This window comes from Atractosteus spatula, chromosome 4 (genome assembly GCF_055471065.1).
Source record: "Atractosteus spatula isolate fAtrSpa1 chromosome 4, fAtrSpa1.hap1, whole genome shotgun sequence".
NCBI classification, from domain to species: Eukaryota; Metazoa; Chordata; class Actinopteri; order Semionotiformes; family Lepisosteidae; genus Atractosteus; species Atractosteus spatula.
The window spans coordinates 29,682,707-29,802,393 of NC_142709.1; the positions used below are offsets into that span (position 1 = coordinate 29,682,707).

The window sequence follows — 119,687 nt, forward strand, 5'->3', positions numbered from 1 at the left end:
ATTCCTTTTTGGAGCAAAGCACTGTATACAGCCATATGGGTCAGAAAAAAATGTTTAGAAAACATTGAAAGAACGATATTCCTAAGTATCCTTTCAGCCCTAAAACACAGCCATGCCATCAAAAACTGTCTACATTGTATGGGAATAAAGCCCTAACCCTAGCTTCGGGTTTTGCTAGTTAGGGTTAGGGTTCAAATATTTCTCAAAGACCATTTTCTCAATATTCCACTCATTTGACTGGGAAATTTGCTTGTCTGAATCAAAATATGAGTCTGTAAAGACAATACAACACTGCCAAAAGCAAAAGAGTGTGTCAGGAATGGTCAAATTAATATTTGAAAGGTATTCTTTCTTTGGAAACTTTGCGTTATACGGAGTGCTGAATGAATGTAGGTTTAGGCTTAAGTGGCCTAAAAGTCTGAGACAACTAATACATTTTGGCTTTATTTGTTAATAAGCCTTTGATTTTAAAGCCCATGGCAAGAGTTTGAAAGTTAAATCAGGTTCTTTCTAACTGTTGCTTGTCGGGCAGTTCAGACACCATTCCTTTTTGGAGTAAAGCACTGTATACAGCCATATGGGTCAGAAAAAAATGTTTAGAAAACATTGAAAGAACGATATTCCTAAGTATCCTTTCAGCCCTAAAACACAGCTATGCCATCAAAAACTGTCTACATTGTATGGGAATAAAACCCTAACCCTAGCTTCGGGTTTTGCTAGTTAGGGTTAGGGTTCAAATATTTCTCAAAGACAATTTTCTCAATATTCCACTCATTTGACTGGGAAATTTGCTTGTCTGAATCAAAAAATGAGTCTGAAAAGACAATACAACACTGCCAAAAGCAACAGAGTGTGTCAGGAATGGTCAAATTAATTTTTGAAAGGTATTCTTTCTTTGGAAACTTTGCGTTAAACGGAGTGCTGAATGAATGTACGTTTAGGCTTAAGTGGCCTAAAAGTCTGACACAACTAATACATTTTGGCTCTATTTGTTAATAAGCCTTTGATTTTAAAGCCCATGGCAAGAGTTTGAAAGTTAAATCAGGTTCTTTCTAACTGTTGCTTGTCGGGCAATTCAGACACCATTCCTTTTTGGAGCAAAGCACTGTATACAGCCATATGGGTCAGAAAAAAATGTTTAGAAAACATTGAAAGAACTATATTCCTAGGTATCCTTTCAGCCCTAAAACACAGCCATGCCATCAAAAACTGTCTACATTGTATGGGAATAAAACCCTAACCCTAGCTTCGGGTTTTGCTAGTTAGGATTAGGGTTCAAATATATCTCAAAGACCTTTTTCTCAATATTCCACTCATTTGACTGGGAAATTTGCTTGTCTGAATCAAAATATGAGTCTGAAAAGACAATACAACACTGCCAAAACCAAAAGAGTGTGTCAGGAATGGTCAAATTAATTTTTGAAAGGTATTCTTTCATTGGAAACTTTGCGTTAAACGGAGTGCTGAATGAATGTACGTTTAGGCTTAAGTGGCCTAAAAGTCTGAGACAACTAATACATTTTGGCTTTATTTGTTAATAAGCCTTTGATTTTAAAGCCCATGGCAAGAGTTTGAAAGTTAAATCAGGTTCTTTCTAACTGTTGCTTGTCGGGCAATTCAGACACCATTCCTTTTTGGAGCAAAGCACTGTATACAGCCATATGGGTCAGAAAAAAATGTTTAGAAAACATTGAAAGAACGATATTCCTAAGTATCCTTTCAGCCCTAAAACACAGCTATGCCATCAAAAACTGTCTACATTGTATGGGAATAAAACCCTAACCCTAGCTTCGGGTTTTGCTAGTTAGGGTTAGGGTTCAAATATTTCTCAAAGACCATTTTCTCAATATTCCACTCATTTGACTGGGAAATTTGCTTGTCTGAATCAAAATATGAGTCTGAAAAGACAATACAACACTGCCAAAACCAAAAGAGTGTGTCAGGAATGGTCAAACTAATTTTTGAAAGGTATTCTTTCATTGGAAACTTTGCGTTCAACGGAGTGCTGAATGAATGTACGTTTAGGCTTAAGTGGCCTAAAAGTCTGAGACAACTAATACATTGACTTTATTTGTTAATAAGCCTTTGATTTTAAAGCCTATGGCAAGAGTTTGAAAGTTAAATCAGGTTCTTTCTAACTGTTGCTTGTCGGGCAATTCAGACACCATTCCTTTTTGGAGCAAAGCACTGTATACAGCCATATGGGTCAGAAAAAAATGTTTAGAAAACATTGAAAGAACGATATTCCTAAGTATCCTTTCAGCCCTAAAACACAGCCATGCCATCAAAAACTGTCTACATTGTATGGGAATAAAACCCTAACCGTAGCTTCGGGTTTTGCTAGTTAGGGTTAGGGTTCAAATATTTCTCAAAGACAATTTTCTCAATATTCCACTCATTTGACAGGGAAATTTGCTTGTCTGAATCAAAATATGAGTCTGAAAAGACAATACAACACTGCCAAAAGCAAAAGAGTGTGTCAGGAATGGTCAAATTAACTTTTGAAAGGTATTCTTTCATTGGAAACTTTGCGTTAAACGGAGTGCTGAATGAATGTACGTTTAGGCTTAAGTGGCCTAAAAGTCTGAGACAACTAATACATTTTGGCTTTATTTGTTAATAAGCCTTTGATTTTAAAGCCCATGGCAAGAGTTTGAAAGTTAAATCAGGTTCTTTCTAACTGTTGCTTGTCGGGCAATTCAGACACCATTCCTTTTTGGAGCAAAGCACTGTATACAGCCATATGGGTCAGAAAAAAATGTTTAGAAAACATTGAAAGAACGATATTCCTAAGTATCCTTTCAGCCCTAAAACACAGCTATGCCATCAAAAACTGTCTACATTGTATGGGAATAAAACCCTAACCCTAGCTCCGGGTTTTGCTAGCTAGGGTTAGGGTTCAAATATTTCTCAAAGACCATTTTCTCAATATTCCACTCATTTGACTGGGAAATTTGCTTGTCTGAATCAAAATATGAGTCTGAAAAGACAATACAACACTGCCAAAACCAAAAGAGTTTGTCAGGAATGGTCAAATTAATTTTTGAAAGGTATTCTTTCATTGGAAACTTTGCATTAAACGGAGTGCTGAATGAATGTACGTTTAGGCTTAAGTGGCCTAAAAGTCTGAGACAACTAATACATTTTGGCTTTATTTGTTAATAAGCCTTTGATTTTGAAGCCCATGGCAAGAGTTTGAAAGTTAAATCAGGTTCTTTCTAACTGTTGCTTGTCGGGCAATTCAGACACCATTCCATTTTGGAGCAAAGCACTGTATACAGATGCAGCCATTCAAAGTGCGCGGTACAGACACCGCGGTACAGATACCGCAGGTATGATGACACGGGATACCGCTGTGCGTGATTGGTTGACCGACAGGGGCACTCGTGGTCCGTTGGTCTGTCGTAGAAAGACTTACTGTAAACGTCTTTACTGTGCCCGTTGTAGATATTGAATTTTACCACTGAAGGGAAATCTTAGTAGCTGAGCATAAAAAGAATAGGAGCATACTGTAACGCGTGTGAAGGCCATAAACGATATTAATTTTGGAACATAAACATACAGTATATAGCTGGTCTTGGTACTTTAAAGAAAAAAATACACACCGGTATTCCATTTCTCCCTAAACATTGTAAGCTTCGAAGTCTTTAACTAACGTGATACCGGAGTCAACAAGCATACTTTTAGAATTTGATTAAAAGGGAATATAATATGGAATCGCGTATCTCAAGAATTTAATAACGGTATGATTATATCCGTGTACTGCGGCAGGGCTGTGTAGGGCTGTTTCGCCTGCCTGATCATGCGAGCTCTCTTGTAGCCTACTGGTCTAGGTGCGTGACTACCAACTGGCAGGTTGTGTGTTTGAATCCAGCTGGTGCTGGACTTTTATTTTAACAAACATTTCTTCGAAAAAATAGGTAAGCGATATTATGGACAATCAGTTGACAAATCCATTTCCTTTTTCTGATCACTCGCTTTCTGGATACACATCTCACCTGTCCTGTTCTTTGTTTTCCTGGTTTGCTGATTATGCCTGCTGCGGTCCACTCCTACCCTCACACCTAAAGAAAACTATTTTAAATTTCTTGGCGCAGTTCATTAACCCTTGTATGTGCTGTCCGCGCCCAAAATGCAATTTTAAGAAAGTCAAAAACCGTGCTCAAATGCAATTTTCAAAGTGCAATGAAATACAATATTGTTGTTGCTGCTGTTCTGGTTGTTTTTATCCCGTAAAGCGTTTTGAGAAGCCACCTTTAAAGGCGATATATGTTGTAGAACCGCTGATTCTTATGGAATGTGTTCCGCAGGAGATTCAAATTTTTATTTATTTTTTAATCGCGTATCTAAGGAAGTCTCAGTATAACTTTGTTCATGAACAAACAGTGGCATGTTACATTGTCATCGTTTTTTTTAACAAGGCTCGCCAGCTAATGTGAATTGAAACCTGTCATGCTAGCTTTTAAAGTCGTGCATGTGTAAACGACAATTGAAATAGAGAAAAAAAGACCTGACTGACAAGATTTAATTAATGCAGATCAGTAAATCAAGGGACAAAACAACTATTGCGCCCGGGTCCTCAATGCGCTTTGACGTGCTAATGCGTTGGTTTAACAGTCCGGGTGTGGCAAGCCCCCAATGTCTCCCGACTTCGGCAAAAGGCACCCGCCTTTCATTGGAAGACAATGAACACACTCTAGCCGTACAGGTGAATATAGCATAAAAGACACCAAGGGATTGGGTGAGCTCCCATCGCAAAAAAAAAAAACTGCGAACCTGCACTACAGCGACCATAGTACAGTATGGAGACCAAGACCGTTTACGGGAAGAGACGAGGTGCTTCTGCCGCCCCAGCTTCCAAAGAGCGAAGGGTAAGCAAATACAGCAGACTTCATCTGAAATACGCGATTACAGCGCATATTACAAGGTATTATTGCCGTTTTGAATTTTAAATTCAATTATAATTATTTCTTCATAGCCTGTTCTTCAAGAAAACACCGCACGGGCGAAACGATCTACCACAAGGACAGTAAAAAAGAAAGCGGTAAGACGGAAAAAAAGAAAAGTTTATTTTGACTTCTGTTCCGCGACTGATGAATACTACTGTGTGACTTTATTTCTTACATGAATTATGTTATTTTGCCACAGGCCGTGGGTCTCTGCTCTCGGCCACTGGCAAGGGTGCCAACCTGTAGAAGCAGCACCTGTATGGAGACATTTCGGCAGCAGCGGGAGCAGTACGATGCATTACTGGGGAGCACTGGGAGGCTAGAGACACTCCTGAAAATGCAGAGGAAGGAGACAGTATGTTCCAGCAGTCAAACAGTTGAGCAGCTGTCTCCTGAAAAGTGCCTCTCCCCGCCGCGCAGGTTGCAATGCCTGGCGGAAGCTCTGCCCCCCGCAGAGCACACACCGCCTCAGGACACTCCATCCCGGCCTCTCAGTTCACCACCGCGCAGGACTCTGTTGATGCTGTCCCCGCCGGCTATCTCCCCCCAGGAAGCACAGCGGAATTCACAGATGCCAGTGGGACGAATAATTCTCCCAGATGTCCAACTGCTACCCATCACCCAGGAGATGGAGGGGGGGGTTGTACTTGCAGTGCATCGGCATAGACGGGAAAGCAAGAGCCGACCGCTACGCCGCCCTCGTGTTTCGAAATCTTGTGACTTTTGAAATTTACTGGGGGTGGACCACGTCTGTAAATTTCGATGGGTCCAGAGGCAAAAGTGCCTTGCCTTGCAATCTCCGGGAAACCATTAGTACGATGGTGAATCGGAGATTCTCAACCCTTGCTGCGTACGACTGGAAAAGAATTCGTGATCGGATCAACGAAATGCTTCATAGGAGGAGGCGGTCTTTTCCTCTTGTCTAACAGTCTGTCCACAAACAAAACATTCCTGTTAGACAAGAGGAATTGAAAAAAAAACAATGTTGTCAATGAAAACCGGTGTGTGTGTCTCTCCCTGCTGGATGTCCCTCTCACAAACTGCTGAATGAATAAAATAATTTTATTGAAAACGAGTTTGCGATTGTCTGGTCTTTAAATTCTGGAGATACGCGATTCCATATTATATTCCCTTTTAATCAAATTCTAAAAGTATGCTTGTTGACTCCGGTATCGCGTTAGTTAAAGACTTCGATGCTTAAAATGTTTAGGGAGAAATGGAATACTGGTGTGTATGTTTTCTTTAAAGTACCGAGACCAGCCATATACTGTATGTTTAAGTTCCAAAATTAATATCGTTTATGGGCTTCACACGCGTTGCAGTATGCTCAGGCACTAAGTAAAAGGAGATGCTTCGTATTGCTTGACTAATTTTAAAAACTAAGTTATAAATGCAGGCGCTGCGCTGGTGCGTCGGCTCCTACACAGTGCCTGTCTGCTGTAAGCGTTACAATATACATACCCAACACTGCTTGTACCCATCTGTCATGCAAATAAAACACCTTGAATTGAATTGAATTGAGGGGAGAAGGGGGGGATACTAAAGCCAATACTGGCTCAATGGGCTTTGACGTGCTAATGCGTTGGTTTAACAGTCCGGGTGTTGCAGGCTTCCAATGTCAACTCGACTCGATTGGAAGACAATGAACGTATTTTAGCCCTAAATGAATTAATAGCAAACATGGTTTACATAAAATACATTTTTCCAAGAAAGTTTATAATATTACGATCTATAGTTGAAATCTGAGCCTACTTTAAAAATAAAGGAAAAGCATTTTCAGAGAGCAATCACGCTGTGTTTATGTAGAAAAAGCGATTAGGTTTATGAGCAATCTAATTACCTAATCGCTTAAAACGCTATATAAAATAAAGTTTATTTAGAGATGAATGATCAATGTGGTAGTTTAAATAATGTGAGTCAGGAAACTAACACAGCGCCACCGGATTTAATAACGCAATAAAAACGCTATAAAATAATGTGACACAGTACAGCACAGTACAATAATACTGACCATGACTTTAGAAGCATAAATTACCTTACACTCAATTTAAACACAAGCTGTCTTTCTGTATGAACCTCTAAGCTGGTTCATACAGAAAATGTAGAAATGCATTAGCCTGATTATGATTAAAAACACATAATTAAACACGCGTTTGCGATTTAAATCAGAACACGATTTAAATCAATATAAATGTTTATATTGTAACGCATGCTGTCCAGCCTCCATTTCTCTATAAAAATTTACTGTTGCACACACACACACAATAGAAGCAGGAACCGCTGTCAGAAGGGAAGATATGTTCAAAATATCGCAAATATCGATCATGTTGCGATATTTTGAAATATAAAAGTCAACTGATTGTCCATAATATCGCTTACCTATTTTTTCGAAGAAATGTTTGTTAAAATAAAAGTCCAGCACCAGCTGGATTCGAACACACAACCTGCCAGTTGGTAGTCACGCACCTAGACCAGTAGGCTACAAGAGAGCTCGCATGATCAGGCAGGCGAAACAGCCCTACACAGCCCTGCCGCAGTACACGGATATAATCATACCGTTATTAAATTCTTGAGATACGCGATTCCATATTATATTCCCTTTTAATCAAATTCTAAAAGTATGCTTGTTGACTCCGGTATCACGTTAGTTAAAGACTTCGAAGCTTCCAATGTTTAGGGAGAAATGGAATACCGGTGTGTATTTTTCCTTGTGATATTTTAAGCTCTAGTTGAATGATAGGTGTCGCATTTTAAATCATTTTCGTAGCTAGAAATTATGAAACGCCCTGTTAAAAGCAAGGAAGTTTTTATGCCCGTTGAAGTAAAACAAAATGCCTGACAAAGTATGGCTTGGACAGATTCCAAGTGCTTGTACAAATGTGCTAAAGAAATTATACTTTGAGTATACAGCTTGTCCAAAGTCATCCATTATTAATACTATTAGTAATATCTTCAGTAAAGGCTTTGATATTTCTGATAAAGGTAGGTTGTGTACTTTTGTCCAACTGAGCAATCTTGCTTTCATAAAATATACCAACATTTTAATGACTGATGATTAACATGCTGTAATACACAGTTCAAAATTAAAGGCTCAAATGCTGTACATGAGAGGTTAAGCTCCCCCTGGCGGTTTTACAAGGCGACGCCGGATAGTTAACCACGTGACACCACGTTAACTGCGTCATACCGCGTGATACTGTGACACGCCCACCGGGGTATGCCGCGAAATACCTCACGCATTTTGAATGGCTGCATCTGTACAGCCATATGGGTCAGAAAAAAATGTTTACAAAACATTGAAAGAACTATATTCCTAAGTATCCTTTCAGCCCTAAAACACAGCCATGCCATCAAAAACTGTCTACATTGTATGGGAATAAAACCCTAACCCTAGCTTCGGGTTTTGCTAATTAGGGTTAGGGTTCAAATATTTCTCAAAGACCATTTTCTCAATATTCCACTCATTTGACTGGGAAATGTGCTTGTCTGAATCAAAATATGAGTCTGAAAAGACAATACAACACTGCCAAAAGCAAAAGAGTGTGTCAGGAATGGTCAAATTTATTTTTGAAAGGTACTCTTTCATTGGAAACTTTGCGTTAAACAGAGTGCTGAATGAATGTACGTTTAGGCTTAAGTGGCCTAAAAGTCTGAGACAACTAATACATTTTGGCTTTATTTGTTATTTGTTTATTTGTTGAATGGTGCCCTCAATAAGCATGGTTTCAGGGTTAAATGCGTTAAGGGTCTGGAATACTCAATGAAACTTAACTCTATCTGTTAAAAATGCCAGTGCATTCAATGCCAAATGCAACGGTTTGAAGAGTTTAACCACTTTCTTTCATACTTTTGCTTTGGGCAATTTAGACAAAATCCCCATGTAGATCTATGCAGTGTATAGAGCCATATAGGCAAGAAAAAAAAGGTGGAGATAACATTGAAATATCAGTTTTCCTAAACATCCCTTCTATCCTAAAACACAACCATGCCATCAAACATCCTCTATGTTTTCAAATAATTCTAACCCTAACCCTAGCTATGGTTTGGGAAGGCTAGGGTTAGGAATCAGAATTTGGTCAAAGAATGAATACAGTCTTCCACTCATTTAAAGCAAAAATGTCTCTGGGAATCTAAATATTAGTTTGAAAAGACTTAGCAACCTTGTCAAACCTAATAAAATCTATCAACTGTGGTACTATTTTATTTTTCACAAGTATTTTGATATTAGAAATTTCGTGCTGAATGGTGCCCTCAATAAGCATGGTTTCAGGGTTAAATGCGTTAAGGGTCTGGAATACTCAATGAAACATAACTGTATCTGTTAAAAATGCCAGTGCATTCAATGCCAAATGCAACGGTTTGAAGAGTTTAACCACTTTCTTTCATACTTTTGCTTTGGGCAATTTAGACAACATCCCCATGTAGGGCTATGCAGTGTATAGAGCCATATAGACAAGAAAAAAATGGTGGAGGTAACATTGAAATATCAGTTTTCCTAAAGATCCCTTCTATCCTAAAACACAACCATGCCATCAAACATCCTCTATGTTTTCAAATAATTCTAACCCTAACCCTAGTTATAGTTTGGGAAGGTTAGGGTTAGGAATCCGAATTTGGCCAAAGAATGAATGCAACCTTTCACTCATTTAAGGTGAAAATATAGCTCAAGGAATCAAAATATTAGTTTGAAAAGACTTAACAACCTTGCCAAACCAAACAAAATGTAACAACTGTTGTACTATTTTATTTTTGACAAATATTTTGATATTGGAAATTTCATGCTGAATGGTGCCCTCAATAAGCATGGTTTCAGGGTTAAATGCGTTAAGAGGCAGGAATACTCAATAAAACTTAGCTGTATCTGTTAAAAATGCAAGTGCATTCAATGCCAAATGCAACAGTTTGAAGAGTTTAACCACTTTCTTTCAAACTTTTTGTGACAGAGTGACACAAATTATTTTTTCTTTTACTGAATGTGAAATACTCCAATATTTCCCTCTACCCTTCTGGTATGTTTGAGAGTGTGTATGTAATACGAATTAAGTGTGAATGGTACTTACCCTTTTTGTTGTTTCCCTAAAATCACTGCAGTCTTTTCCCCGTTGGAGTATTGTCTTTTGTTGATCAAGATGGCCACCAGTCACCTTTCCTGTTTATAGTATCACACAAATGATCTTAAAGGGAAAGGTTACTGGTGAGCCATCTATAAATAACTGATATGATGTTAGTTTTGTTTAAGTGAATATATGACGGTTGCATGACTCTCTTAAAATTTATCAGTTTTTTTAGGATGGTTAAATACTACATTTTGGTCAAACTGCCTATCTCTGTTAAGAATGTGAGCGAGTCCCTTTAAGAGGATGGTCCTTAGAAGAGGAGAGGCTATAAAAGGGACTGGGAGAGCTCAGTATGGAGGGGGTGAGTTGGAGTAAAGGTGTGGAGAATACTCCTGTGAGGGTTTTTTTTTTTTTTGTTGTCCCTATTTTGATGGCAATCAATCCAGTTTTGTTTGCATTTGAAGACTGCTGCGTGGGAGTTTCTTTTCTTTTGAGCCAAACCTGGTCACTCGGCTGGGGACATATGGTGTCAGGAGTGGGATATTGGCTTGAAAAGAAGTTCTGCGGGTGCATAGGATGCATAAAACAAAACTTTGCAAACTGAGTCCTAAAACGAGGAAAACAGAAGAAACTGAGCCACTCAGACTTCCCACACCCCTAAAAAGAGAGGCATGTTGGAGCAAGGTGCTACGGCAGCACAGAAGAATGGCAGATGAGGAAGAGACCTTGGCAGCTACTGGAGGTGCACGACCCAAAGACGCATTGGTTCAAACTCGAGCACAGACGTTCGGGCAAGCTACCGAGGGCATGAAGGAACCAGCTGTTAACGAACCTACAACACCAGCTGGATTGTCTGTTGACCCACCGGAAGATATAGGATCACTTTTAAAATGGCTGGCTGTACAGCAGGTGGAAAATGAAAGAAGGCGACAGGAGGATGAGAGACAACGGATGGAAGAACTGCAGAGGTTCCGGGAGGAACAATTGTGCAGAGATAGCCAGCAGCGCCAGGAATGGGGCGAGATGCTGAAAGCTCTGAAGGAAGCAGAACCTCACCCTGCACCTGTGCAGAGAGATCCAAAACTAGTGAGATTGATGCCAGAGGATGATATTGAGTCATACCTGACTACATTTGAACGGTTGGCTGAATCATGCCAATGGCCACAGGAACACTGGGTATTGCAGCTTGCTCCCAATTTAAAAGGGAAAGCACAGAAGGCTTACAGTGGAATGGACACTTAAGAAGCCAAGGACTATGACAAAGTGAAAGATACAATTCTAAAACGGTATGACATCAACGCAGAGACATATCAGCAATGCTTCCGAAACTTCCGCTATAGGGATGCAGTAGGACCTAGAGAGGTTTGCAATTGATTAAAGGAACTATTTAATAAATGGATCAATCCTGGTACCAAAACCATTGCACAGATGGCAGAGATCCTACTTTTAGAGCAGTACATGATTATTCTTCCAGACGACGTATGGATTTGGGTTAAAGAGCACTGTCCTAACACTTTGGAGAAAGCTGTTTCCTTAGCTGAGGATTATACTCTGGCTCGAAGAGAAGTAGATCATCGGAGATCCATGGTAAGACCCACTCAAAAGACTGTTTGGCCTGTGAAAAGAGTAGATAATAAAAGGGCCTTGGAAACAGTATCTCAGGAGAAACAATGTTATAGATGTGGTAAATATGGACAATGTTTTCGTTTTTGTCCCCCTAAATCAGTCCCCTTCTAAAGACAAGTCAGCAAATCTGTTCGTGTGGACAAAGAATCTTCCACTGATTATGGTGACTGTAGAGGGAAAGATGGTAAAGGGCTTAGTAGACACTGGAAGCCAGCAAACCTTAGTTAGATCTAACTTGCTAAGAAAACAGAACTGTGGGGGTCACTACTAGTACCTGTGTACATGGAGATACCAGGAAGTATCCTACCAAACATTAAAATGGGAATTGCCGATAAAGAGATACAGATGACTGTGGGCCTAGTTCAGAATTTACCCTTTCCAGTAATACTGGGACAAAGCCTTCCTTTTTTTTATGACTTGTTGAATCAGACAAAGAAAGGAATCCCCGTGTCTGTAGTTACGCAGAGCCAGGTGAAAAAAGAAAAAACATCAGACTCGGCAGAAGAGGACCTTTTCCCTTTTTTTCCTGAGATCTTTGAGGGTGAAGGAAAGCAGCATCCATCCAAGGGGGAAAAGAAGAAGGCTAAAATACTGAGATCGGCAAGTCTGTTGTTGGGACCTGAAAATCAGGGGATAGACATTACCCAGTATCAAAGAGAAGACAAAACATTGAAAGACATTTTTGACCATCAGTGTTATGATGATTTTAAGGATGTTAAGTTTCCTTTTTACCATGTACAGAATGGAATTTTGTATAGGAGTTGTAAACATCCAAAAATGGGGAAAGAAATTAAGCAGTTGGTTGTTCCAAAGGTGTTCAGAGAGAATATATTGAAAATAGCTCACGAAATTCCATTAGCGGGACACATGGGGAGAGATAAGACTTTGGCAAGAATATTACAACGATTTTTTTGGCCAAACATCCATGAAGATGTAGCTGAACATTGTAGGACCTGTAAAGAATGTCAGTTAGTGGCACCAAAATTAGCAAGAAACCAACATACCTTAATTCCCATTGCTGTGGTAGACACCCCTTTTGAGAGAATTGCAATGGATATTGTGGGTCCTTTGTCTCCCAGTTCCAGGGGTAATAAATATATATTAGTCATCGTTGATTATCTGACCAGATATCCAGAAGCTGTTCCTTTGAGAACGGCTACTGCTAAAAGGATTGCAGAGGAATTAGTTAGGTTGTTTAGTCGGGTGGGTATACCCAGGGAAATTTTAACTGATCAAGGTACCAATTTCACATCATCCTTGTTAAAGGAACTGTATGAACTGCTTGATATTTCAGCAATCAGGACTAGCCCTTATCGTCCTCAGACAGATGGACAGGTGGAAAGAATGAATCAGACCTTGAAGAGTATGCAAAAAAATATGTCCACACATAGCCTAAACAGTGGGACAAGATGTTGCCCTACCTGCTATTGGCCTATCGAGAGGTGCCTCAAGAATCTACAGGATTTTCTCCATTTGAGATGTTATATGGTCGACAGCCTCGTGGTCCATTAGATCTGATTAAGGAGAATTGGGAAGGTGATACTGCAGACTCCACCAACATAATTAACTATATCATCAATATGAAAGAAAAGATTGCTAGTTACAGTATACAAAGCTGGCTAAGGAAAACCTGAAACAGGCTCAAATCAATCAAAGTAAATGGTACAATAGACATGCAAAAGAAAGACAGCTCAAGGTAGGAGAAAAGGTATTGCTGTTGCTACCTACTTCAGAGAATAAGCTACAGGCAAGATGGCAAAGCCCATATCAGGTAGTAAGACAAGTGGGCCTGTAGATTATGAAATTGCTCTTTCGGCAACAAAGAAAAAATCTCTTATCAATCTTCTAAAACCTTGGTTGGAAAGAAAGCAAAACCTGATTTGACCATTTTGCCTGAATTAAAGAGGGATATGGCAGAAGAAGCTTATGCTCAATTGGGAAATGTAGGGTTAAATTGTGATATTCCAAGAGGTAATAATCTAGCTGCTAAGCAACATACTGATCTAGATCAAATGCTGATGAAATTTACACATTTTTACCAATCTGCCGGGAAAAACAGATGTAATTCAGCACGTGATAGATACTGAACAGCATTCTCCTATTAGGACGTAAGCCAATTCCTGAAAGAATACAACCCATAGTAGATAAGGAAATTGAGCAAATGCTAGCGTTAGGAGTAATTGAGCCTTCTACTAGTCCTTGGTGCTCCCCAGAAGTTGTTGTACCTAAAAAGAATGGAGAAATCAGGATTTGTGTTGATTTCAGGGAAATAAATCAAATTTCAAAATTTGATACATACCCCATGCCAAGAATAGATGAATTACTAAATTTACTGGGTGGAGCTAAATTTATATCTACTTTGGATTTAACTAAAGGCTATTGGCAAATTCCCTTAGAAGAGGGGTCAAAATGTAAAACTGCCTTTTGTACCTCTCGTGGCCTTTACTAATTCAGAATGATGCCATTTGGGTTGCACAGGGCACCAGCAACATTCCAACGTTTGATGGATCGTTTGTTGCAACGTCATCTAGGTTATGCTGCTGCCTATCTGGATGATGTAGTAATTTATAGCCCCGATTGGGAGAGCCACCTAAAGCACTTAGAATTGGTGCTGGAGGAAACAGCTAGGGCAGGTCTCACCATCAATCCACAGAAATGTGTGTTAGGAACTTCAGAGACAAGGTACTTGGGATATATAGTGGGGAAACGGCCAAATGAAGCCGGGGATTTCAAAGGTTAAAGCAGTACCTGAAGCGCCAGTGCCTATTACCAAGAAAAAAAGTTAAATCTTTCCTTTGATTAGCTGGGTACTATCGCCGGTTTATACCACATTTCTCAGAAATTGCAGCACCTCTGACAGAATTAATTAAGAAATCAAAAAAAAACAGGTAGATTGGACAGATGAATGTCAAGTAGCATTTGACAATTTAAAAAGGGTTTTATGTTCTGAACCAGTCCTAAGTAGTCAAGATTTTTCTAAACCGTTTATTGTACAAACAGATGCATCAGAATTAGGCTTAGGAGCAGTCCTTTGTCAGGGAAAAGAAGGGGAAGAGCATCCAATTCTTTATATTAGCCAGAAACTGTTTCCCCAGAGAAACAAGATACAATACAATTGAAAAAGAGTACCTAGCTGTAAAATGGGCTTTAGAAACTCTCAGATACTATTTGCTGGGCAGGCAGTTTACTTTGGTTAAGGATCATCATCCTCTAATTTGGAAAAATGATAAAAATGCTCACATAACAAGATGGTACTTAGCTCTACAGCCATATTGCTTCCAGGTAAAGCACAGGGCTGGAAGGGAGCATGTAAATGCTGACTATCTGTCAAGATATGGTTTTAAAAGAGAAGAAAAGATATCGGAAACTGTGGTTCCCTCTTAAGGGGAGGGGTATGTGACGAATTACATAATGTTATTTTTTCTTTCTTTTACTGAATGTGAAATACTCCAATATTTCCCTCTGCCCTTCTGGGGTTAATGTTAGACAACATTCCCATGTAGGGCTATGCAGCATATAGAGCCATATAGGCAAGAAAAAAAAAAAGGTGAAGATAACATTAAAATATCAGTTTTCCTAAAGATCCCTTCTATCCTAGAACAACCATGCCATCAAACACCCTCTATGTTTTCAAATAATCCTAACCCTAGCTGAGGTTTTGGGTAGGTTAGGGTTCAGATTTTCTTCAAAGAATGAATGCAACCTTCCAGTCTTTTAAGCAGAATATATGTATTATTGTTATAGGAAATTTCATGGTGAATGGTGCTCTCACCAAGCATGGTGTCAGGGTTAAATAGGCTATGAGTAAGGAATACTCTATACATTTTATTGGGTGCATTCAATTTCAAATGCAACGTTCTGAAGAGTTTAACCATTTTCTTTCAAACAATTTACATAACATTTCCATTTAGGGCAATGTAGTGTATAAAGCCATATACTGTACATGTCATTTCTGCCCTAAGACTTTTTATAATCTTCCATTAATTTGGTTGCAAAATTTTCTCCTCTGAATCAAAATTAGACCAAAAAGTCAAAACAACCTTGCTAAAACAGAGAGAATGCATCAAGAACAGTAAAGTTGTCTGTCAAGTATTCTTTCATTACAGATTAGCCACTTTGTAATTCTTTCATTACAAAGGTTGCGTTACATGGAGTGCTGAATGAGTGCTTACGAGTCAGAAACACCTAAAGCAATTTGATAAACACATTTTGCCTTAGTTTGTCAATATGCCTGTGCATTCCCTTTCCCAACCTTCCCTTTTGGGGCAGTGCACTGTATATAGTCTATGTTGTAATAGGGGTTGTGTCCACCATCTCAGGCATGATCAGGCTCCCATTCACCCATCACACCCCTTTTTAGAGCATTTTGGTTTCCTTTTCTTCCCGCACACTCTCCTCCAAGAGTGGTGTTCACACTAGTCCCCTCTTCAGGGGAACAGAACACATGACTCCACATTCTATTATTTCTGGGCCCTTCGCCTGCAGAGTCCCAGGCTCACCAAGCTTCACCCCGTTGTCCTCACTGCTAGGAACCTCATGTTCCTACTTCATTAGGCCACTGTCTCATACACAATCAGTGCCTCAGACTCCCAGGCCTGCCACCAGCCCCAACATCCTCTCCTGACATTACCAGATTGGAGAACACAAACGCACCATCTACATCACCAAGTCTCTTCCGCACCCCACACACACAGTCACAACCTCTCCAGCACCTCACTCTCCCACCCCTAGGTTGTGAACTCACAGCTGCCAGCACACCTCACATCATGCCCAGCCACCACTGCACTACCTCACAGAGGGTTGTAGCTAGATAAATCCCCACTCACTTCCACAATACCTTGTATTGCAGGGGAGGGGGGTCCCCTCTACCACACGACCCACTTTGGTGTACACACGCTAACTCAATTATCAAATCACAACCCACTTATACAGCGGACACTGACAGCCCTGCTCTCAAACCATAGCAGGATGCTGTCCCTTTAAATCTTCGTTGATCTCAATAAACTACGTTTTTTCTTTCTCGCAGGCTGTTGCTCCAACAATCCCCTCCGAGATTGTCGTTCTTCTCCACCCCCTCACGTGTTACCGCAGTGGCTAATCAAGACCTTGCTCACTCATATACAGCGGCGTGCTCTTCTAACATCGCCCTGTCTAGTAGCACCTCACACCAGCTACGGTCATGCTTCAACCCGACTCTCTCACAGCAGAGCCTCCGCGTTCGGGAGAGCTAGTCTCCCACGTCCTCTCACCACTGCAGCTACAGCAATACTGAAATCCTGCTTCTGTCCCTCTTTTCCAGGAAGTACACTATTTAGGCTGGTTTTAAACCACTCCCACACCTGCAGTTCATTCAATTTATTCACGTCAGGTGTGGTTTCCACGGCAACGCGTCTCAATTAATCCGAGGCTCCGCCCCCCACACCAGTCGCTACCTGGATTACAGCACAAGCCATATACTGTATGTCAGAAAAAAAATGTTTAGAAAACTTTGAAATAACTCTTTTCCTAAATATCATTTCTGCCCTAAAATACAGCAATGCCATCAAAAACTCTACACTTTGTGTAATCCTATCCCTAACCTTAGCTAAGGGTTTGGCTTAGGTTAGGGTTCAGGGTTTTGTCAAAGATCTTCCACAATGTTCCACTCATTTAATTGGAAAATTTGCTTCACCAAATCAAATTATTAGTCTGAAAAGATTAACCAACCTTGCCAAAACAAAGAGAATGTATCAAGAATGATAAAATTCAGATTTGTCAAGTATTCTTTCATTGGAAATGTTGTGTTGAATGCAGTGCTGAATGAGTATGGGTTCAGGCTTAAATGGCATAAGAGTCAGAAACACCTAATACATTATGCCTTTATTTGTTAATATGCCTGTGCATTCAATGCCAAATGCAACAGTTTGAAAAGATTATTCACTTTCTTTCAAACTATTGCTTGTAGGGCAATTTAGACATCATTTCCTTTTGGTAATTTTGGTATATAGCCATATACAGTACTGTATGTCAGAAAAAGTGTTTAGAAAACATTGAAATAACTGTTTTCCTAACTATCATTTCTGCCCTAAAAACACAGCCATGCCATCAAAAACTGTCTACGTTTTGTGGAAATCCTAAACCTTACCCTAGCTAAGGGTTATTTATTTATGAGTATTTATTTATTATATATTTAGTTATGCTATTGAAGTTCATGTGACCTACATGTCACCACTAGATGGCTTTCTGGGGCACCTTAAATGTCCAAATCACTTTTTTTTTAAATGTAGTTTCCTACATTCCTATGTTATTTTAGTACAAATTATGCAATCAAGTTTTGCTTTTGTAGTTCTTATCTAAATCAGATAAACTTGAAAGATTAATTTTCTTGCTGTAATCATAATTTACAACCATTTCCACAATGAAGATGTTTTGCTAGATGCTTTTACCATCTTCCTTCCAACTATGCTAAAGCAATATTTGCAGTAGCGTTGAAAATTTTGGTCTATGAAAAGACGTTTTAAAGATAACCTGGGTGGAGGATTAGTCTTTTAATGTAACACTCCCCACACACAAAAATAAAAAAGCTATTGATACCTCATGGTGATATATGATGCTGGATGTGTTATTACTCAGAACTGCACTTTTCAAAGTGAAATAATCTTTAATATACAGTGATATGTTTCATGTGTTTCATGCACTGCCGCACAGACGACACATGATTTATTAAAATATACATGTAATGTGAGGGTGGCTTGGTGGCATGACAGTTAGCACTGATTCCACACAGCTGCTTGGTCATCTGTCTGTGTGGTGCTAACATGTTCTCCCCAATCTCACATGACTCTTCTCTGGGTGTCCCAGTCTCCTCATAGGTCCCAGAGACATGCTGACTGAGTTTGATTGGTATATCTGAATTGTCTCTTCCCCCATGACCCTGTAGTGGACTTGTGTCCTGCCCAGAGGGGAGGTGCCCTGTGCTCTTAGTCCTAGAATGTGCTCTATATATTTACCAGATAGCAACATATTTCTAAGTTCATGTTTTGAGAATCTCACAGATTCTTGGGAACTGAAACAAGCCTTGTGAAACATCCTGAAAATTCCACACAGAAACCTTGCTATTTTCCTATCTTATGAAAGTACAGTATTGTGCGGAAGTGTGGCTAAACTGAGAAATGTAAATTCATCTAAAGTTCATGAATCTTCACTCTCTAAACTGCAAGTGTCATTCTTCAAAAATTAACAATTTCTTTAACATTTACACAAGTCCAGGAAGGCGTGAAAGCAGTAGTGTGGAAGAACACATTAGAATCTCACAGGGCAGTAAATAGGAGAGTGTGTTTCAGGGCTTCTTTGGTATGCAGGGAAAAAGCAATTCATGCCTTGTTTGGAGAAAAGTTGGCCACTCTTCACAAAAATGACTCAAGAGTTTGGGCCTTGAGGAATGTCAAGTTCACTTTGCATATTACCATAAATTACACAGTAGAAGATTAGCTGTTTATAAAATATTTTTTCAGTCTCAAGGCAGGAATCTTTTTCTTCTAGTAACAAAAAACAAAGACCACATGCCTGGCAACAAACCTTTGGAATTTTTATTTTACATACAGAGGTATGTTTACATCTAGTATATTAATAACACCATCAAGGGTAGGTACCTTAAAATGTCATTTAAAACCAAATCCAAAGCAAGAAAAAAGATAATATTCCTCAAAATGCTACCATTGCATTCCATAGTTTACTTCTTCTTCTGAAAAACAGTTGTTAAATCAGTTATTCAATAACTGCTTCATGTTTGGTCTTGTATTCCTGTGAAAGAAGAAAAACAAGTTATATTTACAATACAATGTTTAACAAATTAAATAATTTGACAAATATATCCATTTCAAGGGCTCACACATTTATTAAAGAATAACAACTTCAAGATTGCTGTGTGACCTATGTGAAAAGCTGCACTGCCTGTTGGATCACTGAAAAATCTTCAATTTCAGAGCCCTACTTTTCTGGATCCAGAGAAAAGATGATTTCTTACTGGTTGAGGCAGCCCTTTTGCACTCTTCAAACTAAGTGAAAAAGTATGAAAAAAACCTTCTAAATCTAAGTTCCTACTTTTCTGAAGAACTGTTAAAGTTTAATTCTCCTTTAAGGTAAAAGGGCTGTTAGTCTTTAAGGGGAAATGTCTATAATTCTGGATCAGGGCTCCATGCTTTAAAAAATCCCATTCAGAAAAAAAATGACAGGAAATAGTAATGAAAAAGAAGTGCCTGATTAACCTTATCAAGTGTCAGTTCTATTTTTAAGAGTTTTAAGGTTGAATTGAACAAGAAAGGGAAAAAAAAGAAGAATTAAAGTAAAAGGCTTTCCTAAACCAATAGACACTACTGTACATAAATTTTAAAAAACCTAGTTAGGTAAGCAAGGGGAAATTGAGCAGGAAAACAGGAGAAAAGGCCTTTTATAATTATAAGGTTTTATAATCAGATTTTCAGTGCAGACATACCACACGCCTCAGCCGAGCTGTAGTTTTGGAATGAACAGAGACTTCTTACATCATGTGGAATGTTTTTTTTTATCTAATATGTTAGACATACCCTGCTGTTCAGAAGTCTAAGATATTTTAGACACCATCAGGAGTCACAATATACAGTACTACAAGCATCATCAATTTACTCAAAGTTTTTTCTACTGCTATAACTTAGTATTATGTTATTATCATAGCTTAGGTTGTTTTTTAGCCATTTTTAATAAACATTGTTAACAATCTTCAAAACCTTAATCATAAAAACACAAATTAAACTGGACATGAGTTTTCAATAAGAAGTGCTGTAATGGTTAGTCCGTCACATACTGCATACCAGTCAGATCTGACTGGCTCATTGCCATTTGGTCATTTGGTCCTCCCTACACAGCAATAAAGAGGCTATGAAAAAAACAGCTAAGAGGCTATTTTTTGCACCCTAAAACACAGATCTGGTAGGGTTAATGGTTGGCTTCAAACTAAATAGCTTCAGGTTCCGTAGACTTTTACCATACCGACACCTGAGTGAAAACAGTTTCCCAGATGTTTAAAAAATGTCTCCAATTTTTTCCACAGCAGCTTATAACCTTTGAGATAACATGTACCGTTTACTTCAAACCTAGAATCATCATTTTATGTTCTCCCAATCTGCGATGGACTGGCATCCCGTGCATTCCGTGTACCCTGCCTTGCGCGAGAGGCGGCTGGGAGGCTCCGGCTCCCCTGCAGCCCCGAATGTGATGAAAACGGGTGGATGGATGTCCTTCTAATACGGAATTTATAACGCTGATCTGCTCAGCTCACTGCTCCTTCCCTGGGGCAGGATGAGGAGGGGGAAAGAGCTGTGAATGCACTCCCATCTCCTGCACACTGCCAGGCCACTTGCTTTCAGGAGAATATGCTCCAATTAGTGGAACAGCCCTACTGCAAAGGCTAGATGGGTCAAACAGCCCTCTTTCATTTGTAGCCGTTCTTAGCACATCTCTCACTGACAACAGAGCAAATGCTCCCTCAAGTTCCAGCGGTCATTGTTGTACAGCAAGCCAAGGAGATTTAATCGCACTCAACCCACATCAAAGGAAATCCCAGCTACAGGTGGCTAATGACTTAGATTCATAGTAGCAATATCTGGACTATTGGGCTCAACCTCCCTTCAGCTAAGCCACTTAGAAACCCCAGTGCACTTGATTTTTTAACCCATTATTTTTATACAATTGGGAAAGAAAGGGGCAGCACAGTGATGCAGTGGTTAGCGTTGCAGTCTTGCAGTGACAGGGGCCCTGGGGTGAATTTTTGGGCTTCTATCTGCATGGAGTTTGTATGTTCTTCCCATGTTCGCGTGGGTTTCTTCTGGGTACACAGCTTTCCTCCAACAGTCCAAAGACACGTGTTGTGTTGGTGGGTTAATTGGCTGCTGTAAAAAATCATTGGCCCTGGTGTGAATAATTGTGTTGTGTATGCCTTGCAATGGACTGGCTTCCCATCCAGGGTGCATCCTGCCTTGCGCCCATTGCTTGCCGAGTAAGACTCTGGCTCTCTTGCAACCACATACAGGATAAAGAGGTTTAAAACATGGATTTATGGAAGAAAAAGAAATGGGGATGCTTATAAAAATATTCTACTTTAGATCCGAATACTAGTATAGTATATATTCCATAGTAGTACTCCACCACTATAGGATACACCATAGTAGTACTCCACAAGGGATACCTATTACAGATAAACATGTCTACTGTACATTATTTCATGCTGCTGAAGAGTATCTTCAGGAGTAGTAAAACATATTCAACTTCAGAACAACTAAGGGAAAAATAGTATAGAAGCACTTGACATTTGCTTAAATAAAGGATTAAAAAAACACAATCATTTGAAAACATTGATTTTGTGTGAAAAATGTGTTCTACAAAAAATATCCTGAGGGTACAGTTTGATTCTGTTTACAGTGCATTGGTAAGAACAGGTCTGTTAATGAGTTACCAGTATACATATTCAACTTGCCTCTAGTCAGATAATAATGTCTGAATGCTAGAGTGCTTTATTGCAGCTTGAATAAGCATTAAGGAACAGTAAGGAGGCCATAAGGCCCAATTTTCACAATAATATCTGGATTCTCAATTGTCTCATAATATTTCAAAATTCTGGTTTGTGCGTTTCAATGCCACTCTGTAGTGTCTTTTTCCCCTATTACCTCCTGTCTTTGATTTCTTTGAGGAAAATAAATTTAAAAACACAGTGCTCAGGCTTCCCTAACACATTGGTGCTTTTTTTCCTGTCCTGCAAAAGCACTTTGCAGTCACATAACACAGCATTTTGAGATTCTTCTATTTGCAAGGCACTTGTGCCTGCAAAGACCTGGCAAATGTCCACACCAAACAGGGATATCACACAAGGCGACACTTGTGCTGGAAACACATCTGCCCTGAAGGTATGCCGTCTGGATAGATTCAGCACATTAATTCGACAGTCACTGATCCCCGCAAGGTCAATAAAACATGCTCAGATGATGTTCTCACAATATTTAGACCAAACTGAAAATACAAAACCTAAAATTTATTATTCCTGGGAAGACATTCGTCACAGCTTTCACAATGCTACAAGCAGGCACAGAGAAACTACAGCCTAAAGTAAAAAATGAGCTAACGGTGCTTCCTATTGTTTACTGTACAGCAGTGCTTTACGTGGGTTATGAGCAGCACCTATAAAGGCTCATTTCTGAGTTTCTGAAAGGTTGTCTGCTCTTATGTATTGTTTCACGCCTTTATAATGAGCTCTTCCGTGCCAAACAATGCTGGGATAACAATGGTACTCCCTTCCGTTTCTTGATCTGTGTTTTCCATATTTTAAATGCTCAAGCAGTTTCTCAGTCTTTTTTTGCCACAGTGTTTCAATCTTTAGACATGCTCTGTCAGTGTGCTCAGGGTCGTGTTCTCTTTATTTGATTATGACTTGCTTACTGATAAGATTGCCCATTTTCCCTTACAGCTACAGGAGTAGGCCTTTCGCTTGATGATGATGGTAGTTCTCTGAAACGTCGGCTGTGAAATGTGTAAATTCATATAACCGATGACTCAAGTGTGGTAAATAAAGTGCCCAGTCAGTGCCATTGTTGGGCAATGTATGGCACCCAGATGCTCATCATTCTGATTTCAAACATTATATTTCTGGTCGGTAGGGGTATTTAAAGTGCATTCCTGATAGCACCTTACATTGACTAGACAACCTGGGTATTTATTTAATATAAGTTACTGTTTTTCTTATCAAGGCTATTGACTTGAGAATGTCCACCTGCCTCTGCAACGTCTCTAAACTCAAGAAACACTTAAGAGAATCAAGGGGAGCTTGATTACAATAGGACCCCATTAAATGTCTGGTTCTGTGTTTGCAAAATTAAGTCTCTTGTTTCTCCCTTCCAGCCCAACATCTGTGTCAGTATGGAAGTGAAAGACTGCTTTTCTATTTAGAATGGTTTAGCAAATACTGGTTCACATGGATAAAATGTATGTCCCTATTAAAACCTGATTCCACTTTCAGGTATAATATGTCATATTCTGTGTGGACTGTTTTTTTCTTTTTTGTTTGCTGTATTTCTGTAATGACCAAATTGATATACTTACAGTAGATATGAGCAGACTTGAGTTAAAACATGGTATTTCTTTATTTAACCCCCCACCCAATCTCTGCTGACACACTGTAAATAGATCCAAAAAAGTGCAATTGTAAACTAAGAGGAAAAATTGAAAGAAAAAAAACTAAAATTTCTATATTCTATGTATACTCAATTTGTAAATCATTTTTTAACATTTCATCAATAAAAACTAAAAAAAAAGAAAGACAGTTTTTGTATTCCATGAATGGGGTGGAACTCCTTGAAGAGGGGTCTCCTCCTTAAGTGTTTTTGTTCATGTTCTAATGGATAATTCATACGGAATCGAACTTTTTATTTTCTAAGAATTTCCAGTTACCTACCTTTTAATATTCATTGTGCCAACAATAACAAAAAATTATTAGCAGTGAGACTGATTTCAATGAACCTCTGTTAGGGAAGTGTGTTAACATATGTGTTAATTTCTGTGACATATCTATTGTTCAACTTCACCTGATTGCAATTTAAACACCTTCTATCTTAACTCCAATCACATACAGTATAGTAGTTAATCTCTATGTGTGTTTTGTGTTCCCTGTGTTGTTTTTTTTGCCATTTTCTGTTATTAGCAATAGGAGAGCCTCAACACCTTAAGAAACATTCCCTAAGTAGCAGTTACTCCTTTTAGTGAGAGTATATTTTTGTGTTCCTTCAAGGAATTTATCCCTAGAAAACCATTTCAACTTGTTCTGTCATTAATAAACAGATAGACATTGTTTAACCATGTGAATTCCAGTTTTAAATCTGTTTATTTTAACTTTGATTGTTTTTTTTACTATTAAATATTCAATCTCATTATAGCTTAAAAGATCTCTGTGCAATGACTTTGTGGGTTCTTTCTAATAAAAGTCTCATTTTTCTAAAGTGGTTTTTAGCCTCATTAATCTCAAGGCCTCTAGATCAAGAAAAGAAACAGAGTCTTCATTACAGTGTAGATAGACATCCATTCCTATCATTCATTCTTTGGCACTCACTGTCAAGAAAAAGTGTCTTGCATGAAAACAAAGGTGACTAATAAGGCCAATGTGGGACCCACACACTCGCTGGCAGGTTGAGCAGGTGTTGTGTGGGGAGATATCAAGTCACAAACTGCTCAGTTCAGTAATGGCAAGTTCTCTTTGGCGTTCTTCATTTGCTTCCTCATTCTGCCACCTTTGGGTCTCAAAGTACTTGGCTCCCTCCCATATATTCTTCCTTCCTGATTCAGACAAATGCCACAATCTCATAGGCGTTGATATTAATGCTTCTTTCATCATGCTTCTTTTTACTATATCTTTGAAATACTTTTTCTGTCTTCCTCTGGTGTGATTGTCTTGACTAAGCTGGGAGAAGGGAATTTCATAAGCAGATTCCACCTGGATAAAGCTTCTCTATCCTTTTTTCTTGGGGAGGTGAAGCTAAAACAACACTGCTACACTAAACTATCAACTTGTAATTGAAACACCATAATGTTGTCTGTATCAAAAGAATTGGGACCAGGGTTGTGAGGTAGTGAGAGGTGGCTCTGTGACAACGCCATCATCCTGGCTCAAAACACAAGCCCAGTGCTGTGGCCTTGAGCCAAGATGGCCGCTTGTTAACTAAGAGAATCTGCAGAACTAGGCACAGCTGCTCTGAATGAGTAATTGATTGGCACTCCGAGAGAGTGAAATTCCATGTGAGGGAAAGGAGCAGTTGTGATAGGCTCTGTGGAATTAGCCACCCCTCTGGGCTAATTCGGAGGCTTAATAAAACCAGCTGGGAGGAAACGGGTTTCTGTCTGGTAGGAGGGATAGTGAGAGTTCCAGAGGGGGAGGGCTCATTAGTATTGGGTTGGGCTGGTGAGAATCACTGAGCTAAGGAGTACTAAGAAAATAGAACTTAGGCGGTACTGACAGGCTGCGCAGTGCTGAACAGGTGGGCTGCTTGGCAGTTTCTTTGCTAGTCTCAATGGGACTGAAATGTGCTAATGAGGAATAGGGTTGGCTTGCTGAAATGGGGCTGTCTGGAGGCACTAGCACCTGAAGGAGTGTACCTTCTCTGCACAGCTGAGGAAGAGGAGTCTAGGTGGCACAGGTTGAGACCCAAGTACTCCCTGTGCCTTACCATCAGCAGACAGATGGCTGGTCTCAGCTTCTATGACAAGTGAGAGAAAGAGGGGGAAAAAAAGGAAATGGGCTGCTATAATGTGTTGGTTGCAGAGAAGCTGGAAAAAGTTAGCTGCTGTGAGTGAAGATGCAGAACTTGGTGAAAGAGTTGAGTCAAAGTGAAGTTTGAGAATTGGGTGACAGACTTAGTTGAGTTGCGTTCTCCAGTGCCTGGTGATTAATGAAGACAGAGTGAAGAGCTGATGAGAAAATAGTCATTTGTGTGAGTAGAGCCAAGTGAAGAGCAGCTTAGAAGGAAGACAGTCATATAGGGAATGTGAAACAACTGGGATCCTGGAGGAATCCAAAAGACTTACTTTAAGACAGATGCACTTAAAATACAAAAAATTAAGGTGACACACTGGCAGTGTTAGGATTGTGGTGATGAGTGTGCTGGCATTTGTCACAAGGCTATTAGTAATAGTGCCATCTTCTCAAATTTAAATACAGCAGGAAGGAATGATGTAAATTGTGTTTTTGAATGCCTTGTAAAAACTTAGTTTTATATTTCTATCTAGCATTGTAAGAGTACATTAGAAGTTAATCACAGTAATCTGGGTCAATGAGGATGGTTTGGAGGGAAAAAAAGAAATTTAAAAATGCATAGAAAGATCTATAATCTGTATTGTGGAAAACATTCATTCTTATTTAAAACAACACACAGTTTTGAGGTACCTGAAGCACAGGAATCCGAATTTTGACATTACTAGGTCACCTCTAAGCAATACAAATGAATTAGATCTACAGTGAAGAAAAATGAATTATATCCAGATCCATCCATCCAATTTGAGCAAATGTTATATCCTTGGAGGGTTGCATTGATATCCAAATATAATCAGACTCACATCTGATGTACTGTACATGATAGTGTGATAGAGTCAGGACTGCATTTTGGAAATGCAGGAAGTGACAAGAGTATGACTTAAGTTTGTATTTCTTATTTCATTACTATTGTTTGTTTTAAACGGTATTTCACTTAACCTTTTAATAAAAATATGCCTTGCAATAAATCTTTCATTTCAACTTCTAAGAGGTTTGTTTTCCTTATGTGTTTGAAAGTACATAAATATATAAAATTGGTAAAAGAAATATAGAAATATTAAATCAGGTATATACATATATGTGGACTTATGTGTGTTAACTAATGGGGTTACTTCTCTTGACCGTATGGATTTTGCAAAAATCTGCCTAATTTCTCATATCTAGCCCTGGCTTTGTCACAAAAACAGTATAACTGCTCAGAGGCAGGGCCAATTTCAAATAGCAGATCTCATATTCCACAGCATGGCAACAAGCTTGTCTGTGTATTTCCAATTTTAGACTGCAAATTCTCACATTGAATTGAGAAGACCGGAGTTAAGTGCAGTTTCACAGTGGTGCTTTCTAACCTACTGATACACAATCATCAAATATCATTCATAATTACAGAGTGATAATTCTCAGCAGAATACATAAAAGATCATTTTTTAGAAAAATGTTTTCATAAAATAGTACTCTTGAAGTGATTTTGACTGTATCACAAGATTGTTTTTTAAGAACGGCCATACTGTATGTGTGTGAATAAACTAGCAGTATACAAGCCTGCTTCGCTTTTGTTTGACATTTCTTTTTGGAATTCAGTAACTTTGCTGTCTTTATTGCTACTTTGCTGTTTCTTCTCTGTTCTTTGTCTTCCCCCATTTAACTTGATCCTCTAGGTTCTTTCAAGCCAGGAAGCTGTGGGTGGAAATATAAAATGTAACCTAAATATATACATATGGTTCACATTTTAATGGTTGTCAACTATGCTATTCAAGAACAAGATTTATACTTTAGTAAAGGACTGATTTTATATTTGTTTCTCTGGTTTTATTTGCATAGTCTACTCTGTACAAGCTTATGTTTGTGACTGTTTTCTTTCTTCAAAACTTTTTACTGTACTTTTACTTTTTGAAGAGTTTTGCCATTACATGTTGCGCTCACTTTAGGATGTTAGGTTGTTTTACTTCAGTTTCACTAAGCAGTACCTCAGAACTTATTTGTTCCATGAAATACTTAGCTTTGAATTTGAATAATCAGTAATGTAAGAAATGTCATCTTTGTCACTTTTTAGTTAGGCTTTTCATCTGAGTATTTCTAACCTGAGAAAACAATTAATACAAGGAACATTCAACAAATTGGATTTATTTAGTTCTTTGGATCTTTAAAAAAGCTTCTGAAAGATCATTTTAAAAATAATAAATATTTCTTCACCTTTCAATTTGAAAAAAAAACTTTTCTTATTAATATCAACCATATCACCGGACCTGTACATATTCGTGGTTGGATGTATGTATTATCTTTAAAATATTTATATATTGTACAGTATTTCACAGCTGTCTCACTTGTACAGAAATTGATTTTTCTGATATTTTTGGTATCCCTTGACATGTTTTGCATGATCCAGAATGTGTAGTGGGACAGCACACACAGAATACCTTCCATGAATTATATGGTTCCCTCTTAAATGTGTAGCATTTTGATATCCTTTTGGATGAAGAGCACTATATAAATCAAAATAATTATTATTAATATCAAGATGAAGAAAAGGATTCTGCAAATGAATTTGGTTAAAAGGTTAATAAAAAGCTGGAAAAGGCCAACCTGCGTCTGTTGAAGATTCCAAAATGAAGAAAATTAAGACTTTTTTTTTTGCAGTGCACTGAGAAATGCTAGGTAATTATCAGAAATGCTGTGCAATCAGCTGTACGTCAAGACATTAATGAGCAGCAGACATCAGTATGTACTGATCACTGCGGTGCCTGCAGTTATTTGCAGCCTTGCCTTTCCCAGCAGGGATTGCAGTGTATCAAACAAATAAGGTCTTTTTGCCCGATGGTCATGGAAGGCAGAAAGGAGAGGAGAAAAAAATCAGCAGTCCTCAACCAATACAGATTCTACACCAACTATCAAAATCTCACAAGACACTGCAGTGGCTTCAAGCTGAGTTCAAGCATGGAGTTTTCTTTGGCTATAAATCATGCAGGTGGTGTGCATACAAAAATTTCCCAGAAGGCAACAGCACTGAGCATCGTCAGACTTAATAAGGCAACTACAGTATACTGTACTCACACAGACAAGGACAGTGTGTGATTGTGTGACAATGTGAAGGGTTAGGTGCTTGGGCTGGGAAAGAACTTTAAAATAATTGCTTTAAAAGGTCCTATATATACTATATAGATTTAGTATAAGATATGATATAGAAGATTTTTTTTATTCCATTTTTGTCTATTTTCCCATACAATTTTCCTCAGCAGAGAAGAGTCATCACTCACCTGTTCACACTGCTGTCAAGAATCTTTTTTTGCTGTTTGATAGGTTAAGGTTCAAATAGTTTTGTTTAATTGCTGTATGGTTTATAACCCCAGAAGAGACTGAAAACAGTGGGTCACTTTTGTGTGTACACTAGACAAGAAATCTTATTTAGTCTTCACTGCTTCTAAAAACAAACTTTGAAGGTTTGAAGGTCTGCAGGTCCATTTTGTACATTTTTCAACTTTGTTTAAAAATTCCACATTTTTTGAGTTTGTAAATGCACTTTAATTTACACATGATTCATGAAAGAATATTTGTTTCATTTCAAGCGAACATTAGATGCCACCTGTGGTTAACTGATTATTTTTCCTCCAAAACAGGGCTTTAAAATTCACTTCCTGGAGGCCTAGTGACTTCTGTTTTTTTACACTGCACAACCGTAAGACTTCTAACCTGGATCTGAGGAGTTTTATTGACAATGGCTCCTCTAATGGGTGAATATTATGAATAATCAACTGCAAGACCGTCAGAAAAACCTTAGATATGTCTACGATACGTAATGAGGTTAATTGCTCTATAAACTCCTCGGGTTGTAAATAAAGCCGGAAAACATTTGAACCTCCAGGATCTGACTTTGACTCCTGCTGTAAAACGTACTTTATCTCTATGGAAAATGTGCAGCTCAAATGTAATGGAAGGATGGTAGGATGTAACATTCCAATAGTAGCAACGAAACACGTAAATCTTTGTTTTAGGATGCACAAATAAATCTTTTTCCTCTAAAAAAATTACAACAGCTGTTGTAAGCCATGGACTTAAGTTTCTATTTTCTCATGCTTTTTTACAGTAGTTGTGCGTCATTCCCAACAGCCGAAACCTTATGTGGTTTAATATATTTGATATAAAATCGCTTTTGCTTTTGGAATTCTTATTCCGGCAACCTGAAGCGAAACATGTTGAAAAACACACTTAGTGCATCGACGTTGTGGAGAACTGCCTGTTGATTTGAAAAGCAGGATACATTCAGCGAACTCCCCGGAGTCTCACTGCTGTTTCCAAGGCAACAGGCAGACCCTTGCCCTTCCCGGGGCTCCTGACATTCTTTTGGAATGTACCAATACCTGCCTGATAGAGGGACGAGTTCATGGCTGTTATTAAAACTGCTCGTTTATGCAATTAAACTAGTTAGAGAATATAACCATAGATGATTAATTGTTTTAAAACCCGAAATTTAATAGTTTGTGGTGCACTTCAGTGTTTGTGGAAAGCGCGATATCGGCATTACTTTCCTGTTCAACCCCTTTCAACGAGCCTGTCTTTCTCTTGTTCTGAGAGCTGTCAGAAGGGCTTGTTGCACGTAAAGCTTTAGCTTAAAGTATCATAAAGGGAAAATAAAGCAGATATTTGTGTTTTCCTCTGAAACTTTATGACCTCTCTTGCCCCACCCGATGAGAATGCTCTTTTTTTCCTTTAAAAAAAAGCCTTAATCCAGTTCATATTCGCGGCCGTATGTTTGCTTGCAGTCTTGTTTCGAGCAGTTTGCGTGGCCCCGACCATCAGTTTTGCGGTTTGTGCGACTGAGCAGCTAGTCTTGGTGATGTTAAGGTAAGTGAGTCTGCGGTTCTCCTACGACTGACTGCTGTCCTAAAGATCTAGTACTTAGTGCTGGAAACAGACTGGAAAGCAATCAGGTGGCTAGCTGCGCCAGCAGACACTTTCTTAATTTATTTGGCGTTAACAGTCTGGCGATTTCTAGTGCAGCGGCGTGCCTGATGACTGCTTTCATGCTAGTACGAGCCGACACCGTCCCAGTTGGTTGCAGCACTGAAATCCGAGTACCCCTTGCGAGGACCCGAAGCTCCGCTCTGCCACTGAGATTTATTAAAAAACACACACGCACAAGCATGCAGGTGCCACGGGCACTCCGATCGGCCGCGTTTTAATGTGTCGCAGGCAGACAGAACCGCTCGGTTTTGGGGCTGTCTGCCAAGTCTCCGCAGGCCTGCTGCTGCAATGCCCGTTTCTGAATAATTCGGTCTTTTCTGTGCCGCCGGCAGCGCAGGAGAGAAAAGGCGATTGGGAAAGAGCCGGGCGTGTGCGTACCTGGGTAGGCCGGACACAGTGCCAAGTCTAGCCCTTCCCTGCGCTCGCCCTCGTGAATCTAGTTTTAATTTTTTTAAAGGGTGAACTAAGTGCCCTGAAGTGTGCGTGCGCGCTTGCGAGAGGGGCATGTTTTTCTACCTAGCCTCCTGCTTTCGAAAATCCTCTTTTGACAAGCCTGAAATAATAATACAAAAAACACGTCGGGGAACTTTGACTGTTAACTGTCATCGAAGGGCGTACATTTTTAATAAAGCTGTGTGTCCCAGATTCTCCGACACAGTTATTTCTGAGAAAAAAAACTTACGAGTTATTCTTGGGGCTTTTGCCTGTCGAAAGAAGAAACGTTTCGTGCACTAACAAGCCTGCACAATGCATTGGCAATATTATTACTAATACGTGTAACGACAGTTTAGGTGTTGTGTAAAGAAATGCATTTTTCTCTGATACAGAAGATTAAAGTTAAGGTCTTAAAAATGTTGTCCCCGTATTGACAATAACTTGTATTATTGCGATGACAATAACACAGTAACAGACAAAACATTTCAGTTACTGTTGCGTACAGTTACTGTTGCGTACAGTACTTTGTCTATTTTAATAGTGGACTATAATCCACTTTAGTAACTGCCAAAAAGCCTTATTTCTGAATATCCGCTTTAACAACGTGTCTTTTTGTGTTTTTGTTGTACAGTATATACAGTATTTTGACTGGTTGAAAGAAGTCTGCTGCCTACTGTATAAAGTCTGCTTTCCTACTTTATGAAGTAAACACTACAAATGCAGTACATGTTACGTTTTAATTTCTTAGGGGTGACACGGGAATTTTATATAGTATAGTATGTTGCCAGACTTTGGCGTAATTGGTGTCATCCTAGTTTAATCTAAATCGGTGGAATTAAGAAAATTGTGATGTTTTTCAACAAGTCTGATAGTGTGCATGGCTGACTTCGATGTAAATTAATTTGGATTAGACGCGTTTCGCCACGGAACAATTTTAACAAACAGAACCATTTCGCGTTGCTTATCCCAGTTGTCTTGATTTACAAGTGTTTTTTTTATATATATAGCAGTAGAAATAACTTAAACAGGCCGGTGAGGTTTAATAAGCTTTCAAAAAACTTATCGAAGTTGAAATCTTGTGTGCGGTGCAATAGGAGAAAACTAACAATTACCTGTAATATGGAAAAGAAAGCAAAAAAAACGAATTAGGGGGTGGAATAATATATACTGTACAAGAGAGAAAATAAATCTATCTGCCGGGATAGAGTTTTATTTGGATTCAGAAATGTTGACAAAAGGTATTTGTTGTTATGTGAAGGATGAAACAGGTGATTTCAGCCTTAGTTTCTTGGTTAAATAAGGCCCCAGGGAATTATGACTGTATGTTACCTCATCTCCCTCAAGGAAATTACCTGTTTGAATTAACCATAAAAGGCCTAGTGACATACAGTACTAATGGCAGTTTCTCCACCTTTTTACATGGGGTTTGAGTGCTGGCCTGAGTGGTAGTTGAGTCTTTGTTACCCATGTGCATACTATACTAAAATCCCATATGAGGACAGAAACAATACCATGCAGAATAAAAGCTGAGTGGCTTCTGAAGGGGGTTAAGTTCTTTAGCAAAATAATCTTGCAAAGGATGTGATTATGTGGAATGAAACAAAGGTCATCCTCAATATGTTGCTTATGAAAACGCCTTGAATAATATTTGCACTGCTGGAGTGCTGAGTGGCATGATGTATGCTTAAAATACTATGTTAATAGTTTCTTTATAGTGACTATTCACATTAGTTTATGTAGTGTTGATGGCTACTAACATATGAGAGAAGGGCAGCTACTAAGATGATTTAGTAAATCTCAATAATCTTAGGTGCATGTGTGACCTAAATACAATTCTAATTCCATTATCTGATTTTCAGGTGATAGTTCTAAAGTTGAAAATGTACCTGTGATGTACATTGTTCTGGATAAATACATGGGCGATAGTTGCTTATTTAAATACAAAGGAATGACATCATTCTACGTTTTTAATGATCTGGGATTCTTTAATTGGGTGTGCATTTTATGAATTATTTAATAAAGTATTCTGGTCTGTATTTCCCAGGGTTCTTAAGAGCACAGAGGATTGCAGTTTTGGTTTAGTAGCTCCACGAAAATAATTTCCTAAGCAGTTTGTCTTTAAAAACTAAATGTAGTCTCTGCCAGTTTTTGGTAACCAAAAAGCAGTAATAAAAGATTTGAACTTCTTTGTAACCAGTACTCTCAATATGTAAAAGTAGTTGTGTCATCCTTTCTTCTACTACATTCCCCTGTATTATCAGTGTGCAAAGTGGGATCTAAGGTAACCTGTATTATGTTGACTTCACATTCCAAGTAACATTTATGCTATAAAGTAATATGCTAGTCTTTCAGAAAAAAAAGATGCAGATGATATCTGTAATGGTGCTTTACATTTTTTTTACCTTTTAATCATCTTCGATCTGACATTAATGATTTTGTAGCTGCACCTTGAATCATTGCTTATGACAGTGAAATGCACAAATGGGTCTTTCTATAGACACCTTTTGAAGGAATTCCATTGCAGAGCAGAGAGATGCAGGGGGCTCCCAGAAGAGCTCTCCTTGTGCTGTCCACATGCAGAGTGAGGGCGGACATGATGTTGCAGCACGTGTTCCCTCTGCTCTGCAGGACGTGTTCCAAGCGGTATTTGCAGACTTTACGATCTTTGAAAATTGGCCTTCTGAAAAAATGCCGAAAACTGTATGAGTAAAATAGGATATGTAATTAAACAAGGAATATAAAACATATTTGAAACAGTTAATTATGTTTTTTTCTGGCATACTCACAAGAGGTTTCATTATTTATTGTAAAATGTGACTTTGAGTGATAATGGAGTGTACCAGCAGTTACTGTATATATAAAAGCACTTTTTTTTCCAGAATCTGCTTGTCAAACAGTAATGTGCATGGAGAGGTCTTGACAGTAGCCCTTCATATTGTGAAAACTTAATTTTCAGGTTGGTAAATGGTGCATATCTGTTGTATCTTTAGAATTCAAGAGTCCTTGAATAAACTGTATCAGTGTTTCATAAGTCATTGAAGTAGCTGAAAATTCAATGTGTGCATAATATCAGAAATAATAATCTCTATTTTCACTGGTCTTTGATGCTTTTTAATTTTAATTTTCGCTTCTGTGCAGTCAGAATTCTACAGTTTGAATTGCCACATACATGCCATTTGAAGGAAGCAGAAAAAAACAAATCCAGTGGATCTCTTAGGATCTGTTACAGTTATGAACCTAAGGAGTACTCAGGCAAGGATTTTGCAAATATTGAAAGGCAGTGCGTGAACTATATTATATCACATTTTTTGTAGTATGTCCAGATGTTTAAGGCCTCTTCAGCCTCTGGTATTGGCTTTGAAAAGCTTTCATAACATGCCGTTCACAGTTTAAGTTAGATTTAATTAAATCACAGACTCATTCAATAAAGGTTTTCCAGGAACAGCCACTGAGTAGAAACAGCTTCAAATGAATTTTGGATACAAATGATACTGTATACTGTCCTTCAGCTGCAAGGTAGCAAAGCTTGTCTTCTGAACAGTGGTAGGGGCATAGCTAGATTTGCATATAAACACTCTGGAAATGAAATTCACACTCAACACATATCACAGCAGCTGTGCTGTCTTCTGTGGTAGCCTTGGAAACCTTTTAATTGAGGCATGAAGTGCTAAGCAGCAGTAGGGTTAAATCAGACAAGGTAGTGTCTGTGCTGGAAAACTAACATACAGAGTCTCATTCTTTCAGATGGTACAAGGACGTTTGATTGAGTTGAAATTCTGCCTTATCACAAGTAGGCTGTTGGTTTATGCTGTATCGCATATAATGCCCTATATACAGTACAGCACTTTCTTTTGTAGATGTCTCTGCATTTCTCTCTGTATTTTTTATTTAATTTATGTGAGCAACTTCAGTAGAATATAAAGGATTTTGTTAACGTACAAAATTGAATTAAGCAACAAAACTGTTGTTGTTGTTTTTTAATCAGACTTAATATTTATATTCTGAAGTCTGCAATTAAGACAAAGAAAATGAATGAACCATAACCTATTTTCCATTAAAAAATAATTACATTTGGTATTTGTCAAGAAGTGGAAATACATGTAAAGGTTTTGTTTATTTCTCCAAAGCTAAAATAATTATTCTGGAAGTGATAATTGTTTGTGTATAATGGTAGGGTGATGTCCAAAAGAGCTTCAGTCATTGTGCTTTTGTAAACTCTTTGACACAGCCAGCGATGTTGGAGGTGTGTTAAGGTAAAAGAGAATTACAGTACACGCTCCCTTCGTCACAGCTTCTCTTTGGCTATTGTCTCAAGGCTTCCAAGCTCAAATCTGGTCAAATATTAAAGTAACTTACGTTGGAGTCCCTCCTGTGAGTCTCCTGTTTTCTTTCTTCGTAGACAGTATTGGCAGATAATGTTTGAGGAATTTTCTAACAGTTCTCTCGCTTAGTAGTTTAAGGCAATTTTTTTTCTCAGTAGAATAGGAGCAGTGGTCCTAGAGCCACTAGAGCTATCATTAGATTTTTCCATTTTTCAAGGTTACCGTTCCACATTAATATTTTAGTGAAAGGCCGTGATTTGTCAGCACACAGCTCTCTGGATTCTGTCCCACTTAGGATGGGGTGATACTGCTATTTTTCTTACATTTTATATTTTACTGTGCTGCATACCGGGGACAATAAACACTAATTCAAAACACACATTGCTGTTTCAAGAAGTGTAGCCTTTCTGTTCTTAGAATAGACAAAGCAGTTTTGTCCTCCACAGCAAGAATATATCAATGATCTACAGTATGTTAGGCACACACTGGCAGTTTTTAAGAAATAAAATTATAAACTATAGAAATGATCAGATTATATCAGGCTATGACTAACAGTTAATTATTTGAATTTTACACTGAATAATAGTGATTCTCTGTTTTTATTCTATAGAAAACCATCCAGTTTGTTTTATTTTGAACTGTTATTATTTCACATGGTTTCTTTTGCTGATTAGCAATGTACAGTAGAAAAGGAAATAGATTTATGTTTTACAAAGGATTTGGATGCACTGTTTATGAATGGAAAAACACTACATTGTATAGCTTATTGACAATGGCATTTTTTCCAATTAGACAAATCTTTTTTAAATGGGAACAAGGAAATGGTCTTCAGCCATGTTTAGTAATGCTTTTAATGAACTATCAGAGTTCTACTTAATGCTGTAGTAATTTGGTTAATGACCTCATGTACTTAGCCTTTTATCAAGACTTAGCTTTGCAGAGGTACAGGTCTTAGCTGGTGATGCTGCTGTTGTTCTGTTAGGCATTCTCATATACAGTAGTAGATCGTATTTTGGGAGGCAAATCATGTTAGTAGTCTGTGCAAAAGTTTAAAGTTCCTCTGGTGTCAAAGACTGATATTACTTGATATTGCTTGTAATCTGATCTTGTCAGATCTCAGAAGCTAAGGAATGCTGGGCCTGGTCAGTACAGGGATGGGAGACATTTTAGGAAACCCAGGTTGCTGCAGTGTATGGAGTTGAGGGACTGGTAGGTGACACTCTTGTCCTCCGGGGCCAGAATTTCTAAACCAGTGACCAGTAAGGTGACCAGTGCCACAGTGCTGTAGGAAGTTCTGTCCCTGTAAAAGAAGATACAATGTTACACCAGTGTCCTTCATGCTTGGACATTGCTCCCCAAAACTCTCATGGCACTGTTAGTTAGAATAAGGGTTGTTAACTCTGACTTCCGAATTCTGTCTTGGGCATGCGCTATCTGGCCTCTATTAAATTTTCCCTTTAATTTAATTGGTGAAGCAGTGTCTCACTTCCCCGCCTGAGCTGCTCTGTAGATCGCTGCTGGCGTATAATGGCTGCCACATGTTATTCAGTTGGGTTGATGTAGTGTGGTCTCTTCTCTATTTTGGAATTATTTAAGACGAGAAATGCGACTCATGAGTATCTTTCACTTGCGGTGAAGGGAAATTGTTGGTTCGGTTTTCAGAAATTGGAAGAGTATCGAATAGAAGCTGCTGCAAAAGCAAAGATGGGGTAGGGGGAGGGTTGCAAAAACAAAATGCTCAACTGGGTTAAATGAAATTGGGATAGGTGGGTGAGATTAGGTTTTGCCCTCTTAACACTTTCATTTACTGTAACTCACCATGACTGAAAAGATGGGTTACAGTAGCCCACATAAATGAAATAGTGTAAATGACAAAACTGTGTGACAGAAAGGGGGCATATAAAAGAGTCCTAGGTTAGTCTTTGGAAAAACGTACAGTATATTGTATATGCAAAAATGAGCTACTCTGCTGATTGCGTTGTGGTTTAGCCCTTCTCCTGTAGGACCCCTGAGTGCACTGCATTCATTCTGTCTGAAATCTCAATCACCTTAATCGATTCACTAGATCATGTGGTTTACAGCAGGAAAACAGTTGGAAAAGGTCTGATGACACAGATCAGAAACCGAGCTGGGTCAGTTCTGAGCCTGTTGGAAGGCCTGAAGACTTGGATCGGTCTTCCAGGACCTACTTTTGAAAGCCCCAGTGCTCACCTGGACCTAAGATGTTCTCTGGAGGGGCCTGAGGAGGAGTCGGCAGTCTCACTGCACAGCTCGGAGAGTTGTTCTTTTAATCCTCCTACCATGTGGGCAGGAAGTAGAATTTCCAGTTTTGTCAGCCAAGGAACCGTTTTTTTTTCCCCCCACATAAGTTTGTTTGGACATTCTTTACATGACTTTGTTGTATTGTTATGTAAACAAGAGGTTTTCCCTTCTGAATTTCTGCTGGTAGGTTATTCTAGCTTGATTTAATTTCTTTTTATTCCTTAACGAAATGCAGGTGATACTGTATTTCAATTTAGTCCATTATGTGCTTTAAACATCTGATGTTTAACATTTCTACTGTATTACAGTAAAAGTTGCAATATAATATTATGCATTAAAATAAAAAATAAGACATACTTCCAAAATTACTATTGTCAAGCTTATAAATTATACAAGTATATTTGTTGTTCCCACCTTGTGCCCTGTTCTTCCAGGGTTAACAGGCTTTCTGATAGTGAATGGATATAAGCATGTGTATTCATGTGTATTCTGGCATGTGCATTCCTGTATAAGACACTGCTGACCAGATATGCTAAGCCTGAATCTGCTTGCGTCTAAAAATGTTTGTCACATGAGCAGCTGTTGGGAGTATTTATTAAAAGCTTGAAGGTTAAATTAAATGTTTGTGTGCTTCAACAGATATTTGACAGGTAGATATGGATTTGCTGGCACTTTGTTTGCTTTATTTAGACAGTTCAACAATTTGTTCTTAAAATGTTAACTGAAGTGCTCAAAATAACAAAGAAAGGTACTTCAGGAGGTCTGAAAATGTCAGTCGTTGAACCCACAGGTCAAATCAAGCACATTTTCTCTGACATTAAGCTTGCTTTTTCTTAAAATAGTGTTTCTTGCTGAAGCTAAGGTTTTTTTGCTGTTAATTTGAAATGATAACTGGCAGACTTATGTTCCACAGAGCCTGCTGAGGTTAGGCTTGAAGAATTAACTTACAGAGAAATACCTAGGCCAAGCTGACTCATCATTATCCTCCCCAGGACAATGTGAGGAAAGCAATTAAAAGGCTAATAAAATGTTAGGACGTCTAATAACATCAAAGTTACTAGAAAGTAAATTTAGAATCGTATAATGTATGAAGTCGATTAGTATATTACTAGGAAGTAAATATGGAATTGTATAAGGTACTGTATGAACTCAGTTAGAATATTGTGTGTAATTGTAGTTGCATGCTATGAAAATATCAATGTAGGGAAGAGCCAGTGGGTACCACAGGTACATTACTGGCTTAAAGGCTGATAGGGACTTGAAGATTTCAGTTCTTAATTTCCTGAAAAGTTTTATAAAGCATGAAGATGCCAATCTGTCTTTAGATCATAAAGGTGTGTAACATAAAATTATTCATTAAATGTTTTCACTTTTTATTTTGAAATAGGCTCTGTTTTGAAAGGGAAAAGTGAGGAAGTTCTGCACGGGAGCAAACTGCTTCAAACACCTTTCGACTTGATGAAAGAGACTACTAGGCTTGATTGAGGTCTTTCTGATCCTCAGAGGTAGTGGCATAGGACCCCATGGACTTCTTCAGGTTCAGCAATAAACAGAAACCAGAATAAACTAGAGGAAATGAATTGGATTTGCATTTAAGACAGAGTACAGGAGCGAGTATTGTACACAAAGGGCTATTTGAGTCTGGGTCAAGCTATCCAGTCATGTTGAGAAGCTGATACCTTAGGATCCTTAAGGAAATTAATGGATGAAATTCACACATTAATTGCTGACAACTGAACAAATTGGGTAGGCCTAATTGCTTCCTCTGTTTTGTGTTACGTATTTGAAGTTGTAGCGTTCTTCCACTGCATAAGGAACGTGTAACTCATTATTCCAGCATCCGTGATAAACTTTACACAAACAGAGTTAAAATTGCCAGTTATTTATATCAACATGAGCAATGTGCAGCTGAATGATCAACATGAATATGCAACTAGGTGTAAGATATTTGCACATTTCTTCATCATTAAAAATTAGACCCATAATGTGATGCAGCAAACAAGTGGAACTGTCAATGGTAAAACAAGCTGATTTTGCTTGAATGTTTCTTGGCCTGATGTTGTGCTAACTAGAGAATTCAAGCAGTATAAAATGTGTAGGCAAAGGCATCTGGCCAGCACTGCATATAAAACCAGAGTTGTAGGTGTTTTTGAGAATGCTGTTTTTATTTGTTGTGTTTAATAGCATAATTATTAATACAATTTGTTGGCTAAATGGTAATCATAAGTACATCCTATTGTAGACCCGTTCATTCAATTTAAAGAAGATAAAAAGTGAAAAGTTGGAGGTTTAGCCTTCCTAAAAATAAAAATCTTAACTTAGTGGTTGGAGGTAGGTACCCAAGAGGGGTAAGATGAAATAAAAGCATGGACAATTGTCCTCATCTGATTTAATACATGTAAAATGGTGGTGTTAAATGGTAATCCTTGGACATTGTGCCAAACTGTGTACTTTTGCAGAATTTCAACTGTAGCAGATTTCTTTTGAAACAAAATACAAAAATAACCAAAATCTGTCATTGTTATAGTTACTGTATATACAATTATAGCAAAATATTATTGTTGTTGTAATAACTGTCTTAGTACAAGGCAAGCAGTGGTACATCCAGCTGGGTACTGCAAATCAGGGGCTATATCCCAGTATTATTTAAAGAACATATCTTCAGTTCTGGATCTTTGATTTTAGACATAAACGATAGCTATGACTGTAACCTGAAGAAAGTAGAAGATTTGCTGAGTGTTCTCAAAAAGATACAGTAGACTTACAAAAATCATTTTTCCTTATATGCTATTATGCAGGATACCTACAACTTTCATGACCTTTCTTGTAATTTTTCTTAATTATTTGCTTAAATAATAGTCAAAATATTATTTAAGAGTAGGTGAACTTTCATACATTATGTTTCAGTTGTGAATCGTATTTTTCTGTCGAGTTTGTATTGATTTTGACTTTGGAACAGGAGCAGTATCCTTATTGTGCATTGCTTAGTCTTTTTTTGATATATTTGAAGTTTAATTCTGTTATTGAGTGAAATATACTGGTGGGAACGTTTTGCAGGTAAATACCTTTGAAAAATCATGAAATGTTACAGCAGCCTGACATTGCAAACAATAATTTTAGAAATGTCAGAAAGTTTGCAGGATTTTTTATTGGTTATTGCTGAGTTACTAAAATGTAATACATTATTTTTTAGGTCTTTTTATGTATTAGGTATTAAGAGGATTTTTTAAAGAACATTTCTGTTGGTAATGAATCTGCCTAACTCAGTGCACAGATTTATTGTGGAAAAAAGGCTTTTATTGGAAACCCATTTTCTGTTTTGAAGCAGGTTGCAGAGAACTAGTTTTTCAAAGTGGAGAGCAGTTCACTTTCGAAAAAGGGCTGTAAAGGCAACGGTGCTACAGTATATTGGTAAAAAAAAGGCATGTCAGAATATGCATACATTTCCTTTTACTGACTTATTTGGATGACAGTACAGCATACTTTTAGTACTTTTACGTCTGCAATATTTCCATATGTGATATTTGTGTGATTGTTTAGTAGGTTAGCAAACTACAGAGAAAACAGCAGCAGAGCAGTTCTATGAACTTACAAAAAACCCCTGAACTGACACCCATTGACGCTGATGTTATAGAAAAAATAGTTTTTGTCATAGGAAACAAGAGCAACTGGAATACTGTATGTTCTTGTGGGGGTTGTTAGTTTTCGGTGAAGAAATCCCCTGTCTCAAATCTTAACACCCTGGGGCAAAACTGTCACCACTGGCTCGGACAGGCAAATAAAGGGTTCCAACATGGTACAAATAGAAAAACTGAAAAGGTTAGAAAAGCAGTTGACATAACGGGAAGCTGTAAATTCTCAAGTTTAAGACCTAGACCACTCTGATTAGGTCTGATATAAACCGGCTGTGTGTCTTTCTGATGATTGTTTTACCAGGAGCACAGTTAGGTCAGATGATGAGTGTGAGTTTCATAGTATGATAAAATCTTTTTCTGTGTCCCTCATAAAAAAGGGAAGAAAAAATATCTGCTACAGTCTGAGCTGTGCATGAAAAATAGTGAAATGCCTTTAAGATTAGCAATCGCAGGGCTGTCATTGGAGGCTATGAAGCCAACTTGTCAGTCAGCATATTATGGCCAATTTAAGAGCCGCAGAGCTGAAACCTGTGCTGTGATTGGGCCAGGAGCTCTGGGAGGGCTTTGCTGGTGGAATGGGGTGGGTGGGAGGGGGGGAGGACTGGAAATGTTTCAGCCAGAGAGTTCAGCAGACACTCTTCTTTTTCCTGCACTGTCGTTGAAAGAAAATCCCTGTCTAGGCATGGGCCTTCAGCACACAGCACGGAGCAGGGAATGATAACAATTCACATGGTAATTATCTTTAGATAGTAATCGGGAGGAGTCCCCATCATTACACCAGATGCTTCTGCAGTTGGGATAAGAGTGGCTGAAAAGGGCTCCAGGACTCATTCGAATGAGGTGGGAGGATCGTTTGCCTTTTTTTATGACTTGTTAAAAAAGAGTTTGCTGCAGTGTGGTGCATACCATGTGGGGGAAAAAAAAGAAACTGCCAGTGGTACAAACCTGGAAACAGTGCTCACAGCAGGCAGCTGCAGCCCGCGTTTACTCCTCTGCACCTATTTGCACTGATGGTGCTCTCCTCCTGTCCACTGTTCAAGAAGCTCACGCGGGGACATTTTTTCTCTTTCTCTGCATGAAAGGTGTCCTCTGAGTGTTTGATATATGACTCAGTTCGCAGTGGTGTTCAGTTTTCTTATTATATATGTCTGCGTATAATCTGCTTGTTTATATGTGTTTTCTTGTCCTTATGCCTATAAGTACAGTATAGTCTTACATTGTCGGAAGCTTTTAGCCAGGCATACGATAGATTGCTGGTGTTCAATCTTAAGTTTTTTTTTACCTACTGTATATTTTGCTAAAAACAGATGTTGAATTTATGGTAAATATTCTACTTGGTAAAGCCCTCAGACAAATTTGTGTGGCCACATTCTTTAAAAATTCATTACAGATTGCCTTTGAAAGCACTCGGTTTCTCTGCTTTGTACAGTAATAGCCTGTAAAGGGGCAGGACATTGCGGACGTTGTTGCTGGGAAAGTAGTAGCAGGAAAAGGCCCGATTCATGTCAAACAGAGTTGGCAAACATGTCGAAAGGAAAAGGGTGGATGTGAAATGGAAGACTGTCTCTGCCCTTCCTGTTTAAAATCGGTGGAGAGAGGCCAGTTTATTAGCAAGGCCTTGTGAGCAGCACCAGCCTCCCTAAATTGATTTGGGAGCACTTTGACAGAGGCATGAAAAGGTAATTAGTCTTGTTTTGAGAACAGTCTGGGTGTTTTAGAAATGAGATTTCTATGCAGTGGCTTTTTGGTTTAAAAAACACAGCGGGGAGATTATTGTGTTAAAAGATTAGACAGTCGAAAAAGTGGCTGAATCATCGGCTAGCATTTTCAAATTTTTTGCGTGACTTTGCAGTTGTGATTTTTTTTCAACCAAGATGAGACGGTATGCATATCAATTAAAGCTGAATACATTATTTCTCCTGGGAGAACCCTTGGATGATAAGGTCACTGTTAGATGTTAACTTCTCACTAAAGGTTCTGTTGTAGAGCTCTTTTAGTTTCAAAATGGATTCGCCTGGTTTTACATACAGCTCTGTTGGACTCCATGTGTACAGTAGTGCAAAGAAAAGATTAGCAGAAGCTGTGAATGCTTTACCTAGTATTGTCTGTCAAAATGTTTACTTTGGCTCTTAACAACATATAGATGTATTCATTCATAACAATTTAATAGTGAATGTAACGGAAGGCTTAATTTATTAAGCCATTAAAATTATATACATTACATAATTTTTATTTGTTTCCTAACAGACATGCTAGCTTTGTTTCATACCAGGTAGAAATAGAAAGAGTAAGTGTTCTTATTGGGAAATGCGGCTTTAGTAACAGATAATTGAGGTCGCAGCAATAAGGGTCTTAGTTAAGGCTATTAGACTACCAACTTTGCTCTTCTGCTGACTCAATAAAATGCAGTCTGTGTTGCTTCTACTCTTTAACCTGCTTAGCAACCTATTTGGTATTGTCTGTCCGCTTTATAATTAAGTTTACTTCTATTAAAAAATAGGTAGTAATTTAGGTAGTAAATACTGCTAAGTTGTATAGTTCTAGGAATAATTACATAGTATTTGGTTTGCACTGTATTTTGCGTATTTTCTATTGGGTTTAAATGATGTGGACAGACATCATTAAGAAATTGCCATTTTTATTATATGTGATTTTCTAAAGACGGAATAGACATATAATAAAGACATTAAATTTCACCTATTGAAGCTCTTAAATATAAATGTTAATGGTGTTGCTTTAAAATATTTCGTACAATATTGCTGTCTTTATTTTTTTAATTTCATGAGTGCTTTGAAGTTTATCTTTATCTCTCAAATTCTCTACAAAGAGAGAAACATCCTGCCACCAGTCTGTAAATTCAGTATAAAAAGAGAACAATATTTTTTGTTGTTGAAATGCATTATTGACCAACTCTATATAGAACACTTTGAGGTCTGTTATACATGATTACATATAGTGCTTTTAAGGTCTACAAACCATTTAAATGGATGTGCATTTTTCAATAAATATCACTAATGTGACATTCATAGCTTTATTCCGGAACAAAACATGATAAGTAAACCATATAAAATAGAAAAACAATAAACAGCACTTCTTGGCAGGCACAACAACACTACTGTATATCCTGTCTTGATACATTTGTTTGCAAACAAAAAATGTCTTTTTCACTGCTCTCTTTCCTTGAGTTTACTGAAACTGATCGTATAGATTTGCTCCTGTAGTCCAAGCAACACAAGGACAAGCACTGTAGTAAGAACTTTTGTTTAAAAGAAAGCTTGTTCATCTGCAGGGCTTTTTTTAAATACAAAAGCTCTATTGTATTACAATGTAAGGCAGCTTTAGTATAACCCCAGACGGGATCTATAATAAGATCATCACCCCTCTTAAATAGCTTGAGCCAATGAAACGGTAGAGCCACTGTAACATACAGAAAAAGATATATTGGCATACAGGCTTAGGAAACTCTCAAGAGAAAGTGGCACAGTTTTGATTTAATAACCTGGTGTGTACAGGTTACAGTATAATAGTGTTTTGGGAGCTACGACTTCTCTTTCTCCATTGGGAATTGATGAACATTGATGTTTAAAAAAAGTACAGCTTCCATGCTTTTATCGTAACCTTTATCTAGAAAGTCAATATAGGCTTAAGTTAGTATTTTTAATTTTCTTTCTCCATCCTGCTGTTTTGCTTGCTGATGTGTACAGTAGGTGTGCCTGTCAAGGTGGGCGCCAGTCAGTGATGCCGAATTGTGCAGACTGAGCAGGACGTCTTGGCTTCAGTGACTTTCTGACAGGAGAATTTGCAGGGACATGCACAGACTTTGAGAGCTAAACATTTGCTTGTTAATTGCTTTAAATATCATTTTGAGGAAAGGAGACCCAGTAGGAACTGTTTTCGCAAATCTAAGCAAATCTTTTCTTTGTTGTGAAAATAATTTGGGTAAATCCACATTAATAGAATTAACATTAAGTTTATTGTTACTTGCTTACAGTATTAAAACCCTGTTACCAAAGTCATAAGCTACATGTTTTAAAAAGCAAATTTTAATCTATCTTCCAGTTTATTTTTCATTTCAGTCTTGTCTGACCTTAAAGTTGTCTTCTGATATAGTATAAGGCTCTGTTTGTAAACCATGTCCAATTAAAATTTTGTGATATACTTTTAACTTGAACAAGCATTTCAGAGAAACTTTTAATGACTGGATTTTAAAATTGGTGTTTTGTATTCATGTTTTGTACTAAGTAGTTATTGCCATAGGTACTTGATACCGTATCATTAATCACATTTAAATGATTATTATTATAATGATTTTATCTTAAAAATATTAAAACATACTTGAATGAAATAAAGACATACTAGAATGAGCAGTTGGTAATTCTTAACAGTAACTTAGAGCTTTATTTGCTAAACAATGCATGATGAACTGCACATATCTACTCAGAATAGACCAGCTTGGCTGATTTTATTTGGGAAAAGTGTAGTCATTATTTGTAGTGGATTCTTCTAGATATTTAGTATGAATAATAAAGTTTCCTATATATTTTTTGCGTTATAATTTTCTTTAAATTAATATAATTAATATAAGTGGTATTTTCCACTTCTTATTTTTTTAATTCTATTATATCATTATCTGTTTTATATATTCTATATACATATATAAGTAATATTTATAAATGAAGGGAAAATATATACTGTTTGGTTTTATTGGCTTCTAAAATCTCTAATAGCAACTCTGGCAGCAAAAACAATTTTTCAGACCACTGGGGGAAAAAGATTTCAGCAATCACTAGGTTGAACATCTTTAAAAATGTTAGAAATGTTAGAAATACTGCTGTTTTCAGTAGCAAAAAACAGTAAATCACGTCTGAAATATGCTGCAGGGTCTGTCCAGTTTTAAAAAACCGATGTTACAGACTAATAATTTGAATAGAGGGAGGTAATATGAATAATGATGTTCCATTGTTCTTTATTTAAGTTAGTGTTTTGTGAATGAAACATCAAATAAAAGCACAAAAAAGTTTCAGTAACAAGTGTTCAGCTGAATGTTGTAAAAAACTGTAGCTGCTTCAAAATCTTTATATGGTGAGACATGTCATACAGTTTCTTTTTGCAGTGTTTCTACATTAGAGAAATGAAATTGGGAAATCCATTAAACCATCAAGGCTTACTTTAGTGACTACTATTCCTATGCCCAGAGCTGTATCTTAAAGACTGTAAAACTATTTGGTTTTATTTTTGGTTCGATATGCCATGCGTTAGTTTACCCGGGGCCAAACATAAAGTATCATTCAGATACTGTATATACTGTAAATAAATTCAATTACATTGAATGCAACCCATATATTTTCTCAAAAACACAAACTTTTTTCTCCTTAAACATTTTTCACTACTGCTCCACAGTCGAAAAGAACCCAGGCATGTTATATTCAGAATTACCCAGAAGGAATCTACACATTTCAAAGCCACATGTTGAAACTTGTAGCTAAGCTGCTCATATTTTCTTTCTCTTTATTCTGACCCATAATAAGAAGCTAAAGCTGCTTTGGATGAACACTATTTGAATTTTAAGGTGAGGTCATTGTCATTTTCTCTGTCACAAAGATTTAATTAATGAAGAGGCTAGAAGTCAATAATTGTTATCACAGTTTTTTTTTTCTCTGCCATACTATAAGACTCTTTAATGAATCTGAATAATACTGGATTAATATCATATACCCTTGTCTCATTATTTTCTCTCACGCTCACCCTTTGAATCAATCATTCATTTTTCTCTTTTTTTCTCTGAGATCTAAAAATATAGCCAGTTTAATTGCAAAAGGTCACATTAGAGATGGTTCGTACCTGGATTTCTGTCAGCAGTTGATTCTCCTTTGAGTCAAACAAGAAATTAAGTCATGCCTCAGAGACTATATGATCATAGTTGGGAAATTAGGGAAGTTATTTTATTTCTTAATTGCAAAAGGGTCCATAATTAATTTCATTCCCGGTATTCCCCTATTGTGCATGGAATGGAGTTTTATTGTCACATTTGATTGTCTGAAAGGAGACTAGAAACCATCACAAATGTTTTCTCTTAAACAACGTTACACATATTCCTGTTTTTTTTTTACAACATGCTTTTTGCTCCTTTAGTCCTGCTGTGCTATCAGGCTATACTTAGTTTAGAAGTTTCAGTTTGACAAAAGTAACAGTCTAGTTGGCTGGGGCAATAGCACAAGGTTCAAATTACTGACTATGGGTGCTGACATTTGGAAATACTGTTTTGCTTTCCTTACATACCAGATTTAGAAAAGACTGCTTCAGCCAAGTACTAGGGCCTGTAGGACTGTTTCACAAATGGATCTGAATATGAGACTTTGAAATCTGTGAAAATTTAGAAAACTAATCGTTTTTATCTTTTGTTCTTCTGATATCTCACTGAAGGACCTCACATGTTAGTGAGATTGTCTGTCTTTGCATCCTGGTTTCATGTGCACAGTTCACTCGTAAACTGTATGCTACCCCATTGCTAGGATTTTGCTTACACAGAATCTACCATTTCATTGCACTGCATGTGGGTAATTAAAAGAATAAGAGTTACCTTAACAGGAAACCGACAGGAGAGGGATCTCATCACAGTATGCTTTTTGTTCACTTCAGGTCCACTAGTTATTCTTCTGTATGATATTAAAAGCACAAAAAGGCAGCAAGCAAATAGAAATGTTTGCTTTAAAGATCTTATATAAAATAAAGATTATTGTTAAAATTGGAGGCCTGAGTGAAGCATCAGGCTTGATTCTCACGCCAGAGGAGGCATAAATCAAAGTGCAATTGATAGAGACATAAGGAAATATTTAAGTGGCAGGGCATTCCAGTGGAGGCTCTACTGAGTGGTAGATGACCACAACTGGAGACATGTGTCCTGAGCCCCAGGCGTTGGCACAAATGAAATTAGAAAATGATTTGTTTAGTTTTTGTTTTAGAAAACCTAAAAACACACATCCAGTCATCTTTCACTTGATATTGTGCCCAGTGACTTTCTGCTCAGGAAAAAAGTCCTGTAACATGAAGAAACAGAATAGGGGAATGCCTTAAAAATGGAGGAAAAGTTTTGGCTAAAGGAGTTCTGTACTTCTTCATTTATTTTATGATAATAGGCAGCATGTTGTCTCCCTTGGTCCTCCTAAATCCCCCCATGGCCCCAGTCAAGCATGGTGTGCCTCAGGGTTCAGTCTTGGGCCCTTTACTTTTTATTATTTATATGCTGCCTCTCTGCCAGATTATATGCAAACATGGTCTTCAGTTTCACTGTTATGCAGATGATACTCAGATTTCTGTTAAACATTTCCCCCCTCTATTGTCCCCCCTCCATCACTTATCTCTTGTTTGTGTGACATCAAATTGGTTAACATCAATTTCCCTGAAGCTCAGTAGTGACAAAAACAGATATTCTACTGGTGGCAGCAAATCTCAGTTGGATAAACTTAATGATTTCACAGAATGGCTTCCCCATTCATGCGTCAGCTATACTCAGGAATCAGGGAGTCACACTTGATCCTCTCCTCTCTTTTGAGCCTTGTGAAAAATTTGATTAAGACCTATTGCCCACATTAGGCAATTTGTATTGATGCTAAGTACCTGATCCATGCATTTATAACATCAAGGCTTGATTTCTCCAACTCTTTACTGTATGGGCTCCCTAACTCTTTTCTCAGTAAGCTGCAATATGTTTAAAACTCTGAAGCTATACTACTAGCTCACACCAGACCCTGGCAGCATATCACTCCTACACTGAAGTCTCTACAGTTTTCTATAAAGTCACATATTCAATAAGTCAAGGCTCTAAACAATCTGGCTCATCATACATCTCTGAACTCCTCCATGTTTACACTCCCTCCCATGGGCTCCGTTCAGTTTAGGCTTGTCCTCTACTTACTGTACCCAGGACTAAATCACAGACGTTTTTTTAACCGTACCTTCTCTGTTCCTGCTCCAGTGTTGTGGAATGACATTCCTCAGGCTTTACGAGAGACAACTTCTGTAACTCTCTCCAAATCTAAACTTAAGGCTTACCCTTTTACCAATGTTTACTCCTGATTGCCTACTACAGTCAGTTTGTAAAAACCTGTATTCTTTTGCTTTTTTTCCATTTACTCTTTATTGTACTTTTCTAGTCTTTTTGTTTATTCAAGATGTACACCATCCTTGGGTTTAGAATGTCGCTTTATACATAAAAGTAATAATAATATTATTAATAATAATTATTACAATCGCAGAATAGCCGATGCAGTGTTCACTTTGAAGTTATTTAAGGAGGGACATTATCCCAGCTGTGAGTTATCACTGTTAAAGCATTTTTTTATGTTCTCAGTTTCATTGTAGGTTTGGATATTAAGGGGAAAACGCTATGTACGTATAAACTCCTTCAAATTCACAGTTAAGCACCTCAACATTTGATCTGAACAATGATTGACAGGTGGCATTCTGTCTTTTTTGTTGTTGTGTTTTCTTGCATCTGGTGAATTGTTGCTCATTCACAATACGATCTTAATTATCATCACATTAATAAGACATCATAATAAGATTAAAATATCACAGATGAATCATTATTTATGGATAATACGGGTGAATCAGATACCAAAGTATTCACATTAAAAAGAACTACTATGTTTCTGGCATAGCCAGAACATTAATTATTACTGTAAAAATAGGAAATGCATAAAGGCTAAAGTTTACGTTTACTTTTGGAAACAGCAAATTATGCCAAATATGCGTTGTTGGTTTAAATGAAGGATTATCCTTATGAGTACAAGCCCACTCATAAGTGGTTCGTAATACAGAATCAATATTTCTAGGCCTTGTTTAATATTTTAAATAGTAGCCTGCACTATGTCAAACAGCATTCTTTTCTATGGTCCAATGTCTGTGTTCTCTGTATGTGTCATCCACTTCCCATTACTGCTCAGAGCTGAAGAAGTCATTTCCATGCATGGAAAAGCATAGACAAGCCATTGTAAGTGCTGAACCCTATTTGCATTCCAGTGCTACCCAAGGACTTGGACAGACAATATGTATGTTGTTAATGTTTGAACAGAGAATGATACATGACAGAAATGCTATGCTAATTCACCAAATGATTATGGAAATTTATCTTGAAAATAATCATTTCATTGTTTAATAACAAGGTTCGTTTCTGTTTCTAAAGCTGTACTCCCTTCCTCTAATTGTTTCGGAGAAGAAGTGTTTGAATTGAAGCCTGACAACACAGCTGATGGAGGAACTGTGCTCTTGTTTAATAATGTCATTATTGTCAGAGGTATAACTATACACATCAGAAACTATTTGAAAACATTGAAATTAAATTAAGTTTGTGAACTTACAAACAGTAAATCCATAATCTGTTGTAGCTAAATTAGGAATTTGTAAATTGGTGAAAACTTAATGGTTTAATTAATGGCTTCTATATTGTTTTACAATCCTTATACTTAAAGACTTAATAAGAGTATAAGAGTATAATAAGAGGCAGATGTTAAAGGTCATTCTAGACTGATTTTCAAATGAAAATAAACTTTTTATTTTATCTGGCTTGAAAAAAATTTATTTGAAATCATTGCAGTTTCAGTTTGGCCAAATAGTCCAACATGATAAATTTCCTTGGGGAATACTAATGAACTTTTTAATATAAATTTAAGAAGGTCACGTTTAATGGCACACAATATCTAGAAGTTCAAGAGAAATACCTGCAACTCACAACTGGCAACCCACTGAAGCTAAGCAGGTGTGAGCCTGGCCTCCTGGGAAAGTGAAGGTTGCTGCTGGAAGAGGTGTTAGTGGGAACAGTAGAGAGAGCTCACCATGCAGTCTGTGTGGGTCCTAATGCCCCTGAATACTGATGGGGAGACTGTATTGTTATTAAAAAGGCATTTTCTTCGGATAAGATGTAAAAGTCCTGACTCTCCGTGGTCATTAAAAATCGTGGATGTTTCTCGAACAGAGTAGGGGTGTTACCCTGCTGTCCTGGCCAAATTTCCCCTTGGCTTTATGACTTAATCACTCTCTGTTCTCCTCCCTCCTGATAGCTGATGTATGGTGAGCCTACTGGGGCACTTTGGCTGTCGTTGCATCATCTAGGTGGTGCTACAAATTGGTGGTAATGGAGGGGAGTCTCCATTACCTGTAAAAAGCTTTGAGTGGAGTGTCCAGAAAAGCACTATATAAGTATAAGGAATTATTATTATTATTACTTCCACATGGAGACAGAAATCTACAGTAGTTCACCTGTAGATTTTTTTTTCTGTTTCATGGAGGTGAGGTAGGTGGAAATATCAGTGTACTCATTTTTATAGTATCTTTCGAGAGAAACTAAATAGCAGTTACTTGAATGACACAGAATAGGGCATAATAAAGTTTCTTAATATAGATTTTCTTTTGCTGTTGCTATGCATCACATTTCATTTGGAGAAATAAATGCCCTTAGCAACACAAATGACATTGAAGAGTGAAACAGTTAAAGCTACAGTTAATGAAACCAGATTACCATGGTAAATAAGATTATATTCTGTTATTTACTGTTTAATTTGGGACATTGTTAAAAACACTACATTAGTACAGTTCTGTTAAAAAATAATTTAATTATTTGAAAATAATGTTCAGGCGGCACGGTGGTACAGTGGTCCTGGGGCTGTGTGTTTTTTTCCAGGCCTGGGTGCTATCTGTGTGGAGTTTGTATGTGTTCCCATTGAAGGTGTACCCTGCTCTGGCCACCCCGGTGCCCCTGTTCTGGTTTAAGATATGGCTAGAAAGTGGATGAATGGGTGATGGATGGATGAAAATAATCTAAATGGCAAAAGCAGAAACAATTATACCCACTTAACTAGACCTACAACAGGCATTATTGTCCAGTTGCGGCTATACTGTATGTAGGGTGTCCCTGCTTAAAGAGTTTGCTTTTTTAAAATTTGAAGTCAGAAATTACTTGAGGTCTCTGTGGTGACTGTATCACTGTCTTTTCTACAGAAACACTTCGGATGAACTGCAAAATAAAAACTTAATAGCAGCCACGTTTTAAAGACCTGCCTTGTGTTTGCCGACCTCACCCTCGCCCGCTATTCCTTTCCCCCTCATCTTTCTGCTCACGGTGGAGATACCGGCAGAAGTTCCTATAAAAGCTTTACAGGAGAGAAAGCTTTTTGTCCATCAAATTGTCGGATTTGATTGACAAAACCAGTGGCTATACCTTTTGTACCTGCTTATAATGAACAGTTAATGCAGTGTTCTTTGTTTCTTGAGACAGAATAGGGCAAAGGGACATGTTCTGTGTTAGAAGAAAGAAGGAAGTTTTTCTTGTTAATTCAGACTCAGGTCCTTCTGTGTCGTGAATGTATATTTAATTTCCATTGGTCACGTCAGGTTTATTATGTTTACTGGGACCAGTAAGCATAATAATCATGTCTGGCACATGCTTCTGTCTCGGTCTTTTTTAGGCTGTTGGATCGCTGCCTAGAAAACTGCTGCAATAAGTGTTTGGATATTCTTCCCATCATGCATAACTTTGCTTGGGAGGCTGACCCTTGTTTTATTCTGCAACGGCTTACTGCATTATGCTGTCTTATTGTACAGGGCAAGCACTGTACTGTGCTTTCTATGTTGTATACTGAAATGTTGCAGTCTTAACACAATGTAACATAGGAACAATAAAGAATGACTTTTAACCTCTTGCTGGGTAGATAAAAAAAATCCCAATAAGCATGATTCTCAGAGAAACAGATGGCAAAACATGAGGATTTAATGCAAAGAAAAAAAGGTTTTTGGTCTGTCCCGCATACCAGAGATGATATTTTCCAAGGCCGTTTTTATTTAAATTTAAACTGTTTAAACATGATTCAAGAGGAATTCACATCTAGAAATACTGTCATATTGTATTATGCTTTAAATTTTGCTGTTTTGCTTTGTTCTACTGTAGCCTTGCTTGGATCATGAGAAAATACTTCATAATTGATTCAATTAATACATTTGGTATTTATTAGAATAGAACAAAGCAATTCTGTTAAAATATTTGTACTTAATTGTCTTACATTAGATTCAGCATTATTATTGTGACAGCTTTCCAAAATCGTTGGAATACAGTTGGCTTTATGAATTTACTGTGCTGATAGCAAACAATCTATACTCCGTCATTTAAAAAATACTCTTTAAAATTTAATGTTTACTTTTTTCTCTTCTGCTCTTAACAGATCTCTGACAGAAAGTGCCTTTTCAAACAACATCCCTACTTGAAGCTGCTTGGACTGTCTGTGTGTCTCTTTAATGCCTGCTCTCCCTCATTAAGACGGTCCCCCACGCACGAGCTGTGACAGAAGATACCTCAACTGCAACAATTTGCCCTGCATTTCATTTCAGCCTGGCTCCAGCATTTCAAAAGAAGTGGAAAGATTTACTGCGAGGGGGAAGAGGCTGCCAAAGCACAAAGAGCTGACTTCGTTTCAAAATTTAATCAATACCAGCAAGCAGTCTGCACACAATTAATATTCTATCAAGGAGTGCCATTGCATTGAAATAACTTTATTTAGAGCGTTTGTGTCAGCGGAACAATCAAGAAACTCGGACAGGCTTGTCAACTCAGCGTGCCACTGAGCATGTACCTTTTTGCTGCCAGAAGCTTACAATTGGGACAAACTGATTGATGAGTGACTGCTTGCTGATAAATCGTCTGTTCCCCATGCTGCTGCTGTGTGGGTGTATCAGTCTACCGTCTGTGTTTGGGGACCTTAGGAAAAACCTTGGCCAAAAGTTATATTGAACTTTCTTTTGCTCTTAGCATCGACAGTGTTTTGTAAGTAGACTTTTCATCTAATTTATTGCTTTTTTTTAAAGCAAAACACAGTTTTCATCTGTCAGTCCTCTGTTTCAGTTTTAAGAGTTTGGTATGGCTTTAAACATTACTTCAATACGAGATACAAAATGGCTGACACTGGAAGTGTGCCGACAGTTTCAGAGGGGAACTTGCTCACGTCCTGATGAGGAATGCAAATTTGCACACCCACCCAAGAGCTGCCAGGTGGAAAATGGAAGAGTTATTGCCTGTTTTGACTCACTAAAGGTAAGGAATGTCGAACGCCGTTTTTATTTTTGAAACTCATTGATACTTGCGAGTATTTTCTAAATGATTCAGAGAAATTGGCAAGGGCCTATCAGATAAAATCATGGGTAGTCTGACCTTGCTGAAGCTGTTTCCAGCTCTTCACTGCGGCTTGGAACTCGAAAGCAGAAATGAAAATATGCTGCCAAAAATGAATGAGGAGACCAGTATAGTGCTTAGCTCTATTTTTTGCATAGCCTCATTGGTAAATAACTTTTTTTCTGTGTGTGTATACTACCTTTTTAAATGGATTTTTTTGTTCACTTGTATTCTTGTTTTAATGAGAAAAGCAATATCAACCAACACTATGACTTTTGTAAATATTTGAACTATATTTAAGAAGTATTTAGTATGATTTAATATGCTTGATAAAGCATCATTTCAACAGGCTAACAACATAATGGACAAAACATATGACAACTCATTATCTATCAAATGTTTTTGTATGAGTCAATTTCTGACAAAAATGTGACTGCTTTGTTTTGTTTTCAAGGTTATCTATCAAGGTTAGCAAAGTACAGCCTTAAGAAAGGAAGTATACAGAAGCTCTGTAAATATTAGAGACATTTACAGCCATTTCAGATTCATTCTTAGGACTAGACTGTGTAGACGTCAGATATTTCTCTTCTATGTTAAATGAGGAGTTCCAGATAAACTGCCTCACATCCATAGATATGTGGTTTATGTCATTAAGAGATAGTAGCTGTTTAGTGATGGTAAAGCAGCAGTCCCATATTTCTGAAGGTTATGGTAAGAGCTGTTGAAAGGGAATCTAATTGACAATTGTTGGAACATTGTCTTGGACAATTAGTAATACTGGCAGCTGGTACCTTGAAAGACACATATATCACATTTCCATAACCCAGGACAGTATGATGTACCACATAGCCATGATAATTCATATATAGCTTCTTTACTGAATTTATTAACTATTCATTACCATATGTCTTTAGTTATACATGTTTCACTGATAAGGAGTCTGGAATAGAGTCATCATTGCAGAGCTGTGCTTAATGTAATGTGAACTGAACTTGTATTGCAAACTTCTGTTAAATAAATTTTTAAAGTGCCAATGTATCAAGGAAGATAAACACAGCAGTGCAATGAATGTGATTTGTTAGGGTAAATAGGTAGCTTACATTAGTGTTAGGTGAAAGTATCCACAAAGGAACAGTTATGTTTAAACATCAGGAAAAAGGTCAGTTTCAATCTGTGTGTAATGGGTTTGAACTTTGACATTCTGGTCACCTTAAATAATCTTAGTTAAAGAACCATATGTGCAAGCATTCTTATATACAGAACTGTTTCTGCTGTTGCATATGGTATTCACTAGTCATCTACCAGAAGACCATGAATACTTTATTTTTGCAGTGACCTACTCTGCCACACATTAGCAGTAGGCTTTGGTTACAGCTTCACCTCTTGGATCATTGTCCTGTTAACTGCTGGTGGCTAGGATTCTTGAATGGGTATCAAGAACTGTATAGTCACATCTGCACCCTTTCAGCAGTATTCTACCCTCCGGTATGTTCAGCCTTGGCTACCTTTTTCACACGCGTTTTTAAATATGTAGTGTCTCTTGGATATACATTCAGACACGTGCTGTTGAACATATCTGAAACATTCCCTTGGAAAACTGACTTCTTGTGTTAGTCCTTCTGTGTGTACAGTAGCTGCCAGAGCATCTGGTGATTGAGTGCCATGTTGTTGTTGCTGCTTGGTTGTGTCAAGAAACAGTGACCACTTAATAGTTTAATGTCTGTCTGCAACAGTGCTGTGTCATCTTTCCTGTTAACCTTGATGACCACTAACTACACTTAATTACCCTCAAAATGTGCACTTTATAAAAGCTGTCCCACAACATTATCAGTAAATGTTTTCTGATCTGAAGGAGACCTTCTGAATCAAAGCTTTGAAAGCACTACAGATCATCCAGAAACACATTTATTTGGGGTCAAACATATGCATTGTATGAATTCCATGAGAAAGTAAAATTGTAAAAGACAACATTAAATGCTTATCTTGCGTCATATTTTTTCTTATGTTTGCAGCCAAATAATGTTTGCCTGCAGAGTGTCCCTGATTTTGTTTCTTGTCATAATCTCCTTTTAACATCTTCAGTCTTCGATTCAGCTTTTTCCTTGGGGGGGAAACCCATTGCCTTTTCCTTCTATATCCTGCGTCCTGTGGATAGGTAATAAAAGGGTATGATTTCCTGATCCAAAGAACAAGTCTTAAACCTTACCCAACAGTAGACTGGGTGCCACAATGTGCACTTCATAACGAGAGCAAATAACTACAGAACAGTTCTCGTTTTCATTGAGTGTTTCATTGAGTGTAAGGGAGGGTTTCAAGGAAAATCAAATAAGAACATAGTATTCCTTAGTAGAGTTTTTTCCACAAGTCAATAGTCAGATAGTATTGGGAGTGTTTTTCTGGCGCTGGCTGTTGTGGAAGGAGAGCTGGAGATCTTTATCTGGCCGGCCATTTAACATTGTCAGATTATTTTACTGCAGTTTTTTTGTCAGTGCAGGGCTAAGCCCATGAAGTTTAAAGTGGTCAATTCCAAAATCTTTTTTCAAATCCTTCCCCAATTCCAATTCTTTTTTCAAATCAGTTCCTAAACTGATGATGGCAAGCTGTTGTATAAGCAGTGTACAAAAAAATGGAAACACCAATTGTATAGTTACTGAATAAGCTGTTGGGCCACCACTTGCAACCAGTGAAGTCTGTGTGTGCTCCCTATCTGTGTAATAATAATAATAATAATAATAATAATAATAATAATTAAAATTAATATTCCTTGTGGTGAGCACAATAGAGTAATGAAGCTAATTCATAGATGGGAATTATTAGGAGACAATGACTGGTAATGGCTGGGGGAAATTTGTTCAGGACACCGGGATAACACCCCTACTATTTTCAGCATCTTGGAAGACACCCCTACTGGCAGAAAAGAAACATGCAACATGAGGTGACAGTGATAACCCAGTTTCATCTGAGATGCAATTGGCATTGAACTAAGGTGTGAGCGTGGTTTGGGACACACAATGTTACAGAGCCACCAGCACATTTCACTGAGCACTCAGAGTGGACTTCTTTAGGTTAGCCCCACACATGCACCCGTCCATTTGTGGAGAACATGATGAAAGATGATTTATCTGACCACATCACATTTCTCCACTTCTTAGTAGAACAAATACAACATTTTGACTGAAGGAGAACACCTGAAGGTTTTTTACTTTTCGGCATATAATTTCACTCTGTTCCTTTGCATTTCACACACTGACACAGCTCAAACCTCTTGTTTGTTGACGACTACTCATGAAAAAATAACATCTAGCTCAATAATTCAGCACTGAAACTAAGCATGCACTGTTAGGAAATGGGTTTTCTGAAGGTCAGCCAGATCGCCTCATGTCATGAGATGTGGTGACTTCCCTAGGGAAACCTTGACTGTTTGTTTTGAAAGAGCTGCTGTGTAAATATTCCAAAATTTGTTTTTGCTGTTTTGTTAAAAACAGTACTTTGCTCTGTGTACGGCTTGGTCTATGAACCTAATTATACTGTAGTTTCCATTTGGTTATATCCAAGTGAATGTTGGGAGTATCAATCAGGTATTGCACTGGTCAAAATAGTAAATCAGTAGTCCAGCACTGATGGTTCAAAAAACGAACAATATAAAAGGACATGTACTTTGTATTTGTACTCTGTGTAATTAAGACACCAAAATTAAGATTTCAGAAAAAATATAAATTTATTTTGATTATGTAACATTCTTCTATTTTTTTAAAATCCACAATATTGCTTTGTTGATTTAATTTTTTAATAATATTGAAAACATTTGTGTTGTATGGTGCATTGCTTTCTTAAATTGGGCTCATTGTAATGTTCTTTTATTTGGAAAGGTCCACTCCTTCATCAAGCTTTTGTCAAATTGCATGGTGTTGTTCAGAAGCAGAGAAAACTGACAATACATAAACTAAAATAAAAATAAACACTTAATCAAAGAATGATTGTGGTATGTTTTTCTCACAGAAAATTGAGAGCTGGTTTAAAAATGGACAAAAGGCCTTGACAGCTGTTTTTATTAGAACTATCATGTGACTTTTTCAGAAAGGGGTGGTTGGGTTGGACAGCGCGGTGATGATACTTATGAATCCTAGCAGCAAGGTCTGTGTGTGGAAGAGAGCTCTTTTTTGTTGTGACAGCTAATAGAATTAGTGGGGAGAGCGTATCTGGCTGGAGCACATACAAATACCAGAGTCATGTGATGATACCAGGGTGCTGTTTGCTGAATGGCCTGTTGTGTTTCTTAATGCCCTTTGCTTTTCCTCAAGTGTCCTCTGTGTTACTGACACGTCCTCTGTGACTTATCTCTGTGCCTCATCACTTGAGCAGGGGAGAGCTTCACTGATAAGCCCGAGTAGTTGCAGGATTTGCTGAAAAGCAGAAGTGCCCAAGAACAGAGATATTTTTTTTCTTAAATCCATTTGCTAGTACTCTCCTGCTGCTTGAGTTGCCTTAAAAAACTCTCCGCGGCTTTAAATTCGAAGCAAATTTTAATACCCTTGCATTCTAAGAAATTCGTCCTGCGTTTGATTTTCTAAGCAGTGTCATTTGTAAATTTAACTGAAATTTCAGTGCTAAAACACCCAAGCTGACATCAGTTCCTAAGAAGCTGTGAGACCGCACTTAAATCCTGGCTTTCAGTCGCCATACCTTAAAAATAGGTTTTGAAAGTTCTGAAAGGGTTTGCTTCAGCATTTATCCCTAACTTAGTAAAATCTTGAGTTTCTTAGCACTTTCTGTATTTTTCTACTTTTTTGTATAATAGAGTACTCTTGTATAATTATGATAACTAATATACTAATGCACATTTTCTTTCAATAATACACACCTCTAGGAATTATTTTAAAAAAAAAGAAGCTGCACAATTTTTGACAAAATAAGACAGAATCATACTGTAGATGTGTAATGATTTGAACAGTTTAATCACAAAATCATTTTGTTTCATACGTAATCATCCCTTAACCTCAGTCCATTCCTGAGAATAGGTGGAGCTGTGCAAAAGGAGAGGAGTGCCGGGTGGTGGTGGGGCTGTGCAAAAGGAGAGGAGTACTCTGTGTGAGAGTAATAATCTTGTTGTGAAAGCAAAACAAAATTCAACAAACCTGAAAACAAAAGAGGAAAATATTTTTGTCGTGGAGTTGTTTAAGGTGGTTTCTCCCTGTCCCCTGGGGATGTGCGGTGTTTGGGGTGGTTGTGTTGGGTAAATAGTGACCATAATGAGGACCTAGGGCAGAGGTGTCCAGTCCTGGTTCCAGAGAGCTGGTGTGTCAGCAGGTTTTCTGGATGTGATTCAAACGTCCGCACCTGAAGAGCTGGGAGAAGTGGTCAAACTTGTCAAAGTAAACCAACAGCTGATTTACCTATGTTAAAAGGTGAATTAGAATTAAATCAAAGAGACACATCAGTCCTCCAGGACCAGGATTGGATAGCCCTGGCCAAGTGTGAGGAAATAACACCGTAACAGTATGTATTTCTTTCCCCTCTATAGAAGTGAATTGTTTACTTTTAAGTAATACCTGAATTATATATTAATGTAATTTCTTATTAAAGAAGTAATCAAAGTAACATTGCTATATGTACAAACATCCGTATTCTGTGTTTAAAATTGGTAAAAGGTATTGGGATACAATATTTAATGTATTTCATGTGATTTATTAAATGTTTTTACTAAGTGAGTGTATTTTTCTGTAATGTTCTATACAAGGGGTAATGTTACAGTATATACTCAGTCTCTTTTTGTTGTTTTTTTTCTGCCTTACTTCTGATTCTTTGCTGTGCTCAATGCTTGGATGAATGCACACACATGCCAGGTCAAAACTGACCTTTGCTTTTAATTTCAAGTCACCAGCCCAGGACCAGCACTTAATCTAAAAAGTATATGGTAGGACCTGTCATATCTGATCCTGTGTTATGTAACATCCTTTATCATCTGATTACAGTAGCAAAACTGGATCTGGGGAGCAAAATTGCTACACAAAAACCGCAACAAAAACTGAGCTGAGGATTTATTGGTGTAAGCCAGTGGTATGAAAAAAAACAATAAAGATGTACATCTAAAAAAACCAGAAAAGCCTAAATAGATGGCACCGAAGTGATGAAGAAGAGAGAATTGATGAAACCTTCTGCATTCATCCTCAAGTAACACACACCGTTTTCAATGTTATTTTAATAATATGACACTCATCTTTCTGGGAGCACCTATTACGATTCTACTGCATTGAAATCTGTTTGCTGTTTCTTACTCATTTGCAAAGGTACAGTTGGGTATTTATGTCATAATTGTAAAATGGCTTTGAATAGCACTTAAAGAATTATGCATTCAAGATGTATACTTATCATGCAAAATCTTGACCAAACTTTTGATAGTACTGTACTTCAATAATTGCTTATTCCTGCCCACAACTGGCAGTCTTGATTGATTGTAAGCCCTACTGTCATGTTAGGAAAGGAGTTGTATAGAACTGTTCACTCTACTGTTTTGCATCTGCGTTCATATTTTTATGAGTTGCAGTGAAAAGGACAAAAACAGAGACGCATTTTCTTGTCATGCTATGAATCAGTTTTTACTTAATATGCACTTAGGATTTTGGTTTCGTAATTGTTTTTTCAGAAATGTTTCAGTCAGCATAGTACAAGCCTAGTAATCCTTACCAACGGGGCAACATGAAGAAATCCAGTCTGTAAGCCTCTTGTGCTGGGTGTGAAGCACGCAGAACAAGGAGAACGACAACATTGTATGTGTAGCTCTTTCCAGGCACCGTGTTCCCTTGGTGGCTGCAACTAAGTCATCTGATGTTAAAAGGAACATTAAATGATTTGTGAACTACTGTCCTCTGTGAAAAAGAATTCCAGGGAGACTAGACAGATCATCCTTGACTTTTCTGTAGCCTTATATATACAGTATAGACACACATTTTTGTGTTGTTATAAGACCTGCTCACTGAATACTGTTTTCTGTGCTTCTTTCCAAATTGTCCACTTATTTGCATTTGTGCTAACTTTTTTGGGCATTTGTACATTTGTATCTGGTGGGAACCGGGCCTGTATTTTCATCACTGTAGTTTTTAAATGATTCCTCTCTTTCCTGTGGTGTAAGAGAGCTATGTAAATGACTCTGGTTTTCCACAACTTGATTCAGGCAGGCCGATGCAAACGCAGTTTTTTCATTGCTCGGATTGAGAAGAGACACAAGAGCCTTGTCATAGCGCAGAGTTTAGGTTGTTTTTTTTAACACAGTTACCCTTTTGTTTTCCAAAGCAAGATTTAAATAAGTACCATGTTATTCTTTATCACTGTTTTCCACCCCTGTACTGTCTGATGGTTGTTTTTTATCTGTAAATGTTCACAATTATTTGTAAAGCAATCGGAATACATTTAGCTCTGGAACTTGATTTGAATGTCTCACATTGAATATCTTTGCATTGAAGCTAATTATTATGGTCTGTGTTTTTACTTAGTACCCGTCATTGAATTGGGTCATGATTGGCCTTGTTTTTCTCCATTGTTTTAACTTTGAGTTGACAGAATCTGCCAAGCTCATATTATAATTTCATAAAACAGTGTAGTGAGATCCATTTGAAATTCAGATAATAACTATAACTCTCCATAACTTGAAATTAACACCCACAGGAAACCATAATAGTGTAGCCGCAATGCAGGAATATTCCAACAAATTCAACCTATAGAGCTATAGAATGCAGGAATATGCTTTTTTGCAAAAATTGTGGAATTCAAGCGGTAAGGTACTGTAATTGGAGCACTATGGAAAATAATGTTTTTAAGAAGATATAATGCAGTCATATTTGAAAGTTCATTGCTTAAAACTTGACCAAATACGAGACCTTAAATTTTGTTCAGAATGAGGAATTTGTAAATATACATGTAATTTCTCCCACAAAACTGTAGTTTTGATTTTGAAAAAGTAGAAGTCTCTTACTGTGAATTTCTCTTGAAATTGTATTATTTTATCTTTTATTTTTTATCAAGCAAATTTGGGGAAGATACTGTATATCCATAACTGCCACCACCACATCATGTCACCATTTCAAAACTTTAGTGTTCTTCCAGATAGCAGTGGTGAATATTTCACCCACAGTACAATAGGCAAAATGCCCTGAAGTCATTTATAAAACAATCAGACACTCATTTGAGCTTCATGTTGAGCTACCAGGGGAATCTGCTTTGATGAGTTGAACAGCCGCTTCTCATTCCTGACATTCCCTCTTTAAAAATGCCAGACTTAATTTTTTCCATGTGATTTCACTTTACTGCTTTGGAACGAGGCGATGGTGATCCACACTCTTGTGACTCCAACTAAAAGCCCACATGGATGAAACTGGCGGAAATGTTCCTTCTGTTTTGATGCTGACTCCCAACCAGATCAATTAGCATGACTTAGTGAAGCTGCTGCTCGCTGACCTTGTGAACCCCACTGGTATTGGGAGTATTGTGATTTTGAATTTATGGGAAAATACATTGTTAGTCACAGTGGCTCACAAGGCATAGATTTCCTGTGCTCCTACCCCTTAAGGCAGGGGAGAGGCTGTATTTGTGGAATACCTAAAGCAACAGTGAAGGGAGAATACGGTGCTGACTCAGAAGAGGATATCTGGTGTTGCAGTTAATCTGTCTGCTCTTGATTTATCGACAGTCTTATCCAGCTGTTTGTTGATGTCACGCAGAAAAAATTGTCAGTGTTCCTCTCTGGTGGAAGTGTTTCGAGATATAAAAGATTGCCATGTTAGAATCCCAATTATTGGAAACAAATTGGGACTATTGACTGTAAGGATAAATGATAAGAGGCCATAAAAAATGACTACACCTGTACAGCAGACATCACTATAGCATTTTTCTTCAAAAGGTTAAAATGTAGGTGCACAATTCAGTAACCATGTATTCACTTTATCAACATCTAAATAAGCGAGTTGGTGAAGCAGGATGTTACAGTATATAGTAAAATACTCCATTTGTCCCAAAGGATCTCGGAATGCTAACCCTGTAATCTGAGACACTATACAATACCTTGATAGGCCAACAAGAGATATAGCCTGTGTCCCTTCCTATAACCTGGATACCCAAAATTGAATGGAAGTGTGTCTCCATATTGTAAAAATATTGCACCATCAAATTAGGAGAGAACATCTTTAGCCTGAGGATTTCACAATATGTCAAACTCTCTTAAACAAAGCTCAGATTACTTCTCCAGAATCTTGTCTCCAAGCTTTACCACAACAGGTCAGATCAAGAGACTGGTGATGGTGCAGTTTCTCTCTGTCTCTTTCTTCCTAACTTGTTACTTTATCTCCTTCTGTCCTTCTGCCCTTTCCTACCTCTTTTCCTTGTATTTTATCCCATGTGCTGAATGTTTATTCTTTATTATGATTAACCAGAGTAATTCACCAGAAATATCTTTTTGATCCTCTGTGTTTACCTGCCTGTAAGCTTGGCAGCAACCACTTAAAAACCTCCACTGATTGTTTTTTTTTATTTTATCAAGGATTTTTATTTCAGGGATACCTTGAATATAACAATATGCATAATTACTATTATCTATGTGAATAATGGAATTAATTTTTAAAAACTTAATTGAGACCTGTCGAATCTGATTGTCAAACTTGAATGTGACTGCTGTGATAGATTCAGCTGACAAACTTTATGATAAAAATGAGCAGCTTAGGTCCCATGAGTACACTGTCTTTTTACATCAGTGTATCAAAAGGCACTTATAAGTTGTCACAAACAAGGATGAGCCATTTGTTTTGCTTTGTTTAATTGTTTTAAATACCACAATTTGAGAAGTGTGATTTTCAGTGTTGGGGCCCTTGTTTGTTCAGGTAAGAAATGCATGTTAATAAAGAGAGATTAAGTAATTTAATTGTTTTTTGGATGTCGTATAAAATCTCACAATAGTAACATTCATAGCTTCAGAGATATATATAATTTTTGTCACATTTTTCCTTTCGCTTGTAGAATAATTACAGGTAGTATTATTCAATCATTTAAAATGTGTAATTAAAAAATAAATACAAAAGTTAAAAATTGAATAATAAAAATATCTTTGTAAGTACTCCACAGAAAGAGCATCGCCCACTGTGGTTTTATTTTTCTCAGACCATCAGTTAGTTATGTCTTAAGGTTTGTGACAGGAAAGTACAGCTTGTTTGTCCATTTGCATGGTTGTTACAGTACATCATCTCTTCTTTGTGCATGATTTTGTGGTGAGTATGCTTCAGTTGTTTGAAAATCCTTACACCCTGAAATACAAATTTCATGATTTGTGTTACAAATAAAGTAATAATACAATTTGAAAGTTTGTGTGAAATTCTTTTCTCAGTGCTTCCTGCCTTCTGTTTGATCATCTTAGTAATACCCTTATCCTTACATCCTTATACGTACTCCTTACATGTCATTACTACAGTGGATTTGTTTATTCTTATTATCTAAATCAGTGGCAAACTGTATATACTGTATCTTGAAACAACAAAAATGCACTTCAGAAGAACAGTTTATTGTGATCAACAATTTCAAATTCATGATTTGGTGAGTCATGTATGTTACTAAAAATAGAATTGAGAGTGGCACGAATTTGTCTTCTTTGTACCTTAAGCGTGTCAGTCTACAGGTTGAAAGTATGGGGATGTTAACCTTTTATATTGGGACAATTCTAATCTAATAATGGAATTTAAAACTTGATTTAGGAAAAGCCATAACTTAATTGTTTAATGCAAGGAGATGGATGGATGGCCAATTCTTTTTTTTTTTATTTACTCTAATAACCTTTCAAGTTTGTCAAAAACACAGATGTGCTTCTCTCCACAGGCTTGTTCTGTCCTGGCCAGATTTAGTCTGACTCATTAGTGTATAGTGTTATTGATGAAAAGACACAGACTGATGAAAAAATAAAAATGTTTTTACCTCAACAGAGATAATTGAAATGCGCTGAACAAAGCTTCTCTCTGTGGTATTGCTGTGTTAGGTAGTCAGCACTTTATCAATAATGAAATCCAAGCATGAAGAGCAGTGACCCAGGCCCACATCAGTTCTCCTGTAATCACGGGCCTGTGCACGTCTCCACTGCTGCCTCTCTCTCAGTTAAAATTTCAATCCCTTCTGGCCTCATTTCTTAAAAGAGTTCAGAGCCCTTCATCTTCATAAAAAGATGTATTTGATGCGACATGTAAAGAGAATATGCTGTGGATAAATTACATTCACCTATACTGGTGAGAAGCAAACCAGTCGTAACTAACCAAAATATTAGGAACCCCAGTCTTTCCACCTGTGTGCAATGAACGGACTTCCTCAGTGGCAGGCATTGCCTGGTTGGCTTGACTTCCATTGCCTGCCAGGGTCTGAACAATCCCCCAGTTTCAAACCTATTCAAGACTGTGGATCAGTGGAACGTGCAGTTGTGGAGAAAATAAAGAAAGGGGCAGAAAGAAATCAATATGCCCCACTTACAAAGTGAACAGTGCCTTCTGTTTACAGCCAGTGGTTTTCTAAACTGGCATGTTGTTTCAGCCAGACACAATCTGTCAATGATAGGCCATGATCCATGTCTCCTCTCTGCATCATCCAAGATCAGTGAGGAGGTCCAAGCAGGACAAGCTGAGCACAGATAATAATCAGCATAATGAATTAACCTATGGCCATATTCTGTTAAATAAAATGTCAGAGCACCTACTACTAAAAGATAGTTGTAGATTCAGCAAAATAGTCATTTTCCTGATGACAATATTGAAAATCTTTTGCAGTTATAAGTGGTAACCATCTTTTGAAGCTCTTTCTTTTCAGTGGTTTCTTTGAAATATATATATTTGGAAAGATATCTACAAATATCATGGTTTCTACCGGATATGTTATTTTCTACTCCTACCTCCCAATTACAGAAATGTTTAAACCTAAATGAATTACAAAAGAGTCTGGGGAGGGATGGAATATTGAAGCTTTTTTATGCTGTCTGTTGCCATGGACAAATCAAGGTCTCATTTTTACAAAGAAGCAGCTGTGTTAGCTTAAAGAAAGTGTTTAATGAGCAGAGGGGGTTGTTAATTGGGCTTTGAAATCAGACCGCTTTTCTAATTAGTTGTTAACCTTTAAAATGCATTTACAGTACAAGGTCTCCTGAATACTGCAATGCACTGAAATCTACAATATGAAAACATATATTGATAGTTGTAAGTTGCGTTTTAAAACACAAAGATAAAAAGACAACAAAGAGTTAAAGATCTGCAGTATGTAAAATGTAAAGCTGTCCTTGTTTTGTTTTAATTGATTAAAATATAATTGCTGTAGATAAATTCCAGTCCTGAATTCCAAGCAACCTTGACACAGAAAAAAAAACCTGTGCAGCACAACAAGCGAAAACACTGTATCACAGCGCCATTTCGCTCCTTGTACTTGTGCACTGTGCACACAGTGCCTCATGGAAATCAATGCTTACTTTTTACAAGTGTGGAAATTGTGAGAAACAACTAGACATTTCCAGTGTGCTTGGTGGTTTCCACATTAAAATGGTAGGGCTTTGTGTAGCTGTAAACTTGGAAAAAGTGCCAAACTGAAATCTGAAACTGCAATATCCATATGAGGTTAAAATATTTGCTCACATTGATATGAGTCAGACCTGTCATCTGAAAGTCTATGTGAGAAGTCTCATGTAGTCCTTCTTGGGTTCCTAGAGTACTGTGCTGACAGCTGTGAGGTGCATTAAAATCAAAGGCATTAATAGTTTACTGATTCTGAGCTGTTTGAATTCCAGTCATCATGATTTTATTCAACACAATTGACTGAACTCTTTCACCCTTTACATCATTTACACGTTTTAAATAATCAAACAGCATTTTTTGTTATTTTTCTGTATTGTGTAATCAATTTAATACCACCAAGCTTGGGGAGATTTATTTGTGGTAGATTAACTATAAACTCTGTTTAAATCTTTTTACCTTGAACCCACCGGATAGCTTAGTGAATGGGAGGAATGAAATTAGAGTTGATCCTGTATGCCACTTTGGCATTTCATTCATTCAGGCTGTAAAATGGCATTGCTCAGAGGCAATATGGAGAAGGAGCACTCTTCAAACGAACAGAAGCCCTTTCACTGGTTGTTTGGGTTTTATGAGCTTGACGTTTAGACCAGAGGTGGTCAAATGTTTTCAATTCTGATTTTCTGTGAATCTGTGAATCTGGAAATGCAATTTTAAGGTACAGACGTACTAACCAATGAGAGTCCAAAGAGCATTCATAATTATTTGAATTAAATGGTTTTATTTATTAGCACATAAAATAAACCAACATACCATATACATATTAATGAACAAATAATAATAATAAGAAGAAGAAGAGAAATGCCACCAAAATAAATATTTGAGAAACTTCCTTGTTAGAATTTTTAGCTCGAGGCAGCAACAGTAATGAAAACACAGAACATGTGATAATAGTGTGTTCACATTTCCAGAAGGCTTTTGATTAAATAAAATATGAATTCTCAAATTATAAGCAGTTGGCATTTTAGGGAAAACAGAGTGTTTGGATTAAGAAATGGGTATTAAATTGAAAATAGGGATACAGGTAAATACTCAATATAGGTCAGTACTCAAAGTAGGTTGATACAATTAGAGGAGTACCACAAGGATCTTTAGCAGGACCACTGTCTTTCTAATTTATATAAATGATTTTGATATTCTGTCAATGATTTTCTGTTGTTTCTGGGCATTGAACTTATACAGTATTTGCTAATCCTTTGCTTAAGCATGTGAGCATCTTTACCTATGTATATCATTCCCCAAAGACAATGAATCATATAAATCACTGTAATAACACCTCATGGACCAAGAAGTTAAAAAGTAGCCTAATCTTTTAGAGGTGTTATTGTATTGCATTTAATATAGATGTTGTAATTATATACTTTGGAATAACTAGTACTGCCCACGTTTTTTTACATCAGTAGTCCAACAATTGCTCACCCTGAGCACTTTCACAGCAAAACACTCTGGATATGCAGAGGTTGCATATTTTAAACCTATGAGTATTATTGTATCTGGATGTAATTTTGTAATTTTCCTTTCCTCAGGTTTCATTTTTTTAATTTGCTATAATATATAGATTTAATTTTGTTTTCATGCAGAACAATAGCAGTACATATCACTGAGAGATTGTGTAAATTGTTAGGATAATTGGACAGACTAGATTATTGTTCATCATAGTTATTATGTAAGCAAGTATAATTTGTTATGTTTTCTCATGTGTTAATGGTATGATTGGCTCAGTCAGTAATATCAGCTCTTACATCACGTGAATGCTTTTAACATTTCTACTGTCTGTTATCTATTTGTATCTGTTTGTATTCCCCCCATTTTTAATTTGGCTAATGCAATCAATCTGTATTACAGCTGCATAAACAACTATTGTAAATATGATAATTTGACCTTTTGTGGTCATGTTTTACCATTGGAGACACAGTGCTCACATCCTCTCAAAGCATTGCCAAAATAGATTACGCTAACAGAAGCACATATAGACCTTGTTACTGTACCTCTGGGGAGCTGACCACTGACTTAATCGGTTTCCCAATAACACTAAGTTGTGAAAATAATGAGTAGTATCTTAATAATTTTGTGTACGTAAACTCCTGCGGAATATATTTTTTTCAGGATAATCATGTAATGCAAGGATTAGATTTTAACATTGCTGTGTTTTTTTCTTTAAATTGGTAAATTCTTCCATTCAAACAATTACAGCAAGGTCTCGACATTTGCGAGGGTTCAGTGGAGAGAACTTTCGCGAATAGCCAAATTCACATATACCCAAGCCCATTCTTATACCATTGCATAATGTACTACATTATGTAGTATGTATGGTTAAACGTTAACCTCCCTTGTGTGATAATTAAAGTCTAATGCATTGGCTTTGAGTTAATTAAAATAACATTGATCAACTAAACAAACAACAGTAATCACAAACTTATAGTAATCAGTTACAGTAAACAACATGAATCCCCCTTCTGCATCCAGTCTGCTCTTTCTCTCTCTGCCACCATGATTAGCACACCCCATTGTAATGAAGCAGGCAATAAAACTGTCAGGGAGCCTGTAATGTTGTCTCTTGCCTGTCATTCCCCACGCCACCGACACAGAACCAGGAACTATTTGTTACAGTCCAAAAAAAAGAATGTTGAGATGCAGATGCTGAGTAGTGGGTACCTGGGCATAGAGAGACCCACTCACTAGCTAAATTTATTTCACAATCCTGGTCTCTTGTGTGACTAATTAGAAAGATGCACTTAGTCTATGGCTTGGTTTCATGCTGCTCTGCTCTTCTTCCATCCAAAATCCTGTCAACCAGACCGAATCATGAATAACCAAATTTGAAAATGTTGCATTCACAAATGTGGAGACCCTACTGTAGATTATATCAGAACATAATTACCTGATGGGGCCACTTTGGTTCACTGTTGTCCAGAATCAGAGTCTTTCCACCCTTTTTGGGTGTTTTTGAGTCCACTACAGTACAGCCAGCTTCTCTTTTTTTGACACACTCTTTTTACACACAGAATCAGTCTCCAACAGGAGATGAATTATCACTGTAATACCACAAAATATGGTGGGAAATTCATTCTTCAAGCATTATGCTGCATATAATCGTCTACAGTCCCTTTGTAGAGGCCTTTAATAATATAGAATAATATTCTGCTTTTTGCTTGTCTATTAATATAGTTTTTTCAGTGTTTTCTGTTAATTGGATAAACATCACCTGACTCCAGTGTACTGCCCATGGAGTTGCTGAAGATTGCTGGCAAGGAGAGTCTCCACAAGTGTGTCATTAGCAAGTGGTTTGCCACTGACATCTCTTTTTTTCTGTTATTTTCCCATTAAATTTGATTTAGTAAATATTCAGCTATCACAATCACACAGATCTTTGGGTGGCCACTACTGTATGTAATGTTCACCAGTTAGTTAAGTGTTTAAATTTTGGATCCATATACCCAAACCCAGATCTAACCCCAGCCTTCACCATTTCTTTAATCATCAAACAAGTGATAAGAGAATATTTAGAAAGTGCCACGAGAGTCACACTTTCAATATTTGTGGTTTAAATACATATGAATGACAATATGTGTGGTAGTATAGTTGTGAAAATGAACTAATATTTAGGTGGTAGGGGATCCCACTCATGGAGCTCTGGGTAGTTGAGTCCAAAATCAGCTTCTGGACATTTGTATGTCTGTATTAAAAGCAATGTATTGTTTCAACCACTGAAACTTTAGAAGGGCTGTTATGCAGGGTAGCCACTCTGCTGTCAGAGCATATGTCTTGTTTTTCAATGGAATGAGCACACACTGAGGTCAGAGCAACCAGAAGGTTCTTTGGGGTTGGCGTAGTTTAAGGGTGAAAGTGAAGCGAGTTCCAGTGTTGCCAGCCAATTTCACACTGAACAGATGCCTCCACCACTGAACTGCCACGACAGGTGGTGACACTAATTGGCACCTCATACGCCACTAGAATCTCAGAAGAGCAGAAAAGCACAAGAGGGAAAAAAGGAGAGACGGAATTCAGTGTCATTTATGTCTTGGAAAGATGAAGTTTTGTTTCTGCAGCAGGGACAGTGGATTCCTTTTGTAACTCACTAATTCTTCTTTTATGAGTGTTCAAGCTTTTTAGTCCCGCACAGAAAGCATCTAATGCTTCCTATACTTAAATTGAAATTTAAATGGGAATGGGACAGCAATGTTATTTTTATTATTAATGGTTCTATTATTATAGCTATTGTTATGTAAATGAGTGTCTTTTCATATGCAAATTCCCATGGCCCTTTGCTGAGATTCATGGCTATGCTCTTGTCCTGCATCTCTGAGTCATCCTGCATCACCTATTACTCATGTCCTTTAATCCAGCACTACTTTAAACTTGAAAGAATAGATGAAGTCAGCAGCAGCTACTGTCTTTTTAGAGAAACGGCTTCTCTTAGTAACTGAGTTCAAAAAGCTATAAACGACTTTGGCTTATCAACCAAAAATGTCACTAAAGGTCACATTTTGTAATACAAAACAAGGAAATTTTGAAGGTAGTTTCATGAAGGGTAATTTTTGCAGTTGCTACCCAACGTATTCTAAATTATTGCTTGTGCTTTGTTGTTGCAAACCTGGTATTTCTGCCTTTAAAGAAGCCAAAGGAGCAAAGGAAAATGCCTGGGACACATGAAGAAAAAATGTAAGAAGAAGCTACACAATTTGGCATGATTATCTCTTGGCACACAGGTTCTGATGTTAATTGCACTGTGCTGGCCTAATTTCTGTATGAATTCTGTTCTGTTGAATCCAGCTAATAAGGGCAGTATCTTCCACGGTTATTTTGTTCATTAAATCTTATGTTTAGACATCAGTTACTGATGAATCTTTTCCTTCTGTAGGTTGGGTGATCCATCATTTTTTAATTAAACAATTGTTTTTGTAGACTATGTGCATAATGTGGATACAGTATTGCAGTGTGCATATAGACAGTACCTCAGCAATGTCCATTAAGAGCTTCCTGGAGTAAAAACTGGTTTGTTGAAATATAGTGTGCAAGTACTTCTTTCTGGTATCACTAGTAGTTCTCAATTTTTCAGTGGCTTTAAAATGAAGAAACATTTTGTGAAGTACTTCATTTTTTCCGTCTTTGTCTTTTTAAATGCTCTGTATAAAATTACATAAAAATGACTTTTGAATCATTGGACTTTTTCCCCCAAACCGCACGTATCATTTATACAACTATATTTTCAGTGTAAATATATTTGTTCTAAAACTGCACACAGTTCATACACTAGACACATTTTTGGTGACAGAATTTACAGAATTTTGAAGGAGAACCAAAGGGAAAAGGTCAACAAGATGGCATATAATTGAATTGATTTGCCTGTCAAGTAGAAAGTACAAAAAACATTCTGTTCAGCAGCAAGTGATTTTGACAGAGCGGAGGGGCTCGTGAAAGGTGTGCAGATTGTGATTTTTCCAGTAGTGAAGCATAAAGGTAAGGACAGCTGACAGATTCTTGTTTAAACCCAGTTTCCGGAGGTATGTTATTTCAGCTTTTTCAAACAGATGAGGACATTGTCTGCATGTGATAGACAAATTTTATTACAAGTTTCACAAAAACACATTCTGTGGATTTCCTGTGTTCCTAAAACTCAACAATGAGAATGTACAGTACAGAACACCAGGGCACCCTTAAGTGATCTGTTTTCTTAGATCTTTCCAGCTAATGGTAGGTTGGTTCGGTAGCTCTGGAGTTGTCACTTGGCAGTTCAGTTATTTTCTGGGTATTTTATACCTCTCTGGAGTTCTCTGTAAGAACTTTGTACGTTTTTAAAAAGTTAGGCCTAATGAAATGCACATGTCCTTGGCTTTCATCACCAAAAAAACAGTTGTAGCCGCACAATTATTTTCATAGCGGTTCTGTCTCTAAAGGGTAGTTCAGTGATCCATTCTCAAAGTTTGAAGGTTGCTTGAGAGTGGTACTGCATGTGCTTTTGTAACACAACACAAATATTCTTGAGTGTTTTTAAGTATTACTTATCTTAAAAACAAAGAGACTGCAAACAAAAGACAGTTATGGTAAAGGTGCTCGTGATAAGCCTGAAGTGAATGCAGCTTTAGAACTGGATTAAACGACAGTATAAGGGTTTGTAGAAAATGTATAAACTCACTAGTGAGACCAAAAGTTTCTATAATGCATCAAAATGGGCAAAATAAATGTGATAGTTAAACATGGTGTGATAGGAAAATTGAAGTGCGTCATCTCTGTACTAATGCATTTTCATTAACATTTCAAGTAGTCTGACAGCTTTATTGGCTCACACATTATAAATCAATGAGCAAAGCGTTTTGTTTAATAGAAGAGGAGTGTGAACACTTTTCTCATTGAAATGAGTTTTTTAACATACTTAAATGCATTAAAGGTACATTAATCTGTGTCTTTTCATGTTGCACCTGTAAAGAATTACCTTTGTGAGGCAGTGATTGTCTGCTTTTGTCTTCTTAAAACCCACATACCCTGGTTTTAAAGCATGTCTTGGAAAGACTTGTCAGAAAATAGGTCAGATGACAGTGCCCTGGTGGCCTGACCAGAAAATCACACAACCTTTTCATCCCATACCATCACTTAACATGTCATTTTTGTGTTAAATATGCATATGCACCTACAGTGTGTGCGTATTTCTGCAGTCCTTGCAGTATCCGAACAAAAGTCCGAGTACTATGGTTATCCCCTAGTCCAGGCTGGTTACAAGCTCAGCGTCCCAGTTAGGGTAGGTGAGAGCTGGCCGCTGGCCGCAGGCAGAACGTAGGGCAGTCCAGTGAAGGGGCGTGTAAGACCATTGTGTAGACACACAGCCGCGGGTGCTTTTGAGCTCAGGGAGAACAAAGCAGCAAATATGAAGCACCGCATTGTAAAGTGGGACAGTGATTCCCAGTCAGCTGAGTGAATTTCTAGCGAAACAGAACAGACAGATTAAATACACAGACAGAGATGAATTCAAATACACTCCAACTGCTTTACAGAGCAGTTATTGCAAGCATGTAATTGTCTGACACAAATATAATTCAGTTGCATAAAGTTTAAGTGCATTTTGTCTTTGATAGTATTGATTGCTTACAGATGGCCATTTTCTAATACAGTATATCTAACTGTAGATGGTTTTCCTGTTGCAGAACATTTATATTTTCAATAAATGTACATTTTTGTATGCAGAAAAAATAAGGAAATGAAAGAATTATGGTTTCCTTTATTATGTATTACCTGTCGTCACAGTACAGTCTGTTATGTGCATAAAAAATTGTCAGTAAACATCTTATAACTTTTAAAGGCTCAGGTCACCTTGCTGATTTTTAATTAAACTACAGTCCCAGGTTAATTTAACTAGTGCCCCGGTTGTTTTTTGAAATTGTTGACTTTGAAAATCTCAGAGAATGGGGACAGTCTAAATAAATGAGGACTTTTCTGTGCAAATAAAACACACAGCTCTCCTTGATTGAGTGTGGAAGCTTGACAGGTTGGTGTTGGGTGCTTTATGTCAGTCACAGCAGATCGCACAGAAACACAACAGATTCTGTCCCTAGCACAACACCCTGGGCATCGTTGCCACAACTAAGTGAATCCTCACTGGATTCAGAACATTGTGCACTTTCAACCTCTGTGTGATGCTCCTGATAGTCTTGTCACACTGCTGCTCTTTTGGAGAATACACTGTAAAGGCCATGTCTGAGCCATTGTCTGTTGCCTGTATTCACGTGATATGTGCAGACACTCTTAATTGTTATTTTCAAAAAGTTCTTCTTTGGACTAGGTTGTAAAGAGATGATGATCTCTAAAGTGGTATTTTAGAATAAGCAAACTGTAGTTTTTTTTGTTAAAAAATGTTTTTGGTTTACGTGTTGTTACTTTTGGCTGAATGAAATACACTATCAGTGGAAAGGTTTATGAAAGGCTTTGCAAAAAACTGTTCTGCACAACTGTGTTTGGTGAAAGGGCACTCTTATGCCTTATCTTAATAAAGCGTGTTCAAACATGTTCACCCTTTTGTTCTGACATTAATATCCAACTTTTTTTTCTGATTTCAGAACTTGTACTGTATGGCTATATTGCATTATTTGGGCAATTAGTTCTGATATTGAATATTTTTCTGACCTTTAACATGTTTTATTTATTGAATGGTTCTGATTTGAAATATTGAAATACAGTTGACCTCGCTAGAGAACTAGCTATCCACCACCCAAGGCCGTGGGCTGAATTATTGTTTTTTTAGACTGTTTATTGAATGCTTGTCTGAGCTAACGTATATCAGTTTCTGTCTTTTCTCTTCACATTTTGTTTGTTGTTAAGAGCAATTGTTTAGGGTAAGAGCTCCCCTTATCCTTGGCTGCCTTCTGTGTCTCTCACCATCAGTCAATAATTCCCCTTTTGAATGCAGCATACAGACCACTTTCTTTTTTTGACTGTTAACTGTACATATACAGTATTGCTCCAAGTATTGAAAGATGTGCTCTTATTTCAGAGTACTTTAAAGGATTGCTTTATTCAAAATTCCTTTTGTAGAATGTTTTGTGTCTGTCCGGGCATTGCAATAAAGGCACGAGTATGTCTTGTGTGTTGTGAAAGCTTGCTGGTTACTAAAAAACCCTAAAAACCCTCTCTTCCTTGTTTTGCAAGGAAGTTTCTGTTGGTGAGAGCTATTTATGAGAAAATACATCTTACTGTATATTAAATAAACAGAACAGATGCTGTTTATTTAATGTGTAATAGGTACAGTCACAGATAAGAACAAAAAGTATGCAGTTTTTTAAAAGTCAGTTGAAACAGTTTATTAATTTTGTGCTTTAATATTTTAAGGTATTGCAACCATTGTGGCACAATACAATGTGAATACAAAGCTATCCTTTTTAAACTTCTTAAATCTTTGTTTTATTTAGAAACATTTGACTGGTTTCAAGGTGGAATAAAAATTGATGTCACTTAGTGAATTAATCAGATTATCACAAATTGTATATTTTTCTCAATGGAAAAAAAAAACATTTAAAAAATCATAGCCAAAGACTACAGCATTCGGATGATGTAGCACAGCTTCTGGCCTTGGTGATGACTGATGTGAGCTCATGGTTCTGTGCTTTAATGGTTTACTAATCGCTGGTCTGGTACAGGATCCATTTGAGAGACATTAGGTTGGTGTGACTTCGTAGGGACAAGAATGTGCCCAGATAGACTCTTCTGCAGGAATTGGATGTGATGAGATATTCTGAAAAATACACTTGGGTCTCAACATTTGGTACAGAAAACCATCGTGAAAAGCCAAATGCGGATTTAATTTGTCATAACTACAGAAGTGCAGAAAAAAAGTGCAAAAACGTATTTTACTATTATCTAAACTCTATAAATACCCTTTCTATCACTGCTGTTATACTGTAGGTATTTTTTATTCCTTTTCCTTTTTTTTTTCTTTTTTTTGGAAGGCAAAAAAAAAGACCATTCCTGGTCCTGTCTCTATAAATATTCATATAGAATTTTTAATATTTTAATATTATATCACTCAAAGTTTTATCCAAGGTACAGTAGTAGACACAGTCCACCTCTATACCATCGTACATACTATAGTATGTAGTATGTACACTATGGTTAAAAGACCCAGTTAACCCTCTCTTTTATGACAGTCAAAGTACTAATGCATGGGCTTTAAGTTAATTTTACCAATTACATCTTTAACAAAAAAAAACCCAAAAGCAATAACAAACTAATAGTAATCAGCTAAAATAAACAAGAGGAAACCCTCGTCTGTGTTCAGCCTACACTTTCTCTGCCTCTGTGGTTACTGTAGCATGCCCCCCTGTAATGAATCGAGCAATAAAACTGTCAGAGAGCCTGTAAAGCCGTCTCCAGCCTGTCATTCCCCATGCTGTCCACACAGACTGGGAGTGTTCCTTACAATATAAAAAGGTGGTACCAGGCAGGCAACAGAGAGCGGCTCACTATCTTGTTAGATGTGTCTCAGGATCTTGGTAATTTGCACCTCTAATTTAAAAAGTTGCAGTTAACAACCTACATCCCATACTGCTCTTTCTTCTGTTCAAGACACTGTCGGTCAGACCGAATTGCGAATAAGCAAATCTATGATTGTTAAATTCACATATGTCTAGAACCTTCTGTATTTGAGTATTAGGTGTGGGGTTGGGAGACCGTTGAGACTAGGCAGCTATGTGTCTGTTGTTACCGAGTGTAAAAACCATTAGTATGTTCTTTAGCATTTCATTCTGTCATTCTAGCATTCTGAGTTGAAGGGAAATTACAAACATGAACAAGAGTGATATAAGGGTTGTTCAATATGAAATCAGTTTAAAAACGGGCATTTCTTACTTCACCTCCTTTCGTTTTGATAAAAATGTTTAATTGTGTGGACTTTGAAGGTGATCGATTTTCAACCCTGCCACACCCCTATCCTCCCCCGAGACCTTTCTATGCCTATAACCTACCAAATAACGCAATCATATAGATTCTTTTGATGACATTGTAAAGCTTGTAAATAGGGCAGTCTTGTGATACTTACTGGTTTTGCTATTTTGTCAAATTTAAGAAAAGTTAATATGATTATGACATCTGACCTCGCCCAGGTCAAATCACACAACCTTAGGGTTTTGTAATTTTTTAATATGCAGTACCCAGTACTCTTATCTAAGCACATTGCTTGCTAGTTTCATTTTTAGGCACAGCGTAGAGCTGAATACAATCAGTTTCTGAAGTGAAACAATTAGACATTTACTACAAGGAAACAAATTTATGATGGGGTATGCTCTCCTGTTAAATCAGGTTTTAGTGACTGCTTTTTATGAAACAGCTTAATATATAAATGAATGGGGAAAGTGCTCTTGGATCACAGCGGGGTAAAAAACAAAATGCAGCTTTGTCCAATTAATCTTTTTAGTGCAGCCGTTACCTAGCTAATATAATCCTACATAGCTATTAATGTAATTTTTATTTGAGTAGAGTGATCTATAGCCCTGCAGCTGCAGTGACTTGAAGCAGGTGTAACAAACGTTAATTAGTCAAAGTTAATTAGTCAAGTTGGCCTAGTAACATAAGTGAAGTGTAACACAGATGAATTACGGATCAATGGTAAAATGTGACATATAAAATTGATAAAAGAAATCCCAACTGAAACCTGGCATGCTCCCAAAAATGTTATAAATATGTTTAAAATTATTTATATTCAACGCCCGTTGAGCTGATTTTACGGTAAATACACAGCTCAGCTTAGCTTAGTCTTCTCCTCTCAAAGACTAAAACATTTGGTTCCTTTAGCCTGGCAGTGTAGGACATTTTACTGAACCTGTTAATGCATTACATCACTCTGTCTGGTGGTTATCTAAAGTGTACACAATATTATAAATGTGATCTTACTAGTGTGTTGTTTAGCTTTTCACATACATCCATTTTCTAACTGCTTCTTCCAATTCAAGATCGCAGGGAAGCTGGAGCCTGTCCTGACAAAGAGCAGGAACAAGGCAGGGTACACCCTGGATGGGTCACACACACAGACACAGATACACACACACTCACACCAGGGCCAAGTTACAGAAGCCAATTAGCCTACCAATATGTCTTTGGACTGTGGGAGGAAACTGCAGTACCTGGAGGAAACCCATTACAAAAGGGGCAATGTAGGAACTGAACCCAGGGCTCCAATGCTGCAAAGCAGCAATGGCAAGCACTACGCTACCATGCCATCCTCCACCCAAACCTTTCTGTCTCAACTGGAGAGTAAGCTCTGGCCACACAAACTGGTGTTACACGGTAACCATCTCTCCCAAAAGCAAACATGCACTGAAATTTTTATTAAAACCAAAGCAGGTCAAGGCTTTAGGCAGTTGATTTCATAAGGAATGATCCATAATCTAGGTTAAGTAGTGGGTTTAACTGCCTGTGCATCTTGTTCTGTGTTGTTTATAGGAGTGTTTGTTGATTGATTAATTCTGCTGCCCTTCAAAAATGTATAGCTTAGCTATTAGTTCTGAATGTGAGACAGATATGGAGATATGCTTGTTACAGACTGGTCAGATGTGTAAGAACAAGGGGTTTGCTGTAGAATAAGCAGTTTTCTTGCAATTGAAAGAGATCCTAACCATAAGGAACACTAGCTCTTGCATATAAATCACAACTGTGTTAACAGTTGTGCTGGTAGCCCATCTGTAGGATTATTGGTGGAGAAACAAATGCATACTAATTACCATTGGGAAAATATTGAAACAAGTATTGAATTCATTCTGATTAATTCAATAGATACCATGTTTGCGTAAAAAATAAATAATGATGATTATTTAAATTTTCTGTTTAAATCATAATAGCGGGATTGAGCAAAGTAAAATAAAATAATTTGGAATCAAAGTGTCACATCCACTGTTAAAAAGACAGTATAATGCAGTGAGAGCCTTATGATGAAAAGGGAAACCTAATTCCCTTACAGCCAGAATTGTGTTTGATGGGAGCCTGTCAGTACCATATGTCTCACTACACAGTTCGTATTTGCATTTGGGACAAGTAATATAATTTTTGCATTTCAGGTTTTTATCTGATACACCTGTCATTTCTAAACAGCTGTCTGCCAAAGGCTTAGTGCTGATGAAAGACAGGCTGTTTTCCTGTGCAAATAAGCCCACTGTTACATCTTCTTGGTAGTATTTCCTATTGAATTTAAATACCAAAGAAAAGTTTGCATCTTGTGTTTATTCAGACAGCTTTTAAGGAAGCGTCAGCATTTTCTCTGGCTGTAATTTTTCCAGCTGCCCCCATCTTGGGAGTTAGGCTTGAATGTGGAATTATTGGGGTGTCTGCTATGTGGAAATTTCCTGTTCTTGCAGATCTGTGTGGGTTTCTCCAAGTGATCCACCCCCTTGCAATACCACTCTGGTTAGATTAATTGGTGTCCCTAACTGGTTTCTGCAAAAATGCATGTGCCCTGCAGTGGACTAGTGTCCTGGCCAAGATGAAGCCCTGCCTTGTGTTGTTCATGACCCTGACCAGGAATGCTGCTGCTTTTTTTTAAATGGATGGCGTTGTTGTCTGCCAGACATGTCCCAATAATTATTTAATTACAAACAGTTTGTCAGATTTATAAATAAGGATGTTTTACAAATATTTTAGCACTGTGGTAATTGTAATTACAGGGGGAAAATGAAGAGAAGTTAATCTAAAGTCTGCCACTGGTTTTAGAATACTTAGATTTTTCCTTCAAAATGGTGAAAAGACTCTAAGAGTGACCTTATGCAGTGGTTGTTACTGTTAAACAGAAAAAGCTTAAAATGCTACACGATAAATGACAGGTCAGTGGATTACATTAATTCAAATAACTGAGTGTCTTCAAAGGGAAAGCACAGAAATAAATCGTTCTGGAGTGAAAGCAGTTTCATTGCTGTCATTGTCAGGGGACACAGAAAAGTGAGCACTGCACAAGCTGTACAAACATTGGGTAAAACAATAAGATGTTAAAGTGTAAATCAGACATGAATCATAAGGATCAAACATGATCCAAAGCATGCTCATCGGTACACATACTATGGAGAAACTATTAGCTTTCGCCAAACTCCAATATAAATAGGTGTGTAGCCCACTGTAAAGTATGAAGGAAGCAACAGGATTATTCTCCAAAGGAACTTCAAAAAAGTATAGGAATTTAAATATCAGAGAATTCAGAAAGATAGTGACTTAAAATACACACAAAATACACTGAGAAATTGTTTTAATATTGCTGGAATGTAATCGTTTTATATTAAATGTTTTCTTTACATGTCACACCACACTACCACATCACTTTTATTAACCGTTTATCCAATTCACAGTTACAGTAGCCCGGAGCCTTTCCCAGAAAGCATTGGGCGCAAGGCAGGATACACCTGGGACAGGACGCCAGTCCTTCGCAGTTGTTCACAAGTTACCGATTCAAATGCTCAGTATAGATCAGCAATTATTTGCCCACGTTCAAATGAAATAAAACATATACAAAATGTCAAGATATACAGTATATACAGTAATTCCTGTTGACAATGGATAATGTTTTCAGAAGTACCCCTGTGGTTTAGCAGGTGTTTTACATGTTGTTTTCAGTTTGTTTTCTGTCTTTTTTGTCATGTTATTGTATATTCAGATTTCAATTTTTGTTCTTCATTTTTTTCCTCTTCTTGTTCTTCTTTTTCATGCTCTTCTCTATGTTCTTGTTCTCTTTATTTTTTGTTCTTGTTCTCCTTCTCTTCCTCTTCCTCCTTCCAGGATATATATCCCAGTGACTCAGATACAGAACATAACACTACATGAGCCTGAGCCATGTCAGGGAATTCTGTCAGCCTTTAACAGCCAGGAGAATATCAAACATAATGTCTACAGAATAGTACATTCAATTGAAAAGATACATTTAGTGATGGATAACATGAGCCTTGTGGAATGAAGCAGAGAGCTGGAACAGCATTTGCGAGGTTTATAGTCCATTAACCCCAGAACAAAAGGACTTTACTGTATTTGTGCACTGACTTTAGTGAAGTTTACTGACATTTTTGTGGGAGATGGGAAATTCTCTTGGGTTCAATTGCAACTATTGCATCTGGAGCTTATAAACCTTACTCCTGTTTTGTTTCAGTTTCCAATCTCTTGTGGTTTCTGCCACTCAGGTCCCCAATATACTGTATGCCGATTTTAAGTTCATAGCTGTCTCTCAGATTTGTAGTTGCAGTTTCCTTAACATTCTGAGTCAAATGCAGAAATCTAGACTCCTTCTGTAGTAGTGCAACTGTAGTATCTGTTGCCTCATTGTGTAGTTTGGAGACATTACTTTTAATCAGAAAAGTGAAAAGGAATCAGTTTTGACTGTTGCTAGCATCATGATGAATGATAATGATAATAATGTATAATGATAATGTTTCTTTATTAGCTCTATACAATTTCTCACATTAGGAATTCGTCTTTTCACATACCCCAGCTTTTCTCCATGAGACACAGACAGGGAGAGAAGCTTGGGGTCAGAGCGCAGGGTCAGCCATTGTACAGCGCCCTCTGGAGCAGTTGGGGTTAAGGGCCCAACGGAGTAGGATTCCTCTGCCGGCTGCGGGATTTGAACCGGCAACCTTCCAGCCACAGGCGCAGATCCTTAGCCACAGAGCTACCGCTCCACCCCAATACGTGATCAGTTTAGTAGTTGATGTATTAGAGAAGTGATATGAAGAAAACATTTTTTTACCCAGAACCTTGTTTTCTGAGACTAATATTCCACTGACCAAAGCTGGTGCAATAACCTTATGCTAATGCATCATTCAAAATGGATGAAGCAGAAAGGGCATGAAAAGATGGCACCCAGGTTGTTCTTCTTATCAGAGGACTTATGTCAAGAAAGTAGTTATAGTCAATGTCATGGCATTTTTCATAAAAGAGTTGTTGACCTTGTGCAATCTGGCTTCCTAAAATTCTCCCTAAATTCCATTGGTGAAATGGGTTCTCACTTATCCACCTGATCTGCTGTGTTGTGGGATTGCTGATGTTTTATGCAGTCCAGCAGTAGGTCAATTATTAAAATTATATTATGTATTATTATATTATATATGATAATATTAATGAATTATTATTTTTCTTCTAAATTAAATTCTAGTATTTCTGCAGTTTTATGCAGTCCAGCAGTAGGGCAATTATTACAATTATATTATGTATTATTAAATTATATATGATAATATTAATGAATTATTATTTTTCTTCTAAATTAAATTCTAGTATTTCTGAGGGTCCTGCCTATATAATTCACTACATCAAATTAGATGCTAAATCAGATGACTGTTAATCTGTTTTTTCCCCCAATATGGGAATGATACCCCATTGACAGTGAAAGAAATACATGTCTGACTAAAATGAACCATTACATTGAAAATCCAAGGTTACAATACACATCTTACTGATCGTTACATTTTAAATTACTAGGACTAAATGACTTACAATTTTAAAAAAACACAAGTGGCAAATGATGTTCTTAACTTTTTCAGACCCTTTAAGTGCTTACCTTTTATTATTTTTAAATAATAATATTTTAGATTCATAATATGTTGTAGTCATTTTATATTAATTACTTTTTCAGTGCCATCAGTTCAGTACATATACTTTCTTCAGTTTTTAAATGTACAGTTTGATGCAACAGGAAGAACAATTGTTGGACTTCTCCAAGAATATTATGTGATTAAGTCTTTCAAATTGTGACAGCAGTTGTGAGCAGGACAAGCACACATAGAATACTGGATGCTGTGTGGCAGACTGCAGAATTATTCTGAATGAGTTTGTAGTTCAGTCGCTTTAACAAAAAGATTGGGAACTTATTCTGAAGAGATCCCTCAATTCGGCAAGCTCAGGGCCATTTTGTGGCCACTCAGCTTTTTCTTTAAGCCTCTTTCAGTTCAGTATTTTCAAGCCATTTATTAAAATACAGCTCAATAATCCTAGTTCGTTTAGGATTACACACACTCCCTCAGTGTCATCCCTGTCCGTCTGATTAATCACTAACCTGTTGAACCCATGACCGCTGAAATACTTTATTCCTATTAATAGTCTTCAAGTTGTCTCTTTGGAGACCTCCTGAAGGATGTGACCATACAAGAGTCGATATGGTCCTCAGAATTACTTTTCCTCCAAAACAAGGGAAGGCACTATAAAGCCTATGAAGCATTCCCTAAAACCCTTCTTTTTCTCATAATATCATCAGAAAGAATCTGAAGATAGTAATAAAACTAACCAGTGCAATAGAAAAATGCATTTGTTTGAATACTTCATTTTCCAGTTTTCATTAATAACATATTTTGTGTCATGCTTCAAATGTGCCAATTATATTTTTTTTCTTAAACAGCTTTTGCAAGCAGCAAGAGTACCTTATGATGATAACAGCAACAGATACACTGTAGATATGGTTCTGCTTTAAACCCTGCATAAAAGTTAGCAGTGTTATTTTTAGCATTCAATTTTAATGGATAAGATGTTATTATTTTGGTTCTTGATTTGTGTATTTTTCTTCTGAGGGTTTAGTTGGTTCAGTAGGAAATTGTCATTTATTTTTAAACTTGGAATCTTTTATGAGGGTTGTGATTTGGCTTTACTAATGGTGGTTTCATAAGCAGCAGTTTTCATTGCATTTCTAGTTTTCTCATTTCATCATTGGACAACCCCTTTATCCTGTCATAATTTTCTTTTACTATTCAAATCCTTGGGTACTGAAATATCTAAATGGAAAAACTTTCTTGTGAGATAAATACTGTGTGTAATAATTATTCCTGGTTGTGTGGCTGAAGAGTGCTGGCAACAGAAGGTTACCTCATGTGTAATTATGACTAATGCAGTCTTACGCAGTCTGAATCATATGCTTCAAATTTCACAGAGTTCCATAGAAAGTTTAACATGCCTCAAAGGAGAGCAATTTGAGAAACTATTTTTTGCATTTTCACTTCTTGCTAAGAAAGAATGGGTGCCTATTTCCCATTTCTCCAGAACATTGGTTTTCATTTATAATTTAAATAATTTCCTTTGTACTGTGAATGTCATTTTCAATCAAATTGATTCATAATGCATCATGACTTTACAGGTTCTGTAGAACAAATGGAGCAGTAAAAGGCTTTTCAACTTTTTTGAAAATCATTCAGAAGCAAATTTAAGAATCCTAAAACTTTTACAAGCAGCATGGGATTTGTAAACACGGAAAGCAAAGCATGGATCTGTGTATTGATTTATTTTAGGATGCCTTGACTTTCAAATAAAAAAAAGTCAGATAAGAGTAATTTTTATATTACACCTGTAATGGTTCTGTGGCTCTTGTGTCAATTAATGAGCCCTGTAAGTCCAATATTGTACTTTAAAACATCCTTTCCTATTTTAGTCATCTAGTGTGCTGTGTGCAATCTCAATAAGTTTTCTAAATGTGCAAGAAAGCTTGCACTAGAAAATATTTAGGAATTGTTATTATGTTATTTTCATTTTGTTAAAATATGCTCAGACAGCAGGTCATCTGAAAATATTGATATATTGCAACAACATGCTACAATTGTTTCTCTGGGTTTTTAATTTTTATGTGCATTTTTCCTTTCTGTTAAAATAGGGAGTACTATATCCATATTGCAAACGTTGCCTCTCCACCTGACTATGTTAAGGACAATTCCTTTCTAAATTTCAGAGCACAGGAAGTCATAGACTTTTACTTTCTCAAGTAATGCAGACACCTCTGACTCGAGTCTTGTGTTCATATGGGATTTTGTCTTCTACCCAAAATAAATAGGATTTTTCTTTAAAATAAAATTTTATGTGAGGAGGAGAGGGACTAAAAATGTACAAATGACATTATTTAAATAGAAAATGTACATAAGAACAGCAGAATCTGCTCATAATTGTCTCTGCGTACTATGTCTGATGATGTGGATTCTTTGATTTAATATTCTTGAAACCAGCATACCTCTTCCCACAACAAGAACTATAACTGCATTACATCAGCAAATACTATGTTGACCCCCCCATGTTGTACCCGATCTTATAAACTTATAAACAGTTATAAATTAACTTAATAATAAATAGTACAAACCCTAGTTCAGAGAACGCTGAGACCCCTATGTCGTCACAGTAGTGCAGGTAAGAGTATAAGAGGTGATTGAGACACAGAGAGTAGGGAGGAGAAACTTCATTGTAGTCAGATGAAGAAAGCCTGTAATGTTTGTTTAATGAAATGTAACAAGTTTTAGCAGATTTGAAGGGGTAAAGTCTTAAATTACTATATTGTTCTTCTGTGTTCTGTTGTTAAGAATTGTTATTTTTAATACATATAAACGTATAGTCTTTATGCATATGTGAAAAGTCACTTAATTTACTTGTAACTATTCTACTTCTTAGATATTTTTATACAAGTATTAATTGTATCCTCTTGTCTACTGTCCACACAACATTTCCCGCTGAACTAAATAACATGTATCAGAAGCTTGTGATTATCTTCAAAGCAGCTTTTCATACTGCTCCTATAGCCCATGGAAGCTAGTTTTTGTTATATTTCCTGGTCACTTCTATTATTGTGCAAGTTTTGTAGCTCCGCCCAAATCAAACCTCTCTGATGGTGAACAGCAGTTGTCCCAAGCTGGATTTCAGATTGCAATCTATTCTCGGAACTGAATTCATGTTAATGTATGACAGCTGAAATGGGGATGAGCACTAATGTCTTCTCCATGTGCCATTTGCAGAATTGTGTTTATATTTATTTCAGGAAAAACAGAACAGTTTATTTATCGGTTTTTTGGAGGAGACAAATATGTGTCTTAAATACTCCTTTTAAGTTTCAGAGGGTAGATAAGGTCTAATACAGAAACAGCTATTTCTCAAAACCCCTGTTTGGAATGGCACTCTCATTTTTAGCATTATACTGTCTATTGTTACAGATTAAAATCAAGACCTTTGTCAGACAAGATATTACTAGTATGTGAATATGTGATGTTTTTGATAATGTAATTGTTAATCGAGTAAAGAAAGCTTCAGCATTTTTATAGATCCAGTGCTGGACATATCATAATATAATAAAGCGTTCTGCACTGCTGATTTGCTGCCTGTATTCATTATGAAAAATTAAAAATTAATAATTATAGAACATTTTTTGGTGAATGCAATAAAGCCATAATACATTTTTAAATACAGTTGTCAATACAGGAACCCAATGCAATGTTATTTAATGCACCCAAAATATATATACAATTCATACCTATATTCAGTAATGTAAGCCCTTTACCTTTGAGAATACTGAACTTTGTACACAACTGTCACAGCAACAGTAAATAATTCACAATACAGACTTGTTGACATGTTCATGTGACACTATGCCTCTGTTCATTCATTCCTTAAATTCTGGCTGCTGTCAGACTGAATGACAAATGACAATGAGACTGTTACCTAGACATTAGTGTAATATTAGATAATTGTGCATTAGATGATTGCACAAGATCTTTCTAAAAATTGAGACAAAACATGATGAGCACGCTTGAAATATGTGTGATTTTTGCAGTCTTCCTTTAAAATACAATCTATGGTGGCAGCATATCCTGGAGAGTGTGAAAAGAATGTGCACTGTTGTCTTTGTTATCTTTCAAAGCATTATCTTTTCTGCTGGAAAAAAAAGGCATTGGTCCAAAAATGACAGGGAATATATGGTATAGACTCTTCCGATCCACAGGGTGTATTGGATAAAAAAATTGAGGAAGAAGTACAGTAACTAGAAATTCAATTATAGTCCTAATGCATAGCTTGAGAATGTCGTGGTTTTCTTCTTTTTAAAGTGGGCCTTCATGGAATTAGGCAAAAATCAAAAAAGACTTTCCAAAAGCAATCTGTTGATACTGGCAAAACAAAACTTTTTTTTGTTCAGAAATAATACCATGGGTATCACCTCATTCCTCTCTAAATAAACTTATGTGAGTCTAAAAAGAATAAATTAGTAAATGGTTATGCAGGGGAATCAGAACATTATCATGAAATGCTGTCAAGGCGTATTTTGTAGTCTTTAGTTTCCTAAGCAATGTATTTGTACAAAAATGTTTTTTGAGGGAAAATGCTGCTTTAGTTCATTTATAGTAAGGGTTAAATGACAGGTATTTTCTTAGAACATACAATAATTGGATTATCTATCACAGTATAATATAGATTATACTGAGAATTGTGTGATCCAGGTTTGAAAAGCATTTTCTTTGTAATGAGAAGGTCATACCATTCTGTATTAGATTAGCATGCAGGGCATAAAACTAATTGGCACAGGATTTGTGTTTCAAGGAGATCATGACCCAGGTAGCGTTCAAATTTCTGCCTGATTTATCTGTGTCAGAAGGGTGTCTCACAGGGTGTGAAAATAGTTATTCTGCTCAGCACTGTAACCTTCACAGCAATTCCAAACTGTTTTGACGTGGATTTTGATTTTGTTTTCTCAGAGTTAAATACTAGCATTTTTTTTCCTTTCACAGCAGTCCTAGAAAAAAATGGATCCACAGATACTGGAAGAACTTTGTACATTTCTAGATTAATTCTAAATTATTATTATTTATTAACCATTGTATTACTTTATTTAGTTTTAAATATTTAGTTTTTTTGTAAGAAAGCATAGTGTTTGATTAATTTTCGGTAAACTAACATGGTCATTAAAAATTAGTACCATTTTTAGTATATAATGAATTAGAAAATTTTAATTTAATGATATTTATAAATTTGCCAGCCTGGAAATACAGAGTGTGTTGGACCCTACGAGGCAATGTTATCTGACTGCTTGAATGTCGAGATCTTTATTTTATGAAGTTCAGTATTTTGCGATACTAAAATTCAATTTTCCTATTAGCATTTTGCACAACTAAAGCTCCTGTTTTCTTCGTAAAATGAAAACAACGAAAAACTGCCTTAAACGTAAATTCATTTTCTAATCATCTCTTTTGTTCTCGTCCCAGGGCCGATGTACAAGAGAAAACTGCAAATACCTTCATCCACCAGCACATTTAAAAACCCAGCTAGAAATAAACGGACGCAACAACCTCATCCAGCAGAAGACCGCCGCTGCAATGTTGGCTCAGCAGATGCAGTTCATGATACCAGGCACAGCCATGCAGCCAGTTGTAAGTCATTATGTTCTGTGTCTGTATTGATCCCTAGTGCTTGTGGGGCAAAGGTTTGACATCAGTAGTGTCTTTCACCGTCACACAAACTGTGTACTGTGGTCAGGAACCTGCGTCATGAACGTATCACAGAGGTCTTAATGAACAAGAAACCCATCATAAAAAGAGCCATTCTGCACAGCAGGAGTGCTGCCTCCAGCTGACGTTCTTCAAGAGAGCTTGTCTCGGGGGTAAAACTTTTCTGTTAACTCTGTTTAGAATCTGCCTGGATTTCTGGCTCCTCGCAACGTGGATGAAAAGATTAGAATTGTGTTTCTGTCTGAAGACATGCTTATCTTTCTCAAAGTACCTAAGCTGGGTCTGCAATCTGGGTTGATTTGGGAATGCAGCAAGAGGCTTCTGCTGCCCTCAACTTTCCTGGACAAGCACCAGAGTCTAGAATCAGTAGGAATTCAAGGAGAATCCTGGTCTTTTGCAATGGGATATGAATGAACTAAAATTGCAATATACAGTATGTGAGATGTGTGCTTTAAGCTCAGAATATGTGTTTTTAATAATGTGTTTACATTTGGTGATCTTGTAAAGAACTGCTGCTGTTATAAATGTACTCAGAAGAAAATGCTTATTGATAACGTGCTTAAACTATAATGGTTGCTATAGTTTAAGCTGCAGCTGGTTTGAGGTCCTGAAATGGCAGTTGTTCAGATTTGGTTTCATTTTTTCAAAACCATGTGGAACTCACTATAAAAAGATGTTCAGGAAGCTTTACTTGTGTTCAATAAAGCAGATTACTGTGGGAGTTTTTAACATTTATAATTTAAAATCAGCAATGGTAAAAACACTGGTAAGTAATCACAGACCTCAAACAGGCACACAATTTAATTCTCCTTCAGAATTCCACTTTTTTAAAAGTTTTAATTACTATTTATGGAAACATTTGACCTCAAGTGATCTTGCATGCAAATACTGCCATTTTCCTTAATTTAATATTTGGGATATTAAATATTTAAAACAAATTTTACACAAATATCTCGCATGAATTATCAAGCATTAAACATTTTTTCTTATTATTAATGCCCTGAACTCATTTACTGTATGTAGTTACTATATTCAATTGCAGTTAATGTTCCAGTTTACTTAAGAATACGTTATTAAATAAAATGTATTACTTATCAGAATCCCCCAATGATTTCATACAAATTGATTTTTGTCCAACAAAAATTGAAATCTGCAAAGCAATTTTAATTTTAGATTTCTTGAGATGTATTTATTTGAGATTCATTTGGATTTCAACAGGAAACATCAGAACAATAACAAGATACATAGGAAACATTGCAACACATTTAACAGGTCCCCATCGCTCCCCAGACCCCACTACAGGCAGTCCTCACCAATCTTTCATTTATTCCAGCTGCAGCTTTGCTCCAGATCCTCAGAGTGACATCACCAGCCTTATTTACTCTGCTTCTGCATCACCATGTCCCTGAAGTATGACAATTATTGTCGTATAGGCAGGCTATGAGGAGGGAGTTGGCACTGTGCTCTCACGTTCTTTGCTGCAGTCAAACCAGCGAGACACATTTTCTGTTGATTTTAAATGATTTCTAAATATAAACACGTGCCTATCATTTCAGAGATTCGAAGTCTCTTGCTGTTCGTGAAAGGACCAGTCTGATTACAGAGCTGTTTAGAAAACTGTACTTTTTGACAACCACAGAGTACTAATTTTACATCAATAGATGGACTGCAGTAAAGAGTTGTTGTTTTTTTTTCTTTTTAACAGGCCATTATATGAAGGCCTCATTCTGTAACATGGTTTGGTTCTGACGGGAAGTACAAATATGTACAGCCTCTGAAATAACAGGCACAAGCTAACATCTAGAAATCATTTAAAATTGCCCCCCAGAATGCAGTTTTTCTAAAATGATTTCTTTGTATTAATTCATCTGTGGATGCTAAGGGGTAATTAAAAGTATTTAATATTATATTATGTTAGTATTATGCATACTTTTATTGTGTATAGATCCCTGTATGTTAGAGAGAGTCTAGGGACCTTCACAGACATCCAGTATAAATCCTAAAGTTCAGTAAAGTCCCTTGCTTTATTTGAAATAAAATAAAACAACCAAAATGAAACACTTGCTAAACATATCTATCTGACCCCTGTCAAACCTTCTGGTTTGCTATACCCTAGTGACAAAATCTGACCGTTAGGTACACCACACCCTGTGTTTAACCTCTTGTGAAAATGCATATATTGTCAAAACATTATTCCATTTACTATTCGTGTGCACAGTGCAGGCAAAAGTAGACCGAAACCAGTCTTTGTTGTGGTGGCCTCTAGTGGCAAACCCACTGTCACTAAATTCTTCCAACTGCCGCAATTGCTACTGTAGGTATTTTCTGAACTCTTTAATAAGTCTATTAAAAGTACTGTTGTTACAATGTGATTGCATTTCTAGAAGTGGCTTCTTCTATTATCCAGCTTTCGTCTGTGTGGGTGTGTGGTGGGCGGTGGGCCACCAATATATTAGTCTGCATGCTTTTTCCTCACAAATTAAATTAGTGGATTCATTATGATAGGACAGACTGTGTGTTGCCTTTGTTACAGTCATGCAATATCAATTATATTTATACTTTTGTTGACAAATATATGGTAAATTCAGGCATATTCTTAAGATTACAAAATGCATTACAGAATGTAAGTTATGAATTATGGCCTGAAAATGGTTTAATTTTTTCCTTGAAACATGTTTTAATGACATCAACATTCTCCCTTTTGTCCACAGCCTACATTTCCTGTAACCCAAGGTTTAGGAACAAACCCTGGTATTAGCTACGCTCCTTATCTCACCCCTGTGACACCAGGCGTGGGCTTAGTTCCTACAGAAATGCTGCCCAGTACACCGGTCATTGTTCCAGGAAGCCCACCTGTCACAGTGCAAGGCTCTGCCTCCACTCAGAAACTACTGAGGACAGACAAGCTAGAGGTAACTGAACAGCCTGGAAAATATGGAAAATAAACTTGCAAACACATGCCGACGGCAATAAGTGGTACCTTTATGCAAATACATGCCTAACATATAGTGAAGAGTAAAAGAAAAGATAGCTATTTTCAGTTTGATTGTGTACCCAGACTGAAGTTTGGAAGAGATCTGTGTTCTTTGGTGCACAGGGTAAACAAAATAAGCACGTGCATTTCATGCTACGTTTTGCCTGTTTTGAGTAAATTAAACTTTTCCGAAGAGAGTTGTGTCCTGAAGCACACAGTGCAGATACAGCTGACGTGTCTTTGAACGAGTTCTTTTTATACTGATTGCTAAAATACACCCTCTGTGAAAGACTTTAAGTAGCTAATATTATATATGAAAATTGTTTGTATAATCTCTAATTTACCTTGGTATGCAAATAGTAGAAGTCTGTTTTTGTAGATCTCATGGCGTCAGAAACGTAAATCTAAGGCATTTGTAAGCATAAAAATAAGGGATCTGAAGGTTGTATAAAATTAGTCAAGAAAGGTTTGATCCTGCTTTATATTTATGTTTTGTATTTACTGGATTATTATTCTGAATATGTCTAATTCACTTGTTAATTAAATATTCTATTTAAATTAAGATGTGAGGGAAAACAATTTAAGATTAACAAACCGATTAAGATTATATACAATTTATGTGGCTCACTTTGCTTTCATTCAATGAATACATCTAGACTTCACAAAATGCCTGAATGGCTGCGTAAATTGGCTTACACTTGTTTAAGATATACATTTTATTTTATAATCACATAATATACAGCATAAAGGATTGTAAAGAACAGAAGTTCCACACAACAGTCAAACATGAAGACTTAGTAGCAACAGTCTGAGCTACTGATTTGTGCTTTAAATTGGAATTTGTCTGAAATTAGTCTGAAATTAGAAATTAAAATAGTACTTAATTTTAATTTTATTTTAATGTTAAATCCTTACTTTTAAAATGCAGAAGCTTCTGATCTAACAGACCTGTAAAATATCAACTTCGCACAAACATAACTTAGTGGTATAAAGCAAAAGCATTCAGTTAGCATAACACATCAACATGATGCAATGACTTAATATAACACAAATGATAGAAATTACAGCAATATATAAATATAGGGTCTAAAAGTACAGTCTTGAGGAGGGCTTGGAAGGTGGTCAGCGAAAGTGCACCTGATCTATCTAGGTATCCGGGTCCACTACAGGGATACAAGACAAGGAAAGGCACAGCACAAGGGACAGGATCGTAAGGTGAATTAACAACAAAATGACCAGCAGAAGAAGAGTGGACAGGACTGTAGGGGATGTAAAAATGAAGAGATGTACAGTAGGATAGGTTCGAGGATAAAAGGCAGAAAAAGATCTTGTTCAAGAGAACATATGGTGAGCATGTCTGGAAAACATTCTGCTTAGTGTAGGAAAGGCAGGGATCAAAGATTCTTGGCAGTGGAGGAGAAGGTGATAAAGTCAAGTCAAATAGATTTTGAGAGGTCAGACAACAGGAGAAGGGTATAGATTAGGTCAAAATTATTTATTTTTAGGTGACGTGAAGACATTCAGGAGAAGGTGACTGATAGGCAAGTTAGATATCTGCAAAGACCTATCAGTTATAAGATGGGAAATAAAGACAAATTTGGCACCTCAGGCATAAAAGTGGCTATGGTAAGAAATAGGAGACTGAATATTTAGAGAAAAAACAAGGGTCCTCGTACTTATCCATGTGGAACACCTGTTTAATGAGGGTGAGATGAAGAGAGAGAGACACACATGACAATGTCTGGAAGGAGCAGTCAGAACCAACTAAGAACAGTGCCTGAAATACCAATACAAGAGAGTGGATAAGAGGATGGTGTGGTCAACAGTGTCAAAAGCTGCTGAGAGGCAAAGGGATATAAAATAGTGGAGAGACATGCAGAACGTACAGTAGAGTGAAAGTACAGAATCTTTCTGGAAAGTAAACTGGATGTAAATCAGACTGGATATGGTCAAGCAAGGAGTGGTCAGCAGTGGTCAATGTGATGTAAATGCTCAGCTGTTGAATAAAGGCTTGATCAAGAGATTTAGATAAACAGTTATAATTCCAGGGATATCTCGATAGTAGGTTTCTTGAGGACTTGAATTATGCCAGGTTTATAAATTTGGAAGGAGATCTTGGAGCAATAGAAAGGCAGAGCCACTTGGAAAGGATGAGTTAGGTTTTAGAGGACTGAGAAAGTAGAAAGTAGAAAAGAAAAAGTGAGATTACAATGATTGTCATCCAGTTATAATGGACAGAAGCTTACTGATGTGATAATTCATTTTTCCGCACACATTTAATAAATATTTAATGTTCTATATTGTGTCAGAACATTTATGGTATTTTTAAAAATTTAATCTCCAGGGAAAGTGACAGCTTAATTTTACGCTGTTTTTTTTATTACATACCTGATTATGTTTTTGTATTTGTGTGTCTGCTTGTGCTCGTTTGTGTTTGTTCTGTGCTTATGGTGTATGTCTAGGTCTGCCGGGAGTTTCAGCGTGGAAACTGTGCGAGAGGGGAGACCGACTGTCGCTTCGCTCACCCCAGCGACAGCGCCATGATTGACACCAGTGACAATACCGTAACGGTGTGCATGGATTACATCAAGAGCCGCTGCTCAAGAGAGAAGTGCAAATACTTCCACCCTCCTGCACACCTACAGGCCAAAATCAAAGCTGCGCAGCACCAAGCCAACCAGGCTGCAGTGGCAGCACAAGCAGCAGCGGCAGCCATGGTAAGCCCCAGCACATCCGCAAGGACATTAGCAAGGCATGATAGCGTGGCTCATGGGCCATATAGCAGTACTGGAGTGATAAATGGAAGAGTGGTGCACAGTTGTCTAGAATATTGCTCAGCCCGTGCCTCAGACTATATCGGATACTGCTGCAGATTTAAAAAACAGAGTAATGCTTTGTTTGAATGTTGCTGCATAATCCCTTTATAACTGCTACACAAGACATTCTAATCACAAGCATAATGCTCTACAGGGAAATATGACAATGACACAACTTATGCATAAGAGATCATGACAGTGATTTTATCATCATTTGTAGCTCTCGGTACTTGATGCGATGCTACAGTAGATGTCATTACCTCTTATGCACATCATGTCATTTGCACATGTTCCTATAAAGCATTATAGAAGTGATTATAACGTGTTGTGTAGCAGTTATGAAGGGATTATGAAGCCATTATGCTGCAACATTCATATAAAGTCTTAGCAAAAACAGGATAATAAAGCAGAGTGTACTGCTGCAATAATTATTTCGGGTAGAGACGGATAGAGTCTGAATTCCAATACAGTAAACCCTCGGTTTAACAGACTAATGGGGGGAAGTGGTGTCTTTTAGGCCCAAAACACACTATGATATGAAAAAATGGACATATATTATATAAATGCTTTCTGGATTTGACTACTTATTTTTTTGACAGTTGCAATCAACAAAGTCAGTGAAAATGGTTCATGTGTCTTTTTTATCATATACAGTACTACAGTACTTTATTTCATGTTTTGTAAACAAAATGTATTTACAATGTGTTTGATAAACTGTAAAATTCACTAAAGCATATCAAACACAAACATTATCATAAGCAATAGACCTACTCCTATAGTGCATCGTTGATATTCCTGAATTTTAAACTTGCATAGTATTTACAGTATTTTTACCCTATTTTACATTTGCATTTTACAGAGATTTATTTACATATCGTAATTATTGTTATCATTTTAGTTTATTTTTAAATTATCATTTTTTAAAGTTGTGTAACACATGCAAGACACAAACAACACCCATCGTAAGCAATATGTTATTGCAAGGAAAATCTGCTATTTCTAATTTTACAGATAAAATTCCCCCTTAGCAGATTTTGTCCGTTAAATCCAAAGCCCATTAAACAAAGGGTTTACTGTATTTAAAAAGACTAGAACACTTGAATAAAGCAATAAATTATCCACTTTTGCTTGCTTTTTCTATGGAGTTATAACCAAAATTCCTGATTGTTTGGACAAACTGACAAACTTTAAACATCACCCTGCTTACAAAAATATTACAGATGTTTTTAAATTTACATGTACATACAGTAGACCTGTTCAGTAGTAGTTCAGTCATCCAACCAAGAATGTTTTTGTTTTGTTGGTGTTGTATTATTTTAAACAGTTTTTATAGATACTTTAAGGAGAGCAATGTGGAGCACTGTTTTGTACTTACACAGCATTAATGTCCCTTTTATTATTTTTAAAGGGAAGTTCCCTCCAAATTTTTTGGCGGGGTGGTTTAATATAAAATGTTATCTTTCAACAGTTCACTGCACTTTAAAAGAATTCAGGTGGTTCAAGCCCATTCATAGATATTCACTCAATTTAAAAATATATAAAGTAATACATGGATAATGGTATATTTTAGTTTCTCATGGTAACCACTTATTTATTTAGAATATTATTCATCCTGAATTATGTTTGTTTTGGTGCCCAAGTTTATTTAAGAAGAATATTCTGTTTTTATAAACACACTGTAAATAAGGAAAACATTTTTTCTTAAATCCTGAAAATGCATTATACTGGTAGTTCATCTACATGTACATCCCAGTGCAGATAAAAGCAAAGCTATGAGCAATTGTTAAATTCTAGCTGGTTAGCCCAGCTTTACAAGAAATATTTCTTAATAAAGTCTAGTGAGTTATTATTTGGGAAACTTAAAAATTAAAAATGGTGTTTGGTTTGTATCTCCACCTTAAGTAACCCATTGGAGCTAATTGTATTTCTAGCCACTTTTGTAATGGCTTGTTTAAGATTTCAGTCTACATCATTTGGTGTTTTTCTCCTAAATTCCATGATCCTGGTACGGTGTGCCTGATTTCTGTTCATTAGGACCACAGCTGATCATTGTTTTAATATAGAAGAGACTTTCAAACAAGGTGTGTGTTCTGTTCTCTCTGTGCAACCTTCCGTATTGTAACTGGTATCTTCGACCACTTGCGTGCTGCATTTTTGCTTCTTTTTCACCTGTTTTGCTGCACTTCAAAGCCAGGGCATATTGCCTTTCAAGTATCGGTGGCACATGTTCGGTGGCAAGATTTTTCGTTACAAAACATTTAGCATTAAAAAAATATATAAGTAGTTGTTGGGTGCATTATCCCATTCCTGACTTGTTTCTGAACACAGCAATGTGTAATTGGAACACTGGAGACTAGAGCCAATATCCAGTCCAGATTGATCTAATGCAAGAATGTCCACCCAGTCCTGGTCCTGGAGCCCAGCATCTCTACACACTTTCTAACAGCAGTTAGAACATGCAGAGCTGGGAGAAGCTGTTAAATTATTTCAGTTAAGCCAATAATGAGCCGATTTATTTTGTTAAAAAGTGGCATACAGTACTGACCCTCCAGGACCGGAATTGGAACATCTCTGATGCCTGTCCCTTGTGTGTATTGTGTAAAGAAATGTACAGAGATAACAAGGGACTTTTGCAATATACTTGAAACTAAAAGTCTTTTTTACGCATTTTTAGGCCACAGTCTTGAATTTAATATAAAGATGCACCAGATTTTATATTATTTCTTACTCACAAACATCTCTACACAGCTACTGTAAATTCTTTAAAATAAGAGCCAGAGGGAAACCCAAATTGAAGTAAACCAAAACTCTGAGACCTATTTGGTGGGATTTACACTTTGTTTAGACCTACACTGAAAAACTGTTGTGCTTTGCAATACATTGCAGGAAAAATCGTTGTGTTTTTACTTTAACAAGACAGGTGTTTCAAACAGTTTTGAACACTATTTCCAGAACTCTGTATTCTGTGAGATGTGACTAAGACTACTGTCCTCTGCACTGTTGCACTGCTGCTTCTCGTTTTGTTTTTTTGCAGCTTTTGTTGTATTGTTTTGTTATTTGCAGTGTGTATGTTGTCTGCTCTTCTGTCTGTCTTCAGTGTTTTATATTATCCTGGCTTGCCTGAGGTGCACTCAGTTCCCAAGCTTGATTAGCTTAGCATAATAAGCTTTTTGAAGCAATAATGCTTTATAATTTTTACTCTCCATTTTTATTAGCTCAGAATTATTACTCACATCTCTCTCCTGTTTCATCATTGTATTTCCATTTGTGTAAGCAAGAAATCCTTTTGCATGGGCATTTCTGTTTTAAAAGTGGAGGGTTATCTTTGACATTGTGTCTTTTTTTCAAAACTGCACAAGGTACATAATTTGCAGTTTGCCTTTAACAAGATGTACCTACAGGTGACAAAAATTACCCTCTATTCATTTTTTATTCCATGTGTTGTCACTATTATTTTGTCTTTGTTTTGCATATCATTACAGCATGATGTTAAAAGGAGAGAACTCTATAAAGCTATACAGATACTCTCTTAAATGATCATGCTAGGAAGCAGGCAGCAGAGATACAGGTCATGGGCACATACAGTACATGTTTCTGAATAAAGCAGTGTTTTGGATAATAAAGGTCAAGGAATCTGATGAAACTAGAAACGTTATGATTTAATGTACTTGTAAGCTTCTTTCAAAATTCAGGGCTGTATTTTTTTTGACAGTTTTCATTTTAAGATACTTTTATTTATCAATAAAATACAAGTTCAGTATAGGAACAAATATGAAAATATTACACTGTACAAGCAAGAAAAACAGAGCTCCACATTCTTATGAGAAATACGTGTTTGGTTTCATTAAGCAAAGGGAGGATACAGTACTTGCTAATCACAATTTTCAGCGATGAAGCACTATCTCAATCAGTTAAGCAATTATTCAGAAATACTTGTTGTCCTTCAAATTGCAAGGAACTATAAAATGTGAAGTCTGAATCTCAGACCTTTTTGTTCAGTCAAGTCCAAAGAACTACACCATGACAGTGAAATATGCTTAAAATATCCATCTAATGAAAGTCAGCCTACATTTTACATGACAGAATTTAAACAAACTAAATTAAAATATGGTTTGTATCATAACTTTGGGAAGATGTCAATAATTTTTAATTCAGCATTTCTTCTAAGGAATGTGTATACATTTCCAGTGTAACTGATGAATGACTGGGCCAAATACCTTTTCTTTTGCCCTTAAACAACTTTCAGCCATGATGATTCACTTGCAAAGCAGTCTGGCTTACAAATAACTAAAATTGACCCTCCTGAAAACAATAGATGAAAAGTACCTGTTAAGATTCTATGAGCTGAGGACATATTCAGCTGGAACCTCCATTGTTTTATATGCAGTGGATGCTGATCTTGACCTTTATACATTATTTCTTAATTCGTAGTGACATCAATGTTTGCCCCATAATCAGAAGTGTGTTTAAGAAGCAACATGACCTCTGCTTCATAAGAGTACATTGTTGGCTAATAAAACTTAAAAACAAATATTTGAACAATAAAGTAGTTTAAATCCTAATTATGGTCCAATTATTATTGTTTGTTAGAAGCCCAGTAATCAATTCCGTTCAGTCAATAGTCTCCTGTCAACCGATGGTGCATCCATTGTTATTCAAAAGGTTAAAGGTTGAAACATGACAGTAGTTTTTCCACAGGATTTCACTTTCCAATTTTCATTGCAGGTCACATCTTCTACATAATATTTAGGGACCACTATGTAGTTTTAAGATGAATAAAGATGTCCTTCAATTTGTGTATAAATTATAACAGTCCACATATTTGAGTCCTCGTATTCTGACAAACAATATGATAAAATATAATGTAAATCAGTTGCATTATGAGTGTATCTGGTATTGATAACTAGTACAAAGGCATACATGATTAAGTAACAGTTTAAGAAAAACTTTTAATTTATTACAGTACTGTGAATTATATATCTTTGAAATTTCTTACGCTTTTAACAAAGGTATCTTAGATGCTTTTTGCTTCCGTACTAATTCAGAACGTAGCAATGTTTCCTTGAAACAATTTTTTTTGTTTATGTGCATGCCTATTGTTTTGTATGTGGTATACTGCATTCAGATTATTTTGTTTTTTTTTTCCTTCTCACCTATCCACAATGCAATGCTGTCCCCATGATGCACCTCTGCTTGCTGTTTACCTGTATGTTAATACGCTTGAATCCCATTGGCCCACTGCCATCATGTGCTCGCTGCCTGCTATTTAAAGACTCAGTCGACTGCCAAAGCAATGAAGCGACCCCTCGAGGCAACTGTAGATCTGGTACTTTGACCTTTCACCTTTTGCTTTGCATGTAGCTTTTTAAATGTACTGTAGCAACTCACAGAATTTAATTTGGCTTTTTTTTAAAGCAATAAGTCTCATCCAGTATTTGTGTATGGAATCATCTACCATCAGTTATTATAAACTAGAGTAATTAACTTCAGCATAACTCTCAGATGCCAGAAGAATTCTCTGTGTTGCTTTATGTTAAAAAAAATAATCATAATACTGCACTTCAGAGAGCAAAGATTATAAGATTTTAGAATGAATGTGATTTAGGTTTCAGTTAATTATAACTAAGTAATTTGTTAAGAATGGAATATTCTATTGTTCTGCAAATAAAATTACTATACCATTGTGAATTTTTTTGTAATTTTGTAAAGTTTCGATAAAAACAAAATTATTTTGCAAATGTCAGACTTGACTGATTGTGACAGTAATTGTATTACATTGTTCTGTTAATGTTACATTCTGATTTAACAGGCTTTCCCACCTGGAGTCCTGCAGCCCCTACCAAAGAGACCAGCACTTGAAAAAAGCAATGGTACCAGCACAGTCTTTAACCCCAGTGTTTTGCACTACCAACAGGCTCTTGCCAATGCACAGTTACAGCAGCCTACAGCATTCATTCCCACAGGTACGCTTGGTTGTTATTTCAATTAATTGAAACCCCTTAAGATGAACAACCTCTGTCAAATTTCATTTTTTAAAATCTGTTTTTGTTGTTGTTGTTAAAGATGTTTTCAGAAGCATGAGGGTGCAAATTATTTTCTTTTTGCCAAGAGCAGAGTAATAAAGTAGGAGATAGCGTATTGCAACAAAGTGAAATAAGGATCTCATGTGTTTCTCTTTTTGTCTGAAGGCTGTTTGCATTCCATGTGGTTTGACAGCCATGCATGGAAGTAATCGTGGGTTTTTATGCAGCAAGAAGAAATGATGGGAAAAAAATCCTTAGAAGCAAACATCTTGCAATACAAGATATAAAGTAGCTTTGAAACATTTATACATTGTTATTTTATTAATTCAAATGATGTAGTCTACAATATTATGGCAAGATGCTAACAGTTTTAAACTTTGACCTCCATTGTATGTAATATTATTATCCAATATTCTCCTGCAAGCTGTAATGTATAAAAAGGAAATTTGGTGATCAAAACAGTTTGATTCCTATACAGTATGTGCATTGTAAACCTTTGTAATACATGGCTGATGACAAAAAAAGCCAACTTAATGGACAGATATGTAAATTTGGGTTGTATCCTTGTAAAATGCTTGTAAGCTCTGTAAGCTTCAGATTATGTATCTACAAAAGGTAATTTACAGTACTGGCTTGGTAAATAATGCATTAGCAGCTATCGTCATTAAGTGTTATTAGAAATTTATGCTGTCATACCATATGTACACACTTTGTTTATGTCCCTTCTGCATAAAATGTATTCCACATCAAGTGGCATGTTACTTTCTCTTCTTTGTCCTCTAGGTTAAAATAACACCAAAGTGAATATTTAAAGTGATTAAATGGGGGTCATTCACAGTTTATGCCCCTGGCCTGCTTAGTTTTCTGTACTGATTTGAATCTAGTGTTTGTTCAGTGGAGAACTTCCTTTTATTGTTGTAGCTTCATGCCCATCATGTAATCTAATTCCCAGTACCATAAGTATACAACATGTTTCCCCTCTGCCTATAATTCTGCTAGAAGCTTTACCTTAATGCTGTTACTAATTTTATTCCAATATCTCTAGAAGTATTTACAAGTGGGCATGTGGAAATGTTGCATGTTTCTGCTCTTACAGTCACTGGGATGAAGTTTATTTGGCATTTTTGTATCTCTTTGTTAATTTCTGGTCATTTGTAGTATTTCCTGAGGTGATCCTCTTCATTTCTGAATTGGCTGGGTGAGCATTCAAGTCTTGCTTAACCCCATGGAGAAAAACTTTCTTTCTAGATGCATAAGAAAGACTACAAATGAGCCAAATGGAAACAATTGAAACATTTATCAAATGTAAGGCATGCTTTAAACAAACTTCAGCTAACCTTTTTTCTCCCTTATTAACCTTTATTCACTTCTCACTGCATGATATACAGGGTCAGTGTTGTGCATGACTCCTGCTACCAGCATTGGTAGGTTCCTCCCTTCTTTTTCTGATATCACTTGAAAATGGGAAAGAGAAACATCTCTTACAGTTGTTTTAAAAGAAATGGTGAATGTTGCTCTATCCCAAAAAGTTTCTTTTGTTGAAAAAAATTAAATGTATGTACTTTCGATGAACATTTAAAAGCAATTTGCTTTTTAATGCACCTGTAAGAGAATATTTTTAAATGATCAGGTTCAGCTTCTGAACAGTTTATCTTATCACAGTGTCTTCTGTAACTTTTTTTTTCTATAATGACAGCACCCAAGTGTTTATTGTTATTTTTCTTGTCATTATTGTTATTACAATTATTTTACTTTGTTCTTTTCCTTTGATTGTTCCTTCATTTTCTGCAGGCAGAATCTTACTGTAGCAAAAACATATAAATCACCAGACTAAAATTCCAAGCAGATCAGTTGTTTAATATTAGGTAATTTGCCTTTTGTTGTGCACTGTGTACTAGGAAATTTTATCAGTTTCCCAGAGGATTGTCGGAGTATCACTGAAAACATGTCACAGTTTCTGATAATTGAAGCATCAGCAACTTTAAAATGAATTTCCACAGCTTTTGAACATCCTTTTTTTATTATTCTAATATTTGCAGTTATTAAAATGCTAAAAACATTCATTCCTAAAAATTGACTATGACTGATATTTCTAAATATTTGCAAACTATTTATAACTTCTCTGGGAATCACTGATTATATTGATAAATTTCCTTAATTGTGATTGTAATCAGCTTTCTTCCTCTTTTTTTTTATTTTTCTCCCATGCTTTCTTGCTTTGCATTGTGATTGCATGCCATCTGCTGGTCTAACCTAACGATGGCTTGCCGCTATATAATATTCACCATGCAAAAAACAAAATACCACACCTGTTGCCATGGTTACCATAATGCTACACCTACCTTGTCATTGCTTCCATGGTTCCCTTCCTGAAAAAGTACCCATGATGTACAGTGCTACGCCTGCTACTGTCTCTGCAGCAACAACTCCTGCCACAAGTGTCCCCTTCGCAGCAACAGCACCAGCCAATCAGGTTTGCTCCTTTTAAAGCTTTCTTTCATAAATCCCTGAGCTCTAAATAAGGACTGTCGCCTCAAATAACAGTTTGGGACGTCCTGTGTTACTTTTTTTTCTTACTCTTTTTTTATGAACATCTTTTTTTTTAGAAAATCCAAACCTAACTGTGCTCGTTAACGGGCTTTCAATAATGCGGAAAAAAAAGCACTTATTTAGAGTTCTCACATTTGCAAATAGTAGTTGTGTTGTGTTGCATTACTTCCTTATTTATTTTGCATGTCGTTGTTTTACTTTTTGTTTTAATGTTCCAAGTTTCCCTTTTCATCTGCATTCAGAAAAATGTCTGTCCAGTGTGAAAACAATCTCATACTCTGAATTCCAAATTTCATCTAGAAAAGGAAGTAGCCGTGCCTACCACGTGCGGGAAATGTTTTTAGATACCCTCTCGAAGGGTGCTTTCTGAAGGAAGGACTGAGAAGGCATACACTGTTATATCAGGAGATTTGTAGGAAAAGCTATTAGCACTTTTCAGAAACAGGAGCAACGTTTCCTTCAGGAAAAAGCTAAAAATGGAAGGACCTATCTGTAATCCACCAGATAGGTCTCTAGTTTCCTGTTTGACCAGGCGCTCAGATGGCCAGCCCACAGTGATTCTGATGCCAGGAGCTCCAGTATTTTAACCTCCTTCTCCCAGCAGGCACATCTGCAAATTAAGTGACATAATAAACCCCAGCAACCACACTAAATGAGCAAATACTGACACAGACATAATTCACAGTTGATTCATGGCAATTCCACTTTCTTCTTGAAAAAAAAAGTCTATAGTTGCAATATAGCCTTGAAACATGTTTTGATTTCCCATCTTTTACTGTTATAAACACTGCATGCGTAACTTTATTTAGATTCCATTTTACTGGTAAATTTCTACATGCATTTATTTTTTTGCTTTTATAGTAGCAACTGAAACAAACATAACCTACTGTAGAAGAAGAGGTCAGAAGAAGTATTAGTACTCGTAAAAATTTAATGGTTTGTTTTACATCGCTGTCATATTTTTTCCTGTAATTAGTGTTTAACGGTGGTATTATTTTTTCTGTAATTAGCGTTTAGCTGTAGTCAGTATGTATTATGTATTTTAAGTGTTTTTCAAATGTGCATAATCCATATTACTCATTGATTTCATTTCCTATGCTTAGGTTATAATGATAATTTAATTGATTGTGACTGGCAAGTGTTTGACAATTTAGACTGCATCAACTATATTAGTTTAATAAAATAAAGCTGAAGGATAACATTCTATATTGTGCAAGTAAAACTATTCTAGTTCTTTCTCTATTGCATGCCATTTTGGTTGTACAAAATAATGTATTGACTTATGTTGCACTCAGGCAAAACTGTAATCAACTGTAGTAGTGATAAAAAAAACTCTCCATACTTGGTAACTCACCGCTACCCTACTCTTTCAGAAATACAATACTACTCAAATCTGCTCAATATTAACAGAGGTTTCTTTGTGGAATGGCTCAATGTGTCAATATATAGTTAACTTTGTGGGAAATCATTCAAAACTAAACGAAAGTGCTTTAAAAAGGACACTAATTAGACTTTGATAGCAGGACATAGTGTCTGTCACTCCCAACAATGATTTATATAAATTCAGTATTTAGTGTCTGGCATTTCACCTTTTTTTTCCTTTCGTTTGACAGATTCTTTATTCTAGTTAAAAACACAAAAACGAACACTGAGCATTTTGCTGTACCAATCCATAGAGCTGAATTTACAGGTGATACAGATCACTGATCCCAGAATCTGTGTAGTGTTCATTTCAGTTCTGCATTTTACCAGTTGATAATGATAATGAGTATCATATTAATGTAATTATACATAATAATGATAAAACAATATGTATATTTACATATTATGTATTATTATAATAATTATAATAAAACTGTGAGTATTACAGATTTATTTGATATTATTGCACATTTATCTTCTGCAGTTGTTGAAGGGGACATCCCAACAATATTCTTGTCAACAAAACAGAGATGTTTGTAGTTCCATACAGCTTTTAATTATGATAAAATAACAAATAAAAAAACATTAGCTTTTACAATATACTGTATGTTGTAAAAAAGACACCAAAAACACACAGTGCTTCTACCTTATATACTTCTCAAAAGCCCATCTTCATAGCTTCCACTGTGTTTGAATGTATAAAGTTAGATGTGCAGTGTAGTAATTTATCTATGTATTTTCACTGTTAAATGCCAAATACCAAAAGCTATAGTGTTCATATCACGTACTGTATTAAAATACATCATAATAGCCATGAACAGAAAAGGGCAGCAACACATAATTAATTCAGCAACTTTTTTTACATCACTGGCAGATCAGTGCTGATTTGGTAATGCAAGAATCATGAATCCCTCAGCTTTAATATGATTAAAATACTTAAGGGCACAGAACCTTCCCATTTAAAGTATTATTGCTCCACTTAGGTGGAATTTCAGGAAGTGGACAAAAAGTTCAGATTTAATCTAAATGTAGTTTTGTTCATGTAGTATCTGATTGCCATGACTGTGTATTTTTCTGAAAGATTGAGCAGTGGTAATAGCAGTGATTTGTTAATAACATGCTTGTATGAAAACATTTTTTTCTTCTGTTCTGCTAATGTTTTGTAAAGCATTTGAACATGAGCAGCACAGTGGTGCAGTGCTTAGCATTGCTGCCTTGTAGCTCTGGAGCCCTGGATTCAGTTCCTGTGGTACTGTCTACATGAAAGAGTTTTATAAGTTCTTCCCATTTTGGAGTGGGTTTCTTCCCACAATCCAAAGACATACTGGTACTATAGGTTAATTGGCTTCTGGGAAATTTGACCCAGGTGTGAGTGTGTGTGTGTGCCTTGCAATGGACTAGCGTCCCTTCCAGGATGTACCCTGCCTTGTGCCCATTATTTGCCGGGGTAGGCTCTGGCTCCCCTGTGACCCTGTATTGGATAAAGCAGTTAAGAAATGGATGGATATGAGTGCTAAGAGTGTTAATGTTCTTTCATCGTTTTTGTTTTATTTGGATTCATCAGATCTTATTCCAATTCTTAAGTTAACCAACTTGCTTTACCTCTGCAATCTTTGCAATAGCTCAGGAGGAAGGGAAGGTTTTGCATGCATGCCCACTTTTCACATAAACACGCATCAGAGCAGAAGTCACATTCACTGGAGGATTAATGCAGGTCTCTACTGTCATGGCTGTAAGCTCATTGGATCCCAGCAGGTCATACGAATCACTGTTTCACTGTTTCACAGCTGACGACAGTCTGACTGGGTCAAGTACACCTAGTTCTAGCAAAGTGTGCTCTGTCATCCCTCTAACAACTACAGTAGTTCATGGCTTAACCCTCACGTGGACTATACCCATTGATTTAATGTGCCTTTACTAGTTGAGCTTCTTGAGAACCACAACCTTATTGGTTCTTATCTCATTGTCCCTGCTACACCAGTACGAAGTGGTACAGTACAGGCCTAATTAGTTGTACCTAACCTAATCACCAAGCCACGACCTATTGTTTTTTCTTTACTTCTAGACAGAACAATAGGGATTAAAAATAATGCGAAAAAATCATATTGTGCCTTAAAAAAAAATACAGTATAAGCCTGCTGTGAAACCCCGGTATTGTTTATATTGCACAGTCTGAAACAGAGACACAATAGAATAAAGGTATTTAGAAATTAGACTGTGCATTGTGGACTTCCCTTATATATGTTCAATATACATTTTAAACTTCATAAAATTGAGATACACAGAAGGAGAGCAAAATCCAAATGTTATAGACATCATTATGTGAACTCTCAATCACATAATCACATTAGCTTTCTGAGTGTTATAAGTCATTGAACAACAGATCCATGATATATATTTAATGTACATATTAGAACTGATGAACCCATGACTCCTGTTGTTAATTCTGAAGACCCCTATAAGCAGATATAGTATGAACTGCTTGGTATTTTGGTATTATGACATTAAATTTTCTGCTTTTAGAGGTATGACATGTTACTCTACATAGAAGCAAAATATCTTTTGTTGCATGGATGTTGTTTATGCAAGATTAAAATCTATTATATATTAACATTAGAAGATCTTGGATTAAACCATTTGATTTGAAACTTCTTTACAAATGCTTGTCTGTATCAGACTGTCATAGATAGTGTACAGTGACGTGTCTGGACTTGAATTTTTTCATTTATAGTTGCGTTCCTCTGGTGGAAAGGTGTATTCCTTTAACTTGTCACTTGCATATCAGGATCCTGTAAACTGTAAAGGGGCTCAAATGTGTTTCTATTATAAATATAGTTTCACTGAGCTTCACATTCTTCACATTCAGTTTCACATTCTGAGCTTCAGCTTATATGGGTTGTGTGCACAGGTTCTGTTTTTTTTGCACCGGTTGACTTATTTCAGTTTTTCAACATTTTTGAGGAGGAGTAGCTCACTTTTCTTTTCTTAAAAATATTTTAAGGTTAACCTTACCAGCATAGGACAGAAAAATATGGTTTCAGCCACTAACACTGCTGTTGTATCCTTGAAGAAATTACTTTCTATCCAACTGCTCCAATCAGCGGAGCTATATGAAGGGGTAGCTCTTAGTCTGTTTTAGTTGTGGCCTGATACTGTAGATCACAAGTCTTGTGAGCTTTGTGCTGTAGCAGTTATGTTGGTTGTGGGGGTGGCTAGGTACAGTAAATTAGCTGCACTGTTAGAAAAACTCACTTCAGACTATCTTTCTTGTTTTTTTCAAACAAGTTTATAACTAATTCTTGAACAACAGTAAATTCTTGAACATACGTACTGCAGCTGTGTAACATTTAGGGATTACACTGAAGTGACTGAGAAAATGTAAGAATGAGATTTGTGTTTTAAAAATGCTTTGTGGTTTTTATCACCATAAGATGAATGTTGAATGTTTCCAATCAAAAAGAATTAAAAAATTCCACCTGCTCTATCCAGTGTTTTTGTATGTATATATACTGTCTTTGCATAAAACTTAATCTTGAGGTATTTATCAGCAAAATAATTCAGAATGAGTTGTGAAATATGTTACTAATGGTTATGATAGTAAAACAGTTTGAATTGAACACTTCATTGAACTGTTAGTGCAAACAAAATGATAAATTCACATAGAAATCATAATGTAGAAGCACAAATATTTCCAAAAAGAAATTGGCCATGTATTCAAGTGTTAAATTTTATTACTTTTAGGCCACTTGAGATACATTTCGGCATTTATTTTTTTGTAAACAACATTTTATAAAATTGTGTTTATTTTCATCTCTATAATAAGAACATTAATATTTTTAGTGTTTCAGTTGGGAAAGTAAAATATTTGTTTAGATTTAGTAATATACAGAATTATATTTGTTAGTAAAAAAGGAGTTTATATGAATGTCTGATGATGTGCACTCTTGCACTTTTCTCTGCCCTGTTGCAGCTCCCTCTACTGATGTGAAATGAAATTACTGTTACCTTTCCTGCACAATTGGTAGACAAACAATAGCTCTCATTTTACTTGTACTGTAGGTGTTGAACATTTAACTCTTGGTTATCCTTCAGGCAATATTTCATATACAGTATATAAATACATTATACAGCCTTCACAAGTGCATGCATATGACAATGGATTTTAGTTGACTGACAGTTATGTTCAGCATTGAAACCTTACTAAATAAACTTAGGCAGTATATCTTGTATTCAACTAAAAAATTATTTTAGTTAAATGTATGTCATACCTATAAGTGGTACAGTATTCTTATCCCTTTCACTTAAATACTACGGTACAAATTAAAAACTCCTGTACGTTTAAATATTAAAAACTATCAGATGAGTAGAGTATGTGCATCGTAAACGGTAAGAATCTGATGTACTATTATGTATTTGATCTGTTACACACATACTTTTTCCTTTTGCTTAGAAGTCACCGAATTTTGATTTTTGTTTCTCCATCAAATTGTTCAGCTCTGCCTGGAGTTTTGGATTTTGAAATCCTATTCTTTTATGGTCTGTTGTTGTAAATTCTAAAGAATGGGAGTTCGACAAATCCAAGTAGACCTGCTGTACAGATATATACTGGAATCATGTACATTTTTCTCCATTTCATCTGTTTCCAGATAATTTGTCTATGGCCTTGATTAAGTGAAAACAATAACCTACACAGTGGCAGTTACAGACCTGCTGCATTGATGAAGGCTTACCATTGATTAGGAATACGAATAGACTGTCAAATTAAAAGCAACTGGCAATTAAAGAGGTTTATAATGGATGGTTAAAAGTCCTGATTGTATCAAGCCATGTGATTCCGAAGCTTTATTTTATGGATATTTAGCTTTAAAAGAATAAAATGTTGCTGTAAAGCTGTCAGAGTCATGTCAAATTTTTATTACAGACTTTGCAGAAGGCAGATTACAGTAAACTTTAGCTACAAATGAGCTATTTCTCTGTTCTCTATTTTAAATTATTAGATTGAAATGAATTCTTTAAAGGTGAAGCTACACAGTTTGAACATGAAGATTACCATTACCTTGATCTTTCACAAATGCACATTGCTCACAGTAGTATTTCAATAAAATCCATTCGTACCAACTTTCTGAATTTCTGCATTAATGAATTGACTTTAAGTGAGAAAATGTAACATCACCCTCTTTATCCAATGGAAGTTTTGTGAGAAGAAGAGCCATGTACTAAAGCATGAGCAAAGCTACCCCTTACAAATATTATTTTGAAGATTCCCTGCTGTATTGCTTTGATGATCTGCAGTTGTCTTAGTGGAAGTACGTGCATGCAGACATTCTGTAAGTTTCCTACAATGTATTTGATGTATTTGGCTCACTATGCACTTAATCTTTATGACTTCAAATGCCCTAGATTTCCTTGTTTCAGATGATACAAAGCAGAAATAACTAAAATTAGTGCATTCAGAATATGGCATAAAAATGAATTTATACTTTCAAAACAGTAAAAAGTAATTCGTTTTACCTGACTAGTGTTTTCGTTCCTAATATAAGGCTCTTTGCTGTACTGATTCAAGTGTTGTTGGGCTTTTTGGCATTAAAACTTATTGTGTGAAGTTTGCTTTCTAGATGTATATACTGTATATGTGGTGAAGTCTATTAGGAATAATTTTAGCACCCAAAATTTATTTTATTACAACTTCATTACTGGCACAAGTAAAAATTAAGGGTTAAAGAGTTGTGTTGTTAATCTGCTTTGTAGATTTATAGCATCCTTACTCTTGTCTGGACTGTTACCAGAAATGTCTGTCACTTACCATTTTAGCTGCTTAATTGCTGGCATTTGACTTCTTTGCAAATATAGATCACTCTTCTGCTTTGACTTTCTTCTTTCCATAAATAAACCTTATGGCCTCTGTGGACAGTATTTGCTGGGTTTTTTTGTGTTTGGTCATATCTCTTTCAACAACTGGAAATTAGGCTCTGCTATGCTAAAACTCTGGTAGTTATATCGAGTAAACAAAAGTAGGCTGTAATGGATGCTTTCACTCATACTGATGCACAGCTTAACACTGTCTGTATACATGATTAGAATGTTTGCTTTTCTGTTCTTGAACTCCCCCTCTCCCGTGGTCTTTCTGTTTACACCTGCTAATGCCCTGTCCTGTACCTGAGTGAGTGGAAGTGTTACTCATCGGTCGTGACTAAATCAGACCCTTGTTCTTCCTAAAAATACTGTCCACTGCAGGTATGCTGCTGTGAAACTGGCTAAATTAACCTGACGCCTTGCTGATCACTGGCTTTCCCTGGTGACATGGACAAGGGCTGCTTCTGTTTGCATTGTGTCGCTATCGCTTTTTATTTTCTTAAATCTACTGCAATCAAAAGAAGCTTCAAAGGGAATGTTGTGTTACCTACTGTACAAAGTACAATGCTAGAATACACCATTATATGTCCAAAACTTCCGTTCGCTTGAGAAGTGAAAGTGTTGTTCGAATTTTGTTTTGTTTTTCTTCTTCGCCATTATTTTTCCGATGGACCAGGCGGCTGCTTCTCAGCGTTTCTGAAACGTCATGTATTCACTTTGCATCGTTTTAAATTGGAGGTATACATGTAGCCACAATGAAATCATTCCTCTCACAAGCTGTGTCTCACAATACGTAGGTTTCTACATTACCTGAAATGTAATTGGCAACATTTCTCACCAGTGGCTTCCAGACCAAGTTAGATTGTGTTTCATGTTCTAAACTGTGACGTTGCCTAATTTGTTTTTCCTGGTGTTTGTGTTCCAAAACAGATCATCCTGAAGTAACCAACAGGAAAGGAATGGAGTGTCAAGATGCTGCACTAAGAAGCCCAAAACAGCCCTTCTGTAAATACTACCTTTCCTCATCATTAGAAGTTCAGCAACCTGCATGCTAAAAATATAATTATTAAGGACAAATCATTAACTATAACATTGAGTGCTGTTGTAATATATACAAATTATATATATGTATTGCTAAGAAAAAGAAATATTGACATGTAAATGACACACAATCAGCAAATGTACATACACTATATAGGTAAAGGTGGAGATTTCATTCTAATGATTGTTTGCAGCTGTTCTCTGAGTAATGTGGGGTTGTTCTTTTTCCAGTTGTTTGTTTTCTAACTTCACAAGGTTCACCCTAGAAAAACACCTGATTTGCACTGTCAGAAAGAATATATAGCACTTCATGGTAAGTGCTTTATTGTATCAAACAATGTACAAATGGAAACCATGTGGAAGCCCCTCATGGTTACATCCTAGAAACATATCCATTGCACTTGGCTAGTGAATCAGCCTAGAGGGATTGCTTGATTTTTTTTTTTTATTTCTTTGAAAAAATGAATGTCACACCAGATAAGCTGAGACTCTTCTGGTGGTTTTCTGCTTTATAGAGGTATCACAACTCTTATTCCTCTTCCTTCTCTTTTGGCCTTATGGGATGGAAAGGCATTTCATTTTCATGTGGTGTTCATATTCAAAAGGTGCGGAATAGCTAGAAAATTATGATTTATGAATGAAACTTCCCCAAAATAAAATAATAAATTAGTTTTCTTTTTCTTCAAAGTGATTGTGAAACTAAACAGGCATGGGCTACATTTTCCAAATGTCGGTTTTAGAAGCTAAAGTTCAATTGAGAATAAAATCAGCAGCCCCTCAGCTTGCCCCAAGTGTTCTCTGTCTGCCTTTCAAATCTGAGAAGAGTAACTCTTGAGGAGGAAAATCCTGGAATTGGAATTTGAAGAGATTTTGTCAGAGCACTGGCCATTAGGGAGTCTCAAGTTGCCTCCAGTAATGTGCCAAGGGCTTAGCAAAGCTGGTAGACTGACCAAATACACCAAGCTGTGTCTGTCAGTTTTGATAGGTTTTGTCTGCAGGCAGACGACATTGAACTGAAATATCACCATGAACAGCAGATGCGGTAAAAAAAAGTCTCTGGTTAATGTAATTCTCTTTGTTGTCTGAGCTCTGGCTACCTTCACAATCTTTTATGCAAGGGTGACAAGCCACCAGATGAGGAAAATGAAAATATGAAGAACTATAACACAAAAATGCAGTGGCTGACCTTACCAAATAGGATAATGTACATTCAAAAGAAAGGTTTCAAGCTAATTCTGTTGTTCTTTACTTAACAGTCCTGTTTTTGGGGGGAATTGTAGAAGTGCCTAAAATACAAGATTTGCTACATTGTTTTAAAAAATAGGTTTAATTCTGAAAAATGCCATTGTGTTGAACAAACTTCCCAAAAATTATTGGTTATTTTAAAGAAATCTAACTGTACATTTCATGGTTTATAGTTTTACAGTGTTAATACACTATTTTGTTTGAAAATGCTATTAATTAACTCAGTTACATGCTACTTTCAATGTAAAACTAAACAAGACAGCTTAGGTAGAATGTTCAATATTCTTTAATATTTTAATATTCATTTTTAATGTAGGACATGTAAGTAGTTTACAATGGAAAATGTGGTTGATAATGAGTGAGAATACAGGAAACGTGTTGTGACTATATTATTAAAACATTAAGCTCTTAACTTAGTATGTTGAAATTCAGTCATAACAATTTATTACAAATTATATCAAACTTGTTTTCTACATTAAGAGGTTTCTGTCTGCAAGAATCATTATATAATTTCAATAGGATGTGGTCGCATATTTGATTATCATTGTATACTGTTACCTGATATTTTTCTTAATGCTTTACAGTGTTTTTTAGCTATAACATCCATCACACTAAGAACGGATTGTTACTTTGCAGTTTTTTATCTGAATCATAACAATTTTCAAAGTGTTTGATTAACAGACAATCCACAGCAAAAATCTATGTTTCAGCATGGTTAAGGCACTGTTCTAAAGTTTAATTTTCATTCAGTATGATTTTTCTTCACAAAAGTTACAGTTTTAATGTAATTTTTGATGTGGAAAGTGATGAAAAAATATTTTATGTCAGAATTTAATTTTTGTTATATATTAGTAATAGAAAAATATTGTAACCTATTATATTTTAAGATGAATGTAATTTATTAAGCTAAGCTTAGTCCTACTCTTGGTTTTTCGGAAGGTCTGGTCTCTTAATCAGTTCATAAGGAGAGGGTGTGGAACGAGAGAGTTCCTTTTTTGAAAACCATTGATGGCAAGATTCTAGATCTTTTGCTTGTCACTGCCTTCATCACCAGTGCAGGACAAAGGAACACAGTGTGAGCGAGGTTTTAGAATTGCTTGTATTATGTAAAAACATGTATTGTATAGGTAACATTTTACCAAAAAGTCATGTACTTTTCACTGTAGTATGGTAGTATTTCAGAACAAAATCAAGTTGTTGCTGTGGCAACCTAAAGTTGCGATGACTAAAGTTCTGTATTTTTGTAAATGACGTAATTGTTGAGTTTTCTTTTCTAGAACACTGTACCACAATAGGGGGTAAAAGCAGAATATACTGAAATCATCTCTTATTTTTGTCAATATTATATGATGTTTTTTTTCAGTAGCATTTATTTTTTTCTGCATTTTTGTTTTGTTGTTTTCCAATTAAAATAAAATTGGTAGGCTTATCGATGACACCTAATATTAAATGATTACATAATATTTACTATGATACACCAACAAAATTATCAAGCAGGAATGTGTCTACTTTATTTGGTACATGCCTCTTTAAAATGAACTGGTTGAAGGAACTCTTTAATAAAAAAAAATCCAAGAACAGCGCAAACTATCAATGAAACAGGTGCTCCGTAGCTGACTGGAAGGGTGTAGGAATGCACTTTTTTCCCTTAAGTATGTAACTTATGTTCTTTTTAATGTATATTGTAGGGTATGGCAAAGTTGGCATCCTTTTAAAATTAATACCATTATCATCTCCTATTCCTATTAGTACAACTAGTCTTAAGTGAGCATCTTGCATGAAAAGTATAAACCAGACTGGATGTTCATTTCAGTAAAGATTCAGTTCTGATTTTTTGAAAGTTTGTTGGAATAGTAAAATTACCAGTCTGAGTGACAGGTGTTTCAGCATGTCTTCTTCAGCGTTTATTTTAGTACTCTAAAGATATTTTCTTTTAAGTAGAATATATTAAGTGTACAATGCACAGTCAAAACATAAAACTTCACTATAATTTTAAGGTAAAACAGTGATTAAGCACTTTGTCAGTAGTCTGTTAATTTGGCAGAGAAAGTTTATCAGTAAACTTTGCCTTACCTTAGTATATTATTCTTAAGGCTTTATATTTGAGAGCTCTAAAATATAAAAGGCTGTAAATTGTCTACTGAACTGATCAACTTCATTTTTTAATGTTTTTTTATTGTAGTTTGCATTATATTTTTATCTCCAGGTATTTTATTACGAGGCCAAAATTGTACACTGCTCTTAAAGAAGCAGTCTTGAATCCTTTTTTTTGCAACAAAATGCCTGATACTTAAAGGTCTGTGGCGTTTGTGCTATACTGATTGGTTGTAACATTAGTGCAGGCATTTTATTGCAACTGCTGTGTTGCCAATTATAATTCTAATCTGCAACACAGTAGTAAATCTACATTGCAAAGTAAAGAAGCCCTTATTGGATTTATTAGTTTCTATGTAACCATTTTAAATGTTTTATTTGTGCATATGTTATGTGCTATTTTATGTTATATAGTCAGTTGTTTTGGTTCCTGCAAATGGTGTAAAACCTATTGAGACAAAACAAATAAAAAATAAATACAAGGCAACGTTTCATGTTTTTTTTTGAGTGTGTTTATTTTATCACTTTGCTGACATATCAAATCCTGCACTTCAGTGTATATAGGGTTGCTTGCTGTCTGTGTACTTTGCAGTAACATGACTCTTATATCTCTGGAAGTATACAGTGCTGAGAAAGGTTTTTTGTATATTTAAGACATTTGTAAATAATAATATAAATATAAGAATGTATATATAAATATAAGAGAATGATTGGTCTTTTTACTTGCATATTATAGCCCTAAAGCATAATGAAGTCTTCATGAAAGTCTCAATATAAAATGAAGATAAATTTGATTAAACATATATCCCAAAGATATAAGATATATTTGGATTATGTAAGTAACAAAATGATCCAATTGTAAATATCCTTGTATGAACAGGTATGTGAACCCTTTGATTTAGTAAATGATGCACTTTCTTGAGCAGCAACAACCTTAATAGGTCTCTTAACTTTTAATAATTTTGGCCCATTCTTCATTACAGAACTAATTCAGGATATTTCAGTGTTTTCTTATATGGATAGCGTCCTGCTAGAAATTTATTTTTTTTTAAATTGTAAATCTGCTTGTATGTTTACGATAATGGATTGTCGTGGTGCATGACCGACTTTTGGCTTATCTTCAGCAGATGAGTTTATACCCTGACAAAGTCCTTCAAAATTTGATGATACAACATCAAATCCATGATTCCATCAACAATGGCAAGTCGTCCAGGTCCTCAGGCAGCAAAGCGATCCTAAACCATGATACTCATACCATGAAGTTTGGCGGGTTCTGTTGGAAGTCATTGCATGATTTTCACTACAAAAAATATTTCTCATTATAGACAAGATTTAGTCTTGTCTGCCTAGAGAGTGTTCTTCCAGTAGTTTTGTACATCCAGAAGCTCTTTGGTGAACTTGAGATGGGCAGCAGTGTATTTTTTAGAGAGCAATGGTTTCCAATGAGAGTAATTTCTGTTCAGTCTTTTCCCAATGGTTAAGCCAGGTACACTACAGTGAGAGTGGTCTACAGATCCTTAAATGTTACTGTGTGATTCTTTGTAACTTCCCAGATGTTTTTCTCTTGGGGAGATCTTGGCAGGACGATAAGTCCTGGGTAGTCACTGTGGTCTTGAATATTTTCCAGCTGTACCCAATCTATCTCGCAGCAGAGAGGTGAAACCCCAGATGTTTATAAATGATTTTGTAACCCTCTCTAGACTGATGAACGTCAACTATTCTTCTGATGTCTCCTGATATCACTTGAACATAGCATGATATACTACCCCTTACCTGAAAGATGAATATCAATTTCACAAAATTTCTCACCTTTATATACGTAGAACGGTGTTCACAGTTTTTTGGGGGGCATTGTGGTGGAGCTCATCATAAACAAGGGCATTTGAAGTCGAGGTGATCAGGTAAGGATTTTAAATTATTCACAAGAGGAACCACAATAATGATAAGAATAGTAATGTACTGTACTACACAACTGTATTTGTGAACAGAGCTTAAACGCAAACTCCAACAGAGATCCACTGCTAGGATAAAAGTGAATAAGGGCTGCAATTGGGATTCTCTTCCTAGTTTTCTGTTGATTTGGATGCTTTAACATCTCATGAACCACTCTATAGTACTCTTTAGAGTTAGTTGCCATGGTGGCATTTGAAACTCGGATAGCCCATGATAATAGTTTTGTAGGTCCCAATAATGCTCAGAGACCATGCTTTTCTTGACTTTTCAAGGGATCGACAAATGTAGTGGATTTTGTAATAGATTTCCAAATTTTATTGACATTGTTTTTTTGGTGCAATTTTAAAGATTTGTACTTAAAATGACAGATTAAGCTCAATTACAATCTACAGACAAGCCGAAAGATTGTGTTCATATTTCATATTAAGTATTCCATAATGCATGCTTGCATATTTGCAAAAGTGCCACCATTACAATGAAATCAGCAGAACATTGCAGAAAGTCATTTTAAATGCACAATGGTGAAGTTGCAGAATATGAATTAGACAAACAGCTTGTACTTTATCATAACGGAATACAAATTTGGAGAATGTGCGTATGGTTAATAATTTAGAATACAAACTCCTTGACTTTAAGTTCTGAGATACAGTACATCAGTAGTCAATTCTGTTAGTTCTCCCTGTAAAGTAATAGGAAAAGTACATAAATTGGATAATAGAAGACTGAATTCCTCCTCTGGAAAACTCATGAGATTAGTTGGTTCAGACTTTTTCTGACTTCAACAGAGCAGGTTACAACCATCTTCAATGCCATTTCCTGACGATTTCCAAATGATCTGAATGTTTGAAGTACAGACTTTGTTTCCATGCAGCACCTTGAAGAAGGATCCAAGTTGGTTTACACTTACAAAACAAATGCAAATGTTCCCTTTGAATGCCATTTGTATTGATGCTCTGGTATTACTGAATGAGAAAATGGAAAGCATTGTTCATTTGTTCGGGCAAGGCTTATCTTTTATCTCAATCTGTGGATGTGGTGATTTATATGGCATTGCTTTCAGTTGCCATACGATGGCAGGATATCAGTCTGCTGATTTTGGAGCCAGGGGTACACTGGAAAAGTTTTTTCAATGTTGAAATATTAGTATATTTGTATATACAACTAAATATAAAACATCCTGTCACATTTAATACAGGAAACGTGGATATAGCCACTGTAACCTATTTTGAAGTGTCTTTATATGAAGATATACTGTAAAAAGCTTCCTTGTATCATGCTTTTGGTTTGTACAGTTGCAATTTATTATCTGGCTTATTTTGATGTATATATGCAAGCACACATTTTCCATAATCATAGTGGCCATTAATCATGATTTTAATACTTTTTAAAAAAAGTTTTTAACACTTAATTTTATATGTTCTCAGCCATATTCATGATAACGTTTGTCCATAAATATTGCTGTTTCTTTTATATTTACCGATATTTGATATTTACTGACGTCACAGTGTGCATTGTATGTTCTGAATCTTAAATTCAGTAACAAAAAATAAGTATAATTCATTTTAGAATAATAAATAACCGCTTTTCTTCTTAACGTTTTCCAGGAAAAAAAATTCTACAAGTATCAAAAGTACACTCTAGCGGTGGTTCACGGAACAGCAGACATTTTGACAGACGTTGGCAGTGAGAAAAACAAAGAGCACCCTTTGTCTGAAACAATGCCAGTCATTCAGATGAATATTCTTCATTAATCTACAAGTCGCCGTGGAAAGTGATCAGAGAGAATTCATGAACTTCTTATGAGCGGGGAGCCAAAACGCATGTGTACGACTACATATGTATCATATCCAAGGAGTTTATTATGCCTGGAACTTTTGCTACTATCAATGATGAATCAGTGTTTTATCAATTTTGAAAATTGTAATTATATATAGGGTAATATAATTTGCACTAAAATAATGTTAAAAAACATTTTATATCTGATGAGTGACAAGACTATATATTAATTTTATAAAGTAATTTTCTAGTTTAAAAAACGGTTTTGGAAATAGCAAAACCATTTTATTATCCATCGCTATTATTACACTAACGAGATTATAATACTGTGATTTTTTAAGGAATGATTTCGACAGGGGAAAAGTTACACTGGTTCAATATACCATTAAATAGGTGTAGTATCTCTGATATTTTAATACCCTGCCACCTCCTATAGGAGCTTTAAAATCAAATAATACGATTTTATAAGCATCATATGCATGCATCTGCAGCAAAGACAGCTGGTTTATTCGCATGTCTGTTGTTAGAAGAGTACTGCTGGTGGTTATATATTCATCCAACAATGTCTTCCTTATTGAGGAGTACATGACTATGCCCCCAATTCATTGATTGATATATCGTTTTGTTACAGTAAGACGTGTTTGATTTTTGTACGTGTTATGTTGGCCTTTTCTGTTTTCAGAACTTAAAAATGACGGTAATCTATACCTAAGCAACATATAAATGCCGATAGATAGCTTGAAAATCCTTGAACGTGGCTAATTTACAAATGCTTACTGTGTTTGTAATGAACTGTCAAGTCTTGCAAGTCTATTGATGCACACCATCAATGTGAAAAAAATATCGACATCACAAAAAACCTACAAACCCATTTCCCTCGAAAGCAATTGGTATCTAGTTGCACGTGTAGTGAGAGCGAGGAACTAAAATGAATGGGAAAAAAAAATCCTGACAAATCAGCAGCTACCCCCTCATCCTGCGACAACATCGC

The 119,687-nt window shown here is 36.5% G+C and overlaps 1 protein-coding gene and 1 long non-coding RNA gene across 19 annotated transcripts; both read left to right on the top strand.

Moving 5' to 3' along the window:
• Window positions 1–30,473: 30,473 nt before the first annotated feature.
• On the top strand, window positions 30,474–115,449 carry mbnl2 (muscleblind-like splicing regulator 2). Of its 18 annotated transcripts, XM_088912554.1 has the most exons (10): window positions 42,165–42,276; window positions 53,757–54,622; window positions 88,707–88,871; window positions 91,661–91,861; window positions 94,386–94,640; window positions 100,012–100,065; window positions 100,549–100,702; window positions 102,151–102,186; window positions 103,141–103,235; window positions 111,518–115,449. In XM_088912554.1, exons 2-10 carry the CDS (start codon window positions 54,449–54,451, stop codon window positions 111,530–111,532), a joined length of 1,149 nt encoding a protein of 382 aa, XP_088768680.1. In that variant the 5' UTR covers window positions 42,165–42,276; window positions 53,757–54,448; the 3' UTR covers window positions 111,533–115,449. The 18 variants fall into 18 exon arrangements, 17 of the variants coding, with proteins under 17 accessions (XP_088768677.1, XP_088768691.1, XP_088768688.1 ...); XM_088912551.1 differs by lacking the exons at window positions 42,165–42,276; window positions 103,141–103,235 and adding an exon at window positions 30,474–30,770; XM_088912552.1 differs by lacking the exon at window positions 103,141–103,235.
• LOC148836046 (uncharacterized) lies at window positions 54,633–63,107 on the top strand. The gene is made up of 2 exons (XR_016090913.1): window positions 54,633–60,196; window positions 60,673–63,107. It is a non-coding gene; the product is annotated as an uncharacterized LOC148836046 (long non-coding RNA).
• Window positions 115,450–119,687: the final 4,238 nt, after the last annotated feature.

Bases quoted from the DNA above. Each gene is read 5' to 3' on its own strand.
- mbnl2 (XM_088912551.1), top strand. From the start codon at position 54,449: ATGGCTTTAAACATTACTTCAATACGAGATACAAAATGGCTGACACTG. The intron at 100,703-102,150 runs GTACGCTTGGTT...CATGATATACAG, and splicing joins TACAGCATTCATTCCCACAG to GGTCAGTGTTGTGCATGACT. The intron at 102,187-111,517 runs GTAGGTTCCTCC...GTTCCAAAACAG, and splicing joins GACTCCTGCTACCAGCATTG to ATCATCCTGAAGTAACCAAC.